This window comes from Amborella trichopoda, chromosome 7, assembly GCF_054954075.1.
Source record: "Amborella trichopoda isolate Santa Cruz 75 chromosome 7, AtrichopodaSantaCruz75HAP2 v2.0, whole genome shotgun sequence".
Taxonomy (NCBI): domain Eukaryota; kingdom Viridiplantae; phylum Streptophyta; class Magnoliopsida; order Amborellales; family Amborellaceae; genus Amborella; species Amborella trichopoda.
The window spans coordinates 37,864,057-38,008,235 of record NC_142342.1 but is presented as its reverse complement, the minus strand read 5'-3'; the positions used below and the strand labels follow the sequence as shown (position 1 = coordinate 38,008,235).

The 144,179-nt window shown below is 35.1% G+C and overlaps 8 protein-coding genes and 1 long non-coding RNA gene across 16 annotated transcripts; 4 read left to right on the top strand and 5 right to left on the bottom strand.

Moving 5' to 3' along the window:
• The first annotated feature begins 12,220 nt into the window (after positions 1-12,220).
• Positions 12,221-13,128, top strand: LOC148781399 (uncharacterized). Its single transcript, XM_088871065.1, has 3 exons — positions 12,221-12,285; positions 12,478-12,570; positions 12,813-13,128. Exons 1-3 carry the CDS (start codon positions 12,221-12,223, stop codon positions 13,126-13,128), a joined length of 474 nt encoding a protein of 157 aa, XP_088727191.1.
• A 390-nt stretch (positions 13,129-13,518) lies between these two features.
• LOC148781398 (uncharacterized) lies at positions 13,519-16,322 on the bottom strand. The gene is made up of 2 exons (XR_016059970.1): positions 16,142-16,322; positions 13,519-13,984 (listed from the first exon to the last, which is right to left on the bottom strand). It is a non-coding gene; the product is annotated as an uncharacterized LOC148781398 (long non-coding RNA).
• An 8,043-nt stretch (positions 16,323-24,365) lies between these two features.
• Positions 24,366-26,315, bottom strand: LOC18422951 (transcription factor bHLH53). The gene is made up of 3 exons (XM_006827437.4): positions 26,211-26,315; positions 25,037-25,709; positions 24,366-24,716 (listed from the first exon to the last, which is right to left on the bottom strand). Exons 2-3 carry the CDS (start codon positions 25,685-25,687, stop codon positions 24,543-24,545), a joined length of 825 nt encoding a protein of 274 aa, XP_006827500.2. The 5' UTR covers positions 25,688-25,709; positions 26,211-26,315; the 3' UTR covers positions 24,366-24,542.
• An 18,954-nt stretch (positions 26,316-45,269) lies between these two features.
• On the top strand, positions 45,270-46,798 carry LOC18422952 (RING/U-box superfamily protein). Its single transcript, XM_020669077.2, has 2 exons — positions 45,270-45,323; positions 45,468-46,798. Exon 2 carries the CDS (start codon positions 45,503-45,505, stop codon positions 46,583-46,585), a length of 1,083 nt encoding a protein of 360 aa, XP_020524736.2. The 5' UTR covers positions 45,270-45,323; positions 45,468-45,502; the 3' UTR covers positions 46,586-46,798.
• A 10,448-nt stretch (positions 46,799-57,246) lies between these two features.
• LOC18422809 (Tetratricopeptide repeat (TPR)-like superfamily protein) lies at positions 57,247-72,577 on the bottom strand. Of its 2 annotated transcripts, XR_016059773.1 has the most exons (3): positions 70,841-72,577; positions 57,892-58,014; positions 57,247-57,742 (listed from the first exon to the last, which is right to left on the bottom strand). XR_016059773.1 is itself a non-coding variant. In XM_006827435.4 (2 exons), the coding sequence occupies exons 1-2, from the start codon at positions 72,541-72,543 to the stop codon at positions 57,517-57,519; spliced, it is 1,929 nt and encodes a 642-aa protein (XP_006827498.1). In that variant the 5' UTR covers positions 72,544-72,577; the 3' UTR covers positions 57,247-57,516. The 2 variants fall into 2 exon arrangements, 1 of the variants encoding a protein (XP_006827498.1); XM_006827435.4 differs by lacking the exon at positions 57,892-58,014.
• A 3,029-nt stretch (positions 72,578-75,606) lies between these two features.
• APG9 (autophagy 9 (APG9)) lies at positions 75,607-109,090 on the bottom strand. Of its 5 annotated transcripts, none has more exons than XM_088872643.1 (10): positions 108,632-109,090; positions 96,246-96,933; positions 95,793-96,113; positions 89,838-90,060; positions 81,569-81,748; positions 81,034-81,240; positions 78,758-78,835; positions 78,159-78,258; positions 77,728-77,838; positions 75,607-77,347 (listed from the first exon to the last, which is right to left on the bottom strand). In XM_088872643.1, exons 2-9 carry the CDS (start codon positions 96,818-96,820, stop codon positions 77,729-77,731), a joined length of 1,794 nt encoding a protein of 597 aa, XP_088728769.1. In that variant the 5' UTR covers positions 96,821-96,933; positions 108,632-109,090; the 3' UTR covers positions 75,607-77,347; position 77,728. The 5 variants fall into 5 exon arrangements, 4 of the variants coding, with proteins under 4 accessions (XP_088728769.1, XP_006827497.4, XP_088728768.1 ...); XM_006827434.4 differs by having other exon boundaries at positions 78,188-78,258; XR_016059772.1 differs by lacking the exon at positions 78,159-78,258.
• Positions 100,603-103,153, top strand: LOC148781397 (uncharacterized). The gene is made up of 2 exons (XM_088871064.1): positions 100,603-101,254; positions 103,062-103,153. Exons 1-2 carry the CDS (start codon positions 100,603-100,605, stop codon positions 103,151-103,153), a joined length of 744 nt encoding a protein of 247 aa, XP_088727190.1.
• An 18,699-nt stretch (positions 109,091-127,789) lies between the features above and the next one.
• CDT1A (CDT1-like protein A) lies at positions 127,790-133,542 on the top strand. 3 transcript variants are annotated; one of them, XR_016059771.1, is made up of 7 exons: positions 127,790-128,514; positions 129,029-129,148; positions 129,555-129,792; positions 130,949-131,692; positions 131,835-132,024; positions 132,446-132,543; positions 133,053-133,542. XR_016059771.1 is itself a non-coding variant. In XM_020669001.2 (7 exons), the coding sequence occupies exons 1-7, from the start codon at positions 127,868-127,870 to the stop codon at positions 133,108-133,110; spliced, it is 2,088 nt and encodes a 695-aa protein (XP_020524660.2). In that variant the 5' UTR covers positions 127,790-127,867; the 3' UTR covers positions 133,111-133,542. The 3 variants fall into 3 exon arrangements, 2 of the variants coding, with proteins under 2 accessions (XP_020524660.2, XP_020524665.2); XM_020669001.2 differs by having other exon boundaries at positions 132,453-132,543; XM_020669006.2 differs by lacking the exon at positions 132,446-132,543.
• A 1,195-nt stretch (positions 133,543-134,737) lies between these two features.
• On the bottom strand, positions 134,738-142,922 carry LOC18422950 (CASP-like protein 5B1). The gene is made up of 3 exons (XM_006827432.4): positions 142,432-142,922; positions 135,371-135,503; positions 134,738-135,202 (listed from the first exon to the last, which is right to left on the bottom strand). Exons 1-3 carry the CDS (start codon positions 142,560-142,562, stop codon positions 135,011-135,013), a joined length of 456 nt encoding a protein of 151 aa, XP_006827495.1. The 5' UTR covers positions 142,563-142,922; the 3' UTR covers positions 134,738-135,010.
• Between the last annotated feature and the right edge of the window lie 1,257 nt (positions 142,923-144,179).

The window sequence follows — 144,179 nt, the reverse complement described above, 5'->3', positions numbered from 1 at the left end:
AAAGGTACAAGGAATATGTTGGGCAGATATCTTGGTAAATAGGTCTACGATAAAGGGATCGCTTTTGATGCAACCAATAGCTCATATTTCTTGCTTATGGTAAACGCAATCCAGAGAGTTGGGCCCGAGGTAAAGCCACCGGATGCATATAAGCTCAGTGGGCCGATCTTAGATGAAGAGCTGGAGGAAGTTAGGGAGTGGATTGAAGAATATAAACAAGATTGGTCAAGAACAGTCATTACTCTCGTGATTGATGGTTAGTTGAATAAAGTTCGCAAGAACGAATATCTTAACTTATTGGCCCATTACCCAAAAGGTACAATCTTCTTGTCTAGCAAAGATGTCTTAGAAAAAAAGAAGGATGCAAACTTCTTGGTACGACTATATGATCGAATAGTGGAGGAGGTGGGAGATAAGCATGTGATCTAGTTTATTATATTATTATAGACAATGCGACTACTTATGTTTCTGCGGGTTGCAAGTTGATGGATAAGAGTAAGCATCTAGTATGAACCCCGTGTACTACACACAACATCGATCTTATGTTAGAGGAAATCCACGAGATCAAAATTATGAAGGAGCCTCTAGAGGTAGCCAGACTCATATCAAGATTTATATATAACCGCTCTAAAATCTTATTTTTGTTCCGAGAACAATCTAAGAAAAAATAAATAATCAGGCCTGCCATAACCTGCTTTGCGATAGATTACTTAGTTGTGGACTCCATTTGAGAATCTCAAGTTGCATTAAAGAGATTGTTCACCAGCGAAGAGTGGTGAAACGACCGCCTCTCACAGTCCAGTAATGGACTAAAAGTTAGGGCATAGACGCAGATAGAAGGTTCTGGTATCGGTGTTCCAGTGTCGTATAGGCCACTACCCCTTTGATCACGGTGTTAAGAATGATGGATGCGGACAAGAAAGCTATCATGGGCTTCCTTTACGAAGGTATCAAGATGGTCAAATCAGCTATTGGGGAGAAGTGTAGTTTTGCTAGTAAAGTGCTCAAGATTATAGAAATAAGGCGGAACACCAAATTTGGCCATTCCATTCATTATACAGGTATACATATATTTATATCCTTAAAATGTTTAATTTTAAAATATTTTTTAATGAAAATTGAAATGACCTTTCTCTATTTATATATTTTCTAGGTTTCTACTTCAACCCAAAATTTTTCTATTTGATATTTGAACATCCCCACAAGATTATAGAAGGGGTCAAATACATTATTGTCAAGCTAGAGAGAAGCCATCGAAACCAGGTAGCGGCAATACAAGAGGTAATATTTAATATTTGGGTAAGAATTTCATTGATTTGTTATATTTGTGAGGAATAACTAATGCACTAAAGTGAAATATTTTGTTTTTACTTTCTATGTATAGGGATGTTGTAAGATCCTTAGGAAATAGACTTGCCAAGAATTCTCGAACTAAGATGGATCCAGGTTAACCCTTAACTAATATTTTGTTCTTTCATAACTTTAATCTTATGAATTGTTCTTTTAATCTTATGAATTGTTCTTACTTTTATAATGCTTTTAGTATTTTAATCCAGCTGAATGGTGGGAGATATATGGTACTCATGCTCCTCACCTAATGAGGATAACAATCAAGGTACTCTTCCAGACATGTTCTGCTACTGGGTGTGAGCGAAATTGAAGTACATTATAATGGTTGCACACTACTAGGAGGAATCGACTCGCTTCAGAGAGGCTTCATAAGCTAGTCTACATTTATTACAACTTAAACCTTCGAGAGAGACAAATAAGAAAAAAGCTTGAAGACTACGGATCGATAGACTTAGACACAATATTTGTCATAGACACAACAGAACAATTGATAATAGAGAAAAAAGAGCCAGCGTTGGACAAGAGAGTGTTCCTTAAGGTTATCAATGAGGAAATCGTTTAGAAGGTAATGAGCAGCATGAAAGAGGAAGCAGCCCACCAACATATCCATAATTAATTGAAGATGTCAATGGTATTGCACTTAATGAGAGAGAGTGGGAAGGGAGTATAAGGGAAAATGAGAGAGATATTGATTCTGAGGCCACCGTATCCCAATGAAATTATTCACATACCTAGTCCCAACAGCAAGAGGGTAGGGACAAGCACTGTAGTGTAGTTGAGCATGAAGGATGGATAAGCTTCAGAGATTTTGGACTAAGAGCGCAACAAAACACTAACACTCAAGGATTTTCGTATAATCAAGTGCCCAATAATTTGGATGATTCATTCCTAAATCAAGGCAATGAATTGCCACGCAAATTCAATCAATGGCACCAACGTGACCAAGATGAAGAACGACGTCGTCTTTTATTTTATTAGTAGGTTGTATTTTACGAATTGTACGATTTATTGTAGTCCATGTATGATGATATATTTCATCTATGATAATTCTATGTTTCTCCTTTTGTGTGATGTAAATTTAATGGTTAATAGTAGTTCATGCAGGGAAATAACATTTCAATATTTGCATATTGATGCAAAAAAATGAAAGTTCTTAATGGAGTACCCCCATTTCTTATTGGATTCCTAAAAAACAACATTTCCAATGAATTTTTGGATTTATTTCAAGGTTGAATGCAACCGATTCTCGATTTGAATCGTCGATTTATCGATCCAGATGGATTTTTGGGGATCCATTTTTTAAACCACTAATATTATATATATATATATATATATATATATATATATATATATATATATATATATATATATATATATATATATATATATATATATATATGGTTGCAACCTGAAAGTATAGAATTACATATACACCTCAAAAATCCATGGAAAATGTTGTTTTAATGTTGAAAAACCCTATAATTGATCATCTCGACATTGATATGTATGAATATGAAAAAAATAGTTTTTGAATCCCTAAAATAGTTCATCTTACAACACATGATCTAGACCATCTATTTTCAAGATTTTCATATGTTTATAGATCTACTTGATTTTAATCATTTTTGGATTTTTCAAACTTTATAATTAGATATGAAAATATATTTTAAGACAATCTTAAGAATATTTAACACCAAAATTACATGTTGTGATAAATTTTAGAGGTGCGCCTTAATTGGATTGTTTAAGGTTGCAACATTATAGAAACCACACACACACACACACGCACACACACACACACACATATATATATATATATATATATATATATATATATATATATATATATATATATATATATATATATATATATATATTATTATGAGTAATGATACTATGAGACCCTCCTACACCTATGTGAGTAGGACCCCAAAGGATCACCAATAAATTTTGACACAGATCTCTAAAAAAGTTATCAATAAGCCCATTCACCTAAGTCCTACACCCATGTGATAACTTTTCTAGAAATCTATGTCAAAATTCAAAGGTGATCATTTGGGGTCTTACTCACATAGGTGTGAGGGAGGGTCTCATAATATCATATATATATATATATAGGGATGTTCTAAACTTCAAATTACAAAGGTTCAAGATAGAGAGAGTTGTGAATCCATCACAACCCTTTGTAACTGGAACCTTTGTAGTTTGAGGGGTTGTTAACTCTAGACTACCTGAGCCAGACACTATTCCTTACGGTTTACAATTATTTTTGCAAAATAGTCATACAAATATGAATACATCTCAAGGTAACAATCATGGTAAACAAAGAATGGACTTGGTACCCTGTCCCATATCTGGGCCTCTTATGCCCAGTTCTTCCTTACCACTAACTCCTATGTTACCTATGCGGTCGACAAATGTACCAGAATATTTCATCCAGACTCCTCCTCAAAGTCCAATACAAACTCCTAGTCCTACATTTACTCCAGCTGCTTACCCAAATAGACAAACTCCCTCTGCTTCGAAGTCAGTTTATGTTGAAACCGCATTTCTGGCTGATATACCCATATGTGACAAACACATCAACATCGACCCAAATAAATTAGCTCCCTTGTATCTCATTAATCACTTGAACCCTACTAATGGAGCCAAGACTCGTGAATGGTACGAAGCTGTATTAATGGAAACTGGGTCAGTATCCATTGTACATTTCTATCAAGGTAATACTAAAGTATATGCATATTTTAAACTACAGATTAAAAAATTATTATCATATGAGGATTGGGGTTGTAACCCCATGCAAGGTAAAAAGTTATCCAATTATGAATTCCAATACAAATATTATAAGTATGCTGAGTATGTTGAGGCCTGGCATAAGGTCTTTGCATATCAAAATCCAAATAATACTCATTCTTAGTATGTCCAGTTTAAACGACTCCTCAGCTGGTTCAGATATTGGTTCTTGATCTGGGGATCGGATACTCAAATATTACCAGATGCTTTTCAAGCCTTTCAAGATAAATTTGCCACTCATAATACTTGTACGACCCAAGATGATTATCACCTATATTTTATGGCCATTTATCAAATCCCATGGATTCTGAAATGGGATTATACCCTCTTTGAGAATAATACCAACAATTTTGAATATGTCCCTCGCCTTGGTAAAACCATAAAAATCAAATGGTGGGATATTTACAGTACTAATCCCTCCACGTTTACATTTAAACGCATACCTCATCCACTTGATATTTACAGTACTAATCCCTCAAGAACATAATACCGTCAGCCTTCCTACTTTTTCTGCATAACTCAAAAAGATGCGACTCTCACACCCAAATGCTACTCTCGAAGAACTAGAAGAACACCTTTTACATATCTTTGCCACCCCAAACCCAGGACCAACTACTTCTGAAAAAACAGTACAATCCAGAAACCCGCTTCTCGAATATTACAGCCAAGATCCAAATGCATAAAGTAGATGCCTCCATAGTTTGTTGATAAGACCTCACGATAAGACCTCACCATAAAAGCGGATGCCTCTACATGAAGATTCCCCCGTTTGATAACCCGACAAGACACCATAACTCGACAAGACGCCTCCAATAGTAAAAGATGCTCGACAAGACGCCTCCAATAGTAAAAGATGCTCGACAAGACGCCTTCAATAGTAAAGATGTCATCTTTCCCCGTTTTGGTTTGATTGCACATCATCTTTACCCCTCTATCTATGTGTCCTCGCCCTATTTCTTGACGCTCGCACGTGCTACCACCGACGAAGCACGAAAGATTCGCCCATCTTTATCCATCACCATCACCGACGCACGACTCTCTCCTTCACCAGCCACGTATCCCTCTTCGTCATCCCATATGTGATACGCCGACGCACGACTCTCTCTTTCACCAGCCACGTATCCCTCTTCGCCATCCCATATGTGCTATGACAACTACCTTCTCTCTTCACAGCCACAAAAGTTCCTTCATCGTTATGCTATCTCTTCTGAGCCACACAGCCTCCTTCGTCAGTCAGGCTTCCAACCTCTCCAGTTGCTTATAAATACTTACCCCCTCCTTTGAAGAAGACAGACTTCGCAAGGAATACCACTTACGCATCAGAAGTTCTGCATACTTGCTCATATTTTAATACTCTGTTTTCACCTTTGCCTTTATCTCTATTCTCTAGAAATAGGATTAGTTATCCAGTTGCTATTCAGTGGTCTATACATCAAAGTCGGTAACTTCTTATTAGTTTCCTACATGTGTGATTGTAATATTTCTTCTTTACCTTCTTACTATCCCTCTGAGTGGAAACAATTTGCCAGTTTGTGTATATGCAATCAGTAAGTCTTACTGATCTTTTCTATAATGCAATTCAAATTTGTAGTTACTTTTAAAATTCGTAATTATACTCATACTTCATGGATTGTTATTGATTTATCTTGGCTTTCTGCTTTTATTCTCATATGTGCTTTTTTTTATTATGTTACCATTCTGCAACAATTAATAGAATATAACTCTGTCATTTTTGTATATTTACGTTAAAGTGCGTAGGATTAAGTAGGGTAGATCTTGTGCCGAAATTGGTATCAGAGCCACACCATGTTTAGAGTAATAATAGTGCCACTAATTATTTATCTAAAGAAACTTACTAAATTAATTCATTAAAGAAAGCTGGTTCGAGCATTGAGGTTAGAGATGCTCAGACACCCTGTCTAAAGACCGTTAAGGCTAGGAGAGCCGCTGAGGTCGAAGGAGACATAAGAGGTAGTCACAGAGGACTATCCAGATAACACTCAACCGCAACCTAATAATGGAAAAATTTATTAAGAATCTATCTGATAAAGCAATTAGTTCCACTAGTAGTACTCTACGAGTTAAAAATAAAGAAGAAATTATTATAAATGACATAGAAGCCCAAATTCAAAATTGGAACATACCAAAAGTTCCAATATCTGATGTTTATAAAAAAGGAAAATTTGATCTCAAAATGGGATATGATATCAAAACCGTAGAACAAACTCTATCGGTTACAAGTAACCAAGATGATTTCCAATTATTATCCAAGAAGATATTACAATTCATAAAACAAATACTTATAAATATCTTCATATAAGATTAATACAAATAGCAATTAAACCTTTAACTCGTGTAGGACTTAATAATTCTATCCTAGTATGCTTACGTGATACTAGACATAATAGATTTTCCGGCTCATTACTCGGAATGGTCGAATCTAGTTTATGTAGTGGACCTATTTATTTTAATTGTTTTCCTAATTATTCTGTATCACTTACAGATCCCAACATTCTGAATGTTTTATCTCTAAACTTAAAAACTCAGGGATTTGATATGATGCTAGGTTCTCAAAATATAGCTATCGTATATCGTATTTATTACAAAGTAATGAATACGCTATGTCCCAATGTACTTCAAGTAGACACTTGAGAACAAACTATATTTTTCCAAACTAATATAGAAAAATCCAATACCATCATACCACAGACAATGTCCTGGTCATATATTATCTTACCAAAATCATGGTCCATTCATAATGAAAACCAACCATCACAGACATCGATACAAAATATTCCAGATAAAATCATAGAACATACCGATGGAAATATTGAAATCCAATTTACTAATAATAGAACTACTATTCCTACAGATACAATAGATTCTCTATCTCTTTCCCAATTTTCTCCCAAAATTGAACCTTTACGACAATCTGTTATGACATACGATCATAATCCACATCCAAGAATCCCTCCATTTACAAGTAGTACTCCTCGAGGATTACAAATTGATGGAGTACGAAGAACACCAGATAGTATTATTATTCCACAATATAAACAGGCTCAACAAGAACCTGAAGAATCTGATTTCCTTCAAGTCTTACAAATCGAAGAAAATTTCGATACCCAATATATAGCAGATGACTATTTATCTACTGAAAATACAGATATAAGAGAATGGTATCTTGACTATTTTGAACCTAAATTAATATCATTATTTCATAAAAAATATAACAAATTCCGCAAACAAGGAAATAAGGAAATAAGAATACGTGCTTTTTCACATGGTTAAAAGACATCTTACATCAATACTCTATTCCTATACCAAAATTTCAACTTCAAACACTTGAATCCCAATATACTATATTTAATACAATAGAAGGAAAACCGATTACTTCAATACGTCCTCCTGAGAAAAGTCTCACAATCAAAGGAACACCTACCGAACCTAAAAATAATGAAGAGGATTCAACCTCTCAAAATCAACTAGTCCTTTATGAAACCATAGCTACTCCATATAAATTAAACAATACCAATATGTCCCGTATAGAATTACTGCCCCATATAATTGAACAAAATAATTATACAAACCTTTATCTCCAAACTGTTGGAAAATAAACAGTTAGAATCGAAAATTTATTATCTCCTATACGACAAAAATGAACCTAAGAAAATTCGCTTTAAACCTCTTCCTGAAATCAATATAGACAAATTTTTTATAGGAGATGATAATAAAACTCTTATGGATCAGTTAATATCAAAATTAGCAAACTTAGAAATCAAAGAGCCCAAGAAAACAATTCTTGAGAAACACTCTGAATCTAGTTCCGAAGACAGAGGAAAAGCGAAAATTCCTGCCCATGATAACATGGCTCTTCAAGAAGAAGACCCTGAACCTTAAATTAAAAATACCTTGTCAAATATGCAAAAGGCATTTACAGAACATAGTATTTCTCCAAACAATATTTATCGAATCAATTATAGTAAAAATTGGCAGCCCATAAATGCTAAACCATATTACAAGAGACCAACTCCGGTTGACATACAATTAGAAGAAGATTTAGTTAGTCATACATCAACCTATACTGGTCGAACCATCAGTAATTGGAGTATTGATGGAATTTCAGACCATCAAATATTAGATACTATGCGACATATGACAGTGTACGCATCAGCATGTAAAATGGTTGGAAGTCATGACCAGGAAATAGCAAAAGCCATAGTATTCGGATTTACTGGTTGGCTTCGAGGATGGTGGGATTTCCATTTCATTGATCAAACAAAACAACAAATTTAACAAATACCCGAAATTGGACAGCAAAGAATGAACATAACCAAGATATTTTATATACAAAAAGTGATGTTGTTAATACTTTGATATATACCATTGCTCTACATTTTTATTGGTAACACTGCTATCTTAGCAGCGAGATCTACTGACCTTTTATCAAACTTAAGATGTCCTACATTATCCCATTATAAATGGTATAAAGACGTTTTCTTTTCTCGTCTACTTATAAGAGAAGATAGCCATTTAGATCATTGGAAAGAAAAATTTGTAGCAGGCTTACCCTATCTATTTGCTGAAAAAGTAAAAGAACGATTAAAAGGTAAGCATGGTGGAACAATCAATTATTCTCAATATACTTTAGGAGAATTATCGGCGGAAATATGTGCTGAAGGATTAGCCTTATGCACAGATATGAAATTAAAGAAACAAATTGATAAACAAAATATAAGCGGCAAAAAAGAATTAGGAGATTTTCGCGAATAGTTTGGATATCATATTGACAAAATTAAACCTCATGATTTACATAAATTCCACAAACGAAGAAAACATAAATATAAGGATAAACCCCAACACTTGTCCAAACGAAAAAATAAATTTACAAAACGATTTGCCTCTAGTAAATCATCGCAAAGAAAAGATAAAAAATTACCTGTCTGTTATAAATGTGGAAAAGTTGGCCATTACAAAAGTCAATGTAAAGTTAAAAAGAAAATTGCAGCTGTAAAATTAGATGAACAAATTAGAAATAAAATATATGATATCATACAAATATATGATTCTCTATCTAACTCAGATTCAGATACAACTTCCTCTAGTAGTAATACATCTTTTCTTGGTAACATCCATGATGAAGACCATATAAGCAACTGGAGAGGTTGGAAGCCTGACTGACGAAGGAGGCTGTGTGGCTTAGAAGAGATAGCGTAACGATGAAGGAACTTTTGTGGCTGTGAAGAGAGAAGGTAGTTGTCATATCACATATGGAATGGCGAAGAGGGATACGTGGCTGGTGAAGCAGAGAGCCGTGCGTCAGCGTATCACATATGGGATGGCGAAGAGGGATACATGGCTGGTGAAGGAGAGAGCCGTGCGTCGGTGATGGTGATGGATAGAGATGGGCGAATCTTTCGTGCTTCGTCGGTGGTAGCACGTGCGAGCGTCAAGAAATAAGGCGAGGACACATAGACAGAGGGGTGAAGATGATGTGACATCAAACCAAAACGGGGAGAGAGGCCATATATATATATATATATATATATTACCCCCATCATTTTTCAGGGGTATTTCGATCATTTTATATTTTGAAAAATATTTTTTATTCGTACGCCATATTTTTAGTACACACATCTAAAATTTCATTATGATTTGATTTTTAGAAAAAAATATTAAAATTCATATAGTGATATGCATTTTGAACCACATAATAAAGATCTGACGGCTCCCATTCCACCTATATTACTATTCATTATAGCTGCCCAACTATTATAAGTTCTACTCTAATATTTTTTTAATATTTTTATTGGATTTTAATATTTTAAATTACACACACGCAAAATTTCAAGTGATTTTAATTTATACTAAAAAAATTTAAAACTCAAATACGAAATGCAATCGTGATCAATTGATCGGCTCAGATTCAATCTAAGCCGTTGGGCCTATATGTAGTTGTAGCCTAGTGGCCTACACCAGTCAGTGGTAACCGTTTCGAAGTGGTGGTGGCATCAAGGGAGAAACTACCTAGTGCGAGTAAGTGCTTGATTGTTAAGTTAATATTGCAAGGTGTGCCGGTTTATGTGGAGTTCTATTTACTGTCATTAGAAGGCTACGACATGATTTTAGGGGTACAGTGGTTACGAACACTTGGCCCAATTGTATGGGAATTTGCAAGGCTATTAATGAAATTTAATATAGAAGGAAAAGAAGTGATTCTCAAAAGAGTCACAACTTCTGATGATAAGGTTATTGGTGACCCGGAGTTCAATCGTGAAGCAAGGAAAAACAAGCAGGGCGTATTGTTACAGTTGTACATGTTGGGAACTCCACGGCCTACGCCCAAGGCGGTGGTTCAACCTCCTTGATTGCAGCAAATTTAGAGAAATTTCAGGACGTATTAGAGGAGACCAAGGAACTTCCACCTCTACGTTCTCATGATCACAAGATTCCCTTGCCGGTAGGGAGTGGGTCTATATGTGTCAAGGCCTATCGATACCCATATTATCAGAAGGTGGAGATTGAAAGGTTAGTGACGAAGCTGCTCACCACGGGGGTCATCTAACCTAGCAATAGTTAGTATTCTTCACCAGTAATATTTTGGTTAAGAAGCATGATGGATCTTGGAAGATGTGTGTAGACTATCGTACCATTAACAAGATCATAATCAAAGATCAATTTTTTATTCAACAATTGATAAGTTATTGAACAAGTTGAATGGAGCACAGATATTTTCAAAGCTCGACTTACGATCTGGATACCATCATATTCGAGTAGTGCCCGAAGATATGTCAAAAACAACATTTTGGACGCACCATGGCCACTATGAATTCTTGGTGATGCCTTTCAGTCTCACCGATACCCCGTCAACCTTTCAATCCCTGATGAACCAAGTACTTACAAAATCATTTAAGGAAATTCATCTTAGTATTTTTTTATGATATTTTAATATATAGTGCATCATGGGAAGAGCATTTTAAGCATTTAGAAATTACACCAGCCATTTTACGAGCAAACAAGTTGTTTGTCAAGAAAGAGAAGTGCCAATTTGGCAGAAATGAGGTACACTACCTCGGCCATATAGTATCTAACATTGGAGTGGCGGTTGATCCGGATAAGGTCTCTGCAATGATGAGCTGGCCTAAGCCTAAAACACCCAAGGCTATGAGAGGATTTCTTAGTCTAACAGGCTATTGTCGAAAATTTATTCAAAAGTTTGGTAAGATAGTCGGGCCACTTACTTGCATGCTCAAGAAAGATTCATTCAAGCGGACCCCCGCTGCTAATGAGACGTTTCAAAAATTAAAGGAAGTTATGACTAAGGCTCCTGTATTAGCCCTCCCTGATTTCTCAAAAAAGTTTATTGTGGAATGTGACGCTAGTGGCTCGGGTGTAGGAGTTGTGTTAATGCAAGAAAGATCAATAACATTTTATAGCCAAGCCTTGCAAGGAAAAAACCTGTTATAATCCACCTACGAGAAGGAAATGTTGGTACTAGTGATGACAGTACAAAAATGAAATTCATATCTGTTGGGGCGACAATTTATAGTAAGGATGGATCAATGCAGTTTGCAGTATTTATGGGCTCAAAAAAAGGAAGGGAGAATGTTGTTGTCGATGCCTTATCTAGAAGGGCAGAATATGGCGAAAATAACAAAGATAAAGACGGAAGGTTGGTCGCTATTTCTCAACCAGTATCTGATTGCATAGTTGCGGTTAAGGAGGAGCTCAACTCAAACCCTACTTTACAAGGGTTACTTAAACGGATACATGACGGTGAAACAGTGGGCCCATAGGAGTTTAAGGAGGGGCTTATCTTTTTTTAAGGAAAGAATTTATCTTGTTGAAAATTCGTCCCTAATTAAAGATATCATTGGTCAATTCCACAGTAGCACACATGAGGGTTATCATAAAACCTTCCAAAGAATAAAAATCAGTTTTTATTGGCCTAGCGTGAGGATTAAAATTAAGAACTTTATTGCCCAATGTGACATATGTCAACGCCACAAGACGGATCAAGTATCTCCTGCTAGGCTACTCCAGTCATTGCCAATCCCACTCCAAATATGGGATCTTAATGGATTTCGTCGAGGGGTTGCCAGTTTCTAAGGGAAAATCTTTCATACTGGCTGTTGTTGACAGGTTATTAAAATATGCACACTTTATTCTCTTATCTCACCCACACACAGCCAAGGGAGTTGCACAGGTCTTCATCGATCAAGTGTTCAAATTGCATGGGATGTCGAGAACCATCGTATGTGACCGAAATCCCACATTCACTAGGAATTTTTTGTCAGAGCTGTATCGACTTAATGGGACAAATTTTAATTCTAGCTCTGCTTACCACCCCCAAACGGATGGCCAAAGCGAAGTTGTTAACCATACATTAGAGATGTATTTGAGGTGTTTCTCTGGTTCAAATCCTAAGTAATGGGGCAAGTGGTTATCCTAAGCAAAGCACTGTTACAACACTAGTTAGCACTCGGCGATCAAAACAACTCCATTTGAAGTGGTTTATGGCAGGCCACCACCATCCTTGCTAACATATGTTTCGAGCACCGCTCGAATTGAAACTATTGGGAGACAATTGCTGGATCGGGACCTCATAATTAAGGAATTACGTGCTACTCTTAAGGATGCTCAAAATCCCATGAAAAGGTCTATGACAGTCATCACCAGGAGAGAGAATTTGCAGAAGGAGATTGGGTTTATCTCAGACTTCAACCTTATAGACAATCCACATTATCCTTGAGAAAAAATCTCAAGCTATCTCAAAGGTATTGTGGGCAATACATGATTGTCAAGAAAATCGGGGTCGTTGCATATAAGTTAGATTTGCCCAAGGAATCATGCATTCACCCAGTGTTCCACGTATCCTTGTTAAAGAAAAGGATGGGTAAAGGCATTCCAGTCCAGAGTGAACTTCCAACAGTTCGAAAAGACGACGATATTCTCCATCCCCGGCCACAAGCCCTCATTGATTAGAGAGTTAACAAAAAAAAGAAACAGATTCTCATCCATTGGCACAGAATGTCACCTAAAGAAGCTACGTGGGAAGACCTCGAGGCCATGACGAAGCAATTTTCAGATTTTGGTCTTGAAGACAAGATCAAATTTTAAGGAGGGAGGAGATGTTATGTGCCTAACATATAGCTCACCTTCTTTAATAATAAACATGGTAAATAAAGCAGGCATGGGTATATATATCTCATGTAGAGTCATGTAGTTGTTAATAGAGTCGTGTATATCGGGTTAACCGAGTCTTTGTGTAGATTTATATGAGTAGTTACTAGAAGCGGATATTTTGGCTATTTTTTTGGATTTATCGGGTCGATTACATCAGTAGTTAGTAGAACCTGATCTTTTGGCGTCAGGTTTCCTCCATTAAACCCATTTCATTCACTACTCATTAGCTGTTTTTGTTTTCTACTACATTAGCAAGATAGGTACGTCGAAGAACAAGAAGAACTCTTCTCAATATGTTAGTTGTTCTTGTTTTTTGCTACATTAGTAAGATAGGTACGTTGAAGAACAAGAAGAACTCTCCTCAGTATGTGCGACACAGATTATGGTCTATTTCTTGCTCATAGCACCCCGTAGCACCTCCAATAAAAGAGACTAGGATAATTGTTTCTTCCATCTTCAATTGGAATTCGAATGATGTTGTAGTACTGTAAGATGAGATCATCGTACTAACAATGCGTTCTATGCTCGTCCCACCAACCACACCGTTGGAATTATGCTAGGGTACTGTAGGGGTGAAATCATTACACTAACAATGCTCCTCCCAACAACTACATCAAAATAATCAGCAACTCTCACGTTCTCTACCAGTACGCTTCTGTTTGTTTCAAGTAAAAAACCACACATAATTAGTAAAATTTGTTTAGCAAAATTTTTTTAGACTGTGGTTCACTGGTTTTCACCCACCCACAACCTCTCTCTCTTGTGGCCTGTGGGTCACTTCTTTTTACCCACCCATCTTCCATCTCCAACACTATTATGAGCATTGTTGGAATAAGTATTTTTAGTTTTACCTTATTTTTTGGGTCTTTTATTTTTTTTTATTTTTTACAGAATTGGTATTTTGAGAGAAAGGAGAATTGGACACTTTGAAGGGAGAGATGGCACATGGAATTTCGATATTAGGGAGGGTCACAGATGCAAAATAATTGGCATTGGAAAGAAGTTAGAGAGAGAAGTAGTAGGGAGGGTCACGAATGCAAAATAATTAGCATTGGAGTGAAGTTAGAGAGAGAAGGGAAGGAAAACTCTGGCTCCCGATTTTTCAATTTCTTTTAGGGTTTTGTTAGGTTACACCACTTGTGGTGTAGACCCTTAAAGTGCTCAACATTTTTAGACATTTAGATACCCTTATCCTATAGTATAGTAACTTTTTGCTTAAGGGTATTTTTAAGTAATTAATCAAGGGTAAACTATAAATTCTTAATAGAAACAAAAACATTTATTAACAATAGTGGACAATGACATCACCGATATGGTGTGTGACATCACCCATAAGATGCATTAATTGTTTTTAACTACTAATAGAATGCCACTATTTTCTTATAAAAATATTCATTCTAAATCACCAGAAATGTCCCTACTTGAAAAATTGTATATCACAATTCACGGGTATTTTAGTGTCCAAAAATGTTGAGCACTTTAAGGGTCTACATCACCAAATGGTGTAGCCTAACAAAATCCTATATATATATTTGGAAAAAGCTATTGTGTATATATGGAAAAAGTTATTGTGTCGGCCCACCAGCTGATACATTAGTGTATGCCCAATGGTCTAGATTAAATATGGGCCGATGAATAGTCTAGACTGAATATGGACCGATTCAATGGTCATGATTGTATTTCGTATTTTAATTTTAAATTTTTTTTTCTACAAATTCAAATTACTTAAAATTTGGAATGAAGTAATAGAATCTAATAAAAATATCAAAAAAGATATTCACAAAAAAAAATTGACTAAAATACCCCTAAAATATTTTAGGGGTATTTTGATTAATTTATGTTTCATGAATTAGTTTTTTAATATTTTTTATTAGGTGCACCTTGATGAGAAGAGTGGACGTCCCAAATTTAATGTTATTTAAATTTATAAAAAAATGTTAAAATTGTATTACAAAATGCAGTCATAACCGTCAGATCAGGCCGTTGGGCTCATGCTATTCCATGAGCTTGTGTGCTAACCTTATTTTTTTCTTTTATATATATATATATATGTTAAGGGTGTGCATTGTGTGAAGAAATCGAGATAATTACTATCAAAAGGAAAAAGCTTATATAAGGATGCTACCTTATAATGTAGAACTACAGATGCCCCTCAAAAATCCATCGGAAAAGGTAGTTTTAATGTTGAAAAACCTTTTGATTGAACATCTCGACATCAAGATGTATGACAATGAAAAATAAAAGGATTTTAAGTCTAAAAAATAATGAATTTTACAATATATTATCTACACCGTCCATTTTCAAAATTTTCATTTATTTATAGATCTACTTGATTTTAACCATTTTTGAAATTTAAAATTTTATAATTAGATATAAAAATAGATTTTGAGATAATCCTAATAAAATTTTACATCAAAATTAAATACCATGATAAAATTTGAAGGGCACTGTACCTCCATACCAATGGCTACCATTTTGTAAAAGAAACATGTGAGAGAAGAGGACACGAGAGATAGAATGGTTTCTAAAAAAATCTCTCTAGAAAGACAAAGAAAATATGATTTGCTAAAAAATTTAAAATAAAATGTTTTTTTTAAAAAAAATCTCTCTAAATAGGCATAGTGATAGAATGGTTTCCTACAATATTTCTCTAGATAAAAAAAGATAAATATAAGAGATATTTTAGGGGGAAAAAAATATAAAAGTAAATGAGAAAGAGAGATGATAGAAAGATACGGGAGAAAGGGGAGAGTGGAAAAAACAAAAATGAGAATGAAAGTTTTTTTTAGGAGTTAAATTGAAGTATACTTACCATTAGTCTCCTCCAATGTTCCAAATTAAAGTTAAAATTAACTCTCTTGCAATTTTCTTATTTGAAAGGGAAAAATTAATAGCAAGCTTGAATTCTTTCACTCTTTTTTAATTTTCTAATTTGAAATGGAAAAATTACAAGTAACTCTCAAATGGATATTGAACTGTAAAAATTGAAGTTAAAATGGTATTTGGAGCAACGCATTTATACATGGCATCTATGAAGGACTAGTCACATTTAAAACATGGGCCTTAAACACATATAAATAAAATATGTTATAGAAATGGTATCTTTTACAAAATAAAATGCCAAATGCATGTTATTTTTTAATATTTATTTCAAAATATACAAATTTTATGTCAATATTTTTAAAAACAAATATTTTAAAACTAGAGGTGATATTAAATATAGTTATATATTAAAATTTACAATTAAAAAAAGAATCAATAAACCAATTTAACTTGAGGATGTTTTTAGTGGTTAAAACATATTACTAATAAAGCAATACCAAAGTTAAGATTTTTCTCATGAATATTATAATTATATATTTCTAATTATAAACATTCCAATATGTATTTATTTTTATTAAAATTTTATTAATACTAATGTAGCAATTCATGTATTATAATAATAATAAATATATTATTATTATTATAATTATGAAAATTATATAGAATTATTAAAATTAAAATTAAATATTATTAATTTTCAAGGAAGATGGAGCAGGGAAGAAGAAGTGCTCCGGAGTATAGAAACCTTGAACTCTCAAGTTGGGTTTCAAGGAGCCTCGTAACCAAATTGGTGTTCCCAATGCCCTGAAGTTCGAGAAAATGTCATGACATAGATAAATAAACTCAAATAAATAAAGGAAAAAGTTTATATAAGGTTGCAACCTTACATGTAGATCTACGGATGCACTTCAAAAATCCATGGGAAAAGGTAGTTTTAATGTTAAAACACCTTTTGATTGATCATCTTGACATCGAGATGTATGACTATGAAAAATAAAAAGATTTTAAGTCTCATAAATAATGCATTTTACAACATATTATTTACACCGTCCATTTTCAAGGTTTTCATATGTTTATATATCTACTTGATTTTAACCATTTTTTAAATTTAAAATTTTATAATTAGATATAAAAATAGATTTTGAGATAATCCTAAGAACATTTTGCATCAATATACCATGATAAACTTTGAAGGTGCACCTTACCTCTACAGCTAGGGATGCATCCGAATGCTAATTGTGCCCATAAATAAAAGGACATATAATTATTGAGGGATCCATTTTAATGAGACGAAATGGATTTCAGGGTTGTGAACTCACAAGAGGGCTGGTCACCAGCAGTTCCCATGCAATCGTACTACGTTTGGTTTGATAGGTAGTGAGAGACTGTTACGCCATGAGAGGGAGAGCTTTTGGTGTCGAAGAGAGAGAGACATAAGTTTTAGGAATTTAGATCTGAGGCTCTAAGCAATCAAATTAAAACTTATCTCGAAAATTTCACTACAAGATGTTGTTTTGATGCTCAAATATCCTCAAATTGATCATCTCGACATCAAAATACTTGGATTTGAAAAAAAAATGAATTTCAAGTTTTGGAAATAATGTATTTTATAATGCATTTTTGGATCGTCAATTTTCAAGATTTTCGAGTTTTCATAGATATGTTGATCTACACTATTTTTAAAGCTTTAAACTTTATAAATAAATACAAAAATATATTTTAAGGCTATCACAAAAATTTTCAATATTAAAACCAAATTTTTCGACACTATTTGAAGTTAATCTCTGATTTGATTGTTTAGAGTGTATGCTCTATACAAACCGCACTCCGGTTGCTTTGGTACGAATCTCAATGATTTGCAAAGGTATAGGGCTCCTAATTTTGCCACCACCTTATTTGAAACGTAAATAGTCTCATGGAATGTAATCCCATAAAAAATTCTCTCTTCCAAATGCAAAAGTGTGATTTAATTAGGGTCACCAAAATATCAATGTCTGCCCTTTATTTCTTCAACTCCGGTGATTAAACGGGTGATTGGACCACCAAATCGTAGATCATCGTTTCCTTGGTCGCTATGCAATAGTTTTGGATAACAAGCTCCCAAAAAGGATGCGATTTGTATAGAGCCTAGCCTCTAAACAATCAAATTAGATCCTACCTTCAAATAGTATCGAAGAATTTGGTTTCAATACTGGAAATCTTTGTGATAGTCTTAAAATATATTTTCATCTTTAAATATAAATTTCAAAGCTTCAAAAATAGTGTAGATCAACAGATCTGTAAAAACTTAAAAATCTTGAAAATTGACAGTCCAAAAATGCATTACAAAATATAGTATTTTTCAAACGTTGAAATCCATTTTTTTCTCATGGCCATGCATCTTGATGTTGAGATGATCAATTTGAGGATATTTGGACATCAAAACAATCTCTTCTAGTGAAATGTTTTAGGTAGGGTCTGATTTGATTGTTTATAGCCTCAGCTCTATATAAACTTTTCCCCCAAAAAAAAACAGGTTAATGTGCTTTTCCATACACATTTTGGCTTTATGCCATTGGATTTCTTTGTTTCAATGCCATCAAATAGAAGAGCTTGATCCTACGCTCGTTTTGCATAAAAAATCACATGTATTAGTTAGGGGGCATTTTGCACCAAAATAAAATCGCTAAGGGGTAGTCGTTGTTGTTGTGGAGCACAGTACCACAATACATTATTGACGAAGCGAAACTCCATTCCCTTTAAAGGCAATTTGTGTCTCACCAAATTGGAAAAATTAATAAATAAATCAAAATGGTGGTCTGCCAGGTGAAACCCACGGCATCGATAAGCCAAACAAAGACCCTACGCAATAACTACTGAAATACTGTATGAATCTTTAGAACTAGGTACTGTCAATGAAAATAACTTCAAATTAAGCTCAAAATTAAAAGATCTCCATAAAATTATTAGAAGAAACCCTCGACCAAGAACGAAAAAAATGTGAGCCGACTGCATGCACAAGGTGGAGATCAGATGGCCTAGAGAGAGAGAGAGAGAAAAAGAGAGGTAAAACTTAGGTAAAATTGGCTCGAAGTCATAATCGGACGTTGGCCAAGGTTATCTTGAAAAATCAGGTTGTTGCAAGATCCAATGAGCAAGACATGTCCAAGTGAAGCTCGACCATCCATTTTGCAGCATTGATATGAGCCTCAGGACAATCAAATTTGTAGATAAAAACTGTATATTTGAATATCTATATTGTGTACAAGACCCTTAATTTACAGGGTTACAAAGCAATGTAGAATTAGTAACCTTCCTAATATGAGTACACAAAATAAGAAAGAAAATACAAAAGAAATATTGCACATAACAGGTATATAATTTCACACTCAAACTCAAGATGGTTTGGTAGAAATCAGGGAGAGTTTTGAGAGAAATCGAGAGAATTGAGGTGTGCAGTATGTGTTTTGATGAAGAAATCAACAAGTTGCTCGGAGGAGACAATATATGGAAGATAAATAGTGTCTGCTAAAAATTATTGTCGAACAAGGTGACAATAAGCTTCAATATGTTTGGTACGTTCATGAAACTCAGGACTTTTAAAAATGTAAATGACGCTCTTATTACCACAATAAAGTGGTGTAGGAGTGGCGACAATAACACCCATATAAGCAAGAAACCATCAAAGCCAAATGGTTTGCGCCATAACCCTATATTCTGCTTTTGTTGTAGATAGGGTAATAACATATTGCTTCTTACTTTTCCAAAAGAAAAGAGAGTCACCAAGAAATATGCATAATCCTATAATTGATTTGCGGTCAATTGGATTTCCTGTGAAATCTGAATCTGTATATGCCCGAAGTTCAAGAGAGGAAGAAAAAGAGAAAAACAAAGCCTGTTGTTGACTATCCCTAATATAACGAATGATTCGTAAGACAATGGCTAAGTGAATAGACCGATGAGCGCTCAAGAATTGATTAACGAGATGCACAACACAAGCAATATCTGGGCAAGAGTCAAATATATAAATTTACTAACCAATTGTCAATAAAATGTTGGATTAGGGAGTAGTTCATCATCTATTGCACGAAGTTTGATCTTCAATTCAGTGAAGTTATCAACAATATTAGTATCATCTATGAGGCGAGCTTGGGAGACGATTTTCGAGACATACTTACGTTGAGATAACAGATAGCCACGAGGATAATAAGCAACCTCTAGGCCAAAAAAATATCGCAAGAGCCCCAAGTCCTTCATTTCAAATACTTGATTGAGTTTCTATTTAATCTTATGAATGGTACCCTGATCATCGCCATATATTTTCAGATCATCCACATAGAGTAACAAAAGTGTGACCAGTAGTAGTGTCAGACATGAATAGAGCTAGATCATGATGGCTTTGTTGAAATCCCGCTTACACGACTGCATGACAAATTTTTTCAAACCAAGCACATGGTGCTTGTTTGAGTCCATATAAGGTGCAGAGCAGCCAACATACTCGATTATGAGAATATGTAACTCCAGGAAGTAGCTTCATATATACTTCTTCATTTAGATCATCATTAAGAAATGCATTTTTGACATCTAGTAGATGTAAAGGCCATTGTCGGATGGAAGCAACATAAATAAGTGTCTGAACGGCAGTCATACGAGCTACTGGGGCAAAGGTGTCGACAAAGTCAATTCCATATTGTTAATTGTATTCTTTTGCGACCAAACGAGCTTTATATCTTTCAAGACTGCCATATGCTTTTGTTTTGATTTTATAGAACCACAGAGAACCAATCACATTCTTTCCTTTTGGAAGAGGGACTAGAACCCAAGCATGCATCCGATCAAGAGCATTCAGTTCTTCGGCCCATTGCCAGCTGCCATTCCACCTAATTGGTGGCTTCTTTGTAGGTTTGTGGCTCAGAATAAGAATAAATGGAGGCAAGTAAGGCTTCATGCCGAGGTAAGTAGGTTTCATAATCAGCAAATAGAGAAGGCGGAACAGAGACACACGTATTATGGTGCACAATAAGTGAATGTACACGATCATCAAGTGCAGGAGCTTGACCTGGAGCAGCAACAGAATGATCTACCTCCAGGGAATTTGTTCCGAAGATAGGTTATGATGACTGAGGTGCAGAAGGTGATGAATCAATATCATAAAATTGAATAAGAAAAGCCAAATCAGAAGGAGAATTGGTAATAGTGGATGTCAAGTAAAGATGAATGTCCTCAGAGAATGCATGTCAAGATACTCGAATTATCTTTGTTTTTGGATCATAACACCTATTGTTGATAATCAGAATATCCCAAATAACAACACTTCACTGCTTTGGCCGATAATTTGTCTCGCTCAAATGTAGACAACAAAACAAAGCAAGTATAAAAAAAAACATGAACGGTAGACTAATCAGGGGGATATGAAAAAAATCTCTCAAAAGATGAGCACCTAGAGAGGACAGAAGAAGGCATAATGTTTATTAGATGGGCAGCGGTGCGAACTGCTTCAGCCCCAAAAAGACTTTGGAACAAAGCTAGATAAAAGAAGAGTCCTTGTAGTTTCTAATAGGTGACGATTTTTAGTTTCATCAACACCATTGTGTTCAGGAGTATAAGGGCAAGATTTTTTATGTTGAATATTTCTATCTAAAAGAAATTTTAGAAGCATCTCACTAATGTACTCCCCACCAAAATCTGAGCGCATGGTTTTAATTTTGGTAAAAAACTGGGTTTCAACATAGGAATAAAATTTGGTAAAGGCATTGAAAAATTCAATGCGACTATTCATAAGAAAACACCCATGTATATCGCGTGTGATCGTCAATAAAGGTAATAAAATATCTTGAACCCCTTTTGAAGAGATAGGAGCGGACCCCCATATATTAGTATGCACAAGATCAAATTTAGAAGTGGAAATTGTACTACTTTGATTACATGACAAACCATGTGACTTAGCAAGCTTACATGGCTCACAATGTTTAACATCAACAGACACTTTATTAGTGGTGGGACCAAGAACACCACGAGACAATAAAAATTGTAACCTAGAGGCAAAAACATGACCAAGACGTTGATACCATAAAATACTAGTATCAAGAGAAGTTATGGCACTGACATACGGAGGTGTTTCCAAATAAAGGGAGTCCAAAAAGTATAGATCACCAGCTTTAAGCCTAGCCATAATCAATTTCCTTAACCGCTGATCTTGCGCATAACAACTAGAGGGAGAAAAGGTAACATCATAACTAGAGTGAGTAATTTGACCAACATAAAGCAAATTCATGGTGATAGATAGAACATGATAAACATCAGAAATGTGTAATTTACACAGAGGGATCAGAAACAACGGTATTAGAGCCAACCTGAGAGACTTTCATAAATTGGCCTATTGGCAGTGCCAATAGTGTCAGAAAAGGGTTTACATTCAACTAGAATAGACTCATTAGCAGTCATGTGTTGAGAAGCACCCGAGTCTATCAACCTAGAAGCGAAACTATTATTACATGTAGTGGACGAGCTGGATTGAGAAGAAAGTCGGGATTGAGAGAGCATAGACTATAATTACTCAATTGTGAGAATTACTAAAGAACTAACAACAGTAGCATTTATGGCAGTTTGATCATGAATGCATCTTTCGAAAAGCTGACTCGACTCTACAGCAGCTGCCATAACAGGTTTCTTCTTCTTCTTTGGGCATGTGTATTTCAAATGCCCAAGTTCCTTACAGTAATTGCATTTAACAGATGACATATCCTTGCGTTCAACAAAAATGAGCTCTTGACCATACAAAAGCAACCCAACCAATATGAGATATCTAACATCTAATATTAAAACTACAATGGTTAAAAATTCATGTACTTTGCCCGTAAGAGTCTCGTGCTAAATTGAGACAGGTTATTTTATTTATTATCATATTTATTTTTTTATTTTTTTATTTTTAAGTGAACACGACTAAGGCGAGTTACTCAGACTCTGCCGAAAGACTCACATCAACCAAAGTCCGAGTACCTTGGTCAAATCGTGTTTCAAAACACTACATTCAACATTAAAAATTAGAAAATAAGTGATCTTCAATTAATTGATGAACCCAATGGTCTAAATCCAATTAACACTACCCAAAATACAAAAGCATTTCATAGAGTGAAACTAGCGATAAATCCTAGTCATACAAAGAGAATAAGCAATGAACCCTAATCCTAGCATTGATGTATAGAGAAAACAAGTAAAATAAAAAATAAAAATAAAACTTTATTTAACAAAGGAACACAACTCAAATTGCCTTGCTTGAGTCCCCCAAACTCTGACGTACCTAATATATATAAATTCTATGCAAATATAAATTATTTATTTAAGATTAATTTAATTTTGGAGTAGATATTATGTTAGGGTGCTCATACTATAGAGCAATTTATCATTGTACTCAATAAATTTTGAACACTTCTATACCTTTGTTATGTACATGGAGTATTTTCTAATATGGGTATTTTTATTCATTATGATAGAGGCGAGTCTTCCACATGGGAAGCGATATCACCCTCGTGGAGCACACTAATGGCATTTAATGCTCGATGTGGGAGATATGATATCTAATGTAGATGACGTCATACCCCTCTAAATGCCCAAAAATGCATTTACTAAAAAAACTCCACAAAACAAGGGTGTATATAAGTGTCCAAATTTAACGGATCCGGACTTGAACCTGGACCGATCGGATCCGGACCTGTCCCATCTCTCTCTCGCTCTCTCTCTCTCTCTCTCTCTCTCTCTATATATATATATATATATATATATATATATATATATATATATATATATATATATATATAGAAAAATCTGCCAATAGGTTGTCACCTAAAATGAATATAGTGGCATGTTTGAAGAACTTCCTCAAGCAGCTGTGAGATGACCCCATGCGATGCGATGTGTGAGGATCTTCAACGACAATGAGTCATGGTCACGCGATGTGTGAGGATCTTCAACGACAATAAGTCATGGTCACATAAGAAGACCAAGGACATCAAGACGGACTACTGCCATGTTTTGGGATAAGATCCCAGTAGATATAAAGGCTTCATATCTCCCACAGAGGTTGTGTTAGTATGTATATATATATATATATATATATATATATATATATATATATATATATATATATATATATATATATATATATATATATATATAGAGAGAGAGAGAGAGAGAGAGAGAGAGAGAGAGAGAGGGTTTATATATTCAAAAATAGATTGGAAAAAAGAGGGAGTTTTCATTAATCCAAGAATCCTGTGGTTCAAATTCAATTTAAACTACAGAGCAATAACAAGAACCTTTGAACTACTTAAGCAAAACTGCTGCACCTTTGAGCAAAAAACAAAGGATTTTCCTTAAGAGGACTATTCACATTACAAGAAGAGTTACATGATCTAGGTCTCTAGAGACTGAATCAGGCACATAAGGTCCTTAGATAGAGCATGGTCACCCCGTATCTTTGAATCTTGGACCAAAGATTTCATAAATTTTGTTGAGGCAAGGCATTTGCCCTCTTCACACAGTTTCTCTTGAATTGTGAGAGAGCCACATAAGACCCCAAGTTCCTCCTGCCAAGCAAATGTAATTAAAACCTTCATTAGCATTATCATAAAATTATAATTCACATATATATACACAAATATATATTAGAATAGTATAATTTCCATAAAAACACAGAGAAAATACATATGTCAGTTTGCATGTGTGTTCAGATTGTATTGTGTATAGGATACAATTGCCTGATACTTAAGAATGCATACATGCATGTGTGTCTGTGTGTTTTGGACAAAAATATATAAATCCATTCAGTATCATGAAGGACAAAATACATGAATGTATGCATGCATATTAACTGAAATGGGTTATTTTGCTTGGTGGGTTTATTTACCTCAATTGGTGTTGAAGTGGAGTCCATGAGCTTAAGAAGTGAGAGTTGGGCCTGAAGAAAATTGACATACTGCGAAGCCTCTTGAAGCATTTCAGCAGTGTTCAGTTTAGTTCCATTAGGAATAAGCTTCCCTAACTCTCTCGTCTTCTCGCTAATCTTCTTTCTCCTCTGTCTAGCAGCAATGCTTTGAGCTGATAAAATCTCTGCTGGTTTTTGCATTACCCCACCAGAAAATGGAGGAACTTTCGCCGGAAAAGCAGTTTCCGGCATGTAATCGGGCATTGGCCAGTAATTTCCCTCATGTTGACTGAAATACATATCTGAATAAGAATCAGAAGAGTTTATATATTGGTTATATTGGGTTTCCATTGTGTGATTTTGGGTCCATGGCTTCAGTCGTTTTTGGACTGGTTCAAAGGAATACAAACTCTCATATTCGTCGAACTGAAGAGTCTGAGGTTGAAGAGTATATGGGTCATTGAAGAAAATTTCAGGAGCTTGGGTTTGAAAGTAATCCATGAGGCAGGGGTTGATGGTTTCATTGCAATTATTGAATATGCTTAGTATTTCTTCTGCAAATGAGTCCTCCATATGGTTGAATGAGAAAAGCTCATGAGTGCAAGGGTACTCAGATAGAAGGCATGAATCCATGTTGGAAACTAGTTAGAAGATCCTGCAACCAAATGAGAGGAGAGTACCCATGTTTAGCAATGGGGAGAGAGAGAGAGATTTTATATGAATAATAATGCCCAATTTACTGTTAAAAAAAAATAAACGAGGCCCATTTGCATCAGTGTACAAAGAGAGAGAGATGTTCTTGCAATGTAGAGAAGTCCCATTTTCAGTAGAGAGATTAAGAGGGTGTTGGAGTGAAGAAATCCAAAAGAAAATTCAGTTCATGTAATGGAAATAGACACAAAGACTGTTAAAGAGATAAGCTTCAATACAAATAAAGAATTTCAACAGTGAGAAGAAAGAGAAACGACTGTTCGTATTAAGAGAAGCAGGTAGTTAGAAGTTCAAACTAGGAAAGAATTTACTGCAAATCAGTTGATAGTGAGAGAGAGTCACAGTTTTAGAGATAGAGATAGAGAGAGAGAGACAGTTTTAGAGAGAGAGAGAGAGAGAGAGCATTAGAAACAAGTAAAGAAGAGTAAAACATGAGTAGATTTACCGGGATATTTGTGCAGGAAAGGCAGTCAATGGCTGTTAATTTGCTTCTTTGTCTCTCTCGCTCTCTTTCAAACCCTAAATTCTATATATCTTCTCACTCTTGCTCTTTAACCACTCTGCCTGGCGGTTATATCTATGGTTAAGGATTATGACAAACTCACAAACTGTATTAATGACGAATATGTCCTTACCGTACAGAAATGACATAATTACCCACGATTCTTGAAACTGTCTTTTGATGCCCTTTTACACAAGGAAAAAGTTTATGTAAGGTTGCAACCTTAAAAATGTGAAGTTTACATAAGGTTGCAACCTTAAAAATGTAGAACTAATGTGCACTTTGAAAATCCATCGTAAATAGTTGTTTTGATGTTGGAATTTTTTATCATTTATCATCTCGACATCCATATATATGAATATGAAAAGAAAATTAGATTTTGAGTCCTAAATAGTGTATCTTGAAACATTTTATCTGAACTGTCTATTGTCAAGATCTTCATGTGTTTATAGATCTACTTGATTTGAACTATTTTTGAAATTTAAAATTTTATAATTAGATATGAAAATAGATTCTAGAGCCATCTTAAGATTTTTTTGACACCAAAATTATATTTGGGACAAAATTTGAAGGTGCGTCTTAATTTGATTGTTTGAGATTACAACCTTATACAAACCACCCCTTTTCACTGAATTTCTAGTGACCATTCTATTTCCTTGGATATCGATATGGAGTGCCCAAATTTTCTTAAAAAATTAAAACTAATAGTCAAAGGAATCGAATAAGGTGTCAAGAATTAATAAAAAAACAATTTGGATATTGGTATGGAGTGCCCAAATTCTCTTAAAAAATTAAAATTAATAGTCAAAGGAATTGAATAAGTTGTTAAGAATTAATCAAAAAATTATTAATATTTACAAAAAAATTGGATGTTTAGCATATCTTTATAGGAAAATTATCAAAATACCTATATGAGGTGAAGTATTGAACATTGTTTTTCTACTGTTTAATTTAATTTCAAGATACCCATAAAAAGGCTCATGATCATAAATTCGAACTATATCAAAAGTGCAAAATTCTGAATAGTGCATCTCTTTTAAGTATTTTGACAAACTTTCTATTTAAAATTTTTAAATTTAAAATGGTTTTTTATAACTGTAAATTAAAATAAAATATATCTAATAGGACCATTTACTTTTGCAATGAGAAAGTTACAATCATTATTGACCTTAAATATGAAATCCCATAGGGGACGGGGGTTTGGGAATGCATCATTGACTAGGCACAAAGTCAAAAATAAAAGTTATCTAATACTGTGGCACACTTCAATATGTAGGATTTCAAATCTAATGGCTAAGAATGATTATAGCCTCCTTGTGCCAAAAATAATCATCTTTTTTTTTTGGGTAAGTTAACAAGGGAGAAGGCCCCCTACTTGATTTGCATTAATAATAAAAGGAAATATAGCTCATAATTGTATAGCCCTAGAACTGTGCCACGTCATGAACTAATGCAATAGAAAGAAGATCCGGCGGTCTAGATCGCCAAATAATGGCATCTAAAAAAGCTTTGGCTTTCTTGATAAGTAAATCAACCATCATGTTAGGTTCATGAAATATAGCTAAAGGACCAAACACGATCATTGAGCTTACATCCTTTTTCGTGGGTGGATTAGTGGGGAATACAGGCTCCTACCCGTTTTTAGAAATAATTAACGATTTTCAAATACGTCAGTAGGAATGGAAACCTAAACCGGTAGCTAAAGCTCAATTAGTGCTACCACCAAGACCTCAACCTCATTCCCTCGTTGAGCTTACATCTGCAGTTAGCATTGTCCACTACCTAGCTAAACCGTCGATCTAATGCTACGCCTAAATATGGGTGCGGGGTGGCATATGTAATAAAACAGTTCAAATTTTCTAAAACTATGGGGACATGCAGATTTGGCATTTGAGATTTGAAATCCATGCCACATCGTTTTTCCTTTAAATAAGAGGAAGAGGATTTGATTTTCTTCCGAAAACACAACGTGATTTTGTAACGCAATTAGGAAGTTATTGGATGGGAGGCAGTCTCGAATTTTGGGATTTATTTAAAATAATGATTCAGATAATATCAATAATAATGTGTTGAATTGCTCTTTTGTTATTCTGTGCGCCTTCTCATTATTCCTAAGTTTAGTTGCTAAATCGGCACTCAATTATGTGCAACATCTAATTGGAAATGACTGTGAAATGTCATTGGTTAGTTGTAGGGTTGGCACTGGGCGGGGCGACCCAGCCCGATCCTTAAAAAAAAAAAGTAGAGCTTAGCCCCCAACCTATGGCCTGCGGACCGGCCTTATTTTTTTTTTATCTTTTTTTTTTTTTTTTCATTCCATTTGATTTCAATCCAGCCCAGACAGGGTCATAACCCGGCTGGACAAGTCCTATGGGGACAACGGCCGAGCCAGGTCCAGGGCCCATTACCATCCTTATTTAATTGCTCTAATTCGTGTCTCTCTTCCCAACCTTTTCACTTAGATTTTCTATCAGATCCTCGAATATTTGGAATCAGAAATTTTGATGTAGATTTGGGGCAAAATGGTCCGACTTGTTCCTTGGATTCCCCTAAACCAAACCATAAGTGGGTAATTAAGTTAATTAACTGCTGCCTTAGAATACGTCAAACTCACTCCTTCGCATTCAGAATTAGAGGGAGGTGGGATAACTAACGATCACACCACCCTTTTTAGCCTAACCACTCGCTACGAGTGCCACGTCACAGCCCTATGTAGCCTAACCGCTCGCTACAAGTGCCACGTCAACAATTACTGCCCACAGCTTTTTGCCACGTGGAAGGTGTTCACTCTTGAAAATACGAAGCGGTCAAAATTTCATATTTTCACTTGAGTCCTTCATTATTTATTTTATTTTTATTTATTTATTTATTTGTTTTATTGGAGTGAATAAATCTCTCATTTTTGTAGAAGATAAAAACACCAATGCTTCTAAATTGATGTTCCTATCATACGAAAGAACCTCTACCTCTCTTCAATAAGAAGCCACCAAATTTTCATATTTTTCAGCTGAATCAAGTAAAGAGAATTGTTTGGTGCCGTCCAAGCCCACGCCTATTACTATGCGCGCCGGAAATCTGCGCCGTCCACCAAAACCTCATTATGCAAATAACAGTCCTCCAAAGAAAAAGCAAAATCAATGATTTAAATATTTTTTTCAAAAAATATCATTTTTAGTTTTGGAAACTTACTTACTTTTACAGATTAATAATCTTTAAAGATTTTATATTCTTAAAAATTAGATTAAATTCTAATTAAAAAATAAATTATTAAGGGGCCGGTATTTATATTGGTTAGTCCATGGACCTATAGAAACCGTGTCCATCAAGTAATGCTACATATTGATGCTCCTATCATTCCTCTCTCTAATATGAAGAGGTCACTTGGGTGTCTCCGGCACTTGGGTCCCTTATTTTATATTTGTTTGAAAATTTACTCTTTGTTTTTTTTTTGAGCATTAACTTAGACTTTCATTAATAAGGAGCAAATATTTAGAGTTACAAGGTATTACAAAAAGAGTAACAAAGGAAAAAAGAAGCATAATAGAGGAGAGAAAGGTGAAGAGGACAAGGAAAAAGGAAAGGTCGATCTGCATCGTTATTTTCCTCTTCGTTAACATGATAAAAGATGACCTCTTTTTCAATAATGGCTATTTGATTTTTATCCATAATTGACATCCATGGTTAATGAGTCATGTGTTACTAATTGATCACATTAGCAAAATCACCCTTAACTATGAGATTAAGATGGTTGCGAGTAACCCTTAGGACACCTTCCTTAACTACTCGAAACTCAGCTTCGTTAATGTCACAAAAAGGCAATTGACCATTCTAAGTAAAAATAGACACTCTAAGTTGATTTCGCAGGATACCACCGAAGCTAGCCTCACAAGTTGTAGGTCGAACACTAGCATCCAAGTTTAATTTAAACCAACCTATTGGGGGTGGAGACCAGCAGGCTGAATTGGTGGCTTTTTTTGGTTTGAAAAAATTACGTATACACTAGAAAAAAAGGTTTTGTTATCAGGTAAAGAAAATTGCTTCACGCGAGCTGGATCGCATTTCTACATATGTAGTCCATAATATATATATATATATATATATATATATATATATATATATATATATATATATATATATATATATATATCAAAACACCTATAGACAAAAATGAACAATGATTCTATCTACTCTCATCACCATCTAAACTTTATCTTACGGTCACAGTTGTCCGGTAGTGTTTCATTTTTTTTTTGTTTTATTAATCTGAATGATCTGAAATTTGGAGCGTATGTACATCTTATTGAGGCGCACCTAATAAAAATATGAAAAAAATAATTCGTAAAATATAAATTGATCAAAATACCCCCATAAATTTTTAGAGGTATTTTGGTCAATTTATTTTTTGTGAATTATTTTTTTATATTTTTATTAGCTGCGCCTCACTAAGATGTACACACACTCTAAATTTCAAGTAATTTGGATTTGTAGAAAAATAAATAAAAAATGAAACACTACAGTGCAACTGTGACGATGCGATGAAGTTTAGATGGTGATGAAGGTATGCAAAATCACAGTTCATCTTCACCTATAGGCGTTGGGAAGAGTTATATATATATATATATATATATATATATATATATATATATATATATATATATATATTATTGTACTTTAGTTCTTCACTCTACGATAAAATTCAGTTTTTTTCTTAAGCGTACTTAAGAACCCCACCTCTAGTTTAGTAGGTCCTCATATAGGCATCAAAATTTAAGTGAAATCAAGAGGAAATACCAAATCACGAAAGGAAAAAGTTTATATAAGGATGTTACCTTATAACGTAGAACTACGGATGCACCACAAAAATCCATCTGAAAAGGTAGTTTTAATGTTGAAAAACCCTTTGATTGATCATCTCGACATCGAGATGTATGATTATGAAAAATAAAATGATTTTAAGTCTCAGAAATAGTACATTTTACAACATATTATCTACACCATCCATTTTCAATATAAGTTTATAAATCTACTTGATTTTAAACATTTTTGAAATTTAAAGTTTTATAATTTTATAATTAGAAATAAAAATAAATTTTGAGATAATCCTAAGAACATTTTACATCAAAATTATATGGGTGTGGTTCCTATAAGGTTGCAAGTTTAAACAATCCAATTAAGCTGCACCTTAAAATTTTATCATAACATGTAATTTTGTTGTAAAAAAATCTTAGTATCATCTTAAAATCTATTTTCATACCTAATTAGAAAATTTTAAATTTCAAAAATGGTTAAGATCAAGTAGCTCTAGTAGGTTTGGGAATTTACACGGACCCGGCCTGAGGCCCGACTTCCTGACTTGGTATGGGTCTGGGTTTCAATCCAAGATTTGGACCAAGCGGATCAGGTTTGGGTCCAAATCTTAGATCTGAATAATAAATCGGGTCCGTGTCTAGGCCTGTGTCCAGGTAGACTCGACCTGGTTATTTTAAAATATTACCCAATATTTTTGTTGGAGATTCGAATCCCGGAAACCACAATTTTACTGATAACCGAATATCACATATTCAATACCGAATATGTAAAATCGATAATCTAATAATAAGGTTAAGGATAGTGTAAAGTAATTTTATAAAATAAATTAGAGATGGAAATATAATCATAAGAGAAAATTAGAGAGACAAACCGCGACATGAATTTAACGTGATTTACCCCATAGAGCTACGTCCACGAGCAAGCCGGCTGGTAATTCCATCATCAATGAGAAATTTACAACAGGATACAATGTTACCTCAATTGAGAAAATTGGTAAAAACCATCGTAAAAAACGATCTTCTTGAGATCCCCAAAAATATGATTTACCATGTTTCACTTCGGATGATCCTAGGACATGAGCAATATAAGATCATACAATTTCTCTACTAAAAATTCAAAAAAAAATCGTTCTTCACCTCTTTGACTTTCTCAACATAACCCAAAGAAGCCCTGGCCCATTTCCATTCCATAGAGAGAAGGGTTCAAACCAAAGAAGGAAAAATCATGTATCCAAAAAAAGATCCTTTTTTTTTTTTACTTTTATACAAGTCACTTAATTTAGTGACAAAAAAACCCTAAACAAAGGGTAAAAAACAAATGTCAAAATTGTTAAAGTATCATGGCTATGTGTCCTCCACTGCTTCAACAACCAATAGATTTTGATTGCAATTATTTAATGAGTAATGATCTTATAGGACTTTCTCCCACTCATGTTTGTAGGACCCCAAATGATTACTATTAAATTTGGCATTGATCATTAGAAAGGTTACCACATGGGTGTAGGACTTGATTTTTTAAGAGATCCGTGCTAAATTTAACAGTGATCCTTTGGGATCTTACACATATGAGTGGGAGAGGGTCCTATAGGGTCATTTCTTTTATTTAATATATCTATATATATACCGCATTCGATATCAAAATTTTAGTTTTTGTGTCTCATTCTCGTTTTGGCCTCGGTTAACTAAGTTCGGTTATTTTTCTCCATCGTTAAGTAATAACCCTTTATAAATTGCAATTTTCTCATCTAATTTTTTTTTATTTCCCCCACTACTTCAATATCCAATGGAGATCTTGATTATCATTATCGAGTATCACTCAATTATCTGCCCCAATTTGATATCAAAATTTAGTTTTCCTTTCTCTCGTTCTTATTTTGACTTCGGTTAAGTGAGTCCTCCATGGCTAATTAAAAACCCTGTCTTAAATGCAATTTTCTCAAACGAAATTCTTGTGTTTGATATAATATCAAAAAGTTATCCAAGCTTGTTATTTTCAACGGTAGACGAAAAAAATAAAAAGGATGTGCTTTCATGAAATTTTGTTAACGAGGCAACTTTGAGAGTCTACTAGGTGGTTCACTATGCTTGATTGTATCATGAGAATATTCTCGCCGTGACTTAATTAAATCTTGGATTCTCCAAATCAAGGGCATAAAAACCCTCGGGGACAATGAGAATATTTTTGAAAGAAAGACCTATGCGATCTTTTACCGGAGAATAATATTTTTTTTTTTTTTTTTATATCACCCTTTTTGTTTTGGCAAAAAATCACTTACAGGTAGTCTTGTTAAAACAACATATACTTCAAAATAAAATCAACATGGCAATAAAACTAAGATCTTAAAACTTGATGCCATTTAAATAACTATGCATTGTGCTTGAGAATAAAAAATAAGATTGCAAGAAATAAAGAATAAAAGTGTCGGAGATTGTCTCAACCGGGCTTATTATACCCCACATTGAGTCACTACCATCTGATGGCACGGAATCGACGATCTTGCTTCAATCTCAAACCGAGAAACCAAGTTTAGGCCAAGCCACACCAATGGAACATGAACCCCTCTGATCACAAACTCAAACCCTTGGTGAATTCACTTAGCAACCTAGTTTGAGAGAAATGGATTATCTTTTTGCTAACCCTAAAAACCTTAGCTATAAATCCATAGTTGAGAGATAAGAGAGAGAGATAGAAAGATAAGGTGTAGCGATTTTGGGTAGAGAAAATCTATTTTTTATAGGCTTGAACAAGATTAGGGTTTTCCTTGGCTTGCCTCTTCTTGTGAGAATGAACATGGACCGTCGATCAAGGGTAACTTGTGGAGTGAGAGATCTGAATCATCCATTCCATAAATGGGCCATCAACATTATAGAAGGTACATGAACCCTTATCCCCCTTTCGTAAATCATTTTTCCATCAATAGAAAATAAGTTAAATTAATTTTAATTAAATATTGTGCATTCCATAAAATAGCACATCTCTACACATATTTTTTATAAAATCTATCAAATATATATCAAGTCAATATCTACTTCTATATTAAGTCAATATATGGTCAATACGTACTCAATCCATAATTTGACCACATGTTACAATTTAAAGTTGCCAAAACATAAGTCACATGGACCATAAAACAAAACGTTCAATAAAATAGAAAGTAATAAAATGTAGGGTGTGCCACCGATGGGGGCACATGTGGGCCCCACCTTCTAGAAATATGGTGGGCCCATGTGCACAATGGGTCCCCATGATTTTTTTTTATGTATTTAAAATTAAAAAAGTAATTTTTAGTGAATATTAAGACATTATAAAATCAATATCTTTAATTTTATAAATCCAAAATTTATAAATAATATATCCAAAGGTTCATAAAAATTCAAATAATAATTTTAAAATAATCATTATCATAAACAAACACAATTAAATTAATTTTATGGAAAATACATCTATATGGTTTAGGAATTGAATCAAGAATCATAGGTTTCAACTGTGGACTTTGGGCCACACTTGCTTTATCAGACCGACAGTGTGTTTTTCATGACCCATAGTCCAAGCAATGGCTAATTAGTGGGTCACCAAAGTCTGACCGATGAACCAAGGGGTCGTATCCCAGTCTGTGGATTACAGGTCCTCCCCTAGAGACGAGTCCAAGTCACCAAGACCTGATGTGACTACAGCTCTATGGCGCATAGGGGTATCTCTCGCACATGCATACTCTTCATCCTAAAATGTGGATTTCAGACTTTTTCGAACGAAATATTGATATGCATGTCGTGTGATAACACATGGATGAGGTTTTGACCCCCGTCTTTGTAGGCTACCATCACACACAAGGGTCACACAGTCCCTTGGCTCCGTCATCCAGGGATGTTCTCCGACCACATCAAGGGCTAACCCATGAACCCTCATCGGTTTGTTATCCATGCCCAAGTAACATAGGTTTTTCCCAATGACTGGCATAGATTGTCAAGCACAATCCGGTATCTGCAAATATCATTTGCATGGTATGGTCCATGAGGGACAACACTCCCACTGAATTCATGTTCCACTATATCATTTCAAATTATAAGCACTCATAAGGCCTTTAAAGGTCACATAAACACAACAATTTCAATTTTCTCAAGCCAGATCTTTGAAACGAGCGGGTCAGCTTAGTTTTGATGAAATTTGATTTTCCTTCTTTAAAATTCTATTATAATCCTAAAAGATTACTAAGCTCCATTTCAAAACGCAGACATCATCATAGTTTTTTCTCAATTAATTGGGTCAGCTTAAAACTTAGATATCAATTATATTTTTTGATAATTTAAAAAGTGGGACATTAAACTCCATTTCAGACCCCATAGTTTTCTACCTCAATTGTGCAAGTTCTAATGTTCGTTATACAATTTTGTCTCAATTATACAATTTAACTTGAGTATGCCATTGATTATGTGGTTTTGACCTTAGTTATGTGGTTTTGGCTTTAGTTATGCAGTTTGATCCTATTTTATGCAGATTTAACTTCGGCTGACTTTTTCTAACGGTCGAGAAATACCTTTAGCACCTAAGGGTGACAAACTGGATGGCCCATCCCTGGCCCGGCCCTTGTTACTATAAGGCCGGCTCAGGCCAAATACAAATGAAGCAAAACTAAAAGAAAAAAAGCAAGAAAAAAAGAGGGCAGGGCCGAGCCCGGCTTTGGACCTAGCCTGGTCCTGTGGCCACAATTTGTGGCCCAGGCCTTACTTTTTTTTAGAGTCAGGCTGCCCCGACCCATTGCCAGCCCTATTGGTACGAAAAGATGGATCCTCTAAGATTTTACGTTCTAGGGCCCAACAAGAGCCAACAAAAGTTTTATCACTATGTTTATCAAAAGCGGATGCCCAAGCGGGTCTTATAATATGCGTATTTCATGGTGTGACGTGATTGTTTGGGAGTAAGGGTGGAAACAGGTCGGGTTAGACCCAATTAGACTTGAATTACCCAAACCCGGATTCGAAAATGTTATGTGGGACCCGATCCCCAAAAATTAAAATATTCATCTTTTATTATATATAAATATATTTCCTATATTGAGACTCAAAAAATATTACTTGACCCAGACCTCGAATAGTGTTCAGGTCAAGATTTGGATCCGAACCTCAACTTGCCAGATCCATATTTAGACCCATACTTGGACCCGGATCGGGTCTACCCTCCGGTCCTGGGTCAGGTCAGGATCCATTGCCACCCCTAAATAATTAAGCGGGATAATAATTAGTTTGTATTACCCTTCAAAGGATAGTACAACAACGCAATTTAAATAACACTCTCTACATGTTTAAAAATTTGAGTAATAGAATAGTTCAAGTTAAGATTTAAAAAAAAAAAAAGGATTCTTTCTCTCTCTATTATCTATTTGTAGAGACAGGACTGAGAGGCTACATATTAACATAAAAAAAAAAACTGACAGGCTGCATATTGACATCCAAAAAAAAGAATTGAATGGCTGCATATTATGGATGCAAATGGCCTTATTCTATTTTGCTAAGTCAAAAATTGTTCATGGAATCAATATGACTTTGAAGCAACTCAAAATAAGCTTCTATTACTTTGAAAGGGAATATTGATACATTTTTTTATTGAACAATTAACAGTGATTTTCATTGATGAATAAAAAGAGGTTAAAAAATAAAAATAAAAAAATCATAAAAAATAAAAAAAGAGGAGAGAGTAGAAAAGGGTGGGAAAGCCACTCAAAATGAAAGAGCAATGCCTCTGGCTAAAGCATCAGTGTCTCCATTCCGCTCCGGATGGACATGGACAAAGTGAAACTCCTTACTTCAGACGGACAGTTCAATACAGTCACGAATGTGAACCCATTGCCAAGAAGTAGCAGAAGATTGCCCTACCACTTAATGATGTTGAAGGAATCTCCTTCAAGGTAGCCGCTTGTATAGAGACTAGGCTTTAAACACTCAAATTAGAGCCTACCTTAAAATAGTGTCCAAGAAATATAGTTTCAATACTGGAAACCTTTGTGATAGCTTTAAAATCTATTTTCATCTTTATTTATACAGTTTAAAGCTTCAAAAATAGTATAAATTGATAGATCTATGAAAATTTAAAAATCTTGAAAATTGACGGTCTAAAAATGCGTACAAAATACAGTATTTACAAAACTTGAAATCCATTTTATTCTCATGTCCATAAATCTTGATGTCGAGATGATCAATTTGAAGATATTTGAGCATCAAAACAACCTCTTTCGGTGATAATTTTGAGGTAGGATCTAATTTGAATTTTTAGAGCCTCGGCTCTACATAAACTTTTTCCCTCCTCCAATAACCACACTATGGAAAACGTCCTCAATTCTCGTGATCCCATGAAAAAGGGCCAAAGTTCCGCTTGATTGGCAAGGGGACATTAATATAGAAAAGACGCCATCTATGTTTCAATTAAAGAAAAAAAAAGTATTCACGTTCTATAAGACCTAGGCCTCATGAAATAATAGAAAATGTAATGCGTCACACTTAACGTCATTCGAAACAGAGTCCTTTAGTTAAGGACCTTAAATAAATTAAAAAAATACGAGTTGTTTTTTTTATACTCAAAAATTACAATCAATGTCGGTCAACGACAAAATTACCCCTCGGTCTGAGGATACCATCATCGGACCGCAATTTAAGTTTAGAAGAAAATAAAACAGCGGTCCGAAAATGTCATCATCAGACCACAGCTTTAAGTTTTGAAAAAAATAAAAAAAGTAGTATGAGAATGGCATTCTCGAATGGCTTTTTTTGTTCAAAACTTAAGTTGTTGTCCGAGGGTTTCAACGTCGGACCAAAACTTGAGGTTTGAAAAACCAAAAATCGGTCTAAAAATCTCAGATTGCAACTCAAGTTTTGGAAAAAAAAAAAAGCAGTTTGAGAATTTCAACCTCGGACCGCAACTTATGTTCTGAAAAAAAAACAAAAACGGTCCGAAAATTTTATCCTCGGACCACAACTTCAGTTTTGGAAAAAAAAAAAAAAGCAGTCTTAGAATGCCATCTTTGGACCGCAACTTAAGTTTTGACCAAAAGAAGCGGTTTGAGGATGGCATCCTCGGACCGAAGGATAATTTCATCGAAAAAAAAAGTCATGTTGGCGGACCTTGATTATACCTTTTTGGTATAAAGGGAGCAACTCGTATTTTTCTAACTTATTTAAGGTCCCTACGTAAAAAAAAAAATACTTTACACATGGAAAGTCTTTATGATGGCTCTAAACCCAATTTCCACAATTGATTATGAAATTTGTAATTTAAAAATGGTATAGATCATGCAGATCCATGAACACTGAAAAATAGATGGCTTAGATAATGTTAATTATATACACTATTTTTAGGGCATAAAATCTTAAATTTTTTTCACAATTATAATGGTCAAGATCAAGATGATCGATTTTAAGGTTTTTCAATGGCAGAAATACAATTTTCTATGAGTTTTCAAGTGAGGCTTTACTTATATTGATAGAGGTTTATTTACTAATAGCTAAAGTTTGATACATGTGAAAATACTTTTATGAAATTATTTTCACATGAAAGAACTCCTCCATGTAATTCGATTTGGGAGCATTTTCACACCAATTGGCTATCAATTAGTATGACAAATGTGTTGGGATCAATTGATGTGAAAAAATTTTCACACCTAATCACATGAAGTAGTTATTTTTTAAAAAAATACATGCACAAAAATATTTTTACACGTAACAAATTAACCCTAAGTTTTTGTACTAATCTGGATTGCCTAATTATTTAACTCACAAAATGAAGAATAGATATTTGTGAAGATTATCACGGTAATTCATTGAAGTCGACATATCATCAGTAACAAGTAAATCAAATGTAGCATTTCTTTTGGATCAATAGCCTAAGAAAACCAATTTCACAAATTAAGTGTGTAAAGCTAGAGCGTACTCCTGTTGCATATTATACGCTTACTCCATTGGGCAAAAGCGCTGCAAGAAAACATATATAAACCTCTCATTTACTTTTGGTACAAGGTGGTCACAATTAATTTTAATTATTGGATGTGAAATTGGGTGGATGCATTTATTTCATTGACCAAGCTCAAAGTTCAAAAAAAAATTTCTCAAACTTTATGATACACAAAACCATTAGATTTCACATCAAATGGTTGTAAGTAATTGTGACCTCCCTGTATTAAAAATAAATGGTTTTATTGTATATAACTCATTTTCAATATGAAATTCGGGATTCACTTTAAAATAAAAATGTACAAAAGAAAAAAAAAAAAAATAGTTTGAGTCCTTAAATACCTAGATCTGACCATAGGTTTTGTACAATCGTTATTAAGTGGTAGGACATTATTTTTTGAGAAACATAGAATGTGTGGAACACGTATTTTTTCTTATTCATGTAATAAAATAGTTAAGAAACAGCTTTGATGATGATGATGATATAATATGTAGAATATGTGATTTTTCTTATTCGTTTATTTAAAGGTTAATAAAAAACTTAGGTTAAAACCGCATGATATTAGGTCCTAAATGCATGCCTAGAGAGAGTTTTACTTGAAACAGTGAATGGTATGTGGGAACATATAATCTTTTGACACAAAACACCCACACAAAGACAGATTTGATCTTTAGCATGATTAGTTTCACTAACAAATTACATTTAGAAAGAATTACCCATACAACTAAAAGCAAATATGAGGATAAGAATTGAATTTAGAGAGCAAAAGGTAGAAGTGGGACATGTGCCTTACATTTCTTTCAATATTCCCCTTTTTATTGAGAATAGGTTTTGAGGTTAGGGGAAACATATCTCAACATATCCATTCCCACCTTTAACATATGAAACAAAACTATTTCCCTTTTATTGGATGGAAATAAAAGGAATATTTCATTCCGAATCAAAACATAATAAACAGAGAATTATTGAGTAAATGAATGGAAAAGTTAGTTAAGGGGTAATTATCAATACAATTTTTCTTTTACTAGATGGTGAAATAAAGTCAATGAACAATGTATGATAAAAAATAAGATTCGAAGTAAAATGATTCATGATCATATGAGAAAGATTAATTAACCACGTGAGACAGAATTTGTATTCACGAATTTATTGCATAATCATAAATAAATAAAAAACATTGCAAAAGTTACAAATACGATAAAAAAAGTTAGCGAACATTATAGATATGATATTTTATCGTATAAATATAAGAACTAGGGTAGTGATAGATTCATATTACAAGTGAATCAAGATTGAAGAGTGAAGACATAAAGACCGATTTGATTTTCGAACTAATACCCAATTTAGCATGATTAGTTTCACTAACAAATTACATTCAACAAAAATTACCCAAATGACTGAATAAATTGTGAGGATAAGGACTAAATTTAGAGAGAAAATGGTAGAAGTGGGACATGTGCCCTACATTTCTTCAATATTCCCTTTTTTTATTGAGAATGGGATTAGAGCAATGGTGGTTAGGGGGCACATACCTCACCTTCCGTTCATGTATCAAACAAAAATATTCCCCTTTATTTGGATGGTGTTTCTCGGTCATTTTGAAGTTGAAGCACATTAAAAGAAATTGCATACAATGAGATAGTTATCTTTCACACACAAATGTCACAAACACTCCATGCCATCATATGCAAAATTGAACTGCTGGGGTGTCTAACTTCAATGTACAAAGTCTGATAAAAAAAATTTTGAACTTCAACTAATAGTATTTTTTTAGCAATCTGATTTCACATCTGATAGCTAGCGTAATCACTCTTCTTATACCAAAAGTAAGATGTTATTCTATACTTTTCCTACCAAAGGTAAGATCTTATTGTATACTTTCCTGCAAAAGTAAGATGTTATTCTATACTTTTCCTACCAAAGGTAAGATGTTATTGTATACTTTCCTGGAAAGAGTTTAAATGTGGGCAGCCCACATGGTAACTCCCCATCGCTACCATCCAACTTGTTGGAGATTGGTGTTGACGGTGATGATGGGGAGTTACGGTGTGGACTGCCCGCACGTTAACTGTGTCCTAACCCAAGTTTTGAAACTCGTTTTCTTTCTAAAGGGTGTAAGGTTTTAAGCCTAAAAAATGTTAGAAAACCATGCTAGATCCAATAATTCACCAACTCTGCACTTTTCTTCCCCCCTTTCTTGATTACTTTCTCCCCTTTTCCTTGCACCCTTGTTTCTTTTGAGGGTTGGTCAGATGATGGTTGAAATCCCCAACTACAAGGTAAAAGGAAAGTCCTATGGGTTTGAACCAAGATCAACATGGTCTTCTCAATCTAGACTAGGGTTTATTCTGAACCTTGGGTCATCTGGGGCCCAAGGGTTTTGCAAAATTCCTTTCAAAGTTCTTTGAAAAATTAAGTTCAACATGCTTCTCAATCCAGACCAGGGTTTATTCTGATCCTTGGGTCATCTAGGGCCCAAAGGTTTTGCAAAATTCCTTTCAAAGTTCTTTGAAAAATTGATAGAATTCTTTCCGAAGTTTTATGCCAAATTTTGTCACAAACTGCAATCAATGAAATTTAAAAATAGAAAAGAAATCAAAAGAAGGCCACCCTTATATCTTTAAAATTAGTATATGTTCGTTCATGCTTGTGCTATTTTAACTTGCATTTTTGCTTGATTTTCATTCTTTGGAAAAAAATTCAACAAAACTATTCTGGGGAAGTATCATTTAAAAACCTCACTGATTTTCAAAGAATTGGAGATAGTGAACATTTGGAGGTCAGTCTCAAAGGGCACTTCTAAAATACAAGGCATAATCGACGACCACGATCATGAATATTAAAACATCGGTTTTGAGCCTTAAAATTGATCGTTTTAGATTTATTTTTGGATCAATGATTACCACTTATGTTAATTCCTCACATATTTCATCAATTTCCACTACTTTTTTAGCAAAAAGCCGTGAAACAAGAATGAAAACGCATCTATAATAACTGAAATTTCAAATCCCAAATCAATATCTAAGATGGAGTTTTGGAAGGGGATCACATTTAAACATAAATTCATTTAATTCTTTCCAGACAGTTAAAATTAAATTTTCCCTTTAGAGAATTAAGTTTAAGAGTGAAAGAAGTGGAAAAGGTGGGAATCTAAACAGCAACCAATACCATCAAAAAGTTACATTTATTTTGGCACCTTTAATTCCTACCAGTCTTAGAGAGTTTGAAGTCAAGAAGAACCTATGTCATATTTGAAAACGTTAGACAAATGGGCATCAACTTTGTGAAGGATCCACAAAGAAGCTTCCCATTCAAAAGAGGAAGAAAAAATTCCACAAAGAAGCTTTAGTTGTCTTGTCCTAGGGCCTTTAGTCCGCAAGTAAGATACCCATTTTGAAAGTGAGAAATCAGCTCGAAAGAAAAAGAAAAAGAGACCTAAAAAGTGGTACACAGCTAACTGCCACATATAATGTCCCTCCTCTTAAGATTTTTGCCATGGAAGGTTGTTAGACATTTGAAAGTTTGACATAAAGACCAGGGTTTTTATTTCCCATTCATCCAAAAGCAAGTTAGTATAAAAGTTATGGATTTTAATCCCAATTTAGAATGGGAAAGGTTTCTATACTTCCCCTACATCATAAAAGATCTATGTTTCTCCTACCATCTAGCCGTCCAATTTTGATCAAGAGAACCACTCACCGTTTGATTTTAGAACCGACGTCTCAAAGTATTTTATTTTTTGTTTTTTTATACAAATTGTATGAATATGAAATTTGGTACGTGCCACCTTCTTATTGGGGGGCACCTATAAAAAATATTAAAATAATTTTTTGATAAAATATAATGACCAAAATCCTTCTTGAAATTTTCAGAGGTATTTTGGTCATTTTATTTTATTGAAAATATTTTTTTATATTTTTTGCTAGTGCGAATTTAATAGAGGATTGGATGTACAAAATCTGGTGTCAAAATAATTTATAGAAAAAAAAATTAAAAATAAAATAATATAGCGATGTGATATTGTGATTGGGGCAATCTTAGTCCTCCATTCAGAATAGACGGTTGGATAAGGGAAAGTATATAAATTTTATGTTGTAGAGAAAGCATCAAAAGCTTGTCCATTTAGAATATAGAGAGAGAGATGGGAAAAGAGAGGAAAAATTGTTCCATGCGTCGTCGTCAGGGGACGCATTTCTACATTTGCGTTCCCCCTAGGTATAAAGCATCCATCTTAAGGATGGATGCAAATGGGTGGCCTATCTAAGCACAGTAAAAATTAATGGCTCAAATGATTACTTCATGAAATTATTATTTTAAATTTTAAAAATTTATTTATTCTTTTATATTCATGATCTTCATGTTAAAGATTATATATCTTTAAAAATTGAATCAAAAAATTCCTTTCAAAAATATATTTTTAAGAGGGGACTCATTTCTACATGGACTCATTGAAACCTTGTCCATGAGATGCAAATTATTGAAGATGGGAACCACACGTCCACCATCAATTAGCTGTCGGGCATCTCTCATCGGTTGTTGGGCCATGCAACCAAAAATAAAACAAAACAATAGAAACAAAATCACTATAAACAAGCAAACATATTGATACAAAATTTTTGAAAGAAACAAAAAAATTATGAGTTCCTTGAGCTAACCAATGCATGGGCCTCAATCAAAAATCCTTCTCAAATCTCTCTCTCTCTCTCTCTCTAGAAACACATTGACTCATCCCTTCCATGTGCAGCTACTGCAAGGCCTCTTACACATGACTTTTAAAAAATTTAACTTTATTTCTCTCCTTCTTTTCTTTTTTTTTTCTTTTTTTCTTTTTTATTTTTTTTTATCTTCTCATGCCTTTGATGTACTTGGGGTGGCAATAGGACGCACCGGCCCAGTCCAACATGCCCTGTAAAACTAAAGCCTAGACCACAAAATGTGGCCCGAATACTGCGCCTCGGCCATGTTTATGGCCCTCCCACCTTGGCCTAAGTTCTTTATTTTTTTCTTCCCTTTTTCTCCTTTAGTGTTACCTGGCGGGCTTGGGCCGGATCGAAGGGAACAGCGCCAGGCCTGGCCGGGCCTGTTGCCAGCCCGAATGTAACCCTTTTCTTGTGCAACACGGTAGCCCCTAGAGAGAGATTGCATGTGAACAAGCTAGGATATGTCTCCTCCAAAATATGATAAAAATTTAAGCAAAGATACACGGTTTCTTGCATTTCTTTTCTAACTCAATTTGTTAAGTCAAAAACCCTAGGTTGACTTCAACAAAAGCACCCAAAAAAAAATAAAAAAAAAAATTGTAGGCTATTTCTTTAAGAGCTAGATTTGTATAAGGTGTCCACATTATACTATTGAAATAAGATGCACCTCAAAATTATGATGAAAATGCAATTCCAGTACCGCAAAGCCTGGTGATGATATGAAAATTTATTGTTGTTCTTTATGAAATTTTAAAATTTTAAAAATAGTGATGATCAAGTAGATCTATAAATACTTGAAAATTTTGAAAATAAACTATCCAGATTATTACGTATAAGAAATGAACTATTTTTAGAACTAAAATCCCTTTTTCTTTCATGTTTATGAATCTCTAGGTTGAGACTTTTTCAACAGAGAAACAATTCTCTAACGGATTTTTTAAGTGCACCTTAATGGTAAAATATGAGGTTGTATAAATTTTTTCCTTTCTTTGATGACTATAACGCTCCGCAATAATTCTTTTTCAACCAATGGCCCTGATTTTTTTTTAAAGCACGTCTCCATTGTTGGTTTGGACGTGTCATTTTCCTTACAAAAGTGAGAATATTTTCATAGGAGAGAGAGAAAGAGAGAGAGAGAGCATTAATGGTTGGTGGGGCTTAAATGCATAGTGAGTAATCCCTTTCTTTGTGAACTGGGTTGCAGGTTTTCAAAGAAAGAGGAGAAAAGGAGGTTTTTTTCTTCAATGTAAAACCAAAAGCTTTGACTGAAACGGCCATGGCAGAAGGGTTGAGCACATTCAGTCTTGTGCAGAAAAACCAAAAAGCAAGCCCAGACAAGACTGTCAGTTCCCTTGCTTCTCTCTAGGGTTTACACGTTTTGACTTGCTACTCTCTCACGGGCCCCCAGTCCCAACCGTAAATCACACTCTCTCTCTCTCTAGTTTTTCTAGAGCTCAGTGGACCATGGATCCTCTACAAAAGTTATCAATTATTTCTCCTGCAACTCCATTGAGTATCAAGCTTTCTGATATCGGCTCTTCTTTTGCCTCAGTTTTCGTATTGTCACCTCTGGCAATTGAAAACAGAGGAGCTCTTTAATGCTAACTCTGTCAGTTTCTTGGCTTTCCTCATATGGATTTTTGTTCTAGCCCCTGATTTTGCCATTCTTATGGCTTTTGAGTGGATTTCATGATAGTTTGTTGTCTTTCCCAATTGGGTTTTGGCTCATCAATGGCTTTTCCCTCTCAACCAGGTGGGTTTTGCTTGTGACCTCAAGTTCTCTCTCTAATGGCTTCTGCGATCCAGAGACACAGCCTACCACCTCTTGCCCCTCCCATGACACCAACTCAACAGTTCTATATGCCCTCACAACCACCAGTAAACACCAACTTCTCCATCTTGGCCATAGCCATCATAGGCATATTGGCCACTGCCTTCTTGCTAGTGGGCTACTATGTGTTTGTGATCAAATGCTGCTTAAATTGGCACCATTTTAGCCGTCGATTTCAAGCTTTCAGAGGCTTCTCAGATCACCACATCCATCACTCTGAACATCTCATGGTCTTCGCCCCTGCTCCGAGCCACGGCCTCGAAGAATCGGTGATCCAATCGATCCCTCTCTATCTCTACAAAAGGGGAGATGGGTTCCTCTCTCTGGATGAATCCCATGACTGTGCCGTTTGTTTAACCGAGTTTAGAGATGGAGAGAGACTGAGAATCTTGCCCAAATGTATCCATGCTTTCCATATAGATTGCATTGATACATGGCTCCAAACTCACTCAAATTGTCCACTTTGTAGATGCATAATCTCAAACCCATCAGTTTCAGTGACCATTAGGAATGAAACCCAAAATCCAGAGCCCATCAACTTTCAAAACAATGAGAATGGATCCACAGAAACAGTCACTGATCAAACCCAAAATCACCAGAGCTTTAGAGATGGTAACGAGGCTTCGAATTCAGGGGAGAGCTCAATTCTGCAAGCCCACCACACCCCAAGTCCAAGAAAGCTTGAATCAAGATTAGGAATGAGAATTCTTCCAAGAAAACCAACATCTTCGAGAGCTAAAGTTCATAGGCTGTCGAGCTTGGGCGATGAGTGTATTGATGTGAGAGAATTGGACAACGGTTTCGATGTTCAACCAATTAGAAGGTCATTTTCCATGGATTCTTCAGCTGATAGGCAGCTCTATATAACAGTTTCAGAGATATTGGCACAAAATCCCCAATTTCATGAGATTAGCAGGAGCAATGGTGAATGTGGAAGCAGCAGCAGTGGCAGGGTTCGAAGGTCTTTCTTCTCGTTTGGCCATGGCCGAGGTTCAAGAAGCTCAATTCTTCCAATTGAGGTGGAAAGAAATTTTTCTTAAATTTTTTTTTTGTTGGGTTTCTTTTACTCCATTTTATGTTAAATTCTTTTCCTTGTTTAGCCTAAGATGGTGGATGGATGTTTTTGGTCCTTGTTTTCGGTTTTTCTACAATCTGTGATATAGTTTGTGATATACATAGAGATGATTTAGAGTATAATAGGTGTAGAGATACAAGGCATCATCAAGAAGCTACACATCTTTGAGTCTTGTAAATTATCAGAGTCCTCTCTCTCTGCGGGCTATATTGAGGGTCAGTGATCAATTTAAGCAGTACTAGTTGAGCAATACATTCAAAAGGATGAGGTTTCTATGAGGCCTAGGCTTTATGGAAATAAAATAAAATCTCACCACAAATCCTCGTCTGAAAAGTACTTTCGGCGACAAATCTCTGTGTTCGACTCTAAAATCAATTTTCAATACTGACAATAAAATTTGAAACTCAAAAAATAGCGTTCTTTTTAAAACTAAATAAACAGTCTAGATAAGTTGGTATAACATACATTATTTTTAAAGCTTGAAATCTTAATTTGTTTTTACAACTATAATGATTCAATAAAAAAAATTTCAAATGCTTGACTTGCATTTTTCAATGGGTTATAAGGTGAAGATTTACTTATTTTGATAGGGCTGCAGCCCTATCAAACCATTTTCCTATTCAAAATGACAAACTGAAAAGAGAAATGGAGAGCAAGTCAACGATCGCTTCCTTGTGTTTTAACTTTTTTCCAATTTTTTCTAATGGTCTACACCAAATGGATTTGGCTTTAGCAGGGAGTGTCCCAACCTGAAAAAGGAAAAAATGATAAAAAAAAAAACCATCTAAAAATAAAAATTGAAACTTAAAAAATACTACAGATCTTAAAGATAGACAAACAGTTATTTTTAAAACTAAATAGTCATTCTAGATAAGTTGGTATAATATACATTATTTTTAAAGCTTGAAATCCTAATTTATTTTTACAACCATAATGATTCAATATAAAAAATTTCAAATGCTTGACTTGCATTTTTCAATGGTAATAAGGTGAAGATTTACTTATTTTGATAGGGCTGCAGCCCTATCAAACCATTCTCTTATTCAAAATGACATTCAAAATGACATACTGAAAAGAGAAATGGAGAGGAAGTCAACAATCTCATCCTTACGTTAAACTTTTTTCCATTTTTTTCTGAAGGCCTACACTACACCAAATGGATTTGGCTTTAGCATGGAGTGTCCCAACCTGAAAAGGCAGAAGTGACAAAAAACAACCGATCAAGCTTTACAATGATTATCATGTTCTTCTTTTTTAAGGTTAGCAAAAATTCAAACCTCAGATTGATGTAAAATACCAATTCAGCTTCATAATGAGCACCATGTTTCTTTTTCTAGGGTAAGGCAAAATTCAAAATTTTGATGTTGTTGTACTGTAACAGTATGCTCCCAGCCACCTCGCCTTGAACCTGAACCCAATGGCGTCTCTTTGGAAGTTATTCCATGCCTGCAGCTGTAGTGTTGGCAAAACCGGACGATTTAACCATTAACCGCATGGTTAGATTGGAACCGGCTACTGATCGATTATGCTTTTAGGCTATTTTGGTGACCGACTGGTATTTAAAAAATAAATTTGAAAAAAATATATATAAATTTTCAAAAATAAGGAGTTTGATTTGTAATATATTTTTTAATATTCTATACATTGTAGTAAAGATTAAAATTTATTTTGGTTATTAATACTCACTTTTATATTTTTTCATGTTTTTTAAAAAAATTAAAAATACTTCTAAGCACAAAGGGATTCATAAAAATCCATTTTTCATTAATTTTCAACTTCATTTGAGTGTGTTTTGTTTTAATCATTTTTTATAAACTTTTCATATTTTAATAGATTTTTTTTTATCTTTTTTATTTTTTCAACACTTTTTTTACCGTCGGGACTTACTCGGTTAAAGCGGTTGAATCGGGTTTACCGGTTAAGCAGTTAAACCGCTTCCAGACTCATGTCCGTTAACTGTTTTGCATCGATTTTGCGAACACTGCCTACAACAACATGTAACAATCATAGAAAATAATAGTATTAACAAAAATAAGTTGTTAGTAAGGCTAGCATATTATAGCCACATTGTAGCTGCAACAACATTTAACAACCATATATAATTGTTTTAAGGGTGACGTTTGTATTAGGTGTCAACCTTATACTATTTAAGTAAGGTGCACCTCAAAGCTATACCGAAAATGCAATTTCAATGCCGCATCTATAAACACTCGAAAATGGACGGTACAGATAACGTGTTAAAAGATTAACTATTTTTCAAATTAAAAATCTATTTTTTTTCATGTCCATGTATCTCGTGGTCAAGATAATTGATTTGAAGGCTTTCAAACATAAAAACAACCTACTCTAGTGGGTTTTTTAGGTGCACCTTATTCGTATAGTATAAGGTTGACACCTTATATAAATTTTTTCCTTGTTTTAAATAGGTTGAGGTTAGCATGTTGCAGCACTCTTGGTTACAATAACAAGTAACAATTAACAACCAAAGATAATAATTATAGTCATGAAATACCTCAAAAAAAAGAAATAGTAGTTACAAATAAAAGGTCAGCGTATTTTGGTTTTGAAACACTATGCAAACGGCTTCTAAGTTTGTCCAATGTCCAAAACCATTTGTGTGAGGCACCATGTTTGAGGAGGTTTTCAAACCTGAACGCTAGCATAGTACACTAAATATGATAAAAACAACAAAAATAATACAACAACAAATTCCAAATGATATTTATGGCAATAATTATAACTAACAACAATATTATATTATTAAATTATAGGATAGTATTGAATGAAACGATTTATCTTTTATACAAGATTGTCACATTAATATTGACCCTTTGGATGTGACATTGGGTAGTTGTAATTATTTTATTGATCAAGCTCAAATTTTAAAATAAACTTTTTCAAATTTTGTAACATCCAAGCTATCAAACGTGAAGTCAAATAGTTGTAAATAATCGTGATCACTTTAAATCAAAAATAATTAGCCTTATTGTATACAATCCTTATTATTATTATTATTATTATAAAACTAAGATTCTAACCATGTACCTAACACCTAACTACCGTGCCAAGAGGCCCAACCCCAAAAGTAATAATACAACTACCGAGCCACGAGGCCCAACCCCAAAAATAATAATACAACCATTCTTATGCCAAAAGAAATGATAATGACAAAAAATAAGAAAATAAAATTTGTCAAACTACTCAAGGAAGGAACAATTTGGCATTTTGTCTATATTTTTCATTTAATCTAAAAAATACCAATAAAAAAACATGGTCTTGGATTGAAATAGTCGCAAATGGGTAAAATGTTGATAAATTTTTAAAAAAATATTTTCAGTAGATGGGTTGTTTGAAAGAGTCAAATATTAAGGTTTTGAGTGTGAGAGGAATTTAGGTCTTTATTTATTCCCTTCGTCAAAAGTTGGTCGAGTTTGAAAACGTACGAAAAGAATAACTTGCCAAGGAAACTACAATAATGGCACTTGTACTGTACTAGTAATATATATATAGAGAGAGAGATATGTATATATGCGGTTTTTATAAAGTTGCAACCTTAAGCAATCCAATTGAGGCGCACCTTGCAATTTTATCGTAACATGTAATTTTGTTGTAAAAAACTTTTAATATTATCTTAAAATCTATTTTTATACTTAATTAGAAAATTTTAAATTCTAAAAATGGTTAAAATCAAGTAGATCTATAAGTATATGAAAATCTTGAAAATTGACAGTCTAGATAATGTGTTGCAATATGCACTATTTTCGGGACTCAAAAACTGTTTTTTTTTATATTCATACATATCGATGTCGAGATGATCGATTAGAGGGTTTTTTCAACATTAAAACAACATTTCCGATAGATTTTTGAGGTGCATATGTGATTCTACATTTTAAGGTTGCAACCTTATATAAACTTTTCCTATATATATATATATATATATATATATATATATATATATATAGTAATGATCTTATAGGACTCGATCACCATTAAATTTGACACAGATCTATAGAAAAGTCAAGTCCTACACCCATGGGATACTTTTATAGAGATTCATGTCAACTTTAATGGTAATCATTTGGGGTCCTACACACATGGGTCAGGGAGGCTCTTATTTTCAATTTTTATTCTGCAAATGAATTTTATGCATCCATTCTTCTCATAGCCTAATAAAAATTTATAAAACATAATTCGTAAAATAAAAATTGACCAAAATACCTTTGAAAATTTTTTAGGGTATTTTGGTCAATTGATATTTTACGAATTATTTTATTATATTTTTATTAGGTTCTCTTATTTTTTGAAGAATAGATGCTCGAAATTTCAAGTGATTTGGATTTGTAGAAAAAAATTGAAAATTCAAATACGAAATGAGGTCGTGACCATTGGATCAAGCTCAGATTCAATTTAGGCTGCTGCCCGATACTGTAGTTGTTAACCCGTGGGCTGACATGATGCTTTCTCATATATATATATATATATATATATAGCTGAAAAAATTCATGTCAGCCTATGGGCTGATGGAATAGGGTAAGCCCAACGACGCATATTTAATTTAGATCGATTGAACAATCACAACTATATTTTGTATTTAAATTTTTATTATTTTTATACAACTCCAAATCACATAAACTTTAGGACGTTCACTCTTCTCATCAATACACATCTAATAATTACTTAAAAATTTATTCAAAAAAATTAAGTTGATCAAAATACCCCTAGAATATTTTAGGGGTATTTTGGCCTATTTAATTTTTGTAAATTAGTTTTTGATATTATTTTTAGATTTGCTTATTTTTAAAGAATAGGCGTTGCAAATTCAAATGACTTAGATTTTGAAAAAAAAAATTAAAATTCAAATATAAATACAATCGTAACTATTGGATCGGTCCCAATTCAATATGAGCCATTAGGTATTTACTATAATTGTCAGTTAGCAAACTAACTTCAGACTCTCCCAAGGAACTTAAAGTTTCTCCCTTTTAAAAGAAAAGGGAACTTATTTGAAAACTTTCATATATCTTTTTACTGTAGCAATTCATGCTCGCCAAACACAAAAGTACTACAATATTTTGGGAAGATTTCTTTTGGAACCAAGACTTTCCTACAAACAAACACAGCATAAACGAATGTCCAACTTTCCCATAAGGTGACCTAGATAGCCGCACACATTTTCTCTGTATAATAATCCACTAGCAAAGAAAAGTGCAAGCCCATAAAGTGGTACATGAATGGCTCTTCCTATTTTTTTTCAACTTTATAAAAAATTTTAATTTTATCTTTTCTTGGTTATCAAGTCTATCTTAAATAACTTATCCAAAAGATAATGTCTTACATAATTATAATTATTCAATTAAATAAGAAACCAATAAATATGAAAACACATCAATATTAATATTGCTACCAATAATATAGGACTTTCTTAAGGACGTGATTTTGGATATCACTAAATCCAACAATCTCCACCTTGATATCAAAAGTCACTTGCTCGCCATTCCAACAATCATCAGATAATATTATGAAGTCTTCTCCTTGTGCAAATAAATTCCTTTGCAATTCTTGCTGAAAAAAAAAATTTCTTGCCCTCAAATTTCTCCATCTTGAACTTTACATTCGAAATCTATACCGCCATACTGACACACCAAATCATGTTCTGATACCACTTGTTGTACACAAAAAGTTTAAAATTCGACGGGTTAATTTTTTACAAATAAAGTATGAGAAAAATAGAACCGGGAACAAGCAAACAACAAGTACGAAAAGTAAAGCAGGAAATAAATATTGCAAAAAGGACAGATTTTACGTGGTTCATCGTAAGTGTGTCTACATCCATAAGCAAAGACAATCGATAGTTTTTCACTAATTGATTAGTGAAAAATTATAAGGATTCATATTTGAGACAACCAAATACTTAAAACTCAATCTCCCACAATGCCACACTCTAGTAAGGTATAGACAAACTGTTTCTCTCACAAAAAGCTCTGTTCTCTCTCGAGAGAGGCTCCTCTTTCTCTGCGCAGGAGGCCACAACCTCTCTCTCGAGTAAAATCCAATTTTCCCATCAGGAAATCGTATATTTTCAAGATTTTCATGTATTTATAGATCTGCCTAATTTTGAACTATTTTTATTGCCACATCTTAAGATGCAATTCTGGCAATGAGTGGTATACCACATCTTATACAAAGTTTGAAGATATGCATTACTTTGAATGTTTAAGTTTGTAACCTTATATAAACCACACCCATATATATATATGGAAAATTGTGGTCCCAAGGTATAAAGTATCTTTCTTAAAGATGGAAGCAAATAGATGGTTCATTTAAAACCAATTGATACTAACGGTCCAAATGTTTTTTTAATAGAATTATTATTTTTAATTTTCAAATTTTATTTATTTTTTCATATTCATATTCTCCATGTTAAAGATTACATGTCCTTAAAAATTAACTCTAAAAATCCATCTCAAAACTAAATTTTTAAGAGGTGACTCATCTCTACATGGACTCATAGAAACTGTATCCTACGGACAAGGACAATGCAAGAAAGGCAAAGGGTATGCTGAAAAATGACTTATGACCCGACTCTAGTGGTATAAATTTGAATATCGTTAAGCATGATCCCACGGCATTTTTTTTTTTTTTTTTTTTTAACAAATAATGAGATTTTCATTGATTAATGAAAAAAAAATTTACAACGAAAGGAAAAGAAAAAAAAAACAAAGAAAAGAGAAAGGAGACAAATGGGAGAAGAGAAATAAACAGCCCTAAACTAAAGCTGGTATTTATAACCTCTCTCCCTTCTAAGCTTGTATTTATCAGGCTTTAGTAAATAAGCTGACCCTCCAGCATTTTGATCATAACAATACAACTTGTCCTAAACAGTGTTGGAAAAGGCGACTGAGGCCGACCACTCGGCCCATGCCCCAACCGAGTACTTACCCGAGTCTGAGTCACTCGGCTCGAGTATGCCCAAGTAATTATTAAAAAATAAAAAATTACAAAAAAAATCTTAAAAAATATGAAAAATATATTCAAAATAAAATTTAACAAAACAAAACTAATTGTGGTTAAAAAAAATATAGCAAAAAATAAATTTTAAAATGAGTTTATTACCGGAGGTATTTTCAAAAAAAATGGGAACATATAAAAATAAGTATTCATAACTAAAATACTTTCCAATCTTTATCAAAATGATCGAAAACAAAATCAAACATGTTACAAATGTATTTCTTATTCTTTTAGAATTTTTTATAATTTTTCTGAAATTTCTTTTAAGATCCTCGATATGGACCTCCAACTTGGGATAACTTGGGCGTGCGCAGCAAGGGCCCGGGCCCGAGTAACAGACTTCACGAAACGCTGGTCCTATATGAAATGAATGGATGTCGCATTCTACCCTTTTGTCCTTCAAAATACTAATTTATACCAACTTTGCCAAGTTAATGACCTCTCTCTCTCTCTCTCTCTCATGCGCACTTGAGGGTTTATATATGCTGTTATGTTTTTTAAGCACAAAAATTTTCTCTGTACTTTTTTAAACCATTGCTTTTGTTCTTTTTGTATCATGACCTTCTTGAGCCAGGTACTTGTCAGATGACTTCCTCACCCAAGAAGAAAAACAAAAAGAGAGGGAAGAAAGTGTCCCTCTTTTCCTTTAGGGCCCGTTTTGCTCGTTGGATTCATCTTTTCAAAAGTTATCTTTTTTAGAAAAGTTGAGCCAATTGTGTTTGATTCGCTTAGAATTGACATTTCTATTGGAATTGGAATTTATGTGGGATTCTTGAATGCTCATTTTAAGCCTAAATTTTGAAAATCTCAATTGACAATTCATGAAAACAATCCATTTTGTTGCTAAAGAATAAAAAACATATTAAAATTTTAGAGAGAGAAACTATATGAAATTTTAAAGAGAGACAAAATATTAAATTTTTAGAGAGGGAAAAATATCAAATTTTAGAAAGATAATATATACAAAAAATTTTAGAGAGAGAAAATATAATAAAAAATTATAGTGAGAGAAGTTATCTCAAATTTAAAATTTTAGAGAGACCATATTAAATTTTTAGAGAGAGAAAATATCTCAAATCTTAAATTTTAAAGAGAGAACTTATCTTAAAATTTTAGAGAAAGTATCTTAAAATTTTAGAGAGAGAAATTACATAAAATTTTAGAGAGAGGAACTACTGAAAAAATTTTAGAGAGAAATATCTCAAAACATTTAGATAGAAAAATTATCTCAAATTTAAATTTTTATGAAATTTTTAGAGAAAGAAATTATCTCAAATTTTAAGTTTTAAAGAGAGAAAATATTTTAAAACTTTAGAGAGTGAAACTATATCAAATTTTAGATAGATAAAGTACCTAAAATTTTTAGAGAGAAACTATTTGAAAATTTTTATACTGAAAAACTATCTCAAATTTTAAATTTTAGAGAGATAAAGTACATTAAAATTTTAGAGAGAGAAACTATCTCAAAATTTAAGTTTTAGAGAGAAAGCATCTTAAAATTTTAGAGAGAGTGACTATATCAAATTTTAGAGTAAGAAAGTACCTTAAAATTTTATGTTTTAGATAGAGAAAGTACCTTAAAATTTTAGAGAGAGAAACTATATCATATTTTAGAGAGAGAAACTGCCTAAAATTGTTTAGAAAGAGAAACTATTCGAAATTGTTTAAAAAGTGAAACTATCTCAAAAATTTTATAGAGAGAAACTATCTCAAATTTTAAGTTTTAGAGAGAGAAAGTATCTCAAAATTTTAGAGAAATGAACTATATCAAATTTTAGAGAGAGAAAGTATATAAATTTTTTAGAGAGAAACTATCTCAAAAATTTTAGAGAGAGAAACTATTTCAAATTCGGTGTGGTTTGTATAGAGCCGAGGCTCTAAACGATCAAATTAGAGCCCACATTTAAATAGTATTGAGAAATATGGTTTTAACATCGAAAATTTTTGTAATAACCTTAAATTATATTTTCATCTTTAGTTGTAAAATTTAAAGCTTCAAAAATAGTAGCAGATCCACGAAAGCTTAAAAATATTGAAAATTGACGGTTCAAAAATGCGCTACAAGATTCAAAACTTGAAATCCATTTTTTTCTCATGTCCATGCATCTTGATGTGGAGAAGATCAATTTGATGATATTTGGGCATCAAAACAACCTCTTCTAGTAAAAGTTTTGAGGTAGGCTCTAATTTGATTGTTTAGAGCCTGATCTCTATATAAACTTTTCACTTTCAAATTTTAAGTTTTTGAAAGAGAGCATTAAAATTTTAGAGAGAGAAACTATCTCAAATGTTTTAGAGAGAGAATTTGTATTTCCAAAAAAAAGATATTCCAAATGATTTATGCCACATGCGATCCAAACATGGAATTGACATTTCTAAAAATTGGAAAGGAAGGGGTCCCATTTCTTTCCTAAATTTTTTTAATAGCCATCTCTCTCTAACAGAGAGAAGCAGCAGCACAAGAAAGAGAAGCAAAGAAAAGAATCAGACAAATCAAACTCACAATTTCACCAAATAAATAACAACACAGTTTTTATGCGTCATGAGTCCATGTAGAAATGAGTCACCTCCTAAAAATCTATTCTTAGAGATGAAGTTTTGGACCTAACTTTTAAAGACATGTAATCTCTAACATGGAGACCATGAATACAATAAATAAATAAATTTTTAAAATTAAAAATAATAATTCTATTAAAAAGACATTTGAACCGTTAGTTTCAATTGTGTTTAGATGGATGCAAATTTAGATGGACCGCCTATTTGCATCCATCGTTAAAATGAATGTGTTATGTCTCAAGGACCACAATTGTAGAAATACAATCCCCACCGCATGAAATAATTTTCCAATAAATAATAACAAGAGAAATAGTAGTGGTTATAGCACTAACAGCATCCTCGTATTGGAATGGTGAATAAATTCCCAAGACTTTTTTTTTTTCGAAGTACTGCCGAAGTTTTATTCTCCATCTTTTGGATGATATGAAAGATTATATACGCCAGAGTGTGCATATATGTTCCCTCAGCTAGGGGTGTGTGTTCAGGACCACAAAATTTCATTCAACTTGGCGCCCCACTTCCAAAAGAAAAAACAGGAAATCGTACGCACTCTGCCTGTCTAAAAAAACATATAAGATTAAGATTAAATAGGTACCGCCCAAGTTTCGGACGGCCAGTAGTACTAAGTGTTCAAAAACTCAAAATCCATTGACAATACTGATCGGTAATTCTAAAGTGGATTCCAAACTTTTAGATGGAGAATACACTCCAAAGTCTTTTACCCGAGGGAGTAAGTGCATAATGTGCCCCAACAGGAGCACGCTATATGCGCTCTTCAGATGAAGGGTTCCATCTTTTTCGAATAAACTTCAAAGAGAACGATGAAAAATTATCGAGAAAACCAGGATCAAGAAAAGACCACTAAAACGACCCTTAGATATCAACATATTATAATATTTTTATCTGATTATTCATGACCAACGCAGTTGATTTCACTCCTCTAAAACTGATGTTGAATAGATATACCACAGTACAACAGGAGCAGAGAATCATGTGTGTCCGTCCCTCTGTTGTTACATTTGATGGCATTATTTATAGGGTAAATCCAACACGAGTAAAAGCTTAGTACAACGATTGTGATCCTTGCATAATCTGCCAGAAAATACAAAACTAGATCTGAATAGTTGATTCAGAAAGAGTTCAGGCCCAAAACAAAATTGGATCCCCCAAAATTCCGAGTCATTGAAGCAACATTTATAACTTGAATCTCTAAGTGGAAAGCATTTTGCGCGTAAGTATCAAATAACCCTTTAGAGAAAAGGCATCAATCAATTTCTCTCTCTTGTTCTCTTTTGGCTGGATAAGTGGTGAAGTAACATTTTATGATTTTGATTAACTTACTTCAAGATCAGAAAGGGCCATTATTTTGCTATGGGTAACTTTGCTTGAATTTGAAAGAGGCAAGGCCTTGATAGGAGCTCCCTCTGATGACTGTTTGCCCTTGTTCTTAAGCTGTTCAAGAAGCCTGTGAGCTTCACTGAACTCATCTCTTGCACTGGGTCCATGGCTTGCCCAGGCATCGATCACTTTCTGCTGAAACTCCATAGCAAGCCCATAACTGCACATCACAGAAACCCCACAAAGAATTCAACCTTTTTTCTTTTACAACAATGTATCATAAGAAAGGCCAGACAACATTACAGTATTAACTAAGTTATTCTCAATATTTCAGGTGTTTAATGTATCATAGAACTTGTGTTTCCCTACCGTTTTTAGGTATAAAACTCTTAACAGTTGCTCATTTGATGTTTCTTAGTCATAATACTCGTCTTTGAGGCCTAAATCTTGCGAGAAAAGCACTAGATCATACAAATTTTAAATCTACCTTACCTGAAAAAGCAACAAAAGAAAGAAATAAGGAGGAGAAGGATATGTGTAGACTTCAGTCTTACAATGATTCAAATAATATAATTTAAGAAATTTGGTTACTCGCAAATAATCCACTGTATTTCTATTTCCTTTTATTGATGTTTTCTAAACATCAGGAGCACTTTAATTACTAATTAAAAATGAAAGAAACCTGTTATCTTTGCTTTATTTTGAAACTTTTTCATGAAAACTATAATATCACTGTATATATTAAGTTATTAAAAGATATGGCCGACAAAACTTCCTAAAAGCGAAATCACACCAACTGTGTCTGCACGCACAGAACAACCATAAGAAAGGAATGACCAAAGCCAATATCCTGTTCAACGCTAATAAATATGCCGAGTTTTATATACATCCATCATTATCCCTAAGCTGCACAAAGTATCAACATACACATCAGGGGATGAGAGAGCAACTTACCTCCGACCCACCATCTAGATCCATATTTAGTAGTTCTACCATCCCTCTCATCCAACATACTGTACCATCTACTCTCAGATGTCAAATGTCAAAAGGATTTCAAAATTTTGAATGTCTTTTTGAATTTAGTGCTCTTTATAGAAATACAGACCTGCCAGTTGTGTGGCTGCTGCACGTGTATGCATAAGTTTCTATGTTGACTTTGACAGAAAAGGCACTTTTCTTGGGTTAAAACAAGTATTTTCTAGTTCTTTATCAGACAAAAAGCAGTGGTGTTTCTTGTTTGCATATGCACTTAAAACAGTGTGAAAGGTGGGCTTCTAGAGAAACAGCAGACAAATTCTCCCCAAATCACCCGAAAATCCACCAAAACGAGAGATACAAAATCAAGTGCATATATGAGAAACTTGAGAGACAGATACTGAAAGTCATCTCAACCTAAAATGCATCCAATAGAGAGGTTACTAATGGATCACACTTGGCACCTTTAGCCAGACAATCAGCTATCCCATCAAGAAAAGTTATGGGTGTAGCTCTGCAACTATGAAATTTCTGGCATACATAAGCCACTTTCCATGGCAGCAAAGTCTCTTTCCTGGCCCTCAGGATGACACTGAGGTGGTCCCACCCAATGTCCATGGGTAAGCAATCAGAATTACATACAATATGCACCCTGATTAGGGCTCTTACTTCGGCCACTGTAGTATCACACTCCAAGGGTGGTTATGTTACAAAGATAAGGATACATGTGACAGCATTTAACACAAATGCAAGTATTAGAGAAACACAAAGCCTTCAGATACAACATGGCTAAGCACAATTTAAAGTTGGGAAGTCGGATTCTAAGTGACATTAAGTACTTCCATTGTTACATTCAACCATATGAATTATCTTAATTTTTTATTGAAGTGCTAGTCATGGGTGCCACATCCTGGGTGGGTCAACAAATGCCAAAAATCATGGATACGCACATTGAGTTATATAGTAAGGGAGCCTTTGAATGAGGTGGTTCCGAAGTACTCCGCCTAACCCCAGCCTGTCCTAGATTACCCCACGAGCTTCCATCAAAACTGAGCTTAAAATGCCCAACCTCAGGCCTCTACCAGGGTCGCCAGCACTCTCACCTTGACCACTAGAGAATATGCAATAAAAAAAAGGCTTAAGTTTGGGATAGTCTCCCCAAAACGTTAGAACCTTATTTTTCCTTTTCTGTGGTGCTTTTTCTTCCAATATTCTCCCAATCAAATTTTGCATCCTATTTCCAACCCCATCAAATTGACCATCCCCAAGCACTAATAAAATAAGCCCATCTCCTTCCAAATCTATTACCTATACGCCTAAGCCCCCCAATCCTAAATCAGCCCTAATCTTGTCTCGTTCCCTTCAAATCCATTAATTAACCTTGTTGAACCTGCTAAATTCCAGCAAGTTTTAACCCCTTCAGAAACCCAAAAAACATATTCTAAACCTTGCCCTAACCCAACAAACCCTTTTCGCATAACCCAACCCTAGTGGAACCATTGTTTCAAAATGCTGCCGCAGAGCACATTATGTAGCTAAGAGGCCTGGAGTGCAACGGTCCAAGCTGCATAGCGCTCCAGGCAACATATGAAAAAAAATGTGATGCCCCTGCGGCCTATGTGGCACATCACCCAAATTGTGCACTCTGTGCTCGTGAGCAGAAATATGTCCACAAGCATGGGCAAAATTGTCTTTTTTACCCACAAAAAGGTGGGAAAGGGTTTGGGGGGGAAAAAATAAAATAAAACCATTTTAATGGTTATGATTAAAAACCAAACATTTCCAACTTTTAATTATTTCTTGAATCCGAAGTTTACGAAAAAAATTAAGATATTCTTTTGACTATCCCGTGAGATTGTTTTGGGCATTATGCGGAAGGTACTTAGGCAAAGATTCACTAACTAATTGAGGGTTTTCAAGGGCTGAGTAGAAATCAAAATTTCTTTGGGTTGTTTGGCAAATTTTTCAATTTCTAATACTTCTTCATTCTGGAAAAAAAAAAATACTTCTTTTTTTTCTGGAGCAATGTCGTAATCATCTTCAAGTAACAAGAATACAACGTCGAAATATATCTTAGGATTGAAACTGCGTTATTTGTACTCTATGTGGGAATACTTGTATGGGGAGTATTTTTTGGTCAAAGGAGCACCTAGTCGGTATTATCAGGAATGTTAAAGCATGCCTACAAGCAACTAGTGAGATTAGGGCATACATCGATAACCAAGAAAAAGAAAAAGAAACGAAAATATGACAAAGAGAATTGATAGAAGAAATTAAAGTATTTGATGACTTGTCTGATTGAGAGTTGATTATCTTTCTCTTTTATATGTCATAAACCTTTGGTCTTTCCTCTTTGGAGTTTAAACTTTAAAGTTTGGATATTTCATATGAGATGGAATGGATTGCTTTGTTTTACATGATGTTAGACATTTAAAGTATCATAGATTAGAAATTTGAACAACAAAATCTATTACTCATTATCAAGCTACCAAGGGGTTCAAAGTCTCATACTGCTAATATATTATAGATACATCTACTATCACATAAAATTGTTTTTTTGTTTTTTCTATCTATTATTATATTTTTGTATTTTTTAAACTTTTAACTTTATTGACTACATTAGAGGTGATGCGCCTGCATCGGGACCGCATTCAGCCGATCGCTACATCGGACCCCGACTGGATCAGGTCCGTGTAGCGCATTTTAAAAAGCACCGGTTGGAACATACATGGGTAACAAAAATTCAAAAAAAAGAAAACATACATGGGAAACAATGTCAAATTACTCGTGTTTTCTAGTGTGAATTGAAAATGCACTCATACTTTTTTCTTGAATAGAAAACTAATTTAAAGGTAATTGATTGACCTAATTCTATCTTCTATAATCGGGATATTGAATCACATTCTTACTCCAAATTATGAAAGTAAACATGGTAAACACATATCATCACAAGTCATGACATAGCTGCACCATATTTAGAATCTGTGATCAACAAAGACGCATTAATTTACTTCTTGCATTCTCAAGATACACTGCCAACACTTATTATAAAAAAGAAATAGGATGTAGCATAGTTGTTGGAAACACCTAAGTTTCCAAATACTTTTAGGAATGGTAACCACGGAATCGCGGTTGGCTAGAAGATTCTTGTTTTTGAAATCAACATCCATACCAGGAAAATTGTGGAAAACAAGATTCCAACTTTATAGGAACCGAGATTTGACCCAAATGGAATCGAGATCCCTACATATATTGAATCAAGATTTCGTCATCTTTGGAATTGACTTTCAGACCTATTTGAAATTGACCCATATGGAATTGAGATTCCAATATCTTTGGAATCTAATTTCTGATTTGATGCCTCTCATAGGTTCTTAATTGCCTATTTTGTAATTCATGGCCTTATGTTAGTGTTTCTAATTTGATGGAGAGTATGTCATTATATGTGGAATCCAGATTCAACAAATGTAGAAGTGAGATTCAAGACGAAATCGAGAATCAATAAACATTAAAAATGATATTCTTAGGAGTGTTAGAATCGTGATTCCTAAAATAAAGTATCGAGATTCTTGACTTCACATAAATGGTTTCCATGAAGATTCCTTGTCAGAATTGCGGAATTGGCATTCCGAAGTGGAAACGCGACCTTGGGTGAGAGATTCCAGTAACTATGGGATGTAGAATATTGGATGCATGCATCCAACCAAACTGGAGGATCACCAAGTCTTTGTACGTTGATTAAAACATCAATAATGGTTGAGTTTGCATACTTTAAAAGTCTCCTATCTATATACGAGGCATCTAAATATCATCATCATCATCATCATAGCCTTTTTCCAACTATTTGAGGTTGGCTATATGAATCGTGGTCCACCATTTTACTCCATCAAGGGTCATACTCTCATTGAGTCCATAAGTCCCTACACCTTCTCTCACTATTTCCAACTATGTTCTTTTAGGCCTACCCCTTACCCGTTTTGAGCCTTCTACTTGAATGAACTCAATCCGCCTAACATGTGTTGTACTGGGTCCCCGCTGCTCAGCCCACTGAAGTGTACTTTATCTCATCTTATCTCCTATTGGAGCCACACCTAAATCCTCTTGAATGTATTCATTTCGAATTCTACCCCTTTTGTCCTGTCAATCATCCATCTCAACATCCTCATCTCAACAACACTCATCTTATGGGTATATTATTTCTTGAGCGTTAAACATTCTACCCCATAAAGCAACGCTTGTCCCACAGCTATCCTATAGAACTTCCCATTCACCTTCATTGGCAGCAATCACATAAATCTCTGGTTGCACATCTCCACTTCATCCACCCAACTCTAATTCTATGTGTGACATCTTCCTCAATCTCTTCATTTTATTGGATTATCAACCCACGATATTAAACGTGCACTCTTTTCTATATTTCTTGACCATCAATCTTAATTAGTTCCTCGTCTCTACTCCTGTTATTATTAAACTTGCATTCTATATATTTTGTTTTAGACTGGCTAACTTTAAAACCTTAAGATTCTATAGTATCCATCCAAAGTTCTAACTTTGTGTTGAAGCCGCTTCGAGTTTCATCAATCAAAACTATGTGTCTACGAACAACACACACCATGGTACCTCATCTTTTAGGTGCCTAGTTAAGTCATCCAAGGTTAAGCAAGAAATGGTAACAAATATACCAATAAATCTTCTTTTCTGGTTGGAGTTCTCCTTCGCTTCATAGTAAAAACAAAGCTCGCAAGCAACTCTAAGCTAAACTAGCTCGCAAGCAACTCTAAGCTAAACTTCCTTTCTACGCCCATGACACCTTGATCATCTCTTATCACCCTGTCCCAAAAAATACTCGGGCGTCTCTAAATATTTTACCTCCAATCATTGGGATAAGTTTTCAGCTCTATCTTGGTTGCTTTCTCTTCAACCCGAGCAACACAAAGCTGGCCACAATGGAACAACATAAAAATGCCAGGATTTGACTTTCTTTGAACTCCAAAGGAGATATTCTGTTGAAGAGGTATTCGATAGAGCCAAAATATCTACACCTACAACCAATTGCTTTCTCTTCAACCCAAGCAACACAAAGCTGGCCACAATGGAACAACATAAAAATGCCAGGATTTGACTTTCTTTGAACTCCAAAGGAGATATTCTGTTGAAGAGGTATTCGATAGAGCCAAAATATCTACACCTACAACCAATATATGCATTTTTCCTTTATAAAAACTTTGGACATTCCAGCCAAAACCTTAGGGGAGAATAACAGCCCCTAGAGAGTTTTTTAAGAAAATTAACTTAACTGCCCCTAGAGAGTTTTTTAAGAAAATTAACTTAACTGCCCCTAGAGAGTTTGTAATCCTAATCCATTTGAGTTTGGTGAGGGGCTATGGTTTTCTCGATAGGGGCTATGGTTTTCTCGATAGGCAAGAATTGCCCCCTATTTTCATGTATCACTATCAATTTTGTTGGGGGTTTTGTGGCCTTTAAAGGTTGTAAAAGCATGCAAATATAAACTATAGTGGATTATACACTTCAATGGGAGTGTATGTGTGTGTGTTAGCTTACCGATCTATAGTTAAGCAGAACTGTATGTGTTTTAGCTGACTGACGTAGGATTAAGCGGTCTATGGCCCAGGTCAAGTCCAAAACCCTTACCCATGGGCACCCTTACCCATGGGCATGTAGCACTACCGAAAAGGATTTTCGATGAGTCCTCCCTTGTTAAGGTCAAAGAGATGCTCAGGGGTTGTTTGCAGGCCAGGAGAGATCCGTGGTCTCCTGTGTTCGGATGAATGCTTGTGACAGCAGGTTGAATCCTTAACAAACTTCTGCATGGCTAAAATCTAATCCATTTGAGTTTGGTGGGGCCTATAATTGTTTTGATATGTAAGAACTGCCCTATATCATGTATCACTGTCAATTTTTTAACATGTGCTGAAAATACAGTTTTTAATACGGCACCATGGCTTTTAATACGGCACCCCAATTTTCATTTGAGGCATCGGTTTCAAGCATGAGTTTATCCCTTTCTTTAGGGAAATAAAGAGTGGGTATTTTATCAAGATCTTTTTGCATTTTTCTTACTGCTTCGGAGTCCTTATCATCCCAGATAAACTCTTTATTTTTCTTGAAGTTTTCCAATAAAGGTTTTTCCTTTTTGGATAGGTTGGGAATGAAATTTCGTCCATAATTAAGAATTCCTAGAAAACTCTGTAGATGTTTTTTATCTACTAGTTTATCAAGAAAAATTTTAATTATTGAGATAATATGTTCCTGTAATCTTATCCCTTGCGGGTCTAAGATTATTCCAAGAAATTCAATTGAAGTTTTTCTACTTCAATCTTTTTAAGGCTTAGGATAATTCCATTGTGTAGGAATTTATCACATACTATTTTCATATGTTTTTATGATCTTCTAGTGATTTAGAAAACACTAGAATATCATCAATATAGACTACACAAAAATCTTTTAAGTCTGAAAAGATTTTATCCATCCATCTTTGAAATATTTGGGGGGACTGCATATTCCAAAAGGCATTATCTTCCATTGATAATAGCTACAAGGTGCACTGAAGGCTGTTAAGGGTTTTGATTCTTTTGTTAGCATGATTTGCCATAATCCAAATTTGCAATCAAATTTACTATAATATTTAGAATTTTTTTTTATGGATTAATACATCTTTCATGAGTATGAAGTATCCATCAAATTCTAAATTTTGATTTAGCCTTTGGTAATTTATTTACCATTATTGCTTTTCCTCTTTTTTCTTCATTATGGTTTTTTACCATGAATGCAGGGTTTGAATGAGGACTTGTAATTGGCTCTATCAGTCCTTTTTCTAGAAATTCTTTTAATTGGATAGTAAATTCGTCTATATCTCTTTTGGTATATACCATAGAATTTACCCTTATAATCCTATTTGGATCACAAAGTTTTAGACTACAATACCTAGGGTTTTTTTACCATAACTTTAATGGATTTTCACTAAAATTTGGTTCTAAGATTTTGTATATCCAATTATTTTCATTTAATTCTTTTATTTCATTGGTAGAATCACCACGCTTTTGCAATGAAAAACCCATTTGGCAATGGTACTTGTGTTCTACAAGTATAGGAATTGTACCTTTTCGTCTTTTTTGCTAAGTACCAGTTTATCATTGTGAATTTCCATTGGATAATGGTTTTGAAGGAAAATTATGTCCTAATATAAAATCACCATGCCTAAATGGAAAACACAAAATTTTTGGAATGGAAAATTTTTTATTTCTCAACCAAATTGATAGATTTTTTGCTTTATACTCAATTTGAGTATTATGAATTCTTCACTATTAAATAGTGCATCGGACTCGAAAAATCCATATAAACCTAGAAAAAGGTTATTCTATGGAACTAAGTTATTAACTCTAGAAGAAGATGAATCAAAAACCTTTGAAGCTATCAAAGAAATCATAGAATATTGGAAATCAAGATACATAAAGGAAAAAGACATTGAAAAAAGGAACAATCTTATTTCAAACATACAAAGGTAATTTTCAGAACATGAAGAACTCATGTTTAGAAATAATTATCATCTAATAGTCATTTGGGTATCTTAATAAACAAAAGATTGATAATTTCAAAAAATTGATACATGAATTAATAGTTTCAAAAACTCTAGACTTTGATTTGCTATCAAATCTAATAATTTTCCTATGTGCTTTCGAAATTTAGATCTATTTTCGAGTATATGGTTTTGCCATACCTCGTTCAATTCATTATATATATCATTAGGGATATTGGGGTTTTTGTAAAAACTGGATACCTGCTTGGTATCTACTAGAAGAGAAAGTGGAATTTAGCCTAACCCATGACTTCTGTATAAACTACAAAAAAAGGATAAATTTGAAAAATACACCAACCATATAACTAAAAAAGAAAGTGTGCATTTTTTAATGTTCTTAAGAAAGTGTGCTAAATTCCACTTTCTCTTCCAGTAGATACCAAGCAGGTATCCAGTTTTTACAAAAACCCCAATATCCGTAATGATATATATAATTTGTTGAATGAGGTATGGAAAAACCATATACTCGAAAATAGATCTAAATTTCAAAAACACAGGTAAATTATCAGACTTGATAGCAAATCAAAGTCTATAGTTTTCGAAACTATTAATTCATGTATCAATTTTTCGAAATTATCAATCTTTTGTTTATTAAGATATCCAAATGACTATTAGATAATAGTTATTTCTTAACATGAGTTCTTCATGTTTTGAAAATTACCTTTGTATGTTTGAAATAAGATTGTTTCTTTTTTCAATGTCTTTTTCCTTTATGTATCTTGATTTCCAGTATTCTATGATTTCTTTGATAGCTTCAAAGTTTTTTGATTCATCTTCTTCTAGGGTTAATAACTTAGTTCCATAGAATAACTTTTTTCTAGGTTCATATGGATTTTTCGAGTCCGATGCACTATTTAACAGTGAAAGAAGCGTTTTAGATTCTTGATTTAAATCTGTAATAATACTCAAATTGAGTATAAAGCAAAAAATCGATCAATTTGGTTGAGAAATAAAAAATTTTCCATTCCGAAAATTTTGTGTTTTCCATTTATGCATGGTGATTTTATATTAAGAAATAATTTCCTTCAAAACCACTATCCAATAGAAATTCACAATGATAAACTGGTACTCTTACAATATCTCAATCTCTGTCCAGGGCTAGATACGGCAAGAATGCCCAAAACCAGACCACGATGGATGGTCTGTGGTCCAGAGAAACAAATGGGTAAATTTTCGTGCTCCGGAGCCCCTTAATAGTGATCCTCAGGATCACTTACCCCGTAGTTGCCAACCTATTCTCCTACATGCTCCTAGGTCACACTCCCTCAACCATGGTCCTTACCCACCTACCGTAGGTGGAATTTATTAAGGGAAAGAAATTCTACCAATCATTAAATTCTACATCCTTAAATGCACACTTTCCTTTCCAAAATCACAGGCTCCAGCTGGTCCCAAATAAGCGGAGATGAGTTCACCTAGATGATTGAAAAAACGCTACCGCTTGAACCCTACCCATAGAAGATCTTGATACTACCTTCCGATTGTGGTTGCCAATTGGAAGGTCAAGTGCATATTGGTAATGAACTCCTTCCAATATTTTTTCACTGTGTTTACAGATCCAAGGCCAAGAACCCCAGAATTCTTTCTTGGATATGATCGTTGCCTTTATAGCTCTGTGATGACTGGCTGTTCCATATATTTGCCTTGGGACTTGTGTTTGTTTCACACAGTTCACAGGGAACATAGTATTGCAGCAATGCTTAATCTCTATAATAGTAAAACTTTAGGCAGGATGGTTGCAAGAACTAGTGTTAGACTAGATTCTCCACTGATGATAGCATATCCAAGGGAACCAAAATAAATTCAGGAAGGAATAGAATACATCTAAAGCCATTCTACATGCAGGAGCAGCAGGACCAAGTGGTGAACATTCTCCTTGGTGTTGCAAGTGATCTACAGCGATACCTTATCAAGGATCGCAAGCCACACGAAGATAGGGCCATAGGAGGAACAGCCAACCTCCAGCTTTGTGTCCTCAAGGAATTCATCCATTTTCCTCAATTAGGCCCATGTAGAAGGACTTGACAGAAAACTCACGGCTGCTTGTTGGCCACAAATTAACTCCTCCCCTATTTTTCAAGAGATGAGTTGATTATAATTCATTCAGCAGTGTGCATGGGTCTTATATCTCGTCTTCTTGGTGATGTCAAAAATGCACCATACCATTTGACCTCCCATCAACTTCATCAGATTTACCACCAGGCTCCCTGATCAACAATGATCCTAGTTTGGGAATCTACTTCCTTAACTATTATGTCCACTGTTTCAAAAAGCAAACCGCCCAGTGCCTAGGCACCCGCCTAGGCCAATATCCCTGCGCGCCCACCTGAACCCGCCTAGGAGGCTGCCCAAGGCCCACCCAGGGGCGGAAATACAACTCCTTGAACGCATTTTTTAGTTATTTTTGTAATACTAAAGGGGAAAAATTGTGGGTTTTAGGTTCATTTAAAACCTAAAACTCATTAGAGGCTATTTTAAAGAGAGAAAACGCAAAAAACAAAAATTTCTACTGGGCGGCCTGGATCCCCCCGACCGCCTAGCGCTTTTTGAAACACTGACTATGTCTCATCAAAGATTCGCAAGCCGGAAGGGCAGATTCCTTTCCTCGCCAGGGCGCACTACTCTCATCAAAGCCACCCTTTTGAATATACTGATATACCAAATGTCTCTATTTCACATGTCGGCCTCTGTGGTGCGAGGTCTTGAACAACTCATGAAAAATTTCCTTTGGTTGGGAACCGGGGACAAGAAAATCCACCTGATTTCCTAGTCTAAGGTTTGCTCCCCCAAGTCTTAGGGTTCGGGATCTGCAAACTCAAGCATAACCACCTTGCCCGTCTCGGGAAATGGTGGTGGCATCTGGCCACCCAAAGAAACCATCTATGGTAGGATGTCATCAACTCCAAATACAGTGCTCCGGACCCATCCTGGGTCCCAAAGCCCATAATAACTCTTCTGGGGCCTGGAAATCAATCCTTTTGGGGCATGAAAATCAACCATATGAGGGTTGCTTCTTTAAACTTACAACTTCTCTAATTCTATCTTCTTAAATACAATGTTAACACACTCAAAAAAAAAAGTATTATGTCCCATTGAAGGATTTCTCCAAAAGTTTCTACTTTTGCAGTGACCCAAATTAAGCATAGTCTTGTTATTAAATTTATCATACAAAGCAATGACCAAAACATTGTCAAGCTGGAATTGCCAAAGTCAGCTAAGATTGGGATCCTGGCAGGTCCAAACGCAAAAGCCAATCACTCATCCCAAGCCTCACCTGGCTTTGTTATTTTTTCACAAAATCAGCCAAGTTGTATTCCAACTCGGATGAATAAACCAGCCAGGTGACTTGGGCACAGAACGCTGGAGAGTCCAAGCCCAATTCCTGGATTTCAAGCACCGATACAATGAATAGATAATTTCATTATCCTCCATCCTCCATGCACCTGAGGCTCAATTAGGGGCTGATTTTTTCTTCACTCTGCATCTCTATTTGCGTGACCTATATTTATGTGTGATGATTGTCTCCTGAAACAGTTCTTCCCTTAGTTTGAATCGCCACACCCACTTCTCATGTAGAGATGACTCAAAGTCTTGTAGTCATCTTATGCCCAAGCTGTCCTCCTTTTTAAAATCTAGAAATTTGCTCCCGTAACACATAGGGGACTTTGTATTCTTTGGAGGAGCCTCTCCATAGGAACTCTCCTTGAATGCCATCAATCTTATGAACGACAGACATTGGAATTTGAAAAGTGGCAAACTGTAGGCTGGGAGGTTGGATAGGGCTGTCTAGATCAAAGTAATCTATCTTCCCAAAGATTAGGAAGTGCTCTTCCAAGTGGCAAGTTTTGTATTTCAATTGTTCTATGACCTTGTCCCTTGAAGCCTTACATGGTCTACCAATGCATAAATGGAAACATAGGTACAGGATGTGACTCTGTACCACATCCAATTTCTTGGGCCAAGAGGTTCAATTCTGCCTCATTAAAGTTTCCTTCATGCTTATTCTAATGCCAGAGGCATGCTCATAACATCTTAGAAAAAACCAAAGGTCGTCTAGCTGCTGTTTTCCTCTTATTAATACAAAGCCCATAAAATAATCAAAGGCAGTAAGATTTTTCATCTAAAACTCGTGGTGAGGATGCTGTATTCAACAACCATCTCAGAACCATCATTACCAATAATGAATATGCCTACCTGATATATTACTGGAACCACAAATGAAACCTTAATCCAAATAATAATGACAATAATAATCAGATAAAACTATGAAATCCTTCACAAAATATATCATGTAGATGGTCAATATGATAATAAAGAAAGCGACGCCACCAAGTAGGAGATTATGAAAATTAAGTCTATAGTTATCAATCATGATAACCATCGGGAAGCAAAGAACAAACAAATGTGGTAAAAGCTCAAGACAAGCTGTAAGATGCAAAAAACATAAAATCATTAACTACATGATAACACATCCCATGGTAATCAAGGATTGGAAGAAAAAAGGCAGGTTATAGAGCCTTCACGCAATTAAAAACATGTAATTTCACAGTTCTTTTTATATACCACTTTTCTCTTGAGAATAATCTGAAAGGAATAAAATGAAAGTTCAATCAAATTTGAATACAAAATGTCCAAATAAAGCTAATTGAAGACCAGCCAAATCAAACAAGGAACAACTACGAGCAAAGCAAATAGCCATGGTCAAAAGCAAAGCAAGAAAAATAGCCCATGGTAAAGCAGCCTTACCTTCCCATAGCACAATATGCGTTTGCAAGATTCTGACAAGTTTCGATAGAATCAACATGGTGAGGCCCAAGGGCAATATCCATAACATCTTTTGCAAGAGCAAACATCTGAGCAGCTGAATGCGGCCTCTCGAGCTCTAGATATGCAGCCCCTAAATTGTTATATATATACCCAACACCGAAATGCTTTGGCCCAAAACTCTCTTTCAACCTCTCGGCCGCACTCTCCAGGTAAGGAATTGCTTGTTGCACTTTCCCAGTCAAAAGAAGAAGCCACCCAATTCTCCCCGATGTGCTCGCCTCCGAGTGTTGTTCTTGAGGAATCTTCTCGCATATAGCAAGAGCCCTTTTCAAAAGAGAAATTGCAGTCTCAAACTCATTCATTGTCTCATATAACATGGCAATCTCAGTGTAGGCCTCTGCAATTTTTGTGGGTTGTTCTATTTCTTTCTTCTCGAGTATCCCAGAGGCAATCTCGCAACACCTCTTTGAATCAGCAAATTTTTCTTGGTGGCAAAGAGCTTTTGCCATAGCTATGAAGACCATAGCTCGAGTCCCACTCTCCTTCTTCGTTTGTTGAACCAAACCCCGAAGAGTGGCTATGGCCTGCTCATGTTTCCCAAGGGCAATTTGGATATTTGCAGCATCAATCTCAGCCTCAACAACATCAGAAGAGAGACCCCAATTCTTCAAAACCCTTTGTGCCATTTCATTTTGCTCCAATGCCTTTTGGTGTTCCTCTAAACCACAATAAATAACACCAAGAAGCCTTCGATCATGGGCTACTTCAACTGAGTTTTGGCCTAGCAATTCGTTGTGTATTTCAAGAGCCTTTAAACAAAGAGGAAGAGCTTCTTTGAATCTCAAAACTGCAGCATAAGCCTCTGCAACTTCCCTATTAGCCACACCCAATTCTCGACTGTTCGGTTCAAAAATTGATTCTTTGATCCTCAAAGAGTTGCAGAGATTAACCAGAGCTTCTTCACGACGACCCATTGCTGTTTTCACATTACCCAACAAAAGCTGAACAGCATGGCTCACTGGTTTGATATCAAAGTCACAACTCTCCAATTCAAGCTCCTGCAATATTCGATTCGCTCTATTTAAGTACCCCAAGCTATCATTAAACCTCTTTAAGGCATAGTTCACCGAGCCCAAAAGATGCAGAGCCATCGCAACGAGTAAAGAGTCCTTACCATCAAATTCCAAGATCTCCAGAGCTCTTGTTGCATAATTCAAAGTGGTTTCAGGGTCCTCACCTACGGAATCAAGGTGTTGCCCAACTTTCAAGCAAGAAAGGCCTAGACGCTTATCTTTCTCATCAAACGCAGATTCCATGGCTTCAAAAGCTCTGAGAATTTCATCAGTTGAGGTTGCAGCCTCAAATTCTTCTTCCAGGACCTCCTTTTCTTTGATCTTTCTCTGTCTAGAAGAAATGGAGGGCGCTTTAGAAGCAATAGTATCCATATTCCTACATGGGCTTCTCTGAAACTGCTTGTATCCCTTGTTATAGAGCAATCCATGGTGATTTTTACAGGGCTTGAGGTGAGGCTCTGAAGCTGGATCTCTTTCGAGGTGGCCAAGAGAGAAGTCAGAATGAAAATGGTGGGCAAAAATTAGGGCTTTGAAGTGAGAGATAGCTTTATCTGAGAGAGGATTAATGGAGTTTCTGAGAGGTGATAATATTAGGGAAGCTTTTCTCATGGCTTTGTGCTGAAGAGGGGGTTGCAGAGAAACCCTCGATAAACCCCGTTGGTGTGCAAGAAAAATCACGTTTAAGGAAATGTACAAAAATGACCCTGTCAGTTATTTAATGACTACTTTACCCACGAAGCCACCCCGCTCCCACCCTATAAAAAAAAAAAAAAACAAAAAAATAAATAAACCCTCACCTTATGAGTCATCGAAAGTTGCAATTTAAATACCGCAAAAACTTTAAATCGGTCATCTTGGCTTGAACATTAAGGTTGTCACAAAGGAATTAGGATTTGAAATTATGAGTATATTGTAATAAATTATCTAGATCATTTATTTCGTCTTAAAAATAAGTATTTATAGATCCTCAAGATTTATACCCTTTTTTGAGTTTCAAAATTTATTGTTGACATTGAAAATTGATTTTAGGGGTATCATAGAGATCCCTGGTGCTGAAAATGTTTTTCCGATGACAATTTTCCGATGACAATTTGAGGTGAGCAGTGGAGATTTTAGGCATGGCAAGCAAGTTCAAAATGCGAGACACCCCCCTAGAAGAGCCTTGAAGAAAGGAGATAGTCCCGATCAAATGGGACAAAACAAAAGCGTGCTCTTTTTTATTTTTTCATGAACCCTTGGCATTATAGAAACTTTATCATAAGAGAAAATATTTTTGGTTAATTTTATGGGGATGACGAGCCCCTACCCATTCTTTAAATCGTTAGTGGTTTTTTAATGCGATAGGTGAGAATGGAAGCCTAGACTTTAACTGGAATACAAATGGTGCTATCATCACGACCCCAACCCCATTCTTATCCTAAGAGAAATTATCGAACGAAAAAGTTTACATAGAACCGAGGCTCTAAACAATCGAATTAGAGCCCACCTCAAAAATTTCATTAGAAAAGGTTGTTTTATGTCTAAATATCCTCAAATTGATCATCTCGACATCAGGATGCATGAACATGAGAAAAATATATATTTCAAGTTTTGGAAATAGTGCATCTTGTGATGCATTTTTTTCCATATACTAAGAAAATGGAAAAAGTTCATTCAAGGTTGTATCCTTCTACTATAGAAGTATGCCGAATCTTAAAAATCTAATAGAAAAAATGTTCAAAGGTTGAAAAACCTTTTTCAATTGATCATCTCGACATCAAGATATATAAATATATAAATATATAAATAAATAAACGAATTTCAAGTTCTAACGATATTGCATCTTGTAACAAGTTATCTAGGTTGTAAGTTTTCAAGATTTTCTAGTATTTATAGATCTACTCGATATATGTTATTTTAAAAAATAAATAAATTGCATAATTAGGGTTGAACATGGATTTGCAAGCCATCGTAAGTTTTCGAAACTGGAACTACTATCTTCTAGCAAAATTTAAAAGTACGCATACTTGTAGAGTATAAGGTGAGCACCTTGTACAAACCTCACCCATCCTTAAATTGTCATTTGAAAAATTCTTTTCTAAAGTTTGGTATTTTGTTCAAAAGGGATACATCTCTCCATGTAAATAAGGAAAAGAGCCGAGCTTAATTCATTAGCGCTTGACAATTGCAAAGCTACGTCCTAAGCTCAATTCCTACAAAGGGTATGGCCCCTCTCCCCACTTGATCACCCAAAAAAACTCTCCATGTAATAATGTGGATTTGATTTTATTAAAGGAAAAAGTTTATATAGAGCCGAGGTTTTAAAAAATCAAATTCAAGCCTATCTCAAAAATTTCATAGAAGAGATTGTTTTGATATCCAAATATCCTCAAATTCATCATCTTTACATCAAGATGCATGGACATGAGAAAAAAATGGATTTCAATTTTTTAAAGTAGTGTATTTTGTAACGCACTTTTGGACGTCAATTTTCAAGATTTTCAAGTTTTCATTGATCTCTCAATCTACACTATTTTTAAAACTTTAAACTTTATAAATAAAAATGAAAATGTATTTTAAGGCTATCAAAAAGATTTTCAGTTTTGAAACCATATTTCTCAACACTATTTGAAGGTAGGCTCTAATTTGATTGTTTAGAGCCTAAGCTCTATACAAACTGCACCCTTTATTAAAAGGCAGTGGTCTATTGCAATGGTTAAATCCTAGTATAATGCAACCACACTTCTAAAAAACCATATTTGTGGTATTTTTTTGATCCAACATTTTACACACACTCTCTTTATCTCAATAATCAATTTCAAAAAAAAATAATCGATTTGAAACCATAGATGTGATCAAAATGAATCCCCTCCAAAAATAAATCTAGACCATTCATTTGGTAAATTTCAAAATCTACACTTAGAGAGAGAGAAGGAGAGAGGACCCTCCATTAGAGAAAGAAGTTCGAGAGTTTTAAAAGGTGCAGATTCTAAGAAAATTAGACTGAAAAGTGGAAAGCTTTAAAGAAGAGAAGTAATTAAAGGTATTGAAGGCCCGCGTTTCCCTCCTTGACATATTTGCTGGATCTCAACCAATAGACGGTGAAGATGGATCTCAACCAATAGACGGTGAAGATGGCTACAATCACACTTTAATTGGCAATGTTAATGTGTGTGTATGTATCAGCTCAATCTTGATGTAACTCTGATGCAGGCTACTTACCCAAAAAAAACTCTGATGCAGGCTCCACATTCCACACCATCCAATCTAAATTATATTGTCCAAATTCCACCCAAAAATCAAAGGGTGGATTCAGGTGCTATTTGTACCATCCATCCATATTTTTTTGACAATGTAATATTGGAATGGAACTTGAAACATAGTGCTATGAAAACCGGCTGCTTCCGCTTTGAACTGCAAGAAACATGGTTAAAATAATAATATATGCACGACCTGACGCACCAAACACTACGTAACTGCATGTATATGGGAAAGACTTAATACAACCAAAATCTATACACCAATATCAAAAACCATCGAGGTAGCCATTGTCTAGAGCATTAGCCTAAATTACTAACATATGAGTTTTTTTCTCATCACCTTTTTCTTCTCTCCACGAGAGCAAATTTATGGTGACATAAACTAAACCAGAATCCAAGCTCATAACTTCACCCAATTTTGTGATATAATCCATTTTGAGCCATGTAAAGGGAATACCATTGGCAAAGAATGATTGTATTTACAGTTACGTAGGACTCATTGTATTGTATCTTTGTAATAATCATTCCATCTCTTCCACCCACCAGAAAAAACCATAAGAAAAAGAATTTACAAGGAACTTAGAATACTCATCATGGGCTTCCACATTGACACTTCTGTACAAAAGAATAGTGAAGTTGGGATTCAGACACAGTACCCACTCGGTGCATTCGACCCAGGACCAAGGGACTAAAACCTTCCCTTGAATCCATGAGCGATGCAAACACCAGCCCATTTCCCATCCTCCATCAACATCAATGACTTGATAAATGATTCTGACTTGATAAATGAAGAGCTTGAAAAGGAAGAAAGACAACAATAGATAGCCTGTACACATCAGCATAACCCATCCTCCATTGAATCTTTGCTTCTTACCTCAGAGATGTCCAATGGATTTCTGTAAACATCTTTGAACGGAAGGTGAAATCCCTCATTTCTTTCTCTTTCCTCAGTGCGGTTGCTATAAATATCATTGAATGGAAGATGGAATGCCCCATCTTTCTCTCTCTCATCAAGTGACCTCCCGTACACATTCTTGAATGAGTGAGGACCGTCCTCTCTCTCCCTCTCATATTCTGCATCCCTGTAAACATTGTTATATGGGAGATGTGATCTCGCAAATTTCTCTCTCTCATCTTGGGCATAGTAAGCCCTTCCAACCTCGTTTGAGCTTCCAAAACGCAACTGTCCATCTTCCACCCCTTCCCCCCTCCTCCCCAACAAGCCATTATGTGAAATGCTCATACTCATATCCAAAATGCTCGAAGAATCATGAAAGGAATTGTGTAACCTCACATCTGTCTGAATCCTTGACATTTTAGGAGGTGATCCCACATTTTGAAACTCTTCTTCTCTCATTGCTGATAAATTATGACATTGGTTACTTATACCACGACCAGTAAAGCTTGGGGGATCAAGAAAGCTATCATGTGCCCTGAAACCTGGATAAGCCCTCAGTCTTCTAAGAGGTGATCCCACATTTTGCACCTCATCCTCACTCCTCACTGATATGTTATCGCATTGGGTGCTTATACCATGGTCCACAAAGCTCAGGGGCTCAAGGAAGCTATTTTCGGCCCCGGAATATTTCCGGCATGGTCGTGCCCACCATGGGGTCTCCCCATGAATCCCCAACTGACTGGTCTCCTGTTGTCGTAGCATGCTATCACGGAAGGCAGTGCTCGTACTAGCAGCCATGTGACTTTCAACCCTATCCTCTGATGAAAAGCCCCACTTCTCATTATGCCCCATTTCATGATGGATATGGTCATAAGGCATCCCTATGTGTAACCTTGTTTCATTAGGAAGGTCTGAAGTTTCAGGTGGTGGTGTGTATTTCGGTTCTTTCATTGCACAAGAGGAAGTGGACCTGGACTTGTAGTAGTAATCAAGAAGGCAATGGTGATCCCTCTGATCTATAGCCATCATCCATGGTGAAGTCATGTGACCCATAGGTAGAGGTAAGCCTGACATCGGTAGCGCCCACCTACGGAGATTGCTCTCCCAGGGGACTCCACCATGGATTCTTGAGAATGTGATTGAGGGTCGACCATGAAGAGACAAATGCAAAGCTTGAATTTGGGTCTCAATCATTTGATGCCTGAAATCCTCGAGAGTAGATAGAAGTTGGTTACCCTGCGGACTTGGCACCCAGCTAGGGTAGCTACTCTTGAAGCTGACAATGAAAAAACAAAAACAAAAAAAACACAATCAAGCGAAGCAATGGAAGAGGAAACAGCACACAACAAGCACTAACAAGGTGAATAAATGACACTGGCATTGCTTTACCCTTTATTATCCTAAAAGTGCGTATAGTTGGGTCCTACCGTGCGCCTCCAAAGTTTCATAGAAATATATCTACTTAGGTCCAAAGGTCCCTTTATTATCATACAAGGGCCTATGGGTCTCCATCTTAGGTGTCTCTTGGCTGAAGTTGAATATGAAATGTGTTTCACTTGTTCGTATAAATGAGTAAACCTAACCTGATTTTGGGGAGGTTAAAATGAAAGTTGGTAGACTGGAAGATTTGTGTCCTATTCAAATCCTCAGGCATACCTTAAGAACGATTTCTCCATTTTCCCTTGAGAGCTCCTCCACTCCCGAGGAGCATGGAAAGGTGAACCATACTTGCTATTTCCATGTTTTTCGAAATCAAACAGAGTAAAGCTGCATTAGGATACCAAAAGAGTTTTAGCTGCCAATACAAAAAATGAACCAACTCTTTGCAAGACACTGTTGATAGAAGAGTATGACAGTCCAATGAACCACGGAAAAACCATACTCCGATGGTTTAACTCTGTCAATTGAAATGACAGATGGTGATGGAGCGAGAGCAAGACCCACCGCAGGGCTCATGCACTTCTTAGGAGGTCCCGTTCTCCATCCATCGGCGACATTGATGACCCAATGCACTACGATTTTTCTGAAGTCCATTGGATTGTAGTATAATTTACTATTGTTTCAACATGAAAACCTAAACCACTCACTAAAATCACATGCAAAACAAATCAAGAACCTGCAAACATGACCGACACCTTCCACATCCACAGTGAAGTCTGAAATGAACTTCAAGATATCATCTACACACTGCAGAGCAATGTAGAAATCTGTTCAGCTTAGTTATGTAGGAAATAGTCCCAAGCTCAAAAGCTCAAGGTACATGAAATCGTTATCATTATTTTTTAATGTAAAATTCCCAATGTCCATATAGTGATATAACTGTAAGTATCGATGAGCATCTGAAATAAGGGAAAGTGTACTCCTAAAGAATACAGAACAGCCATAGACCATAGGTTCACAACCATCCATAATGTAAAGGAAGATAGAGGGGGAGTCGGACCCACCATTGGATTGGTGTTTTCTTGTAGTGGGTCCCTCTTTCTCCCTAGCACAACATCCATTTCATTATACCACAAATGACCCATTGGCGTAAGGTTTTCTCATTGCCCTCAGGATTATACTTCCCTCTTCCAGATTTAATGTGACTGATATATGGAAAGTAATCAAGCACTAAAATAAATAAAGAGGACTGATACATGTGAGAACTAGACGAAAGATAAATGCAACATATGGGAAGGAAGCACACCTTGGGTACCAAGAAGATGAGCAAGTAAGGGGTCAGGAATATTGAGACCATATCCTCAAGTAACTTCTTCATGATGTACTGCAGCATCATACAAAGTAAAACTTCAGCAAAAAACAAAGAGGAAAGCCAAGCTATGGAAAACTCTTGCATGTAGATACATTTAGATATATGAACTGCCATATGCAGATTCAGGATGCAATGATTCACAGAAAACTATGATGCATGTGCTTCAAAAGACAATGACAAACATCAAAACATTTTCCAAGACGTTACAAGCGCGTGTGCACACATACACACACACACACACACACATGCACACATACACACACTTATACCCACACATACATACACACACATACATACATACATACATACATACATACATACATACATAGGGGAATGAATTCAAACAATTGTTCTATAGTAATACAATATAAAAATCTTCAAAAACTATGTTACGGCCATTTTTTTGGTCCTAATTTTTAAATATATACTCTTTCCATTGTAATGAACTATCACAAAAAGGTAAAATTTGAAAACACACCCTAGAAAGTATTTTTTGAGCCCAATTAATAACAGGCTGTCCGTTTTAATGAGATGCTTAGATCTAGACCTTCGAAGGATTTTTTTTTTTTCCTTTTCAAATTTTCAGATAACTTTATTCTCATTAGATTAACAATGTTAAAAAAGAAAATTGATTTTTAATTCGTAAAGGCCTTGAAATTCACCAAATGGGTTGTCTAGATTGGTTGTTGGAGGAGACTCATTTTGACCATATCTAGGGCTCAAACTGAATTTTATTTTTGTGGGGATTGATTATTGGGATGAAGAATGTGCGTGCAAAATTTGGGGTCATACAATGACACAAACATGGTTTTCTAGAAGTGTGATTTCATTATATTAAAATGACATGGTGACATGAAATCGTTCCATATATATATATATGAACTATTTCCACACAAAAACAATGGCTTTTAACCCACTCAAAAATGTGATATTTCACAGCCAAGCTATGATTCTAATCCTCATTGATCAAATATAAGCTGGTTTGAGAGGTTTTTGGCCTTGTTTTCTGTTGAATTTAGGCGAGCTACATTTTGACCACTGTTAAGCTCGTTTGACCTCTTTTTAATTTTATTTTCAACCTAGGGTGATTCACAAACCACCAAAAAGTCTCTCTAGATATTTGACTAGCTTGGTATTTGGATCTTGCAATTGGCCACATCAGGGCCCCATCCTGGCATTTATGAACTCACACACACACACACAAGCACAGAGAGAGGGGGGAGAGAGAGAGAGTCAGCAAAACATAAATAAGATATTACACACAATACACGTGGGGAATTCAGTTGCATACAAAATGTGTATATAATATTTTTTTAAGGAAAAAGGAATGTTGAGTTCTGGACAACTCCAGAGAAAGCAATTCTTAATATTTAAAGTTATAAGATAAATGATGGAATTCGCCTTTTTAGTTTCAATCAATACAATGAAACTTTAAAGAATACATAATGACATATAAGCAACATAGTTAGATTCTTATTTGTACTCTTAGCCAAGGAGCATAATGCTGCAACATAAAGTTTGGATGCAAGAAAGTTGACTTAGGAGAAATATTTGATAAAGATATCCATCAGCTAAACCAAGCAGTAAATATACAAAAGGCTATTGTCAATAGAGTTTCATAAATGTAAACATAACTATCCAACAACAACTTCTCCACATTCAGTTCATTCTGAAGAACAAGGCTGTTGTCATTGCTATCCAAATGGCACAATGTCCATGAGTTATTGAAGATAGGCAACCATTGTTTCTTTGGTGAGTAATTTTTGTTTATTCAAATCAGAGTTATACAGTATGGATTTTCACATCCAAATGTTTAAATATAAAAGATCTGTCAATGACAATGCAAATATCCCCAAAAAAACTACTTAAACTCACAATAAAAAATTTGAAATATGGAGTTAGTCTTGAGAAAGAGATAACAAGTCCAAAGGCATCCAAGGGTAGATAACAGTTTTTGCAAGATATAATTCTCATGGTATCACCCTAATACGCTGATGATACTAGTAAATTGATATATTTTAATATTAAATAGCGTCCCACTACAGATACTTGTTTTCGTGAATAGGCCCTTGGCCTATGTGGTCAGGGTGGTGGAGCAACAACATGACATCAAGGTTTCAGTCCTGCCTCGTTAACATGGCTGGAAAAAATACAGCTAATTGTTTTCAAAAACAAAAACAAAAAAACCTTCAAGTATGCAGCTCGTTTACCTGGTAAAGAGCTTCAAACTCTCCCCGCACTTTGTCAGTGTATTCTTTACCACGCCATTTCTTTGGCATATAATGAGTATGCTGAGAAACTAGAGACATTGCTCCTTCGGGATCAAATACCTGATATTCATCAGCCACAAGAGATCTACTGATTGCTGTGACACTTCCAAAAAAAACAGTGAACCAGAACAGGTTTCGACCATATACCTGCATGATCAATTAATATAGCCTTAAATGAGAGGTGAAAATTACACCAAAAATCCCGTGTTCTATGGAAAAAGGATAGTCCATTAAAATGAACAGAGATGAGGAAAGAATGGGACTGACCACCTGAGGTCATGCCCTATCCTGTGGGTGTCCCTCCCTCCCTCCCTCCATCACCAATCATTTTTCAATGGACAGTGATGACCGAATGGACTATGGTTTTCCATAGTTATAGTATACTTCCTCAAATAAGAAAGAGGCTTTCTCTAAGAAAAGCTATATGTAATGATAAAGCTCAAGGGCACCAAATGGTTGAGGAAATGAAACTAACATGAGCCTCAAGCAGTGATTCATCCAAGAGAGCAACTATGATTAATACTGCAGCAAATCCACCAGCCACAAATGAGACAAACTTAGCAATCAATGAGACAATGGGGGAAGGAAATTGTTTGATATACTCGGCAGATTGTTCAAAACCAGCATTTATGCGGTGCTTGAAGAGATGGTCAACCTGAAAAAAATATAATGAATAAATGAGGAAATAAAAGCATCAAAAGCCATCATATTTGTGAAAAATGAGAACTCTGAGAACAGTCAGTGGTAAGGAAAAGAACTTCACTTAGATTCCATATACTATCAAATATATTTTCTCAGAGAATCAGAATTGAACCTCCAAACCAATGTATACATAAGAAAAAGAAAAAACCTAATTTATTTATATGGGGATTAAGCCCCTGGCTTACAGGGAAGACGCAGGGCCACAGAAATCATGTCCAAAGAAAAAAAAAAAAAAACACAACACATAAGCCTCATTCATTCCTCAATTACATAATGTATATCCTTTATGAGTCATGACCAATCATCTGTTAACTCTTAGAAGAAAAAATAAAACTCAAGCACATTCCTTGTAATCTTTTGATTTCAAGTCCACCAATTCAAAATATTTAACAGTTTTCAATAGCATATTTAAGATTTACTGACTCAAAGGAATTTGAATCTCAAGAGGCATGTCAGCATGTCTCTATAGTGTGTGTGTGTGTGCGCGCACATGCTAGTTCGAAAGAGAGAGAACTACCCTTGCATCGAGAATTCTAGTAACTTACAAATGCAAAAGGTTACAACACAATTTATCAAGAAAAAAGGGCTCACAACACAAGGGAGAGGGCATGAAGGGGAATAAGAGAAAGTTCACAAGAGGAATGAAAATGTGCGAAGGGCACAATAAAAGGATTATGCAAGGGGTTCAAAATAGTTGAAAGAACTGCAAGCAATAGCAAAACCTGCAATGGGGAATATGAGAAATTAACAAGAACGAAGAAAATGTGAGAGGGGTAAAAGGAGGGTGAACGAAGTGAAAAAGAACTACAAGAGAGATTAAGGAATAAGGGGCAAAATTTAAGTGTATGAAAAAAATTGCATGACGAGAGAGGGAGATTAGAGAGCAAAATGGTCTTGAATGAGTAAATGAGATCAAGGGGAAAAGGGAGATATTAAAAATATGCAAGCGAGACAGAGAGAAGAAAGAAATGATAAAAAATGGGGAATGGGCTTGACTGGTTAGCTGTTGACATTAGTAACATTATATCTCAAGTTCAATTCCTACAAGTGAACTATGCCCCCCCCCCCCCCAACCCACCCCAACCAAACAAAAAGAGAGGAAATAAATGATAACCTATTGGAAATAAATAGCGCTGCACCAAACGAAAAGGATGTAGAGAACTCAAATACTGAACAAGTCTTTATCAAAAGGATGAATTAATTATTGGATTCAATTCGTGGTTGTCAAGTTGTAATATTACAAATTACTGATGAAAAAATATTTTGCGTGATTATAAATCTTATAATGTGGTTCTGTATGAGTAATTCATAAGTTCGTTGCACATAATTAATCCATGAAATTATGATATAGTATGGAAATGTTGAGTAGTAAGTGCCTAGCATTTGCATCATATCGATGTCACTACTTTCTATTTGTAAGCATAAGTTTGAACTACCAACTCTTTTGAGTGTCATGGTACTAGTTTACTATACGTGCGTAGCACATAACAATGTAAGAGGAGATAGAAAAAAAAACAAAACATACAATAAACCAAAAAGCAAAAAAAAATCAGTGTTACAAATCTACTTGTATGATATTTATAAGTTAAAATGTCCATCACTATTTCTATCTCCTAGTAAATTAGATTAAAATATCATGGTTAATGTTATTTACACAAAGAACCTATGAAATGATAAAAATTGTCTAAATATAATGAGAAGTAAAGAATCAAATGTGCTCTTTGATGAAATCTGAAAATGAAAAAAAAAGATCTTAAAAGATTAAAAAAAACTTCTAGTATCCTATTTTCTACAAAAATACACCATATGAACTAAGCAAAAATAGAGTAAAAGATATAATTTAAAGGCAATGTTTGAAAAAAATGGATAGGTGACCCGCATCAGCTACAAGGAAAAGCAATCCAGAACGGCAATCTAGATCAGCAGTTTGGCTGGATCCAGCATAAAAACATTTAAAAGTCTAATTTTTTTGGGTTTCCAAAAATATTGCAGTATTGCATTATGGTTTTCCAATTTTTTACCAAAAATGCGTAAATACTGAGAACCTGTCTCATATTTGAGTATTTTCTGTCCATTACATTCACTTCACAGTCAACAATTCATCTTCCCTATCTCAATTATGTAAATGGATAAAGAAACATGTGCCAATAAAAACCCATTTCAACATTGAAATTATTACTCATGCCATCTGAATCAATCCAAACTATATGAGAAATACATTCAAGTGAAATTTTGAATTTAACAATAATTGTTCTAGATAGCGAACCCCATCCAAGAAAATATAAATAAAATTGAAAGTCAATAAATAAAAATCAAACAAGTAAAAAAATACAACATGAAGGTATACATCCAACAAATAAGTCCAGCATGAAGTAAAGGCACAAAGCCAAAATATTTATCAAAGCATTAGACACGAGCAAGGTAAATAGCGAGAGAAGTTGGTGTTGCTCCCAATTTGATGACAGAGAAACACAAAACATTTCTTTTTTTCTTGTGGAGAAAATGCACCATATGACCATGTGCTTTGCTTTTGGCCACCTAAGCCACATAGAGAGAGAAAGCGGCATTTTGTCCAAAGACAGAAAGAGAGATTATTTTATGAGGCAGGGTGAGAGAGAAATTCACGTGGATCAGTTTCAAAGTGAACTTGTGTCATGATAAAGAGAATATAGGTGGAGATGGTGATTTTCACTACTCACAATTGTGGTTTGCATCTGAAAGCATCAGGCGAAAAATCAGGGGACGTTTTATTTTTTTTGTTGTTTTTTTTTTTTCCAAGGGGGGGAGGGGGGGAGAGAGGACATACACTATAAAAGAGGGTCAAGGGCGTCAAGCAAGCCGAGGTTATTGTGACAACCCAATGAGAAAGAGAGTTAAATAAAAACAATTCAAAAAAAAGAAATCATAAAGAAATATATTAAAAAAAATAAAAAAATGGGAGTTTTCTGGTTAAGCAAGAGTGAGTCGTCGGTTCTCTAACAGAACCGGCCAGTTACAGATATATAGTGGGAACCAGGCTGGTCCCATCAATTCCCAATCCATAACAGGCAATTCCGATCCAAATCGCTGTTTTTTAAGACCATGCTTAAAAGTAAGACCAGAAAAAGTGAAAAGTAAAGAATAAAGCATTGATATTTGAGACTATATTTGAGAATTATACAAGTGCTCATACTCTAAAAACTTTAATGGAAAAATATACACACTAAAGGTGACTCCTACCTAAAAAGTAGTTGAATGTAAATTTCAAAGGCATAAGAAATAATAATACAAATTTATTGCTAAAATCCATTAGATAAAAACATGTTGAGTCTCTTTGGGAGGGCATCCGATAAAAATCAAACGAGAGTCAAAAAATTCAAAAATTCAAAAAAAAAAAAAATGTTGACGTAGTGAAATTTTATAACAATTTAAAAATCCATATAAAAATATAAAAATTAGTCATAAATATTTTTAAATATATGAAAATTCATACCCTAAAATGCAAATCTATAAAAGAATACCCAGAACATAATCTTCTAGAACTCCCTTCTCTCTCATGACATTATAAACTATATGAAAATTCATACCCTAAAATATAAATTTATTAAAGAATTCCCAAAACATAATCTTGTAGAACTCACTTCTCTCTCATAAGATTATAGGAAATCAAAGTTAAAGGATTTGAGATTGTTTCAATATCAGATAGCCTAAAAATATATTTTCATCTCTAATTGAAAAATTTAAATATTCAAAAATAGTGTGAGTTCAGCAGATCTATGAACACTTGAAAATCTTGAAAATTGACGGTCTAGATAATACATTACAAGATGCATTATTTTCAAGACTTGAAATCTATTTTTTTTGATGTCCACACATCTTGAAGTTGAGATGATCGGATTGAGGATTTTCCAGCAAAACAACCTCTTCTAGTGAATTTTTTGGGTGTGCCTCACTTTGATTGTTATGGGCCTCACCCTTATACAAACTTTTTCCTTTTTCAAAATGCAAAATATTCATTCTCCCCCAAATAAGGATATAAATCTTTTTTAAAAGAACTCCTCAAGCTCTCCAACTAAAACCAAACACTTTTTAAAATAAAAGTAAAAACAAGAGAGGAAGGGGGTGTCCCACCACATGTGTGACATATGGGCCCCATGGGTCCCACGACCTACACTTGTGGACCCCACATGTTCCAATTTGCCTCTTCGCAGTTCCAAAAAATCAAAAATGTCCTTCTAAGGGTTTAAAAGCTGAAAATAATTTTAGAAATTCTAAAAAAGAAATTTAAAATTCACATAAACTTTTCTACACTAGAAACAAAATATCTAGAAGTAAACTAGCACCAATGGCTCAAGATAAGTGATTGTTAGGGTACTCCACCCAATTAGCATCCGTGATCCTTGACTATCTTCTCAAACCAACCAAGCGAGATCCATGACCCATAGTCTCATGCAAGAGCTTATGATTGGATCGTTCAAATCTGACCAATTAATAGCAGAATCACGGTCCCTGAATATGGATTACAGATTCTCCCTTTGTACGCATATATCACTATAGTGCAAGAAGTACTCTCTCTATGAACATGTACATGTACACACGTACATGTATCCCTTTTCAAGGTTGCTTCACGGTTTGCAATTATCATATGTATGTGCCATGTAGAAAGGTTTGTTAAGGATTTAGCCCTCGCTTTCACAGCCTATATCTGCACATAAAAGACCATGAACCCCTTCTGGCCCACAAATCATCCTTGGGCACCTCTCTGATCTCAACAAGGGATGCCCTTCCAGAAACCCTCAATGGTAGTGTCATATGCCTTGGGGTAAGAGTTTTGAACATGACCAGGGCCATAGACCGCCTAACCTAGTGCAGTCAACCAACTAACGCACTCCACTGAAGTGCATAATCTGATACATTGTTTTAAAATACGGCCGCATCGCCGCATATGTGGCCGCCTAATGCATTACGCACCCTAGAGCACATTGGATAGGAGCGCATAGGCGCTCTGGTGGGATGCACCGCATCCCACTGCATATGTGGCTGCATGGCGCATAGCGCATATGCAATGCATAGTTCACGACGAAAATAGTGCCCATGAGCATGGTACTTCGGCCATTTTACCCCTGGAAAAGGGATGAAAGGGTTTTTGGGGGTATTAAACCCCCGTCCAAACACAAAAAACAGCCACGTTGGCTCAAACAAAGAGAAAAAAATTACTACAAAAAACTGTCGATTTGCTCTCGGTGTTGGTTGGGTTGTCGATTGGGATTAGCTTGGGCTATGTTTTGAAGAAGTTTGAGGATAGATACATCAACATATCAAGGGTTTCAAGGGCCGAGTTTGAAATTGTGATTATGGTTGTCAGATGTTTATGAATTATTATAATGTGATGTCTTCCAATGTCTTCTATATAGTTACTTTCAAGTTTCTAGTTTGTAGTTTCTAATGTCTTCTAACAGGGGATTCAAAGTTTCTGAACAACTGATAATGTTGGAGTTAATAAATAAATTAAATACCTACTGTTATATAAATCACCTGCATATTTTTTTCAGGCATTAACCTATTTTATGAGATTGTTTAGAATTTTTTATATTTACATCGTGGTGATGCACCCACATTCAGACCACATCGAGCCGCATTGCCACATGGTCCCACTGACCACATTAAGACTGCATCCTGTATTTTAAAACACTGATCCGTTATAATTCTTTATTTACATGCTCTCATACCCTTTAAAGGCTACAAAACCCCAATTCCAACATCTAGGCATCCATGTCTTTCTTTTCTATCTCTATTACATAATTAGAAACTCTTACCTATGACCAACTTATTTTTTAGGGTCTAGTACTCAATTTTTCTTTAACAAGAGAATCCTTATCTCGTAGATTACCTTACCCTAAAGTCTTCCTAGGGCACCTACCCTACATTCTCTTTAGAAATAGGGTCCCTTTTTATTCTTGCGACATGTGTCCACACCTTAACTATGGCTTAATAATGTAGTATAGATATTAGGGAAAATTTATCAAAATAAACCCAAGAGACGAACTATTCAACATTTTACTTCATAAATAGAAGAAGAGATGAACTATTCAATATTTTTATCCATTTCTTTTTTTTTAATTTCAAAAATCCCATCAAAAGACACATGATCATAAGTTGGAACAGTTGAAAAGTGTAAAATGCTATACAGTTGAAACCAAAGGTGTATTTTGATGAATTTTTCAAGAAAGAGTACCTTGCCTTATTTATTGATGTATCAACCATAACATGTATTTTACATAAAAAATAACAAGGGCAAGCTTTCTATGCTTCCCCTACAACATAAAACTTATATACTTCCCCTTATCCAACAGTCCATTCTGAATGGAGGGCTAAGATTGTCCCAATCACAATGTCACGTCTCTATACTATTTTATTTTTAATTGTTTTTCTATAGACTATTTTGACACCAAATTTTGTATGTCCAATCCTCTATTAAACTCGCACTAGCGAAAAATATAAAAAAAAAAATTTCACATAAAATAAAATGACCAAAATACCCCTGAAAGTTTCAATGGGTATTTTGGTCATTATATTTTATCAAAAAATTATTTTAAATATTTTTTATAGTTGCGCCCAATTAGAAGATGACAAGTACCAAATTTCATATTCATACAATTTGTATAAAAAAACTAAAAATAAAACACTTTGAGACATCGAATCTAAGATCAAACATTGAGTGGCTCTCTTGATCAAAATTGGACGGCTAGATGGTAGGGGAAGCATAGATCTTCTATGCTGTAGGGGAAGTATAGAAATCTTTCCCAAATTAAAATGCCACTGAACTTCTTATATTCGTGCAAGATGTATATATATCTACCTATCTACCTTTCTCTGTGTGTGTATCTATGGTGTGACACTTAAATTTCTCACCACTCATATTTTTCCCTCCAAATCTCCTTGTATCTCACCACTCTAGACTCCTAACCTTGAATTCTCTTTGCTTAAAACTCTTAATTTGTTATATAAATCCAATGATAAAGTTGTCTAGAAAATTGTATCCATCTCTCCCTAAAAGACACCATTATGTTTTATTCAAATCTTGGTTTTAAAAAAATAATATATTATGGAGAAGAAATAGGAGTGATAAAATAATTAAAGAAAATTTGGAAAGTGATTTTACACGCTAATTATGTCTATCAAAAGTAGGAATTTCCATTATTAGTATTTAGCTAATCCAAAAAATAATTAGTTAGAAAAAGTTAGATAGAAAACGTAAAAAAATATTAAATTAATTAAAAAGAAAATAAAAATAAAAAAGCATCTCCTTTTGTTAATTGAATGTTTAGAAAATATCCAATCTCCAAAGGGAGCATCATGCAATGCATGTGCCATTTCCTAGTATTATAAATTATGCAATTTATCAAAAAATTATTTTAATTGAGAAAAATTTACTTATAATTTAAGAACTTTTAAGGCTTAAAAAGTATAAAAATAGCTTAGTCAGATTGCCCAAGTTGCAAGTCAAGTTGGCTCAGGTGGTTTAAGTCAAATACCTAGTTCAGCTTTTTCAATCCTGGCTCTTATAAAAAAACAAAAAAAAATTAAACCTGGTTCAAAACATGCTCATAATTAAAATCTTCAAGGAAAAAAGCAGATGTGCTCTCTATAGTCCCTGTCAAATTAACAAGGTTTTTCAAATCAATCGTGTCAACAATTATTTTCAAATCAATCGTCCACTTAACAATTAAACAACATAACATGCATTGTTAAATAAAAAGCATACATGAGTGTGCTAGAGTGCATGTAACTCATTACCTCTCTATGTGAACATGCACATCTATGTTATTCAATTTTCCTAACATTGGGATATATTTTCTCTTGTGGTCCATGATTTAAGATATCCTTCTCAGTATTCTCACATCTATCATGCATGAATGGATGGAAGTATGATATAAACATCATATTATATACAGAGTGAGACCAGAGTTGAAAAAAGTCTCCACATAGGCTTACTGCTGTTTTATTACAATATATGCAGACATAAAGTTGAAAGAAGCTTTCACATAATAAACAAATTTTACCTCATTATATTCTCTGAGAATCCATTTTGATAAATTAGACCATGTTCGAGTCGATACCGTTCTAGGATGCTTGTAAAACTCTTCAGCATGCCTCAGAAAAAATTTCACCAGCATAAAAATAATAAGGAAGGGAGATATGAGAAATATCCCTAATCCGACAACCATGAGTCTCTTCTTTAATGAATCCGGGTTGCTAATAAAATCCCTTCGAATAGTGAAATTTCTGCAGAAATAAAATTTGGTCAGCACATATATTGATTTAGGAACATAAGAATAATTCCTTCCAACTATGTATTCATCAGTATATATCATGTTATACATGGCACCCAGAACCCAAAAAAAAAAAGTGCAAATAAAATACAACCCAATAATATATCATAGTGTACAAAATAGCTCAAAATCTTTTCATGCGGTGACAGACAGAATTACTAACCCTTATATCTTGATGGAATCCCACAGTGATGACATTCATGAGATTCATGCAATGACTCAGAGAAAAGAGCACACAGAAACGATCCTAAGCAGTAGCACAGTTCCATGGGAAGAACGGTGCTCAGAGGAAAAGAGCACTAGTGCAACTGCTGCAGGACAACTTGTGTGGAAGAAATTGTCCTCTAAATAGGGGCAAAAAGGATTTCCAAAGAAAGAAATAGACTGCCATCAACACAAACTAATAGCTTGGAGCCATGGAAGCCCCATAAAGGACCCACTTGTCACTTTTCTAAAACTACAAATAGCAAATAGGAAAAAATGAAAAATAGAACATGTGCATGAAACATAATACAAGAACCACATCAGACTTGTTATATTTGGATCAGTTACGTGTTGGCTAACAAGTTCTAATGCAAAACAAAACAAAAGGAGAGCTAAATCCAGAACAAAACAAAGAAAGAGCAAAATCTGAAAGTAGACAACAGGTCCTTCAAAGGAACCTACAGTGCATGGAGCTAGTAATGATATGTGGTTAGCCAATTATGGCATGCCAACTACAACCTTGGTCATCTTGGCCCTTCTTATCTGGCAGATCCCATACATATATAGAGCTCAACTCAAGAGAACACCAATACAACAGCCAAAACATAACTAAAAGAAGCTAAACAAGAGCAGCTCCTTAAGGTTAGAAAGTCAAATTGAGGTACACATGCACTCACATGCTAATAAATCTTGGTTTCATCTGAAATCCATAAAGTCAATGAAAATTTGTAGGTGGCCACAGGTTATCACCCTAGGAATAATTAAGGACTAGAGGGATTTCTTTCTCTACTTGGGGTTGACCCAAATCCTTAACAGATGCACAGATGGTGAAAATTAGGGAGGAGCAAGAATAATTCCTCCAAATGAAAATACCACTTGTTTATGGATAAGACTTACAACATAGATCAACAAATAGGTGGTGACCTACACTTCATTTCCCAAAGCCCTCAAAAATGAGCTATCCATCAATGCATGCTTGAATTTGAAAAAGACTTGGTCAAATAAATTCAGAAACAAATGACAAACAGCCCACTTAGAGGGGTATGTCAAGATAGTACATTATGGTAAGAACAAAGCCACTGAATAGAAATCAAGCTGGATGAGATAATATGGCAGCGCATTGAAAGCCAACACCAAATAATGCTAAAGCAAAAAAAACAGTTATACAGCACGTATAGAAACAAAATATCCCACAACAATAGAAAAGCGGAAGCACCATTTATAAGTTGGTATCTGAGCATTTAAACAGGCCAAAAATGAAAGTGAACACTAAACCAAGCATATTTAAAAATAAACTAAAAATAAACATTGAAGTCCAATTTTGCGATAGTGCCATTAAGGCAAAGTTGTTACCCTTTGTGATGTAATTCTGTCTATTTTGTGATGTAATGCTATCTTATAGATAACTAGAGGAATGACTGCTTTACAAGACGAAGTCTCAGAAATAAGGGGACGCTAGTGGAGTCACAACATGCATCCCAGCTTAGCTAAAGGTAGCTTCTGTTGTCATAACGTACTCTAGCAAAAACAGGAGGCTCTGGTGTCATACCATACTCATGCCATCCAGGCCTCCAGCAAAAACAGGACCCAAAAAAAAAAGAATGGCAATCCAATCTCCAGCCTTTCCACAAAGAGAGTAGATGCAGCTGTCTCTTTACCCCTTTTTTTGGTGCATGCATGAGTGTGTGGTTTTTCTTTTCTTTTCTTTTTTCTTTTTCTTTTTTCTTTTTTATTTTTTCTTTTTTCTTTTTTCTTTTTTCGTTTTTCTTTTTTCTTTTTTCTTTTTCTTTTTCTTTTTCTTTTTTTTTTTTTTTTTTTTTTTTTTTGGGTTGGGGGAGGGGTGGGAGGAGGCGGGGGTGGTTGGGGGAACCGGGGTTAAGGTTCCATGTATGAAAGAAACAAAAGCAAGGGATATTCACATAGGTTCTCTACCTATAATGAATGGAAATTCTCATTATCATCTCAATAGAGCCTTACCCCAACTATTTGGGGTCCGCTACACAAATCCTATTATGCCATTCTACTCTATCCAGGACTATAACCTCGATAAATTCACTATAACCTCGATAAAATCAGGAGTCCTTTTAGCTTTTCTCACAACTTCCATCCATATCTCTTTGAGCTTTCCCCTTGCCCTTTTAGAGCCTTCCACTTGAACCAAATCACACATCCTAACTAGTGTGGTATTGAGTCTATATTGCACACGGCCCACCCACCTAGATCTACTTTCCCTCATCTTATCGCGTATTGAAGCCACATCTAAGTTCCCTTGGATGTGTTCATTTCGAATTCTATCATCTCTTGTCTTGCTACTCATCCATCTCAACTACACTCATCCTATGGGTATGTCGTTTCTTGATCGCCCAACATTCCGTCCCACAAACCAAAGTTAGTCTCACACTTGTCCTATAAAACGTCCCCATCAGATTCATTGGTATACAGCGATCACATAAAGCTCCACATGCACATCTCCACTTCGCTTACCCAGCTCTAATTCTATGCACGACATCTTCCACATGTCTCCATTTACTTAGATTATCGACCCAAGGTATCGAAAATACTCTCTTTTAGGTATTTCTTGGCCATCAATCTTAACTACTTCCTCATTTTCATTCCTATTATTATTAAACTTGCATTCCACCGTATTCAGCTAATTTTAAAACCTATAGATTCTAGAGCCTCCCGCCAAAGTTCCAACTTTGGGTTGACACCGCTTCTAGTCTCATCGATCAAAACTATGTCATCGTGAATAATATACACCACTGTATCTCATCTTGTAGGTGCCTAGTTAGCTCATTCATAACTAAAACAAAGAGATATGAGCTCAATATTGACCCCCTAATGTAGGCTTATTATTACTGAAAACTCACTTGTCTCTTCACTAGTTGTCTGCACACTAGTTAGTGCTCCCTCGTACATATTTCTCACCATGTCAATATCGCATCTGGAGACTCCTTTCATTTCCAACACGCACCAAATTAAATCTCTAGGTATTATAGTGTAAGCATTATCTAAATCAATAAAGACCATGAGGAGATCTTTTCCTTTTTCCTTGAGCTTCTCAATCAATTGCCTAAGTAGGAGAATAGCCTCAATTGTTGACCTCCCTGGCATAAGGCGAATTGATTTCTAATACAGTCGTTTCATACCTTAGTCGTTGCTCAATCAATCTCTCCCACAGCTTCACAGTGTGGCTCATAAGTTTTATCCCTCGATAGTTCACACAATTATGTATGTCTCCTTTGTTTATGTTTATGTATGTCTCCTTTGCTTATCTAAATAGGTATTATTGTACCTTTTCTCCATTCGTCTGGCATTTTTTTTTTTGTTCTCAACACTTTGTTAAACAACTTAGTCAACCAACATATGTCAATCTACCCCATACACTTCCAGATCTCTATTGGGATACCATCTGGTCCTAAACCCTTTCCTATCTTTATCCTCAAAGCTTCTTTCACTTCATATATCCTAATCCTATGCATGTACCTATGACCTCCTCCCTTGTTTATGATAAAGGCTCCTCCTAGCACTGTGTTCATATTGTGTTCTTCATTGAACATTTTTTTAAAATAAACTCTCCACCATTCATTCATTCTTCACTAAGACGAATGAGCACTCTACATCTTTGAAATGCTCTGGCCTTTTACTTGACCCTGGAGTCTGCATAAAGTGGAGCTCAGCCAATTTATATGCAATGCTTTCTATATTTTTTGGATTGCTTAAGGAAATTATGTGCCAAACTTTTACACAAGGAAAAAGTTTATATAAGGATGCAACCTTAAAATGTATAATTACAAATGCACCTCAAAAATCCATCGAAAAAGGTTGTTTTAATGTTGAAAAAACCTCTAATTGATCATCTCAACATCGAGATGTATGAATATGAAAGAAAAAAAAGATTTTGGAGTCCCAAAAGTAGCGCATCTTGCAATACATTATCTAGACCGTCCATTTTCACGATTTTCATATGTTATAGATCTGCTTGATTTTAACCATTTTTGGAGTTTAAAATTTTATAATTAGATACAAAAATAGATTTGGAGATAATCCTAAAAATGTTTTCAACAAAATTACATGTTATATTAAAATTTGGAGGTGCACCTTAATTGGATTGTTTAAGGTTGCAACCTTATAGAAACCACAACCTTAACACAATGATGGAACAAACCCTCAGTTCTTCAGATTTGCAAAAACCAGGATTTCTATGCAAGTAATATTATCAGGTGAAGGAAAAAAGAGTTTTGGGCCTCTATATTTTCTTCTCTATTTTGTATTACAAATTGAAATATCATTTACGGTTAGGATTGGAGAGGATCAAGCTTCGCATCCATGGAGGTTTCCTTTCAGCTCAATAATACTTAAAAAAAAGCATTGTTCCTCCACTCAAAATCATGCAATAACTTAAGAAAATCAGACATATAGAAGCACGTTGTTTTAGAACAAATTCATACAGTTCCCCATTTCCCGCCCCAAAAAAAAAAAAAAACATATGAACTGTTAATGAACAACAGGAAGATCAAATGTGTTTGTCAATGGTGTTGATGCCACCATTTTTTTGAATCACTTGTTATAATACTCAAAAGGGAAAAATAATCAAAATACCCATAGGACAAGAATTCTTTAACATCTTGCCCATTTGCAACTATTCCAACTCAAGAACATGTGAATTTTCATGGGTATTTTGAAATTGAATCAAAAGATATGGGTAAATTGTTCATCTCTTTTGGCTAATTTGATACTCAAAAAGATATTAGAGATTACTGAAAGAAAGGATGCACGCAATGTCACACTCAAGGAGTATATCAACTCAAAAAGGATTTGAGAATGAACTCCTAAAAGGGACCTAACTATTCGACACTTCTACACAAGCTGTGCCAAATATTGAATCAGTTGGGGCATGATGAATCCCTAATTCCAAGAGAAGCTGCAGTGCAATGGTGATTAGAAGAAAGGCCTACACAACCATAAAATTCCCCTTCCATTCAATATAAAACATATACCTAGAAATAGATGTATTTTGGCAGTCGCCGATCTTACTTGTGCCTGTAACATACTGTATTACAATTGTATATGTAATTGGATTGTTATCTGCATATGGATTACGTAATATACCAAGTAATGAAAAGTTAGCAAGTATATTCATATTGGGTTTATCTACATAAATGTAATTTTTCTTTCAAATCACTGTTATCTATTTCGGTTCTTCAGGAAAAACGAGATCCAAGTCCCCTCATTGACTTTTAAACCATAGTATAACATATAACAATGACATTTTGCGTCAAGAGGAGATCAGATATCTTTACAGGCGATGCCTCAACGAATATTCATAATATACCATCCATAAATGCCAAAATGTGTCAATAAGGAACTAAGTCAATTTTTTTTCATGGTGTTCCATCCGATATTTAAAGAGAGTATCATGCCAATTAACATTTACAATTCAGGGAGCCAAGCATATTTTACATAGATATGAATGAATACCTATCAAACATGCTCTGAAGGATGCAACAGTTTAAGCTCCACTCAAAGATCTCTGTCAGTATCATATAATTATCACCTCCATTTCCTTGAGATTTTACAAGAGGACCAGCACCAGGGATCCAGCTAGGGATTGGCAAAGCAAGCACGCCCTTGTTAAGCATCCCAATCAAGTAATTCTCCTTGCGCATAATCCTCATGACCATATCATGTGCTGAGAGATCTTTCACCACACACAGTTGTTGTGAGCTTTGGAGTTCAACAACTTTATCCAAAATCACAGCCCAGGGTGTCGTTTGAATCTCATTGTCAGTAACATTAAGACTGGGAAAAACAAAAAGAGTAATTAGATCTTTATACATGAGCAAACTTGATTTTTCCATTTTAAATTTCAATTCAAAAGCATCAAAATTTCTTCATGGGAAAGCTATAATCTTTCCATATCTGATTTCTTACCTTTTGTAATAGAAGTCACGAATTTCGAGTGTGTTCCTTAGCTGTGCAAAGAATCTCAGAAAGCAGAAGACCCAATATATAGAAGATATCCCCAGATACCCTACAATAATTGCTCTTGAAAATGTAAATGGAACTAGTGGGTGCTTAAAGAGAGCTTCATTGAAGAGATCACATTGCTGCTTTCCTGATTGCACTGCCTCAATGCCACACTTGACCTTGCTCAAACTATGCCAATCGACATATAACAAGAAGAAACCAGAGAAAAAAATAGTAAAACCCACACTCAGGAGTTCCACTATCCACTTTGTGATTATGCACCAGAGTCCTTTTTCGCAATAATAATTGTATAACCTTTCAAAGAAAAGATCAAGATCAGCAATGGGCTCTGCCTTCAAGCTTTCGCCATTTAAAAGACCAGAAGGGCTCTCACTGTCAGCATCTGATAGCCTCTGATAGTCAGACAACTCTATCTCAGGAGGCACATCATGAAGCAATCTTTCGGTCATGGACGATTCGCCATGCCGTCGCCATTTGAATCTCCCAAAATAATTTGCACCCTTCTGCTCACCTGACATTTTATTTAACTAATAGCTTGTGAAACTCTCCAGTCCATTCGCCCAATCACGAAGCAATCAGTCTTAATACATGACCCAACAAAATAAAAGGGAAACTCTAGATGGCCAATATGCTGCAAATGAAAAAACTGAGGTTAAACAAAAACCCAGTTGCATTTAATCACAAACTAAATAAATCATAATACACCATGTAAGACTGTACACAGATTTCATATCGAGATCACTAGAGAACATTTTTCATGCTGACTCTTTCAAGCCGATAAAACAAAACAAAATAAAACGAAAGTTCAAGATCTGATTTTTCTTTTCTTGAAACAAATAAACTAATTTAACTTTTTTAAGGCACGTCGCCCTTAAATGGAAGGAAATCCAATATTCTCAGAAATGGAAAAAGGCATTTCATGCATGAAAAAAAGCTGTACAATAAACAATCAAAGCAAGCTTGAAGGATTGCATGGAATGAATTTATAGGTATGACAGCATGACTATAATCGCAGTTCACAAACCCCACCATGTCCAAAACAGGGTCAAGTTTCGGTGAAACCCAAATCTGTTTTGCCTCATTTTTTAACCATAGAATAACCCTAGCAAGTTTAGAAAGATTGGTACTTCAAAACCCTAGCACAATTTTAGAAGGACCAACCTTTCGTTAATAAAGGTCTAGGTTTCTTTATAAACTTCTTGTATAACTAATCCCAACTCAACGTGTATTAATTTCAATGAAAAATAATAATTAACAACTACACCTTTCCCTTCATGTTTCACCTAAAAGAATTCCTAAGCTAAATATGTATTGTGAATTGCTGCCTCTCTCTCTCATCAACTCTCGCTAACATTTACCTCGGCTTGTCTCTCTCCATTTGAAGAAGACCAATTCAACTCACTGTATTTATATTCTCTCATATTCCTTATGTTTTCATTTTCGTCTACATGCATCCTCTCCTTAAAAAGATTAAATCAAAGGTTACAGTCTTTGGATTACAAAATCTATGCTCTATTAATGAAAAGGATTTGGATGGGAGTGCTTGTGAGCGTGTAAGATTTTATTCCTAAACTACCCTTTCAAATATATTAATTTCAAAAGTACCTCTGTTTTATTCCAAAATACCATTTTTTGTAAGAACTTCAGTCATTTACACAATGCAAAAGTCGTCATCATCATCATCATCTGAGCCTTATCCTAAATATTTGAGGTCGGATACACGATTCTTGTTCTACCACTCTGCTCTATCAAGGGCCAAAGTATTAATTCAAAAAATGCCCCTGCTTATAACATATTTTATTCCTAAACTACCCCAACTAAACATTAGTCCCAAAATAACCCTAATCAAAATGACCCTAAACTATCCCAATTCAGAACTACCCCTACTTTCTAGGTTTCACAACATCCTAAAAATTCGAAATCCTAAATTAAAGGTTATCTAATAATTTCACTCTTTAAACTATGTGACTATGCACACAAAGCCCATTGCGAGTTTATATGTATGAAAACTCTTCTTTATATTTTAATTTTCTTGTTCCCTTCATAACACCTTTTTTAAAATTATATTCCGCATTTTGCAATACAAGATCCAATTAGAAAATGGTTGTTCTATTGTTTGACCTACCTGGTTTACTCGCAAAGTTGTGGGTCATCCGGATCCAATGTCGATAAAGTCTGGGTGGGGTCTGAGTATGAATACAAGAAGCATGACCGTAACTTAAATATCTTTATTAACAAAACTTAAATTATTTGTCAGCGAAGATTATGGAAACCCCCTTGACTCTATTTTCTAGACATCCTCCCCCCCTAATACTTTCTAAACCACACCCTTAACCCCATAAATACTTTTTTTTGCTACCAACCCCCCAAAGTCAAAAAAGTTTCTAAGGACGAAAATAACCCTTCAAGTACACATTTTCGTCATGTTTCTGTCACCCATTCTCACAAATACAAGTTTCTCTAACCTAGTCTGGCACAATTTGTGCCACACCGGTGACACAAAAATGAATCGGACCGGCACAAAAAGATGTCGGTCCAACACAAAAAAAGTGTCGGACTGGCACAAAAAGAGTGTCGGCCCAGCACATTAGAGCCGATCTGACACAAAGAATGCGTCAGACTGTTTCTATATTAAAGTTGTGCTGGACCGGCTTAGAGAGAAATAAGGGAAACATGGACAAAAAAAAGAGGGTATCTTGGTTCCGAAAAAGTCAACTTTTGTACTTTGGGGAAAGGCTTGCCAACAAAAAACAGTATTATAGTTAATAGTGTGCTATCAAAAGTTTGGGGGGGAGGACGATGCCTAGAAAGTACAAACTGGTGGGAGGGGGGGAGGGGGGGACCATAATTTTCCCTATATGTTATAAACATACTTAAGAGGGCTTAGTTAACCTTTTTCTCAAAAAAAAAAAACATATTTGAGTGGGCTTGATATATAAAAAACAATACGTTGCTAGGCAAATACCCTTATCCAGAATGGTAAGTGGCTTTACAAAGGTTGAGCATGGTACCCATCAAAGCAGCCTAAGTTGTTGCTTTTTTTTTTACTTTTACAAATTTGTTGTAACATTAACATGGGAAAAACACACAATTGACTAAAAAAATTAGGAAAGGACCCAAAATTCTACATCCTAGCAAAATATTGTAATGTCTGGAGTATAATACTTAGTACTACCACTAGTTGGTGGTAATGCATTTTCAAGGTACTTACCCAAAAAAAAAAGGCATTTTCAGGGTGATACAAATGGTAGTGCATTCCTTGTCCTGCATAATTGAATCTGCAGTGCGTACACACCATACGACTAGTGTAACTTATAGTGAAAAAAATCAGGTTCTTATGCATTAGCTTCCTCACATAATCATGGTTATCCTTCCATATTCCGTATTCTTGAGTGACTCATTCTATATTCCATCTATCTGCTACATTACTTGTGCTTAAGTTTTCCATATGGCTCTTTAGGTTGGGCCTTTTATGCTCATATAACCCACATTTAGGTTGGGATTTTGAATATGCCTAGGTGCATCTTGGAAGACTGATATAGAAGGGTAAAGTAAGGATCAGCAGCACATTAGTCAAAAGTGATAAGAATGACACATAGGGCCAAATAAACAGAGTGATAAGCGAGCTCTTAAACAATAGCAATCATCATCATCGTCAGAACCTTTTCCCAACTAATTGGGGTTGGCTCATATTCCGGATTTATGAAAAGTTTTGGTAAAGTTTTATGTTGGCTGCGTATCTAACACAACCCACCCCCTTTACCCGGGCTTGGGACGGGTTAAGGGAAAGTTTAAGGTCCTTACCATTCTTAGATCATCTTAAACAATAGCCATATCCAAGAAATCCAACTTAAAACATGCAGCCAAAACAAAAGTACACTTTTTGGTTCTAGCAATAAGCTGAGGAATTTTATGGTGTAGGGCTGATATGCCACTTTCGATCCCCAAGGCATGTAAAAGTGAAAATAAACTTCGATTCGCAAAACATTATTTTTTGTCAAAGATGCCAATTTTTTAATTTCAACTATGGATTTCTAAAGGCAGATCTTGGTGTAGTCAGAGGGTGGTTCTCTTGGTCTAATAACCAATTGAGCAGAAGATGCATTAGAAGAAGGTTGGACCGGCATTAGCAACTACTGATTGGGTTTTGGCCTTCCCTGAATCCAATATCCAGTTACTCCCTAAAGGCACCTCAGATCATTGTCCCTTACTCGTCTCTATTTCTGATTTGGGTCCAGTGGGGTTCTATATGTGGAACCAGCATCACGGTTTTTTAGATGTTATAGTGGCGGGGACACCCATGTATCGCTTTGTTGCTAAACTTAAGACGGTTAGGGCTGACCTTAGGTTATGGAACAAGGATGTGTTTGGCTATGTTGGGGAATCCATTGCAATAGTTCGACATCAACTATCATCTTTGCATGATAGCGTACACACGGATCCTAACAATGAGATATTAATATCTGAGGAAAAAGAATGTACTCAGAAATTACAAACTCGTCTGGGCCATGAAGAAAGATTCTGGAGGCAAAAATCACATCAAAATTGGTTCAAAGAGGGGGACTCCAGTACCAAATATTTTCATCTATCGGTTGTGGTGAGAAGGAGGAATGATAGAATTATCTCTTTGAAAGATCAGCATGGGAATTTTTTGTCTACTGAGGTTGACATTGAAAATCATATGATTGGCTATTTCAAAGACCTATTGGCTCAGGAGAGCAATATTGACCTGCACATGGTTGATCAGTTCTTGTTGCCATTTCATCTCAATTCTTCTCAGAGGGACAAATTAGTGGACGTAGTAAATATGGAGGAGATCAAAGAATGCATTTGGGATATGAAAAATGAAAGTGCCCCAGGTCCTGATGCGTTTTCAATGGAATTCTACAAGTGTGGATGGGAAGTCATTAAAAAGGATCATTTTCTGACCTTTAAAGATTTCTTCACTAAAGGTAAGCTTCTCAAGTAACTCAATTCCACTTTTATATGTTTGATTCCTAAAGTGGATGCACCTAAGGTGATGAAAGACTTTCAACCTATAGCGTTGTGTAATGTTTTGTACAAAATCATCAGCAAAATAATTTATAATCAGCTATGAGTTGTTCTTGATGATTTTATCGACCCTAGGCAGGCTGCATTTTTGAAAGGTAGGCTTATTACAGATAATATTCTTATGGCACATGAACTTATGTCTTTTTGCCAAAGGAATGCAACTCGGCCTAAAATGTGTCTGCAAATCGATTTGAGCAGCGCCTATGACAGGGTTTCTTGGGATTTTATTGTGGGTAGGATGCATAATTTGGGTTTTCCTGAGTTATTTGTTTCATGGGTTCGCTTGTGTATTTCCACTTCTTCCTTCTCTGTTTTGAGGAATGGCTCACCCAACGGATATTTCAAAGGGAAGAGAAGTTTGAGGCAAGGGGATCCTCTATCTCCTTATCTATTTTTGTAGGCAATGGATTTCTTTAGTAGGCAGCTTGATTGTGCCATGTTCCAAGGCATGGTTCCCAGGGCGTTTTCTTCAGGGTGTGACTATGGGGTCTCTCATCTTTTTTATGTTGATGACGTGCTTATTTTCTGTGAGGCATCCATTTCTTCTGCCACTGCTATGCGTGAACTTATTTCTAAGTTTGAAAGGAGTACTTGAATTCATCTAAACGCAAGGTTTTTTTTTTTTTATGCTTCACGGGAAGGACGTGGGAGAATTCTGAGGGAGTTAAAGTTTGTTGAAGTAGTCCTCTCAGTCTGCTATTTGGGCCTACCATTATTTCGTGGACATCTGAGGCACAGTTATTGCCATAGTCTGGTGGGTAAGGTGTTCGGCAAGATTGGGTCATGGCAGCCTTTATGCCTCTTTTATGCAAGTCGACTTCAGTTGCTTAAGTCTGTACCCGGAGCATCAGCAGTTTTCTGGTTATTATCTTTTATTCTTTCAAAGAAAACATGTAATATGATACAGAGGAACTTCTTATGGGCCGGTGAAGAAGAGAAAAAAGGTGTTCATCTTATAAAATGGAAAACAGTGTGTCTAACTCTGGCTGAAGGAGGTCTTGGGATAAGGGAAATGGAGGATTTCAATATTGCAGGAATGATGAAGTTAGCATGGAGGATTTTGGAAAATCCATCCTCGTTGTTGGCATGGTTCTTCAAACATCGATATTATAGAAATTCCTCTATATGAGGCTGAACGAAGAAGATGTTCTCATGCATGGAAGGAGATTTTACTTGGCTTATTTCACTTGAAAGGCAATGTATAGGGAGGAGGATTTCAGACTTTAGCAGAAGTTCACCTCAGTCTTGGGTTCTATCACATCCCACATCTGATTTTTTGAGAAATATATGGAGGGAGGTTGAGAATTATACTCTTCCTCTACAGCCCAAAAAGGATTCACTGGTCTAGATTCCCTCTGCTAATGGCCTATTTTCTATTAAAGGGGCATGGGACTTTATCAGGCATCAAGGTTCATCACAACCTATTTTCCATACACTTCGGTCCTCTAAATGCCACCCATGGGCGAAATAGTTCCCATGGCTGGCTTTGCATAATCGATTGCCCACCTCATTTTTATTGTAGCAGCAGGGTAGGCAACTGGACTCTTTATGTCCATGTTGTAGCAACCATGATGACAGCCTTGTCCATCTATTATTCCAATGTGCTTTTGCACAAGGTGTATGGAGATCATTAGCTTGGAAATGTAAAAAACGGTTTGTCCTTGGTACTTTTGTCCCTGATTTACTTAGGTGGAGGTTATTTTTCAGGTTTAAATCACATGGACTTCGTAATATTTGGTCTTCCATCTTTTTTACTGCTATTTGGTTTCTATGGTAAGAGCGCAACAGAAGAGTCTTGAAGTCAAGACCCACTAAGAGAGAGCTTAGTGTGAAACGGATTACCTTACATGTTCAGGCACTAGCAAAAGTTAAAAAGTGGTCTTTCCATTTATCAGAAAATGCCATAATTGATAATCTTCAGATAACTTGACGTCAGATGAGGTCAGAATCCCTTATTCCGATGGCGTGGTCTTTTCCTCAGAATTACAAGCTCAATAGTGATCGTGCTTCCTTGATAAATCCAGGTTTAGCAGGTGGTGGTGGAGTCATCAAGAACATAGAGGGCAGTCTCATTGCTGCTTTTGCAAAGCATTTTGGTTTTGCTTCTGATAACCATGCAGAATATTTGCCACTAGAGGAAGGAATTCAATTGGTTCATCAAAGGAATTGCTTTCCAATACAGATAGAAAGTGATTCAGTCTTGCTTGTGAATGTCATTCAAAATCGATGCAGTGCTCCATGGTAGCTAAAGAAGATTGCAGATAATTGCTGCACCAGACTTTTTCTCATCGATGGTCTATTACACATGTTTTTCGGGAGGCAAACATAGTTGTAGATGCCCTTGCTAAGAGGGCATCTGCTGGCCCCAGTGCTACTGTGTGGCGCCATAGATCACCAGATTTTCTTTCCTCTCTTTTATTACATGATCTAGAGCAATTGCCCTACTATTGGGTTGTACGTTAATTTCCACAACTCATTGATTTAAATCCATTTTATTTGCTTCTTACCCCAGATGTTAGCAGCAAAGGCCTCAAGAGGTATCTATAGCCCAAACACTTATTGCCATAAGATCTGACATTCCAAGCCCGTAAGATAACAAAAAAACAAAAGAAAAAGTGAGTACTTGTTATTTGTGTTTGATAATAGAGTGCTTATGCTTCTCTTTCCCAATTTTTTTCTTTTAAAATTGTAACCTAGCACGTTTCCAGTAATCTCCATGGGAAGCCTCTAACCTCAAGAAGTCATTTAATCAAATCAACGTTTCAAAAAGCGTTCGGCGGCACCTAGGCAGGCGCCCAAAACCTGGGCGGCCCAGTAAAATTTTTGTTTTTTGGGTTTTTCTCCCTCTAAATTAGGCTCTAATGGGTTTTAGGTTCAAATGAACCTAAAACCCACAATTTTGCACCTTTAGTATTAAAAAAATGATCCAAAAATACCCTCAACGAGGGACATTTCCGCCCCTAGGCGGGTTCTCGGGTGCCTAGGTGGGCGCCCAGGGATATCCGCTTTTTTTTGGCGCTTAGGCCTGAGCGATATGCCCAGGCCCACGGAACCGTCTAGGCGAGGCGGTCCGCTTTTTGAAACACTGAATCACATTGAGATAATCATCCTTTGCCTCACTGGGGCACAACAAATGCCACAAATGAATTCTAAAATACTCCCTTTGTTTCACAAGTCACAAAATACTCATCTTTATCACCCTCCAGGTCTTGGATGATAAGTAGAATCCCCCTGTCCATCATCATGAATAGAACACCTCACAATAGATGAACACCAAATAATACATTTGATATTCCTTAACAATTCAAGGCCAAGTAGTTCATTGAGGTGAGAATCCAAGTCTCACATAGTCTAGAAAATGACACATAATTATATCCAAAAGGATCCAGTCGATAAGGTTTTTACATATGAACTATAGAGATTGCTATTTAATCAATGGCCTAGGGGGTGGTGAGAGCTTCTATTTGTTGCATTTCCATGATAAAATCCTCAATTTTCCCCCGATTCTTGATGACCATTCCCCCTCTTATTCTTTTTATAGGGGTGAGTAAGCTAAGACTTGAGTCCTGAACAATAGTGCCACAAACCAAGAAGCTCAATGTAATGACTATGTCCTTCATTGAACAAGAATTATGATTTTAATTTATACAAAAACGCATAGAGTTCACTACTTTCTAAATGAAGCTCAGACCTAAGCAAATTATATAAGCATATTCAAGCTTCCATTCAATAGTGTTATGCTCCCTTCCTAGGACCAACAAGCAGGACAAGGAGATACACAAAGAGCAAGAGTTCAACATCCACCTCCTAGCACAAGTAGAAAATATACTAATTCACTTCCAAAACCAAAGTAGGGTCATTTGATTGCTTTTTAATGCCTTGTGGATCATGAAAAGTTGGCGAGGAATCATAGTACTAGAAGCATTGATGTATAGTCCAGGTAATAGGAGTGTGGCAATAATTCATGCATGAGATGGTGAAAACAGTTGCTCCAATCAAATGGTTCAGAGGAGTAAGAATCTTGGATGGATTCCAGTTGTCCGAGACTTAGGGATTCAAGAATCAAAGGAACCTATAGCCTAGTGAAGGACTGGTTTAGCTCTCAGACTACGTAATTTTGGAAGGAGTAGATGGAGCCCGGGTAGCTCATGAGATTTGTTCATCTCATACACGCTGCATAACAGATAAGATTAGGAAGCCAAGACCAAATAAGTTAGCACTCTCGAGATTGTACAAGAGGCTTCCATAGCGTACCATTGACTATCGTGTCCAACCGTTTGTTTCTACAAAGGATCAGAAGGACTAAGAAATCAGTGCAGAAATCGGTTGAGACACTTTCTGGAATTATACCTTGATTCATGTCAGTGATTGCCCCAAACAGCTTTGCCTCCATCTAAATGGTAACCTTAGACAATACTCAATTGACAGAAGGTCAAAGTCAACAGCCAAATCTCTAAATAAGTAGATGAAAGGTGTCTATTAACGACTCTAAAGCACACAACTTTAGAAGAAAATTTCTGCCCGATATCCATGGAGAACGAATATTCCTGTACCAAGAAAGAAATGATGAAACATGGATCTCAGAAAATTTTCTCTGAAAGCAGTTCTCACCTGCAATATTTGAACAAGCGCATAATGGTTTTGAGGATTAGGACCTGCCTAGCCTGAGGAGATGGAGGATTCTATACTTCAGACCATGATTGCCAATGATGAAAGTAAACTAAAGGCGCCCAATTCCTTGGAAAACCCCTTAGGGTCTGTTTGACAACCCCCTAATATCCTAATATTTCAGGATAATATAAACTCTATAGTAATTGGAATTATACAAGTTACTATGCCCTGTTTGATAGGACCAAAGTCTATCTTCTTATATTCAGATAACCTCCAAATATCCCAATCCCCAAAAATTCAAATCGTAGTTGAATTTTGGGGGATTCAGTTCTAGCGTCAAAATTTATTGCGTCTCTCTCCCTCTCTCATCCACTCATAACCATATTTTTTCTCTCTCCCTCCCCGTCCAACAGCCCCTTTCCTATCATTCAATTGAAACCCTCTGCCTCTATCTAATCAGAGACCCTCTCTCTCCCCCCCTCAACAGAGACCTTCTAAACCCTGATATCTCTCTCACACTATTTCATGGTACTCTTCCTTGTCTCTCTCAAGCCTTCATTGCCATTAGCTGAAGAACGCAAAAACGTTAGAGGCATGGATTTTCTCTTTTTTGTGATAACTCCATTAAGAAGACCTGTAACTCCACTACGAGAGGTTGGCAAAGATAAAGAGTTTACAGGTTTGGGTTTTTTTCCTCTGAAATAACTCCATTACGAAGACCTGTAACTCTATTATCAGAGGATGGTGAAGATAAAGAGTTTACAGGTTTGGGTTTTTACTTCTTTGAATTAACTCTATTGCTAGAGGAAGGCAAAGATAAAGAGTTTACAGGTTTGTGTTTTTGCTTTTCTGAAATAACTGAATTGCCAAAGGAAGGCAAAGATAAAGAGTTTGTAGGAGAGAGAGAGAGAGGGATGGCTAGAGATAGTGAATTGTTTTCTCGAACATAACATATAAGAAAGCAAGAGAGAGGGTTGGTTTCTCAAGCGTAACATATAAGAGATAGGGATGGATAGAGAGAGAGTGATTTGGTTCCTCAAGGGTAGGATATGAGAGAGAGAGAGGAACCTGCCTCGGTGGGGAAGAAATAGAGAGAGATTTGGGTATAAGCTATTTGGGTGGCGTGGTGGCCATGTTTTTGTGGAGAAAAGTGAGGGAGGTCAATGGAGAGGTAGATTTTAAACCCAGGAGATCAATGGAGAGGGAGATTTATTTTTTAAGGTGTTTTTGGAGTAGAGCGAGAAGAATGGCAACCAGAAATTTCTAAGTGAGACGCCAAGATCTCTACGATGGAGAGTTTGGGCAGACCTCTCCTTTGATTCAAAAGCACAATTCGTGATGGTTGAGGATAGGCACTTTGTTTGAGCATTCTTCTATACACGTAAGGAGGAAGATAGTGCTAACGAGAAGGCTTTGGTTTGTGCCATGGAAGCAGCGCTGAGAAATGGCATGATGGCACGATAGGAGTGTAGATGAATTAGGGGTTTGCAGGTTTGGGATTTACCTTCTCTGAAATGATATACCTTCCCTAAAATAACTCCATTACCAACAGGCTTGGAAGGTGTGGCTGGAAAGCCGTTCTCAAATATGTACCAAATATAAAAATAAATAAAGTTATAACTTTGTCAGCCATAAAGTCCAAAATTTTCAAATTTATGAAAAATTTTAAATATAGTTAGACTTCAAATACGCACATAAAAAGACATATCATGATAATATAAAATCAAAGCAAGGCAATGCCTTTATTCATATGTCTAAAAATTTGAATATCCAAATCTTGTGTTGTCAAACATACCCTTAAGGCAATACTTCTCAATAAATCTGCATCGAATCTAATGTTATATGTTTTATCTGGGTGAAATTGAGAGTCTCCATTATAAGAAAGAAAAAAAGGTAAGACTCTCTGAACTGTTAATATTAGCCACAAGTGGGGCAATTTATTGCCAATATAAATACTAATGTTGAAAAGCTCTACCTTTTATGATATGCTTAGAAACCTATATCCATGTAAATCTTGTGATCAATGCCTTGGCCATATTTGACTTACGTTAAGGTTCTTGACTATAATATGCATGGGTGTCTCATTCTCATGATTCAAGTGTTAGCTCACCAGCAATTGCTGAACAACAAATATAAACAAGAAATAAAAATAAGAAATTGGGAATAGCCTTGACATAAAAATGACAAACAATTACACTTAGTTCTCGGAATGTGTAAAGTTGAAGTCTTTGGTAAAACATACGCTTTACTTCAACAGAACCAAGTTCATAACTCATTAACTCACCTAACCTAAACTAAAAAACCTCTATTACACTGGATGACTTGAAACAACATACCACATCCCCAAAGGCCTCCAGCTAATTGAGAACATATTCCATGAAAGAACACGGAAGATATTCACACCCAACCAAGTGAACCCATATTTAAAGTCACAATTCCACATAGAGACATGATAATAGGAGTACAAACAACAGCAAAAAGGAAATCCAATAACCAGACTCACCAGATTTGGAAAATAAGGCAAATTTCGCTCGATAGCACAACAAAAATCAGAAAATTCAATACCCTGACGATAATTGTCATAGAATAAAGCAAATTTACTGGAATAGACAAAGAAACAGCTTGAATTCACATATAAATACTCAGAATTAGAAGCATAATCATACCTTTGCATCGGTTCAGGTCAATATCATGAGGAAATCAGAATTGCAGTCGCAGTTAGGATGAGCCACTGGAGAACCCAAAAAAACAATTACAACAAAAGAATAGCGCGTGTGATTGAGATATCAGGAAAAAACAAAAAAGGGCGACAAGGGTTTATATATATATAAAATTCGATGTGGGTTTTATTCCTCTTAGAGAGAGGAATAAAGGAAGGGGACTCCGCAAAATACGTGGAAGAGATTTGGTTTTGGAGGCCTTCTCTAAGTTGGATACACGTAAACTGTGACTCTCTCTCTCTCTCTAAAATTGCGTCTCTCTATCTAAAATTCTCTCTCTCTCTAAAATTGTGTGTCTCTCTCTCTAGAAAATTGTGACTCTCTCTCTGTCCAGCGGGCGAGACGCCAGAGACTCGAGAGGAATGAGAGAATTCGTAAAAATCGGAAATTTTATTATTTAACTTTGGTTACGCGTTCAAAATAAACATTAATATGCAAAAAGCGCATGATTCTAGAAATTTACAAAACTCGACTCCACCGTGGAAACTAATATCGAAAGAGACCCTACAAGTGAGAAAGCTGAATCCTCGTCATCCGATTAGATAAAACCCGCTGGGGTACTCGGAATTGGCCACGAGGCGAGTTGGTATGAGTTTAGGGGGTCTGACTGCAAGGGTTGAACCCCTACCTGACCTACCCGAGGGCTTCCTATTCAGGTGTTTTTTCGACCATCCTGTCGGGTTTCTTTTAACCTGGATGTATCTGGATCTACCGAGCCAGTTAGCTTGGTGACATCTCGAGTTTGGTGGTCCAAGTTTGAGATCTTAAAAAAAATTATAAAAATTATAAAAATCTAAAAGAAATATATTTATAATATATTTTCTATCATTTTGACAATGATTGAAAAAAAAATTTCATCATTAATTAGATTTTTTCTTTTTTTTGGATTATTTTTAGAAAACCTCCAGATACAAATTAATTTTCAAAATCTAGTTTTTCATTTTTTTTAACCTCATTTTTTTGTGTTTTGTTTAAATTTATTTAAAATATATTTTTATCATATTTTGAAAAAATATAAAAAGAAATATTTTTTTTTTATCATATTTTTGAAAAAAATCAGGTTGCACCCGGCCTAGGTCGAGTTCCATGCTTGGTTCACGCTTTCCCACACTGCACATATCAATTCAGTTCAAGAAAAATCGAAATGGAATGGTTTAGATAAGCCAATCAGTTCAACCGTTCTAACTGAGCAAGTCCTAAGCGGTCAAAAAAGTGTTAAAAATTAAAAAAATACAAAAAAATATAATAAAATATGAAAAATATATTTGAATAGCGCATATGAAATTGAAAATTAATGAAAGAAATAAATTTTAAAGAATTGATTTGTGTCCAAGGGTATTTTTGAAAATTTCAAAAAAAATGAAAAATTGTAAAAATAAGTACTAATAACCAATACAATTTTCAATATTGAGAAAATTATATAATAAAAAAAAACCCTAAAATGGACTATCTATGCAACTTACTCCACTTCAATCTTTTCTCTTACCTTTTTTCCCAAACAACCTTTCTTCGTAAATAACCCCCCAACTCAAAAGTCGCATGAAATAAAACTAAACTACCTTTGTTTGTTTTCACATGGCCTTCTCTCTCATGTTTTCACACATGCTCCGGTAGTACAAACACGCACTCCGGCATTCTGAATGTGCGCTCCGACAATGCAAGTCTGAGATGCACCGGCATCATGAGAACTCGCTCCAGTAGTACAAATACGCGCTCCGGTAATGAAGTCCCTGGAGCCACAACGCTCCAGCAATAGAGGATCGCGCTCCGGCAGTATAAACAAGCGTTTCGGCAATGCAGTTCTAAGCCACAGCAATCCGGCATTATGAGAACGCGCTTTGGCATTGCAAATACGCTCTCTTTCAGTGCAAAGACGCGCTCTGGCAATACGCTACTTGGGACCCTTGAATTGATTTGGTTTGTACGGGAAAGGCATTTGCGTCCAAAAAATAAAAAGTTTTTACCTTGAGGGGTTTCGCGAGGAATGGTTGTCTTGGGAAAAAAATGAGAGAAAAAATTAGGGTAGGGTAAGTTGCATAGATAATTCATTTTAGAGTGTTTTTTGTAATTTTTCCTTCAATCTTTATTTTAATGATAAAAATAATTAAAAATACATTATAAACAAAATCTCTCTTCTTTTTTTTTGATTTTATATAATTTTTTTTATTTTTTAATAAATACCTAGTCAGTCACTGAAACTGACCCAAATTACAATCGGTCGGTTCCTTAGCAACCGCCTGAATGGGCTTAAGAAAGAGGATAGAGGACGTTATTTTGGGGAAAGGTCAAGGTCATTGTGTTTGTTTATTAAATATATTTTTCTTTGGAAACACGTGATATAAATTTCTTGCCAACACATGGCGGCTTGTGCACATAATATGTCTATTTCGAGGAATCCTACAAAGTAGACGTTGTTCCCTAGTCCCAAGTTGAAATAACCCATCTATGAATCGAGAGAGTAAAATTTTATGCTTCATCTGTAAGGTTGTAATTTTTCTTTTTCTTTTTTTTAAGAAATTTATCGATCCAGATTTAATAGTTAAAATAAGTGATCTAAGAAAACGTCGCTCATCACAGAATCGCCTGATCTGATCTAGAAATCGGTCACCCTGTTATGGTTATGCGTATATATAGAAAAACGACCTAATATGAAAAGAAATCAAAAATTTTGTGGCGATCCTAACAATCAATTTACTTATCTAGATCGGTTTTTTACCTGTTCATTGTTTTTTTACGTGTTTTTTTGTTGGTTGACTTTTTTTTGTACTGTGGAATGACAATCCAAGCTGTCGATTCACCAATCCAAACCAATTTTTGGGTGCTTGATCCGGATCACTTATCCATTTTTTAAAATCATTCGTTAAAGCAAACGCTAGCGGTTTAAACTTTCAACAAAACGTCTATTGTGAGTCTACCCTTGTGTAGAGTCATGAGTTAAAAGATGTCTTGAATCAAAGCGTTGATCTTTTTCTCTTCGTTTTTTTGGTGGCTCTAAAAACGGTGCAAATTTGATGATATGTGAAGGGACAAAAAAAGTGCAAAAGAAAAAGTTCAAAACATATTTTTATAAAAGTATTTTTTATTTTTCATATTCATAATCTTCATGGTTGAAATTACCAACCTGTGAAATTTCCGATCTAAAGATCAAACATTGGGTTTTCTGGGGATTGGTTTAGATTTCCTAAATTAAAAAGTGAATTTTAGGTCTTAAGGAATACTTTGTTTTTTTTATATAGGTATAGGAATCCTAAGCTTGAATTATCTTACAAGTTTATTGGTTTTAGCTCATAAAAAAGAAAGACAATGATGGATTATGCTTATCCTAACATAACTTTTCCCTATAAATATAAAGAAAGGTTTTGTGAGACATTTGAGTTCGTATGTTCTTCTCTCAAGTAAAAGCCATTTTGTAATTTATTTCAATTGATTAATGAAAATTTGTCAATCATCTTGGCCCGTACGGTAACATTTAAACCGAACTACATAAAATTCTAGTTTTTTTTTTGTTATTTTTTATCTGTTTATTTTTTTTTGCTTGTTGTCTTCTTGTTACTATTTTAATTTTCTCTTGCTCTTCATTTACCAAAAATCTACCCATTGGATTTTAGAACCTCTGTGGGCAACCCATAAAATAGGTTGTTTAAGTTAACACATCAATATCTCACCCTTTAGCAAAGCCCAACTAAGGTAACAACTACTTTGACTCAATTATTTATGTTTTATATATACATATTTAAAAATTAATTAAATAAAATAGATGACATGTTAAATGTACCTATTTACATTAACAAAAGAAACATACAGAACTATGCGAATTACCTAGGGATCAAACTTATGAGCCACACTATAAAGCTCTAGGAGAAAGTGATTGAGTAACGACAAAGGCATGAAATGAGTATATTAGAAAACCAATTCGATTTTAAGCTAGGAATGTCAACAACCGAATCTATTTTCCTACTTAGGCAACTGATTAAGAAGTTTAGAGTGAAAAGAAATGACCTCCACATGGTATTTATTGATCTGGATAAAATTTATGATAGCGTACTTTGATATTTGATTTGGTGGGTATTGGAAAAGAAATGAGTCTCTAAACACTATATCAACTTTGTGAGAGATATGTTTGATGGAGTGCTAACTAGTTTCTTAACAACTAGTGAATAGACGAGTGAGTTTTCAGTGACAATAAGTCTACATCAAGGGCTAGCATTGAGCTTATACCTATTTGTCTTAGTTCTGGAAGACTTAACTAAACACCTACATGATGAGGTATTGTGATGCTTGTTGTTTGCAAATGATATAGTTTTGATTAATGAGATCCGAAACAGTGTCAAATATAAAGTTAGAACTTTAGAGGAATATTCTAAAATCTAAAGGTTTTAAAATTAGCCAGACTACGAAAAGATATATGGAATGCAAGTTTAGTAATAATAGGAGTAGAGACAATGAAGTAATTAAAATTGACTGCCTAGTAATACCAAAAAGAGCGCAATTTCGATATCTTAAATCGATTATCTAAAAAAATTGAGAGATTGATAAAGATGTCACACATAGAATTACAGTCGGAAAACAAAGTAGAGATGTACAACCAAAATTTTATACGATTGTCACATATCAATGAAGTTGAAAGACAAGTTATGTAGGATAACTATGAGACAAGCTTTGCTCTATGGGGCATAATGTTATGAGGTCAAAAAACAATATACCCATATAATGAGTGTAGTGGAGATGAGGATGTTGAGATATATGAGTGGCAAGACAATAAGGGATATAATTTAAAAATGAGAATATTTAATAAATTTTAAGTGTGGCACAAATAGGAGATAAGATGTGAGGGAGTAGACTTATGTGGGTTGGCCATGTACAGTGCATAATTAGTATGGCACTGGTTAAGAGGTGTGAGTTTGTTAAAGTGGAAGGCTCCAAAAGAGCAAAGGGTAAGCCTAAAAAGATATGAGGATATAAGAAAGTGCATTATATTACTATACAACCGTTGCCTGAAATCACTACCCATATATATATATATATATATATATATATATATATATATATATATATATATATATATATATGGATCCAGTTTCTATGCGGCCAAGTCCACATATATAGAAATGAGGGCCTCTTAATAAATCTATTTTTTAGATGGATTTTAAGACTTAATTTTTAAGGACATGTAATCACTAACATAGAGATCATTAATATGAATAAATAATAAAATTTAAAAACTAAAAATGATAATTCTAGTAAAAAAACATTTGAGTCGTTAGTTCCCAATGTTTTTAGATGGGACACCTACTTGCATCCATCTTTTAGATGGATGCTTTACACTTTTTGGACCGCATATGTAGAAATGCGGTCCAGCACGTATGAAATAATTTTCATTTATATATATATATATATCAGCTATAATGAATAGTAATATAAGTGGAATTTCAGCTCTCAGATGTTCATCGAGTGGTTCAAAATACATATTGCTATTTTAAGTTTTTTTTTTTTTTTCTATAAATTTGATTAAGATGAAATTTTGGTTGTATATACCTAATACTATTTTACACCATATAAAAATATATACAAATTATTTTCAATAATTTAAAATGACCAAATTACCCCTATCATTTTCAGAGGTATTTCGATCCGTTTATATTTTGGGAAATATTTTTTTTATATATATTTTAATTGTGCATCCTATTTTTTAGTACACATATCTCAAATTTCATTATGATCCGATTTCTAGAAGAAAATTAAAATTTATATAGTGATATGCATTTTAAGCAACATGTTGAAGTTCTGACGACTGAGATTCCACCTATATAATTATTCTTTATAGCTGCTCCAGTTATATATATAGAGAAAAGATAAGATCAGCCCACTAACTCATATGAACATATGAGCCCAATGGCCCATATTGAATCTGGGCCGATCTGAGGATCACAGACGTATGATAGTGCTTGAATTTTAGTTTTTTTTTTTACAAATACAAATCACTTTAAATTTTAGGTATGTGTTATTCTCATCAAGGCCCATCTAATAAAAATATAAAAAAAAATTATTCAGAAAGAAAAAATGACCAAAATACCCTAAGAAACTTTTCAGGGGTATTTTGGTCAATTTATTTCATGTGAAATATTTTTTTGATATTTTTTGAAGATTTACGTATTTTTTATGAACGCACACCTAAAATTTCAAGTGATTTGAATTTATAGAAAAAAAACTAAAATTTAAATACTATCAGACATCTGTGATAATTAGATCGGCCCATAATCAATCTGGGACATTGAGCTCATATGTTCATATGAGCTAGTGGGCTAATCCCATCTTTACCCATATATATATATATATATATATATATATATATATATATATATATATATATATATATATATATAGGGAAATGCATATTGATCAATTGATCCAATGTGGATTGAAAGCCTTTTTCAGCCTTGGTGTTGAGCATGATACTCTCTAAGGACACTAACAAGGTACATATGATGTGGAGGTAGAACTTTAGTTGATGGAGATGAAAGTGAGGAATATAATCTCTACAAGTGAGATCGATTGGATTAAGGTCCAACCACCAAAGACAAATTCGAATTGCGGAACTCTCCTTTAAAAGCCCAATCCAAAATGCTAGATGAACTAAATAAAATAGATCTAAAAAGAAGTGTAAAAAAGTCTTAACTATTACAGATAATTTTAAAAGAATTTTAATATATTCATCATTTTTTTTATATCCTTATAATAAAAATTGTTTTTTAAGATTTGCCCTCAAAATATATTTTGCCTTTCTTTTTTGTGAATTTGTATAGGTTGCAATATTTGAGGGATTACTGGTTTGTATATGAGGACATACGAAATGTCAAGGACATGGTTCTGGTGTACCAGCCTATGGACCTGTCCAATATTTTTGTGCTCCAAAAAGCACATTAGAGATACATTTTGGATCCAAAATTTCACAAAGATAATCTTCCTGACCACCATGATCTCGAACAAAAAAAAAAACTTTAAAAAATAAAAATCTATTTTAGATATGATTTTTTTATCTAATTTTTTATGGATTCATCATCTACAAGGTGATTATGAATATGAAAATAAAATAAAATTTTAAAATTAAAAATATATATTTTTTGGTATATTTTTAGTGCGCCATGTATATGAAATCTATGAGAGTGTACACTTTATACAACGTCCAACTTTATGATGGACGTTCGTAAGTCAGCGTGCTCTTGCGCCAGCTGACTTGTAAAACAAATTTCCTTACAAATAAGTGATGCAATTGTCAGGGAGGATATCTAACAATTGCATTGACTACATTCACCATTGCACCAAAGACCTTTCCTATCCTTAGTGCATAAAAACTCAAACCGGTGACTCACTGGTCCTGAGTTAGACCATCAAAACCGGAAGTCAATGTAGCTAAACCAAAAAGAAAAGAAAAAGAGAAACAAGGCAAAAAAATAAAGAAAAAAACATTTAATTTAATTTTTGACAATCAAATAATTGATTTCATGTAATAGGAGGTATAAATCAAAACGAAAAATTTAAATGAAAAGCACTTCAAAAACAATGGTGGATTTGGCTTTGATTCTAAAAAATTTGTCATAGCTTTTATAGATCAATGCATAAACATTTTGGAACAAATTTTAATGAACAGGGTAACAATGACAGAAGAAAAAGTTTATATAAGATTGTAACCTTAAATTGTAGAATTAGGGTGTACCTTAAAAACCCATCGACAAAGGTTGTTTTAATGTTGAAAAACCATCTAATTGATCATCTCGACATCTAGATGTATGAACATGAAAAAAAAAAAAAAAAGATTTTGAGTCTAAAAAATAATGCATCTTACAACATATTCTCTAGAACGTCAATTTTCAAAATTTTCATATGTTTATAGTGAAAGAAAGACCTATGTGGTCTTTTGCTGGGGAAATATAATTATTTTTTTTTTTAATAATAATCACCCCTTCTAATTTTGGCAACAAGATCAATCACAGATGATCTTATTACAAATAATAAAAATTCCAAAAATAAATAACACATTAATAAAATCTCAACTGCTTGATGCCATTCATACAACCAAATACTGTGCACGAGAATATGAAATAAAGAACAAGTAAGTATAAAATAAAGATGTCGGAGATTACGTAAACCGGGCTTCTTATACCCCCACACCGAGTCACCGCATCTAATGGCGCGGGATCTGCGGTTTAGCTTCAATCTCGAATAGGAAAAGTTGATTTCAGCCAAACTATGTAACTACCCTTAATTCTCCACAAAACCCTAACATCAAAAAATAACTTAGGCTTCCCTCTAATTTCTACAACTTTTAGTTTCTTCTTAGGTCTAGGGAGAAAAAGAGTAGTAGCTGGATTTGGGGCGTGGCCCCTCCTTTGAAACTTTAGGATAGAGAGGGTTAGAGAGAGAAACTCAGAGGAGAGAGAGTGGGGCGTGCCCCTCAAAGAGAGAGACAATTGGTGAGGGAGAGAGAGAGAGAGAAGTTGTTATTTTTTTAGAGATGAAAAAGAACTCCTCTATTTATAGAGAAAATAAGATCAAGGGTTTCCCATAGTTTGCCTCTTTCATGAGATTGAATCTGTACCGTTGATCAAGGTGACTTGTGGGGTGAGAGATCTGAGCCTCCATAGATAGACTATCAACATTATAGAAGGTGCATTGACCATTTTCTCACCAATATATTTAGATAAAATAGATATCATGCATTCCATAAAAATAACATGATCATATCACATATTCCATAAGGATATGCCAAACATTATCAAGTAAATAAATACTACAAAAAATTTTAAACAAGATAAGGTCAATGTTTACCATCTATTCAAATTGACCACATCCCTTTTAAAGCATACTGATCATATTACAAACTATGCCATGGCCGCTATATCCTTTCCAAGATTTGACTATATGCCTAAAATCAAAATTATCATAATATTAAAGACCTTGATCACAAAGAAACAAGAGGAATCCAAAGGGTGGAGCGTATCACCCCTTTGTGGCACATGTGGGCCCCCCACCCACATGCCGCTCATCTACACTTTGGGCCCCCATGGAATTTTATAAAAAAAATTTAAAATTAAATAAAATGAATTAATATATATTTGAATTTTTACAACTTTGTAAAATCAATAACTGTATTTTTATAAGTTCAAAAATCATAATTAAAATATTGAGAGATTCATAAAAATTCAAATAATAAAACTAAAATCATTTCAATAATAAAATAAACACAATTAAATTAATATGATGGGAAAATGATCCATATGGTTTTAGGAATTCAATCTGTAACAATGGGGTACTCTACCTTCAACTGTGGACTACAGACCACACTAGCTTTATCGAACCAACTCAGTATTTTCCATGACCCACAGTCCAAGCAGGGGCTCGTTAGCGGGTCACCAAAGTTAGATCGATAAATCAAGGGGTCACATTCCCAGTCTGTGGATTACAAGTCCTCCCCTAGAGACGAGTCAAGGTCACCACGACCTGATACGACCACAACTCTATAGTGCATAGAAGTATCTCTCGCACATCCATACGCTTCACCCAAAGGTGGATATCTGGCTTTCCCGAACGATCTATCAATATGCATGCCGTGTGATGGAACATGGATGAGGTTTTGGCCCCCGTCTCAGTAGGCCTACTATCACACACAAGGGTCACACAATCCCTCGGCTCTCCCATTTAGGCGTAAGCTCCGACCTCATCAAAGGCTAACCTAAAACCCTCATCGGTTAACTCTTTATGCCCAGGTACTTTGAGTTTTACAACCGACTGGCCTAGATCCATAAGCACAGTCCGATATAAGCAAACATCATTCGCTTAGTATGGTCCTCGAGGGACCACACTCCCACTGAGTTTATGTTTCACTATAATAAAAGTATTTCAATACACACGCATAAAGCCTTTAATGGCCACATAAACTTAACATCTCCCACTTGGTATTTTAAGGCCATACATTATCTCTTCCTCACTTTCTCTCATCCCCATCTTTCTCACTTGTCTTACAAACACATTAGGGACAACTCCCTTAGTCAAAGGGTCTGCAATCATTAAATCTGTAGATATGTAGCTGATCTTGATCTCTTTCAATCTAACCTCATTTATCAGGTGATAAAAATAAGGCTTAATATGCTTGGAGTTCTTGTGAAATCGAGGCTCCTCAAAGACACAAATAGCCGCAGTGTTGTCGTAGAAAATTCGCACTGCCTCACAACGTACATGATGAAAATTAAGTTGATTAAGAAACTTCTTAATCCACAGGGCCTCCTTGGCTGCTAGACAGCATGCCACATACTTGGATTCTATAGTGGACAACGCCACAATATCTTGTTTCTTTGACTTACAAGAAATCGCACCCCCTCCAAGCATAAACACATACCCAGATGTAGACTTCGCATCATCTGGATCCGCGAGATGACTTGCATCCGAATATCCCTCTATTGCTACTTCAGTTCCCCCCTTATATGTGAGCGCATAGTTCATGGATCCTTTTAAATAGCTGAGAATTATGTTTACAACTTTCCAACGCTCATCTCCTTGATTACTTTAGAAACGGCTCACCAGACTCATAACAAAGGACAAATCAGGCATTGTCCCCGTCATGGCATACATAAGGGACCCAACTGCGCTCTTGTATGGCACTCTCTCCATGACTCTTATATCCATGTCTTCGGTAGGACACGTTTTATTACTAAACTTCATCTTTTTGTCAATTGGGGTAGACATGGGCTTACACATACTCATATCAAATTTTTCCAGTATCCTCTTACAGTAGGTTGCCTGAGAAAGTTGGATAGTCTTTTTTCTCATGTTTCTTATGATCTTGATGCTTAACACATATGAAGCTTCTCCAAGATCCTTCATATCAAAGTATTGTGCAAGGAAATTTTTCGTTTTTACTACTAGGGCAATTGAGCTACTAATAGTTAGCATATCATCCACATATAACAATATAAAGATCACATTACTCCCACTGACATTTTGATATATGCAATAATCTTCATTATTTGTGGAGAACCCTGCAAGAGCAAGAGTCTCCTGGAATTTTATGTACCATTGTCGTGATACTTGTTTCAGGCCATAAAGGGATTTATTAAGTTTGCATACTAAGTTCTCTTCCCCTTTCTTCTCAAATCCTTTAGGTTGGATCATGTAAATTTCTTCTTCTAAATCTCCATTTAGAAAGGCTGTTTTGACATCCATTTGATGAACCTCAAAGTCAAAATGGGCTGTTATAGCTATAAAGATTAAGATGAATGGAAATTTGGTAACAAGGGAAAAAGTTTCAACATAATTTATCCCTTCTTTCTAGGTGAAACCCTTTACAACTAACCTAACATTGTATTTTTCTATTTTCCCTTCAGAGTTTAACTTTTTCTTGAAAATCCACTTACAACTAATGGCCTTACGATTTGGAGGTAGAGGAACTAATTCCCATACATGGTTTTGGTTAAATATTCATCTTTCATGGCTTCTACCCAGTATTTCTTTTCAAGACAGGTCAAGGCTTCATGGTGAGTTATAGGTTCTGAATCTGGATCTTCCCCAACCTTATCAAAATGTTCTCCAAGGTAGACAAAATGTTCTAGGTAAAGAGGTGATCTATTGACTTGGTTACTGCATCTTCGTTTAGGTAAATGTTCACTTTTTATAAGGAGTTCAGGATCAAGTTGGGTTGGTTTGGAAGTTTCAAGTTCAGGGTCTCGAACTACATCCTTGTTTTGGGCATCTTCATAAAAGTCAGTTTGTTTTCTACTCACCTTTGCTTCAAAGAACTCTTCCTCGAAGAAGTGAGTATCACGGCTTTCAATAACCGCACATGTTTAAAGGTTGCATAATCGATACCCCTAATCAATGAAAATGGATTTGATAGTTTTAGGTTGCAATTTGGTTATATTTTGAAGTGGGATAAAGACATGGGCTGAGCAACCCCAAACTTTTAGGTGTTCAAGGGAAGGAGTATGACCTGTGAAAATTTCGTGAGGAGTAAGTAGGGCAGCTTTTATGGTAGTCCGATTATGGATGTAACATGCCATTAATACGGCTTCTCCCAAAAACTCCGATGAGAGAGTTGCATGCCCCATCATATTCCTTATTATTTCCACTAAGGTCACATTCATTCTCTCAGCTACACCATTTTATTCAGGAGTATAAGGCATGGGGTATTGATGGATGATCCCATTTTCAATGCACAATTCTTGTAAAAGGTCAGATGAATATTCTCCCCATCTATCGGTTCTAAGGACTTTAATTTTCAAGTTGGTTTGATTCTCTACCTAGGCCTAAAATTCTTTGAATTTTTCTAGGGCTTCTAATTTTGTATGAATAAGGTACACATGACCATACCACGATTGGTCATCTATACAAGAGATAAAATATATTTTTCCACTTTTGATGGTCACATTCATAGGTCCACATATATCACTATGAATGATTTTCAATACGCTAGTAGCTCTTTTTGCCTTGGTGGTATTTTTTCTTATTAGTTTTCCTTGCACACAAGACTCATACATTTTCGATAAATCTCTCTTATAATTTTGAAGAATCCCGTCCCTTTTTAATTTCTCCATTCGTTTGATGTTAATGTGTCCTAACCTCATATGTCACAGGGTAGCATCTAATTCATTAGGGGACGAGACATAAGCAACGTTTTCTTTTATTTCAATAGTAAATAACCCATTTACAAGTTGCCAAGTCATGATCACATCTTTATCCTTCTTGACCACCACTTTCTCCCCAATGAAAGTGGTTATAAATCCAGTCATAGACATCTTAGGAACTGAAACGAAGCACTTCCTCATATCAGGAGCATAAAGTACTTGCTTTAGGATCAATGTGCTCCTACTCTTTAGTTTCAGCTCAAAGTTTCCAACTCCAAGTACATTATTGGTCTTCTGATTTCCTCCCATATAAATATGTTGCTGTCCTGGCCCCACGGGGTGAAAGAATGGTAACCTTCCTTGGTGTTTGTGGCATGGGTCGTGGCCCTCGAGTCAAGACACCAAGAAGCTCCCTTGGGGTCAGCTAATATGGACTCGAAAACCACACATGCCAATTCTTTGTTAGTTCCACCAGATTTGTTGAACCGACAACTATTGGCTATGTGACCCACCTTCTTGCAAATAAAACAAGTTCGAGTCTCTCTCTTTGCTCCCTTATTTCCAAAATCTGTTCTTGTGAAATATCTTTTCTTCTCAAAAGTATTTATTCCCTTTCCTTTCTTAAATTTAAAAGATGGTTAAGATTGTACCATATGCACAGCATCCCTTGGGGTTTGCCTTGAACTCCTCATTTCTTCTTCAGGTTTGATGGTCGTGATAAGTTCCTCCAATTTTGGTGCATTTCTTATAGTAGAGATGGAAGATAAGAAAGTCTCAGATGAATTAAGAAGAGAATTCATTAAATGAATCACTTGCATAGATTCATTGGGCTTCATGCATGTATCTATCAAATCTCTGACTATTGTACGAAACACATGCAAATGATCTGCAAACTTGGTACTTTCTACCATTTTTAAATCATTGTACCTTCTCATAGCCATAGTTTGCTTCATGAGAGAGAGTTCAACATACTTTCTTTTAAATTTATCAAAAATCTCACTTGCAGTATAAATTGATTCGTACTCAGAAGCATACGAGTCAGTCATGACACATAAAATAATGTTCTTGCATCTCAAGTTCCTCCTCTTCTAATTGGCATACTCATATTTTATTATTTGAGATGAGTCGTCAGTTGGACGACGAGGCCTGTCCTCAAAGAGTACCTCATGCAAGTTTTCTTCATAAAGCACAAATTTGATTTTTCTTTTCCATGAAGCAAAGGTGGTCCCATCAAAACTTTCAGTTTTTAGGATCTCAGAGAAGAAGGTACAAGCAGCCATTATATTTCTATTCTCAAGCAAAAATAAGAAAAAACTCCTTCTAGCGATCAAGTAAAACATTGCTCCGATCTCAATGAAAGAAAGACCTATGTGATCTTTTATAGAGGAAATACAATTTTTTTTAAAAAAAATAATAATAATCACCCCTTATAATCACTCACAGATGGTCTTATTACAAACAATAGAAATTCCAAAAATAAATAACACATCAATAAAATAAATCTCAATTACTTGATGTCATTCATACAACCTAATACTGTGCTTGAGAATATGAAATAAAGAATAGGTAAGTATAAGATAAAGATGCCAGAGATTATCTCAACCGAGCTTCTTACACTCCACACCGAGTCACCACATCAAATGGTACGGGATCTGTGGTCTAGCTTCAATCTCGAATCAAGAAAACTGATTTTGGCCAAACTATGTAACTACCCTTAATTCTCCACAAAACCCTAACCTCCAAAAATAACTTAGGCTTCCCTCGAATTCTACAACCCTTATTTTCTTCTTAGGCCTAAGGAGAAAACGAGTAGTAGCTAGAGTTGGGGCGTGGCCCCCATTTTTGAAACTTTAAGATAGAGAGGGTTAGGAGAGAAACTCAAAGGAGAGAGAGTGAGGTGTGCCCCTCAAAGAGAGAGAGACAATTGGAGAGAGAGAGAGGTTGTTATTTTTTTAGAGATGGAAAAGAACTCCCCTATTTATAGAGAAAATATGATTTAGGGTTTCTCATAATTTGCCTCTTTCATAAGATTGAATCTGTACCGTTGATCTAGGTGACTTGCGGGGTGAGAGATCTGAGCTATCTATTCCATAGATGGGCCATCAACATTATGGAAGGTGCATGAACCATTATCCCCCTTTCCTTAAACCATTTGTCCACCAATATATTTAGATGAAATAGATATCATGCATTCCATAAAAATAACATTGTCATATCACATATTCCATAAGGACATGTCAAACATTATCAAGTAAATAAATACTACCAAAAATTTTAAACAACAAAAGGTCAATGTTTTCCATCTATTCAAATTAACTATATCCCTTTTAAAGTATACTTATTATATTACAAATAGGCCATGGCCGTTATATCCTTTCTAAGATTTGACTATATGCCTCAAATCAAAATTACCATAATCTTAAATACCTTGATCACAAAGAAACAAGAGGAATCCAACGAGTGGGGCGTACCACCCCTTTGTGACACATGTGGGCCCCCACCAACATGCCACATGGTGGGCTCATGTACACTTTGGGCCCCTATGAAATTTTATAAAAAAAAAATTTAAATTAAATAAAACGAATTAATATATATTTGAATTTTTATAACTTTGTAAAATCAATAACTGTATTTTTATAAGTCCAAAAATCATAATTAAAATATTGAGAGATTTATAAAAATTTAAATAATAACCATTTCAATAATAAAATGAACACAATTAAATTAATATGATGGAAAAATGATCCATATGATTTTAGGAATTCAATCTGTAACAATGAAGTACTCCACCTTCAACTGTGGACTACAGACCACACTAGCTTTATCCACAGTCCAAGTAGGGGCTCATTAGGAGGTCACAAAAGTTAGGTCGATGTGTCAAGGGGTTGCAATCCCAATCTATGGATTATAGGTTCTTCCATAGAGACAAGTCAAGGTCACCACGACTTGATGCGACTATAGCTCTATGGTGTATAGGGATATCTCTCGTACATGCATGCGCTTCACCCATAGGTAGATATCTGGCTTTCGTGAACGATCTATCAATACGCATGTCGTGTGATGGAACATGAATGGGGTTTTCGCCCCCGTCTCAGTAGGCCTACCATCACACACACAGAGTCCCTCGGCTCTCTCATCTAGGCATAAGCTCTGACCTCATAAAGAGCTAACCCAAAACCCTCATCGGTTAGTTCTTTATGCCTAGGTACCTTGGGTTTTGCAACCGACTGGCTTAGATCGATAAGCACAGTCCAGTATAAGCAAACATCTTTCGCGTAGTATGGTCCTCGAGGGACCACACTCCCATTGAGTTTATGTTTCATTATAATAAAAGTATTTCAATACATACTCATAAGGCCTTTAATGGCCACATAAACCTAACATATAGATATATTTTATTTGAACCATTTTTTTAGTGTAAAAATTTTTAATTAGAGAAGAAAATAGATTTTCAACCATCCTAAGAATTTTTGACACCAAAATAACATGTTATGATAAAATTTGGAGGTGCGCCTAGAAAGAAAATATAAGAATATGATGGGTTACGGGTTTAGGCTAAAAAAATAGAGCAATTTTGTTGAACAAAAATTGCCCAAATTTAAAATAGATAACAAAAAAAGAACTACGTTTTGATCTCAAATGGGCTAAAAGGAGCTCGATTATTTTTAAAATTGATCAGAATCGAAGTTAAAAATACATAAATTTACGCTAATATTCCTTATAATTGGTGTTAATAAAGAAATCTATTTTTTTATATTTTATGCGTATATACCCTTTTTTTTCTCTTTTTTCTTTTATTCCCAAATAGCCACTACTCTGAGCTGGCAAAATTTATTTTAGGTGTATGAATCTTGAAGATTCAAAGTTAGACCTCCACATGTAATTTTATCCTCTATTTTTTATTAAAAAAATTATCACCACTTCGAATCTTTAAGTTCTAAAGCTAGTATTGAATGTTTAAAATCATATTTGACTTTGTATATGGGATTTGACTTCGGATATTTAAGATTCCAAATCAAATGTGACTTTAGATCTTAAAAATATAAAGTGAATACAAAAAAAAAAGAAGATGAAAAGGGCATGTGGGAGGGGTCACTTTGGATCCTCAAGTTCCAATCTTAAAATGTGCTTTTTTTCTCTTCAAACTTTAAAGATATAAAGTGGTGGCAATTTGAGAAAAGAAATTAAAAAATAATATACACATAAAAAAAAAAATTGAGGGAAAAAACTTTGATAATGCTTATTTTTTAATATATTAGCTCAAAATTCTCTTAAATTAGAAGGGAATTGATCAGTCATTTAGAACAAAAACCTGCAAAGTCTTTTTAAATATTTGATGTACAAAAAATGGGTAAGGACTAGCCTGAGTAATAACTAGCTCCCGTAAGGCTCAATTCCATTCCACGTCACACCCAAATGCACTATATTTTGAGTGCATGAACTATGCTCCTATAAGAGCATATTGTATACTTACTCCCTTAGCCACAACACATATTTAAGAGAATTTTGTTAATTTGAAATTTTGATAACCACATAAAAATCACTATATGATTATTTTCAAAACAAAAAAAAGAATTAATTTTCAAATTTGTAACACTTAGATATCACCTTTTGAAAATTGGATGATTTTATTCAATCTCAATATATATTTTTTCAAGTGCATTGAGAGTGCAATTTAGAACTTCTTTTTATTGAGATTAATCTATAGGTTGAAGATATTATATCCCAAAATTTTGTGGTCTTAAAATTACTCCTATATCAATTTATACTCAAAGAGTAAATGGATAATATTCCTGAAATTTTGTGGGAGAGAGTGATTAAGCAACGACTAAGGCATGAAACAAATGTATCAAAAAACCAATTCGTTTTATGCCATTGAGGTCAACAACTGAGGCTATTTTTCTACTTACGTAGCTGATTGAGAAGTTTAGAGTGAAAGAAAAAGACATCCGGCCTTTATTGATCTAGTGAAAACTTATGATAAAGTACCTTGAGATTTAATTTGGTGGATATTGAAATAGAAATAAATCTCCATAAATTATATTTACTTGGTGAGAGATATGTACAAGGGAGCGTTATTTAGTGTGTGAACAATTAACGGATAGAGGAGTGAGTTTTCAATTACAATCGGTTTACATCAGGGGTCAACATTGAGCACATACATCTTTGTTTTAGTTATAGACGACTTAACGAGACTCCCACAAAATGATGTACCATGGTTCATGTTATTCACATATGATATAACTTTAATCGATTACACCCAAAATGGTGTCAACATAAAATTAAAACTTTGGAGAGATGCTCTAGAATCTAAAGGTTTTAAAAGTAGCAAGTCTAAAGTTAAGCATATGAAATGCAAGTTTAGTAATAATAGGAGTGGAGAGGAGAAAGTAGTTAGGATTGATGACTAAAAAATACAAAAAAGAGCGCCTTTACGATATCTTGTATCTATAAACCAGGAAATAAAGAGATTAAGGAATAGGCTACACATAGAATTAGAGTTGGTTGGGTAAAGTGGAAATGTGCAACTAGAGTTTTAGGTGATTACTGCATACCAATGAAGCTGAATGGAAAGTTCTATAGGCCAGCTTAAAAGCCAACTTTACTTTTTGGTGCGCAATGTTGGGCAGTCAAGAAACAACATATCTATAGAATGAGTATAGCTAAGGTGATGATGTTGAGATAGATGATTGAAAATACATGAAGGGATGGAATTTGAAATGAATACACTTGAGAGAATTTATGTGTGGCACCAACATGCGATAAGATGAGAGAAATCGGATTTAGGAAGGCTGACGTAGACCCAATACAACATATGTTAGGAGTTGTGAGCTAGTTCAAGTGGAAGGCTAAAAAAGTACAAGAGATAGGCCGAAAAATAATGGCTGTTTTATTTGGAAAATAATCCTATACCTTGGTTCACAATCCTTATCATTTGCTAATTGGTTCTTGTATTTAGTAGTGTTATTGTTGTTTCATTTTATACTCCCAATAAATCTATGATATATTTTGTATTGTGATAAGAGAGCAATCATTGTTGTTAGATTTATTGAAAGTTTCAATAAAATTTGTCGAGTATTACTCTACTGACACTACTAGTAAGGCTATAAAATTATTGTTCAATGTCTTTAATATATCTATACAATGGCTATAAATCAGAATCCTATATTTTTTTCTTTATATATCCGATTTTTTCACTATGTTTTTCTAAATCAAATTTGAAATATTCACAATTTTATCACTTACCTTATTTTTTTAACAGTATGTATTTTTGACCTAATATTTTTCTTCAACTTGAAATAAAAGTAATTTATTATTGATATTTGAGTATGCTGATGTTATATTATTCACTTGCTAATGAAAGTAATATAAAAAGATATTGAGATTTATAACTTCGATGATAAAGGCGACTACCGTAAAGGCCTTGGAAACTCTTGGCATCAAATTTTTCCTATTAAAGCAACACTATTTTTCAGATGTAGTCGCACGAGTGGAACCAAATCACGTGTACGCAAACATTCATCTTGGCCATCCATCCAGCGCACCATCCCGTTGCTTCCCGCCGCAGATGCCACGTCAGCTACTTCCCGCCAAACACCAATTTCCCGCCAATTGTTCATATATAGAGAGGGAAATGCGCCATTGTTGCAGTGCATCGCCCCTTGACACACCTACTTCCCGGACGACTTCTTTCTCTCTCATGGACCTCACCACCCGCCATGAATCCTCAGTTACAGAGAAACTAGAAACTCTGGCTACGACCTCATTCGATAAATCAGGAGCTTTCGGCCAAAACCCGTCTCAAAAACCAGGGTCTATCTCTCTGTCTGAAGAAAAATCAGGAGCTTTAAGCTCAACCCAATGTCAGGAAAAAGGTCATTTCTCTACATTTGCAGAGAAGCCAGCTGCTCTTAGCCCAACCCCATTTGAGACATCAGGTCAAATCTCTGCAGTTGCGGATATACCAGAGAAATCAGGGCTTGGTCTCTCTGCATTTCCAACACCCGAGAAACCCATCGAGCCTCAGCGGAGATATGGAACAAAAAATGTCTCGATTTCTTCAAAGGAAGCTGAGAAGATTGGTGCTAAGACCTGTAAATTGACTAGAGATCACGAGAATGTACCCTGTTTTGAAGGATCTCTTATTGATCAGGCTGGAAAATCCAAATCCGCATTGAGATCTAACAAGAATAAAGGGACGAAACTCCCAGAGAAGTACGTAGAGTTTGGCTTATTTGGCCCAACAATTTGCCATTGTTTTTGCAGAAATTCAGTATCTTTTGGCTGAATTTTTTGTTTTTAATATGGGAAATCCCTTTATTTTACCATAACAATCCTATTAGATATATACTAATTTATGCATATATATTTTCTGTTTGTCTTGATATCATATTTGAGCACTGGTAAAGGGATTTTGGAGAAACTTTGAAAAATGGCTGACTTTTCGACCATTTGCATCAGACTATTTTTCTTTCATTACTACAATAAGTGGGTATATTTACCATGAGTGTCCAATAAAAGAACAGAACTAGAATAACCATGAAAGCAATGTGATATTTACTACAGTATTGGAATTTTTATTTAGAATGAATTAGATACAATTATCTTGAGTGTTTTCTTGATGCATTGGAATTATTGGATTTTTTTGGGAAAAAACCAGCTGAACTTAATTGGGTTCTGGTTTTTTATTCTTTTTGATGAATTTATTTATTTCTATGTTCTGAAACAGATACGAGATGCTGGCTGAATTTATGGTGAGCATGGAGTGCTCCATAAGATTGCTGCGCCTTAAGAATACCATCACTTCTTTCACCAACATTCGTTCTCAGGTCGAAACCCTCACCAAAAGGTAATACATTTATATGCTTAATGCCCTTGGAAATACTCTCCAGGTTGTCTTCTTTTATCTAAAAGTCGTTTATTTATTTGCTAAAATTATAGCTTATAAGCAACAAATTAGGCCTAATTTGGTTTCAAAACCCAAATTTTTGGCATGGTCCCCTGATGAATAGAAAACCTGAATCTCACACCTTAATCCTTAAGTTTGTGTTATTGTTTAATTGTAGTTTTCTTCTGAGTGATCTTTATGTCAATGTGCATTTCTCTAAAGCCCACGTGATATATTAGTTCCTTATTTGAGCCTTGTTCAGTTTCTCTCTCTCTCTCTCTCTCACTCTCTCTCTCATCCCCATATCTTATTTTCTTATTTCAGCTGAATACATTTTCTTACACACTCCCTCCCTTGAATTATTCAGGAGGTTTACATATGCTCACCTAGCTCAGATAAAGTATATAATGGGTGCTGGAATAGAGCTTAAGAAGATACTCTCCCATGATGAGAGGACTCTCTGCATGAAGCCTGATCTTCTTATTACTCTTCAGCCCAATGCCCTGAAAACTTCCAGCAAAACTCAGAAATTAGGGATTGAATCTTTGATTTTCAGGAAAGTATTCCGTGCCAGGCTCTCAGAGTTCTTCAAATCCCACCCTAAGGTAATCTAATCTTTCATGACATCTTGGTTGTTATATAACGAGAAAGAATGTTTGCTCCGGTAAGATTATTTTTTCTGATGATGCTACCTATAGCTTTCACTTCGAATGCTTCCTTGGTTTTTTGTTGTTCTAAATATACTTGAGAGTATCAGATGCTTATATATGCTACCATCACAAGTATTTGCAAATCTCTTACTGTAACAACTCACACTTGCATGACCCACTGTCACAATTATGTATTAGACCAGAATTCTTCTTTAATTTAACAATAGTAATTAGGCCATATATAATAATTGGGCTTTTATAGTTTATTTATTAACAAGGCCAATGGGGCTAAATTGTTCACATAAACCCAACTCATTGAACTCAGAGATTTTGCTTTGGTACCATTGATTCACTGATTTCTCATTCCCTGAAATCACCAACTTCTGAGGTGCCACTACATTGGGAACTATAGGACAGTATTTCATCATCCATCTCATTTGATCCGGGGGGCTTATGAGGCACTGTCTGCATGACGGGAGTCTCCTAGCGCATTTTGCGCTGAACATTAATGTCGTTAGATTGGAATCCTTTGATTTTCCTGCAAGAATTACAACTATCTACCTCCCACTTAACTGCAGTATTCTTCCTGAAACACAGTTTTCTGTTCGTGACCAACATTGTAGGCTAGTTTACTATGATGTCATGTAACTTAGAATGCAAGCAAATCTTTTGAATTGATTACTAAAACTTATTTTTTGTTCTAAATGATGGCTGAGAACTATGAACGAGAGTTTTCTTCCAGAAAATTTGGATAATAAATTTTTCACTATGACAGCGAAAAGAAAAGCTTTTAAGTATTAAATGCTTTATGAGTACAGGTGGGGAAATAATAGCACCCAAAAGTCACAGGGAATACACTTTTCTAGTCATTCTCCTTGTATGTGTGATCATTCAATGTTCGTGATCATAGCCATAATGAACTTATAAGGATGAATATTGCACAATATTTATCATAATCTACAAACAGGTGCTTGTTATTTCTTGGGTTCCCAATTTACCACTCACTACAGAGTGAATTAATAGTTCTGTTGTTGCTTATTCTCTTAAAAAGCATCTATTTCCTTCTTTTCTTTTAGTAACTTATGTTAGAAAGCTTTTTTGTTAATATCAGGGAGATGAAATTCCTGAGGAAACTCTTCCAGAGCCATTTAACCAAACGAAGACCTCAATACTTCCTCATATCACCTCATCATTATCTCCAGCTCTTTCCCAGCCCTCTGGCCCCTTTCCAATGGCAATCTCTTCCCATTTTTCTGCTTCTTTCAGGCCACACTTCTCTCAGAGAGCGAAGAAAACTCATTTTGATCTTGGGCCATTAGAGCCTCTTACTGAGAATTGCTCGATTAAAAAGCCTTTTGAGAAGGAAAAAGCATCCAGTTCTGATTCATCAGTGCCCCTTGACCCTCTTTCGACATGCCAAACCAGTGAGAAGGAATCATTAGGACCTGATTCTCCAAAATTTGAAATGCTGCTTTCTCGTAATCCAAATCTGCACTCTCTTGGTACTCCTCACAAACTGAAATCACCACCAAAAGTGCAGCCACTGCCTTCTAAAATGCTTGAAAAATCTGAGCAGAAGAGGGTGGAAAATGTAGAAAATACTCCAGTTAAACTTGTGTCCACTCCAATTAGATTAATGACAAGAACACCAGAGTTAGAGACCCCAAAACGATTGAGGCCAGGTTCGGATGACAATGTGATCACAACAGACATTGATTCAACGAAACGGTCGATTAGGACTAGGTCTTTGAACTTCAATTCTCCAATTAAAAATTCAACTCTGGCAAAAGAGGAGAGAAGATCAGGAGTCGATGAAGAAATCATCAAATCTCTTCCCGCTTCTTTTTGGGATTCGGTACGTCTTTCAAAATATGTAGTTGAATGGGTTCTAATTCTTTTAGAACTCAACTCCTGCACACTTTCCCATTTCCTTTATGCTATGTAATATATATCTAATGAGTTCTGATGAGGAAACATATGGGGGGGTTTATTTACAGATCAGAGAGAAGGAGAAGAAAGCGATGGAAGCCAAAGCTGCTGTAGATAAGAGCCAAGGCATGGTGGCTTCCCTGCCTAAACTCTATGATATGATCCGACTCATATTTCAAGGCATGAATCGATCAGTTCTCACCAAACAGGAGCTTGTTCATAGACTAACTGTGAATCATCCTGAAATTATTGACAGAAGTAAATCCCTTCTCTATAATCTACATATCTGAATGCTAAGTATTGCTTGATTTAGGAATTGAGAGTGTATAGAAAGTGTTCATCTTACCATTAAATATAATGTTGAACAATGTTGGAGAGTGTGTGAGATCGCAGAAGAGGACATAACCCTGATGCTGCATCCTGTTCTCTCTTCATCATCATTTCATTCAACAATTATGATTGTTGGAACCATGTTTTTCAGAAGTTGTTGGATTTTAATCTTCATCATCATTTCATTCAACAATGATGATGGTTGGAACCATGTTTTTCCGAAGTTGTTGGATTTAATATACTTTGCTTAACAAAGTTCTTGTGTAAATTCCTGTAGTCTTTGGTCCATGTTATAATAATCTGTGTTTGTCTTTACATGTTCTGTTCATGTGTACTGATTTTATAGTAGTTTATAGGGGAAATTGAAGAACAGCTAAAGTTGTTACAAGAATTGGTTCCAGACTGGATCACAGGAAAGATGGCATCCAGTGGGGATTTTCTTTATAGGTTTGTATTTCATAAAAGTCTTTTTGGGGGGAATTCGTCGTGTTTACAATCAGTCTTTTAGTTTTCCTTCTTCTATTTTATATCTTATGAGCTCCATGGAAACTTTTTGAGAAAGCCTTGCAAAGGCTCAATTGCCCATTTTAACTACTCAGAACATCCAGTTTTCCATTATTGAGACTTTATTCTGCCCACTAGTCTTCGCAACATTAATATCAAACCCTCAATTCCATCTGTCTTCTTATCAGCAATGTCTAACACTCGAAATCTCATCTTCTAGCCTCTCTCCGTCCCCTTTCTCTACCCCTTGTTTTCTCCTGAAAGTGGTTGCCTTGGCACAAAGAATAATTAGATTTACATCTCTAATGTCTGACATAAACAAAGAAATAACTCAAAGCTTCAAGTTGTTATCTTCCATTAAGTAGCTCCGTTTAGCTATCTGCATTGTCATCTAATTAGGTCTGTTAGCTATCTGTTTGATATTTGACTGTGTTTCTTTTGGGTATATGCAGTGTGTGTGCGATAACTGATCCAGCATCAGTTCATGCTAGACTTAAGGAAGCACTATGAGACATTATGCCTCAAAACATTGGCATGTGTTACTCAATTGCCAAATGAAATCAGTTGGTTTCTGCTCTGGTTTCTGCTCGGTACATCTCAAATCTAGCGAGCATCGGGAATCAAAAGATTGAGCTTCAGTTGTCGGGGGAGTCCAAGGTGCGATGCCCCATCTCATCATCAATTGTTAGAGCAAAGAGTAGAGATTCTGAGAAAAGAATCCACCAAGTCCTAACCCCCTTGTCAAATGCTATTTGTGCTTGTTGCGAGCGAATCAATATAATTGGAATTTTGGGGCCTGTATTTGTATATTCAATTGTCATGTATATTATGTCGAACCATAATGTGTTGTATATTGAATTCAAAGAGGTGACAGAGCATAATGCATTGAATGGCTTGATACTTAAAGATATATGAAGTAATGAATGGTTGGACCTTCAAAAATAAGGAAGCAGGTTTCCAATATAAAATCCAAAATAGATATAACAACTATTCCTATTTTGCTCTATAAATTGTAAGTATATAATTACAAATTTAAACTCATTTGGATTTATTGATAGATTTTAGAATTTGAATTTTTAAAATTATACTTGTAAACAAAATTGTCATTTATATTTTTAAATAAATTTTACCTATGGTATATATTTGTAGCTTTTTAAAAAAATTTGGGAGATAATGTAAATGCAAAATTCACTAAATTGGATATAATGTTTCAATCTACAAAACAATTTATTTTTTATTAGATAGTTCTTTTTATGTTGTGAGGTATTTTGTTAAGGTAAAATTTCATGTACGATTGCAATCTTAGGCTGTAGGATTATGATGCACCTCAAAAATTCATTGGGAAAAAGCTGTTTTGATATGGGAAAATCCTCCCTCTAGTTGATCATCTTGAGATCGAGATGTATGAAAATGGAAAAAAAAAAGAAAAAAGATTTCAAATCCAAGAAATAGTACATGCAATACATTATTTAGACAGTCCATTTTCAAGATTTCCATATGGTCATAGATCTACTTGATTTGAACCATTTTGGAGTTTAAAATTCTATAATTAGAGATGAAAATGGATTCAAAAGCCATCCTAAAATTTTTGACACCAAAGTTAATCTTACGTTACAATTTGGAGGGTTATGGATGCAACCTTATGCAAACACACCCTTTTATTAAAGAGCTGAATGACTCGATTGTCTTTTTTTAAAAGATATTGGTCATTTTGTGAGACTTCTAATATAATTCTTGTTACTTTTGGCCCTTCTCATGGCAATTGAATAGTATAGTAGTTTTGATTTTGGAAATTTGTATAATATGCTCCTATGTGAGTATCCTATATAGTAACTCTATCAGAATCCAAAAGTATTTTTGGAATCTAATCTAATATTCTGGGATCCACTTTTCATCACAAATGAACGCTTTTAATATAAAAAGTTATTTTTATTTTCTTCTTCTAAATATAATTTTCAATTGAAATAACATATACCCAAGAGAACACAAATAACTTGACGTTTGTAAATATACTTAATTATATGTAATCCAATATGTTTATGTGATACTTTGTCACATTACCGTATGGGATTATACAGCTTCATAATTTCACGAATCTCTCTCTCTCCTGTGCGTCGGAGTGTGTATGAGAGCAAGAGAACAAAATTGACTTGTATTACATTAAATTTATACAATCTGTACAACAAACTATATAGGTGAGGTAAAAAGAGACTCACTCCTCCATTAAGGATCATCACCCAAGAAGCAACCCCACAAACTGAACCTTGGATTTGGTTAATATCCCCCCAAAGCCTATTATATAACCCCCAAACACTGCACGGGGTGTCAAAATGCATCTCAATGTTGGGCCCAACTTCCATTGATAAGAAAATGCTCCATCAATTAATAGAATCTGGTGTTTGAAGATTGTTTAACCAGCAGCAAGTAGCCAAAACATGATGAGAGATGATATATCAATCAACACCCAACTCATAAACGCCATGGCAATCGCGAACTGGTACCTTTGGCATACTGACTCCTTACAGTTCCCCAAGTCTCGGTCATACAAAACCAGTATCCCTGCAGATGAGCAAGCTGCAGCAAGTGATAAGGTCGCCGTAACCTGAAACACAGCTCCAAGTGGTCATTTCCTTGATCTGAAAACAAAATGATACATGTTTGTGCATGAGAGAGAGAGGGAAAGCTACCCAATGAGTATATTTGTGTGTGTACGCACGTGTGTGTGTGTGTGAGAGAGAGAGAGAGAGAGAGAGAGAGAGAGAGAGCTGACCCAATCCCCAACCACAAACAGGCTAACCAAACGAGGATTGCGCAGGTCACGCGGCGCGAGCATTGCATAAGCATCAAGGCATGCAAGCCACAAACTCCAGAGGACTTGCAAACCCATGGAAGCTATCAAATAGCTGTAATAAGCAGGCGGCTCACATTAAGTGAGATGATTATCAAAACAAATGAAAATGAACTTTTTGCGAATTAAGATAGCTCTAAAAGCATAATTCTTAGACATTGAAAAAGAAGCACCAATTTTAAATTGAGTTGTACGCTACATCATTTAATTGGCAATATAGAGAGAATGACCCATCAATCAACAAGTTGAACAATGTCAGTATAATATTAGAAAAGATGCTCAAAAGTATTGAGCCAGTTATTTCAGGTACCAAAAAATGAAAAATGACAGGCTGATATTTTTATCGATTGATCTTTTCAATAAATAACTCTACAATCAACTAGCTAGCTAAGAGCCAGGAGGTAATTAGATACCAACGCCAAATATTGATCAAATCCCATTAGGGAACAAATCATATTCATGAGAGAGAGAGAGAGAGAGAGAGAGAGAGAGAGAGAGAGAGAGAGAGGTGCTATAAAATGGGTTGTCGAGAAAAAGAACATTCTCTGAGAAATTTTTCTGGATCATACTAAAGCTTTTCCTTGTAAATTGTAAATTCAGCTTTATAGTCCAAGAGTTAAGCGCATAAATTGTTGATTGAGAATTTCTCCTAGGACCTTCTAAAGATATTTTAATATACAAAACACATGACAAGGAAGGATCAAATCAAGTGAATCATAAAAGCATAACAAACTATGATGTCCTTCATAGTGAAAAATTAATTATAATATCAAAAATGGAGGAAATAACATTCAAACACCATGAGAAATCCCATAATATCACAAATACAGATAAGATTGTCGTGAGAAAACATAGAGATGCAACATGGAAAGATCAGAAACCATCCAACAGGCTCTCCATTCACCTGAAGTGCAATTTGGTCTCCCAGTGTATTTGCTCTTTGATTGGAGCTATTGGGGTGGAAATACAATTTGAGTTAGACAAATTCAGACAATGCCAGGCTCTCCATTTGTTAACAAATCAGATCCCAAATTCCCCCAAGCTCTTCTCTAGTGCTAAAAACAGCTTCGATCTCACAAGGTTTCATTTCCTACCTCCTTGACCTCTGCCATCTCTGTTATCACCAGTTTTCGGCCAATGCACCTAACCTCGTTGTTCATGGTGGGTCTCAGTTTTATCATTAAAGGGAATATCCTTGTGTAGAAGTTCAACTAATCGAAACCAATCTTCACATCACTAGTAGCTTCAATTTTTTCTTGGAACGCTTAAGAGCAAGTGGCAAGTGGCAAGTAGCCCTTTTTCATGGACAAGAAAATCCCACTGAAAATCCCACTGGAATCGTTGAAAATATTGGGACAATATCCTAAAAAATTGGAGGATATAAGATTTGCTCCCAAAAATTGGAGGATACAAGAGCTGTAAAAAATTGGAGGATATACGATCAGCAGAAGCTCCAAATAGCGAAATCGATTTGGCACAAAAACCCCAAATTTTGGATGAGCTCTGAAACCCCAATATTTGTAACGATTCCAAAACTCCAAAATCTGGTATGTTAATCAGCTTCCCCGGTTTAGCCCTCTCTCCATATACCAGTTTCTCTCTCAAAGGCCCCAATCTTTTGGGATTCCTCTCTCTATCTCACTCACGCATTTTCTCGCCAGAACGGCCCAATCTTTTCGGTTCCCTCTTTCTCAACTCCCTCTCTTGCTCACTCTCGCTCTAAGGAGCCTCTAGGTTTCTCTATGAGGCTCTCTTCCTCTCACCCCTCACACTCTCACTCTATGTGACCATTAAAGTCCTACTTTATTGAAGACAGGGTTTGTTGATGAAGGTCTAGGGTTTAATGATTGAAGGTTTGGGGTTTCTTTAAGAGAGATGGACCGACCAAACCAGTACATCAAATTTCAAGCATATCAAGATTCAGGTATGGTATTATTGTTATTTATTATTATTTAGGGCTTTCATAGCTCCAATGATCCTGTAATGCTGATTCTTATTTTAAAATTTTTTTTGGAATACTATTTGCTAGTTGAGTCCAATGAAATGATTTTCAATTGTGGGACTTTCTCATTTCAATGGATTTTTCTTGTCCATGAGCAAGGGCTACTTGCCACTTGCTCTTAAGCATTCCAAGAAACTCCTAGTGATGTGAAGATTGGTTTGAATTAGTTGAACTTCTACAGTGTTTTTTACCATGATTTGAAGAAATTTCGATACATACATTTATAGATTGAATCATTAACAGTTTCTATGCTTCTCTGGAAGCAGGAGAGAGACACACGCAAGGAACTCCCTCTTCTCTCACTTCAGGTTTCTCTCTCCATCTCTGTAGCCATTTCTCTTGTCTTTCCTGACCCCTCTTTTGGACTGTCTGCATTTGATGGTTTCAGGAATTCTGCATCTATTAATTATTCTTTCTAGTTCATGGCATTGGTTCTATCAGATTTTGGCCTTACTTCGTTCCAGGGTAAAACAAGGGTACAATAAAGAACAAAAAAAACACAAGAATTATATAAACATGTCGGATCAATTTATGTATAAGTAATTTGGATAAGTTTTTTTACTATGGTTGGTGAATTTTTATTGTCAAATGTCCTACTTTTTTTTTTTGGATTTTTCTAGAATCTCCAACCCTAAATCAAATTTTCTAGATCCAATAGTTATTTTCTTTTCAGCATATTTGGATTCTTTATATGTAGTTTTTAGTTTTGTTTCAAGTTTAAAGTTTTTCTTTTAGTTATTAGCACTTTTTAAAATCTTTTTTCTTTTTTTTTTTTTAAGGGTTTTTTGGGTCATGTACATGCCTAGTCCACTCTGTCTTGTACTTGGCTGAGTTACTCGGCTCGGGCAAGGACCGAGTCCAAGGCCCAAGCCAAGTGTATTAACATTGCTTAGTATTAACCATGAATGCCTGTAACACATATAGACATGGCGATGGTATAAATGCTCGTACATGAACCCATTCATTTCTTTAACAATGCGAAAATTTGGGAGTTACCTCATGAATATTATTTTTAATAGATTTTTCTAGATTTTTCATATAACACAACATAGAAGCTTGTGGACAAATGAGGCATGTGATGAATTTTTTTTTCTTTCACAAACTTGATGAATATCTATGGGGATGAAAATATTTTAAGACCCTTAACTAATTATATTTTATTATTATTATTATTATTATTATTATTATTCTAATATGTGTGTCGAGTGTTTGAAAAAAACATAAACCAATTTAGAAGGATATTCCCTTTAATGATAAAACTGAGACCCGCCATGAACGACAAGGTCAAGTGCATTGGCCAAAACTGGTGATAACAAAGATTGCAGAGGTCAAGGAGGTAGTACATGAAACCTTGTGAATTCGAAGCTTTTTTTAGCACTAGAGAAGAGCTTGGGGGCATTTGGGATCTGAAATGTTAGCAAATGGAGAGCCTGTTGAATGGTTTTTGACCTTTGCATGTAGCATCTATATGTTTTCTCATGACAATCTTCTCTGTATCTATGATATTATGGGATTTCTCATGGTGTTTGAATGTTATTTCCTCCATTTTTTATATTATAATTGATTTTTCACTATGAAGGATATCATAGTTTGTTATGCTTCTATGATTCACTCAATTTGATCCTTTCTTATCATGTGTTTTGTATATTGGGTCTAAAATATCTTCAGAAGGTCCTAGGAGAAATTCTTAACAATTTAAGCTCTAAACTCCTGGAAGATAGAGCTGAATTTACAATTTACAAGGAAAATTTTTGGTACGATCCAGAAAACTTTCTTAGAGAACATTCTTTTCTCTTGACAACCCATTTTTTTACCTCTAAACCCATTCTCTCTCTCTCTCTCTCTCTCTCTTGCAATAGTATCTATAGCGGGTCTCAAGAGGACTTGTGCAGGAACTCCAATAAAATGAAACTCACATCCTGACAAAATTGCTGACCTATCAAACTAGCCATAAGTTTATTGAATTTGACTGACGCATGAACTAGCATCCAAAGGGTAAGTCTGCCCTTCATATAAACTCATCTTTCAATGCTCCTCATAATTTAGCACAAACTCGACATGCACCACAAGTTCCTTCCACACTCCATGCACCCAAGGTCTCTCCCTAACAACGAATTGCTCTATCCAAAAACCAACTCGGTCATTCACTTAAAAACCATCATTCAAGGATTGAAATGAACAGTTAATCTAAAATTAACTCCGCAAAGCTTATTCTCATCCCATGTGACAATGATACCCAATATAAGGTATAATTGTCAGTCATTTTAAGAAATAGTCCCGTGATTTACATCCAGTTTTTCAGAATTTTTCTGTTTTATGAAAGTTACCTTATTTATGTTATCATATATCATATTGTTTTTATATCTCATTCATATTTGTTAGCTCACAATTTTGTCAGTGTATTGACATGATTGAGATTTTCATGTCAACTGTCACCAATCCAAAACAATTTTAGATGTGTTAGAGTCTCTCCATCATAATGTTGGTAGTTACGTGATTATTCGTCTGTTGTACACACTGATCACTATTGCAATAATAATGTCAGCAACTACAACACATCTATGTCATAATGAAACCCCTTAATCTTTCACTTCAGATCAATCCTTCGCTTTATCTCTCAAACACTTCTAATTTTGATCCACTAAACATAAATAGGAAGAAACAAGCTAATCATGTTACGCAACCTACTAGTTATGCCAAGAAAACCATGATAGTTTTGGCCCAAAAGCTCTTTTTCTTTCTTTTCTTTTCCCTGCTCAACCACAGCAGGAGCTGGTAGCAAAAAACTTCTAAAAAAAACCAATTAAATAGGAAACTAGCAAAGAGTTGCTTCTTATTTAGTTGCCTATCTTTTATTCTCCATTTTCTTTCATTGCTCCTATTCATTTATCCAAGGTTTTAAAAATAGGTAATCAGGAACGGGAATCGGCCAGGCCAATCTAGATCTTGCAAACTATCAAGAACCGGTCAGTTCTGTCAGAAAACCGGCAATTCAGTTTGGGTGAACCGGACAACTGCCATGCCTTTTATTTTTTTATTCTTCTCCAAGTTTCTTCTTTGAAATTTTTTTTAATTTAAGGAGAGGTGGGTCACTCCTTTCCATCCTATTGCGCAGCCACAAACGCTTGGCCTGCACGTTGCCTTTGCCCCTCTGGCCACTTTTATATTTGTGTAAGCCCCCCCATAAGTTTCAAACTTTTTCGATGTGGGACAAACCTCCCTTTATGCTTTCACCTGTCAAAGATACAAACCACAACCGTCTCTAACTCCTCTGTTATGGCCTCCCTGCCAAGTTACCACCGTTTATGATTCACTCCAATGATATCCATCTGGTCCTTCATGGCCTTGACTCCTCAATAACGAGTTTCAAAGTGGTTCTCTCTCTAGCACCCACATGCCCTCAGTTCTAGGGTGAGAAACTCGGTTCCCAAAATTAAACCCACTTCTTCTTACTATGGAAAATATTTGGTAATGGGGTCTTCAGACCATGATAAGGTCCCATTTAGGTTTATCACAGTTGCTGCAACAACAGCTGAGAAACCCAACAAAAAGTATCCTTGTGAACTTAAGGGTCGAGGAAATGAGGTTTGTAGCCATGAAACTTCACACCAGAGATGTTGCAAAAGAAGGGGAAAAAGAACTAGACGTTCAATCAATTGGAAAGTGGGAGCCAACCAATGATGGGTATCTAAAATTTTTGGCGGATGGCAAGCTCATGTATGATGCTCTTGAAAGAATCATTCAAAAGGAATCTTGAGAGAATCGTTGAAAGATGCAAACCACGACTATGATTTGTATTATGTTCAGAAAATTCTGAGGCGTACATAGAACGACTCAATGAATTATTGAGACATTTAAATGAGTGGCACTAACATGATAACAAGGAAGAACTGCGTTGTCTTTTATTTTGGTATTAGGTTGTATTTCAATTGTTGTATGCTTCACTTTAGACCATAAACACACAAGCCATGGGCATAGTACAATTTCGTCATTCACCAGATTTACTACCTGATCTCATTCCCACTCCATCTTTGCATTAGTATGGCATCATAGACTAGGTCCCTTAAATTTTTCCCTGGTATATGAATTCTCCCAAGAGAAAGACTTATCTTTGCGGCCAAACAACGTCCTTTAATCTATGGCACAAATTTCCCACACAGGATCATATAACCTGCCCTTAAGGTCATCATAACAGCATGACTTGACAAGGTGATGTTAGACACCTTGCGCACAAGGCATTTTTCATTTGGTTCTTGCTGTTATAAAACATTTGTAAGGAATTAGTCAATCTCAAAAATCAACTTCCATATGATGGTGGAGAAAATAAAAATCAGATAACATAAAAAGACTTCACAGAAATGGGGATGGTGATTATATATCCAACTGAATTCATGTTATATTTGTCATGAAGCTGTGTAAAACATCATATTTTCTTGCCATATCGCCCACCAAACAGAACAAGGCACAGTCATTTTCAGTAAATGGTTCGAGATTATCCTAATTCAGAAATTGGGTCCTTTTGCTTGATGGCTTAACATCCATGGGTAACACAATAAAATCAAGCATCAAACTATGCAAAATCACAAAATGGGTTCTCAATTCAACGAAAGTGGGAATTGGATATTTAATAAATAGAATTGCCAAAGGGAAACACCAAAATAATAACAATAATTCAAACACAACAAAGATATTATCTCAAATGAATTCACAAAAAAAAGAGATCACAATAACAGATTAACAGATGAGTTGAGAAGGTCTAGACATCTGATCTATGTGAATCAATCACTTCATCCAGAGTCATTGGTTTCAAATCAAAAGAGTATCATATAAACCCAAACTATAATAGAAAAGAGTAATGCAAATTCAAAAAAAAAAAAAAGCAAAAAAAGAAGAGAGACAGTAAAGAGGGAAAGAAGAGGTGGGTTGTGGAGAGAGAGAGAGAGTAAAGTAGAGAGAGAAAGAAGAGGTGGGCTGTTGATACCAGAAAGCTGTAAATTCTTGGAATCGAACGCCAGTGGCCACGAAAGCAATGGAGGCAGCAGCAAATGTAAATTGACCAACCCGAAGCATGAGACCAGTAAGGGTTCCCGGTGTTCCAGGGAAATCCTTCATTCTCTCTCTTCTCTCTCTCTCTCTCTCTCTAAAACATCGAAGGGACTTAAGACCTTAACCCCTTTTCGAATGAAAAATGGAAAAACAGAGACTGACCAAAAAGAAGAGGCTCGAAAACCAATAATGCAGATTGAGGAAATGACTCTAAATTTATCTGGAGAAGAAGATCATCTTCACGTACATGGAACGACTTGAACAATTTAGAGAGAGAAAGAAGAGAGAGAGAAAACCAGTGCTTTTTGTGTGGGTGCGGTTTATATAAGCTACTGGCCTTTGGCTGAAGAAGCAGGCGGACCTCTAAATTAGTATAAATTTTGTCGCGAAAAGCGGCGTACGAAATCTCACGACGCTTGAAAATCTATTTTACTCTTGCTTAAGTCATGAAATTTATAAGGTCGCGGTTAGCATGCGGCCAGCCCGCATATTGTAGAAATGCGGGCTTGGCAACAAAAAAATATTTTAAATATAATTTGATCTTAATTTTTAGAGTATATATAATATTTAGAAAAATTATGAGAAATATACTTTACTTTTGTCTAATTGTAAAACAACTCTTAACTTTCATAAACTTTGTCCGCACTTTTTTTTTTCAATTTTGACATTTTTTTTTCTAAAACAACTTTCACAATAATCGTATTACTATAATGACTACCGTATTACGGTACTTTAAATACCATAATGACCAGATCAAACATTGCAGTATTTAAGTACCATATTGACCAGGCCAAGCATTACAGTACTTTAAAGATAATAATGCTCACTGGGTGTCTTTCTTCCTCATTTGTCACATCTCATCAGACTTTTGCCTTTGAGGCAATAAATCTTTTCCCATTTTTTTTTTCTAGCAAGTTTCAAGAGTGCTTTGTAGCATTTCAACCAATTTAAAATTTGAGCATTACGGTGTATTTATGTCTTTAATGTACCTAATGCCTCGAAATTTGAGCATTATAATCGTTAAAGTACCGCAATGCTCGACTTGGTCATTACGGTACTTAAAAGACCGTAAGTCTTGAAACATCACTGGAAATCAACTGAAAATTTAAGCAATATAATATTTAAAGTACCGTAATTCTTAGCCTGACCATTACAGTACTTAAAATACTGAAATGCTTGGCCTAGTCATTACAGAACTTAAAAGTACTGTAATACGGTAGTCATTACGGTAATTCGACTACTGCGAATGTTATTTTGCTAAAAAATGTCAAAATTGAAAAAAAAAGACGTGGATGAGGTTTATAAAAGTTGATGTTTTTTTTTCTTTCAATTAAGAGAAAATTAAGATATATTTCTAATAATTTCCCTAATCTTTAACATGGAGATCATGGATATAAATAATAATAAGAGTTGAAAACTAAAAATAATAATTATATTAAAAAAAAATTTAGACCATTAGTCACAATTGCTTTTCGATGAACAACCTATTTGCATACATCTTTAGGATGGATGCCTTATACCTCTGGACCACATATTGTAGAAATACGGTCTAGCGTGCATGAATCAATTGTTCAATTTATAAGTTTGAAGAGTACGTATACTATTCTCCCTTGGTCTTCTACTCGCTTGGTCATATGACCCTACTTGGAAGGGTTTTTTCAATCTAAAATTTTGGTTACTACC

What these genes read in the sequence shown, in the direction of transcription:
- LOC148781399 (XM_088871065.1), top strand. Translation starts at nt 12,221, where the DNA reads ATGGATTTCGTCGAGGGGTTGCCAGTTTCTAAGGGAAAATCTTTCATA. An exon ending in ATACTGGCTGTTGTTGACAG is followed by an intron (nt 12,286 to 12,477) that starts GTTATTAAAATA and finishes TTTTAATTCTAG; the next exon opens with CTCTGCTTACCACCCCCAAA. An exon ending in TTCTCTGGTTCAAATCCTAA is followed by an intron (nt 12,571 to 12,812) that starts GTAATGGGGCAA and finishes GGTCTATGACAG; the next exon opens with TCATCACCAGGAGAGAGAAT.
- LOC18422951 (XM_006827437.4), bottom strand. Translation starts at nt 25,687, where the DNA reads ATGGATTCATGCCTTCTATCTGAGTACCCTTGCACTCATGAGCTTTTC. An exon ending in CCACTTCAACACCAATTGAG is followed by an intron (nt 24,717 to 25,036) that starts GTAAATAAACCC and finishes TTTGCTTGGCAG; the next exon opens with GAGGAACTTGGGGTCTTATG.
- LOC18422952 (XM_020669077.2), top strand. Translation starts at nt 45,503, where the DNA reads ATGGCTTCTGCGATCCAGAGACACAGCCTACCACCTCTTGCCCCTCCC.
- LOC18422809 (XM_006827435.4), bottom strand. Translation starts at nt 72,543, where the DNA reads ATGAGAAAAGCTTCCCTAATATTATCACCTCTCAGAAACTCCATTAAT. An exon ending in GCATATTGTGCTATGGGAAG is followed by an intron (nt 57,743 to 70,840) that starts GTAAGGCTGCTT and finishes TGTGATGTGCAG; the next exon opens with TTATGGGCTTGCTATGGAGT.
- APG9 (XM_006827434.4), bottom strand. Translation starts at nt 96,820, where the DNA reads ATGTCAGGTGAGCAGAAGGGTGCAAATTATTTTGGGAGATTCAAATGG. An exon ending in CTTCAGAGCATGTTTGATAG is followed by an intron (nt 90,061 to 95,792) that starts GTATTCATTCAT and finishes TTATTTCTGCAG; the next exon opens with AAATTTCACTATTCGAAGGG. An exon ending in TTCTCAGAGAATATAATGAG is followed by an intron (nt 81,749 to 89,837) that starts GTAAAATTTGTT and finishes TATTTTTTTCAG; the next exon opens with GTTGACCATCTCTTCAAGCA.
- LOC148781397 (XM_088871064.1), top strand. Translation starts at nt 100,603, where the DNA reads ATGTATCGCTTTGTTGCTAAACTTAAGACGGTTAGGGCTGACCTTAGG. An exon ending in TAAAGATTTCTTCACTAAAG is followed by an intron (nt 101,255 to 103,061) that starts GTAAGCTTCTCA and finishes GTTATTTTTCAG; the next exon opens with GTTTAAATCACATGGACTTC.
- CDT1A (XM_020669001.2), top strand. Translation starts at nt 127,868, where the DNA reads ATGCCACGTCAGCTACTTCCCGCCAAACACCAATTTCCCGCCAATTGT. An exon ending in TCTTCAAATCCCACCCTAAG is followed by an intron (nt 129,793 to 130,948) that starts GTAATCTAATCT and finishes TGTTAATATCAG; the next exon opens with GGAGATGAAATTCCTGAGGA. An exon ending in AGTGGGGATTTTCTTTATAG is followed by an intron (nt 132,544 to 133,052) that starts GTTTGTATTTCA and finishes GGGTATATGCAG; the next exon opens with TGTGTGTGCGATAACTGATC.
- LOC18422950 (XM_006827432.4), bottom strand. Translation starts at nt 142,562, where the DNA reads ATGAAGGATTTCCCTGGAACACCGGGAACCCTTACTGGTCTCATGCTT. An exon ending in CAAGAATTTACAGCTTTCTG is followed by an intron (nt 135,504 to 142,431) that starts GTATCAACAGCC and finishes TGCTTATTACAG; the next exon opens with CTATTTGATAGCTTCCATGG. An exon ending in TGTTTGTGGTTGGGGATTGG is followed by an intron (nt 135,203 to 135,370) that starts GTCAGCTCTCTC and finishes GCTGTGTTTCAG; the next exon opens with GTTACGGCGACCTTATCACT.